Source organism: Motacilla alba, chromosome 4A (assembly GCF_015832195.1).
Source record: "Motacilla alba alba isolate MOTALB_02 chromosome 4A, Motacilla_alba_V1.0_pri, whole genome shotgun sequence".
Lineage (NCBI taxonomy): Eukaryota > Metazoa > Chordata > Aves > Passeriformes > Motacillidae > Motacilla > Motacilla alba.
In genome coordinates, this window is record NC_052045.1 from 6,590,201 (window position 1) to 6,699,709 (window position 109,509).

Below are 109,509 nucleotides of genomic sequence, written 5' to 3' on the forward strand. Positions count from 1 at the left end.
TGGGATGCACCACTTTGACTCATCCATTTTCTGATATTTAGGTTTTACAATATTGCTGCACATTCTGCTTATGGTGGTGACTTGTACCTAATCCAGCAGTGTATTAACCCAAGTTCAGTTCCATTGTGTGTTTTACTGGGAGTTCTTCTCCACTAGTCTTTAATATTTCTTTAAATGCTATTTATTTCATAAAACACATTGCACTTTTTAAAAAATGCAGTTAGAATATTAATATTTAATAGTTCAGTTATTAGGGCCCTACATTGCATCACTACATCTGGACTTGTAGAATTAATTGCTGTAGCTGGGATAATTATCTAGGGAGAAAAAAAAATCTTCCCGTTGGAATTGTTCTGAACTAGATTTGTTGTTATAATGCTAAAGTGTGGGGACTGATGTTAGACTGTTAAATGGAAGCAGCTGATAGTTGCACAAAAATTCAGTCCTGTGCTCAATGAAGTAGGGGAGTATTTTAGCCTTGGTTTCATTCTGTATAATACTGCAACTTGTTTTGAAACCTATTTGCCTGTTAGCTTTTGTTTAAAAAGGATCAGACAACAACAAGAAACAGGATCAGCTGAAATATTTTGTTCAGTGTCAGTTTAGTCCTAAGTACCTTAGCTTTCTTTGAAAAATCCAGTCCAAATGCCGGGAAAAACTGATCATTATTTGCATCCCAAAATTTATCAAAGTTTATAAATAGCACCAGAATAAATAATATGTACCAGTGTGGTGATTTCAGATCATATAAAGAACTGTCAGACCCACTTTGTCCAGGAGAAAAATTGAAACACAGGCATTAAAACACTTGACCAAAGCCATGAAGCACAAGTTGAATGCTACCAATTTGTGTATGCTGGGACTGCAAGTGTCAAACTTTTTGACCATTTTGAAGTGCTTTGAAATGTGGAGGTGTAATATTTTCTCTACTTTTTTAAAACATGGAGAGGAAAAATAACTGCTAAGGCTTGTGGGTGGGTTTACTTCCTAAGAACTTCCAACTGATTTATAACAGTTTGTGAAGTGGTTTTCTTAGTGTCATTCAAAGCAGAGTAAAGGAACAAGTTGAACTTGCATTTTCATTTTCAGCCCTCAACCTTTTAGCTTAGCCTGTAAAACCAAGAATCAAAAAATAGGATAAACAGTGCAAAAGTAGGCTGGGATTCTCATCACTCCTGTTTGAGGGCATTTTCCTTCTCTCCCTCTTGTCCTCACCCTGCCTGCTCTCACTCCCTCACTGGCTTAGCAACAAGATTCCCAGGCTGACTGTAGCTAACTTGTCTTCTACCCCCTCAAACTAATTAGTTCATCTATTTAAATTATGCATCGAAGAAGCCTGCCCCCTTTGAGCACACAGCTCACTTAGGGTTCAATCCTACAATCTTCCATTTTTAAGGCTGCAAGAGTTTGCAATTGACTCAGATTACATGAGGATAAGACCTTTTCTGTTCTACTTTCCTTACAAAAGCTGTAGCATGATGGAGAGGATGCTGGTGCTGTCACTGTTTTCCTTTTTCTTTATTTGAAGAACACAACAATATAGGGATCACTGTTTTCCTTTTTCTTTATTTGAAGAACACAACAATATAGGGAAATGTCCTTAAATAATGAAGAAAGTAACTAAAACATCTATTCACAAAACCTCTTCTATTCACAAATGCTACTTATTCATTATCAGTCCCAGAAAATTGCAAAGAGAGCAATTAGAACATTCAGTAGAAAACTCAGACCACCAGGAGAAAACAGCATTGTAGTAGTAATGACTACAGCATTCCTTTTTGTCAAAGCTTTAAATCAAAATCATGAACCCATCAACAGTCTTTTAGTGCATATTTTAATGAAATACTAAACATTGCCCAGATCTCAGAAGGAAGCCTCCTGCTCTTTTTGCGCTCCTAACAACCTCTGGCATAATGAGGTGTGACAAATTGATTTAAAATGTAGTCGCAGGAAGAAGGGCAGGCGAGCTTTGCTCTGCCTTGTGGGTGTTGTAGTCGATTTGCAGCTCTCTGCCTGGGCAGCAATAGGAACCCGGACTCGAAGTCCCACAGCTCCCACTAGAGCCTGCCGCACAGGCTCAGAGCCCATATGCGAGGAGGGGGTGACTACATTGTGTCTATTGTATGGTTTTTTTGTTTTGGTTTGGTTTCGGTTTTTTTTTTTTTTTTCCCCGCTCTGGCATTTTGCGCGTTTCACGGGAGGTGTAACTCGGGAGTAAAAAAGCATGGCAGATGAGCAAGAAATAATGTGCAAACTCGAGAGCATCAAGGAGATCAGGTATGTTCGCTTTGTGCCCCATCGGTTACATGAAGCAGCTTTTTCCTCGGGGGAGCGGAGGAGTTGCATCGATCTGAAAGTAGCTATTGTGCTACCGAGGGAAAGAAAACTGCCGCCGGGCTTACGACGTGAGCTCAAGATACATTTTTCTAAGCAGGGAGGGAGCATCTGCTGCTGGGGATCGCCGCTGGATGCGTAGTGAAGGGCGGTAATGGTCGCGCGTTCGCAGAGCGCGGCGCTGAGCGGTGCCGCGGAGAGGCGGAGTGCGCGGGTGGGAAGGACCGAGCGGCCCCGGCGCCCCCGGGGGGAGTGGTGTCGGCTGTGTGGGGGTTTCACTGTTTGTTTGTTTGTTTGTTTGTTTTGAAGTCCTTTGAATTAGCATTTCATATTCATGAGGCTCTGAATCTGTAATTTTGCCCCACTCACTCCCGGGCAGGAGCCTGAGAAGGAAGGGGGGCATGGCAAGGAAAGCAGAGTCTGACACCCAAATCCTCGGGCAGGACAGGGCTGGGCGGCGCTGCCAGCACCGGCAGAGCCCCACGGGGTGCAGGACAGCCATCTGTCCGTCCGTCCGTCCCCCGCGGAGGGCGGCGGTAGGGTAGGGCCCTCCGGGCAGCGGTGGATCCGTGCGGGATGAGAGGGGAGCGCTGAGCCTCAGCGGCTTCTCTGTCCCTGCCCTCCCTCCCCGTGGGCCAAAGGCGGGCAGCGAGCGAGGCAGCCCCGCGGAGATGTCCGTCCCTGCCTGCTGCTGCGGCCGCCGCCCGGGGATGGGGACACCCCGGGCCGGGGCTTTTGCATCCGTGCCCTCCTGCCGCAAGGCCCGAGCTGCCTCGGGCTGCGGTTCACGCCGTGCAAAACACCGGGAATTGTGTACAGCGTCCTTTGTAGGCTGAGCTGCGGGATGCTGTGGAAGAGGGGCTCATTGAAAGCCAGGCAGAGTACAGCACGTTCCTGCATCGGGAACGGTTCTCGTAACTTCAGGCAGGGCGTTTCCACTCCTTGGTTCAGGGCACCGATTTCCAGCACTAGGCCTGAGCTGTTTAGTTGGAAGTGGTGCAGCCAAAAGGCAAAACACCTGAGAGAGAAGAGTGGTTTTGAATGCAGCTGGGGGGTGGAAGGCATGCTGACTGCGAAACCCCAGAGCCCTGAGAAGCGTTTGGGACGTGACAGCCAGAGAGGGGCTGGCAGAGAGAGAGGAGAGAGGGCTGGCGAGGAGTCCCAGCTCCCCGGTGATCACAGGCACTTCTGGCTGGTTACAGCTTCTCTAAGGAGCACACTTTATCCGTGGAACAAGTGAATTAGGCAGCGGAGTATGGGCCTCAGCCTTCTTCACACAATACCACAAAGGTGAACAAAGATTAAGCAAAAATATTTGTCTGTCTAGTATCCCGAGCTATTTGTAGAAAGAGATGTGACAGTGTAATTACAATGATTTTGTACTCAACTGGTACACAGACTTTGTTTTAGAAAACAGATCTAACTATGGCTACTACAGTGTATAGTCCAATTACTGTAACACTTAAATTAATTTTTCAGTGAGAGTGGTATCCTGTATTTGGAAATTTACAGCGCATTCAGTTTTCTGATCACATATTCAAAGGTGATATATTAACTGCACTTGACGGATTTTTGCTATTATTTTGTGGTATAAGGTAGAGCAAAGGTGATGTTTAGCTTTAGTGTACAATGAAGTATCAAACAAGTTACTTGAGTGTATTTTAGATTTAAAAAAAAATCAGTGTCAAAAAGCCAGTCCTACTTGCAACATTGTTGTCCATTTTGAGTCACCTTTAACAAAATCTGATCAAATAAACCTATTTACTCATTTGAAGCTTTCATTCTGTGAAGAATTTCCTTCAAAATAAACATGAGATTTCCTTATGCTTACAGATTCACCTTTGATAGATTCAGAAGACTTTATTTTAATCTGCATTTAATGTATTCTCCAGACAGAGGGTAAAGAAGCCTTCATGAACAAAATCAAAGAACTTGCCCATTTGTATAGTTGATCTCTATCATGTATTATGATACAGCTTAGCTGGGTTTTGAAGGGATGTGGGAATCCGATTTTGAATCTGGAATCTGATCTCTATATCCACATCTGTACCTATAGATAAATACATATAATTTGTAGTCAAGGTAATACTTCTTTCAGTAAACCCATTGAATACCCACAATCCAAGCATATATGCACATCCTTATTTATATGTGTGCTTCTTTAAATACTTCCACAGAAACAACCCAGTCATAAAATTAGGTAAATATGTAAAGACTTAGTGTTCTGACTGGGAGGAGATAAAAGGGAATAAGAGTGAATTTACTGTTGAGAGATGCAGACACATGTCATAAATACAAGAGAGGAAACAGAAATTTTGTAATTGTTCTGTTTTAAATCTCCTTCATTCATGTTATCCCTGCCATCCCACCTGCTTCTGAATACATATTGCATGTAGAAGTTTTTTATGGTACTGTTTTTATCTCTTGCAGCTTTATAAACTCCTGAAGTAAGAGAGGGAGGAACCCAGGTCATATTACTAGCTATGACGCTTGGAATATGTAGCCATAATTATTTGTCCAAGTGACTGACCCTGCTTTCTGCCACGCTCTGTCAAAGCCTGACAACATTTTATAATTTCATAATTCAGTACTAGAATGGTCTTACCACTGAAAAGCTCAGCAAAAGAGCTGGCATTAGAATTCAGTATTCTCCTTGTACCTCACCTTCTCTCAGACTCAGTCTCATTCTTGTCTATTGCCTTCTTTCATCTATCTAATCCCATATAAACTGACACCTCACAAAAATATGTGTCAGCGACTTACTGTTGTCTCTCTGTCTTTTAAATTATCACTGGGATTCAGGAATAAGACTTTGCAGATGGAAAAAATAAAGGCAAGACTGAAAGCAGAATTTGAAGCCCTGGAGTCTGAGGAGAGGCACCTGAAAGAATATAAACAGGAAATGGACCTGCTGCTGCAAGAGAAGATGGCTCACGTGGAGGAGCTGCGGCTGATCCACGCTGACATTAATGTGGTATGTGCCAGCCCAGCTCAGACAGGCTGACTAAGACACAGCTGCATGTGAATCATCCCACAGCTTGTGGAACTGTGCACATGAGTGAAGCGTCGCTGGTTCAATACTGTGCACTTTACAACACCATCCTAGGATCCTACAGAGAGTGCAAAGTAAATTTTCCTCAGGATAATTGGTTTTTTCCCTTTGTAGGGCAGGATATTTCATAATGCTGGCATAAGCTGTTGCACCAGGAGGATAGATAAGATAACCAAGCCTCTTGTGGCTATGACTTTACCAGTAGCCACAGTGATACCACTCCAGCTGTCCCACAGAAAACAGTTCTTCCTGTTAGTCTTTTCTCATTTAGCACCTAGAAACAGAAACTTTGGCAGCTCGGTGAGACTAGGAGATTTTGAGAAAATATGTAGTGTTTATTAAGTTCATAGTAAGAGCTGACCTTCATCCCAGAGTAGAATCACCAAACACCAAGAAGCACCAGCCTGAAGAGAATTAATACAAATAAAAGAAAAAACAATTAATAAACAGGGAAGCTTATCCGATTACAGGGGCTAAATAGGGAATATATTTTAAAATGCATTTTTTATGTAATATTAGGGCACTTAATGGGGTTTTTAGCTCTGAAGGTATCTGTGCTGCACTAGAAGAAAAGGGCTCCAACAAGTAAAGAAGTACAAGCTATGTACTGGATGTGCAGACTGCATTTATCTGTGGCTTCAAATGTCTGCTCCCCTGTCCAGCTGCATAACCTCAGCCTCTGTTTCATCCTCCTCTCTTTGTGCAGTCAGATTGTCTTTTTCTCTGCTGCTTTTCCCACTTGATGCAGTAAGAGAAGCAGAAACCTTTCCTTAGCTTGTTAACTTCTGCCAGTCAGTGTTCAGGTATCTTAGAAACACAGAAAATTAGTTTATGCTACTTTAAGCTCTTTTTTAATGTCTCTTGAGAGTCTTCCGTAGCTCCTCGCTTGCCGACTTTATTTGTAACCTGTCTCTATGCTTTTTCTGTTGTTCAGAAGGTCCTATAGGTTGAGTGCACCTTTTTAAAATGAAAAGGCATCTTACATGTCACTTTCTGTTGCTTCTCCTTTGCCCATTTTTCATTTTCCCAATACCTTAAGTCTTTGCTTTACTGTTGCATTGTCTCAAATCTCTTGCAACTTGAGTGAGAAAAATCTCCTCTTTCTGGTACAATCTGTCGCTCAGTCAGAGAGGAACAGTTCTTTGAAAACATGCCCAACCTCGTGTTTCAGATGGAGAATACTATCAAGCAGTCTGAGAACGATCTTAACAAGCTCTTGGAATCTACTCGGCGGCTCCACGAGGAGTACAAGCCCCTCAAGGAGCACGTGGATGCCTTGAGAATGACTCTGGGCCTGCAGAGGCTGCCAGACCTATGTGAAGAGGAAGAGAAACTGTCCCTTGAGTAAGTCTCCAAAGCAAACACTATCTGGCTTTATGCTTTCTTTCAATTCTACTGGTCATTTTCTCATCTTAATTTTGTTGGGAGGTGGAAAAAAACAACCCAAGACAGAAGCATGAAAAACAAAATTTAAAAAAAAAGGGATGTGGAGGACGTGTGTTTGATAACATTCAATCTGAATTTGTTCCAAGTTAAATTTAGGTTATTCCAAGCTGCAAACTCTACATACCATATTCAAACATTCAAGGGTGGGTGTTGACCTTCTAGGTTTTATACTGCATGTTGCTTTTTCTATCTTTTTATTTTTCCCTGAAATTTACTTCTTTAGCAAGCAATAGTAGGAGGCAATACACAAGAGGGATACAAACCAGGTATTCCTCAGCTGGATTGTGCTGCTCCTAGTCAGAGTTTTACTTTTTGCTGCCTGCACATGGCAGTGGCTTTTAGCCAAATCCCTGTGACTGTCAACAAGTTTCCCTGAGATGTGGAATGGATTTGGATAATAAATCAGTCTCATTTTTACATATAACCTAGGCTGGGCAGAGTGGCAGAATTAGCTACTATTCAAAGAGCAGTGTCCTTTGTTTAACAGACCAGTTTTAAATGCAAGGGATGTTTTAATAAGCATGTATTGCTCTTATTGCTCAGCACAATTAATATAGTTTACACACGCACACAGTTTTCAAGATTTCCTTTCTATTTCTATAGAAATGTTGTTTTACATTCCAAACACCTTGACACTACAAAGATTGTATTGATCTGTTTATTAATCCGCTGTGTACAAAAGTTATTAACTTTAACAGAATAAAATGGAAAGATTGTTTGACAGAGGTGCATCTGAAGAAGTTGCCTATTTTTCATCTATACATGTTGTCTGTTTTTCATCTTACTAGATTTACATCCAGTCTGGAATCTGGCTGAAGTGCAGAAATGCAGAAGAAAACACCACATATTCTATTTATGAATGAGTCAATGTGTAGGCAATTTGGCAGCTTGACTCTAGTTCCTCTAGTGGAGGAACATGATAGGGAAATGTGATCCACTGTATTTTAACACCAAATATCCTTTACAGACTAATGAAATACTGCAGAAGGTGGTTACATTTTTGTTTGTCATTCTTTTGTCTAGCTACTTTGAAAAGCAGAAAGCAGAATGGCAGACAGAACCACAGGAGCCTCCCATCCCAGAGTCTCTGGCTGCAGCTGCAGCAGCTGCCCAACAGCTACAGGTGGCCAGGAAGCAAGACACCAGACAGACAGCAACTTTCAGACAGCAGCCACCTCCAATGAAGGTCAGGAGATGGAATGTGCTGGGTTTTCTCTTTTGTCATTGGAATGCTTTATGTTTAGAAAGTGATTGATGTTTGCAGCAAGGAAAAATTACGTGTCCTGATTGTGATTTTCCTTGCAGTGGTTCAAAACAAGAGCAAGCAGTAGACTAAAGTAGTACCACCAGTCATAAAGGGTTAAGGATAAGAATCTTTTAGGACTTAAGAGTCACCCTCAGCAGGCAATTCCCACTCCTCTTGTGTTTCATGTGGGAGCAAGGCATGTAAGAAAGAGAAAAAAATCTTGGCAAAAGAAAAAGTAGTGGCTCTTAGTTAATGCTGTATGGAGTCATATTAAAAGCAGTGCACGTATTTTATGAGGGAAATTACCAATGGTGTAAATTACCAGGGACAGTGATTGCTTCTGCTCTTGGGATCTTCAAGAGTAACATGTGGATTAAGGTAACATAATCACAGGCACTTCAGTGACAGTTTTACTCAGCTCCTTATGTAGTGAGAAGAGTTAAGTAGTTATGTAGGGGTATTCCTCCCACCCAGGTTCCAGAGTCACTAAGAAGCCTAACTGATGTAGGTACACCCCGAAGTAATATACTTACTATCTGTAGTTAGGCAATAGAAAAGCCATTCTGCAAGTAACAGGCTTCAGTCAAACATAAATTACAGGGCTTAGTCTGGAGCAGAAGGGCAGAGTTCTGTACCTTGTGTTAAATGTGTGGAATTCATCCAGTCACCTGCTTCTGCCTTCAATTCTGTGATGCTGCAGTTGGCCATCACTGTAACTTCTCTGACTCAGTGAGCTATTCGGCAGGTAAACACCTTTACAACATCACTGTAACCTTTAACACAAAATAGAATTTGAACTTACTGATACATGTATGAGCCACATGTCTGCAGAAATGTAGTTTTAATTCAATGAGATGCTCCTGGTTTTCAGTAAGCCTGAAATTACAATCCATATACCTAGATTGTATAGCATGCAGCAGCACTCTGCCTTTGCAGGCAAGGAGCTTTTTTTTTGTCTGTACTGTAAGGAAGAGTGTGACACTCAATAACCTGTGTACCAAGGCCACTTTGGTGTTTGTAACCAGAGGCTGCGATTGCATTTCAGGCGTGTTTGTCGTGTCACCAACAAATCCATCGGAACGCGCCCATATGTCCACTCTGCAAAGCAAAGAGCCGGTCTCGGAATCCCAAAAAGCCCAAGAGGAAACAGGATGAATGAAATCCAGAAGATTGACAAGCTGTGTGACCCGTCCCAGTACTCTTCCAGTAGAATGGCATATTTGCCCAGACTTTACTGAATTGCAGACTCAAGTATGACTGTCTCATTGTTTTCTATTTAAATGCAATGTAAGCACAATGTTCCTGCTCTAAGTTCCTTCCAGTCTTTAGGATTTGGTTTTAGGAAAGTAAATATTACTGGTGCTACAGTTTAACATTTCAATTGCTCCATCTTTTGTACTCCTAAACAAACTGGAATTCTTTGTGCAAGTATCCTCGATGTCAGGCTATTTCTATTGACCAAATGTGATTACCACAAATGCTTTTATGTTCTCTTTTTAAAAAACAGATGTTACTAAAAGATTATTCTGTTTTCTCCTGATAACAGGAGACTATTTGAAGTGCTGAAATAGCAGACTGTCTGTTTGTTTCACTGAGGAACAATTTGTTCTCCAATCTCATAAGACTGGGTAGGTTTGGGTATCCCGTGGACCTCTTTTTAAACAGGAAATGTTCAGGGAAAACAAGACTTGTTATACAGAAAATCAATGTATTAAGGACACACATGGGTTTTGATTTACTGAAGTTGACTGTACCCTTCCCTCAAACTTGACTTAAAACTTAGAAAGGTGCTGGCTGTGGATGAATTTCTAAAAATAATGTAATTTGTCATGCTTTAACATCTTAACAGGTCATTATTTTCAGCAGTCAAAAGACTGATTGACTTAACAAGGCTGAAGTGAACTGTATTAGTGGTCCTCCTAGGCTTTATGGCTGACCAATGCACTGTGGTTCTCTAGGAAACATGCATGATATATCCCAGATCTCTATGTGCACAGACTGCACATCAGCCATTCTGCATGTCTTCTGTTCCTGGTTTCTACAGCCAAAATATGGCAGACATATCCTGCACTGGAGCATAGGAAAGTTCAGGAACATGCATGAGGAAGTGTCAACTAAACATTATGTATTTCACCAGAACCAACGAGCTTTGGTGTCATTGTCCTCCCTCAACCAAAACTTCCTATTTTTCTGTCTTTTAATAAGCTTTACTTCAGGCCAGTTTGTTTTCTTGTTCCCTGTGTGCCAAAAGAACCCTGGCTAAAGCATCTGGATTAGATCACTCCCTGTATGTCTTCCCTTTGTTTCACGCAACGTAACAACAGTTCTTGCAATGGGGAGGATGGCAGTGATCCACTTACAGAACTGGCACTTGAAATTTACTCATCTCTAATCCCAGTTTTGTGACCGCCTTTGTTGCCTAAATTGATCTCAAGTGTTAAATATTCTTTTCACTAACTCCGGGATGCAGAAACTGCTTGTTCACACTCTTCTCTCTTTAGCCCAGGTTTCTCTCTATTATTATGTTAGAATGGTTATATTGGGAATTTGGCTTGTTAGACAGGAAGAACAGGGAAGCCCCAAGTCTCTGCTCCAAGAACTTTGCCAAATGCTGGCAACTGTAATAAATCCACATGATGCAATTTTGCTGGCCAAATCACATGTGTCACCATTATTTCCTAAGTCTGCCACAAAGTGCACCAGTGATTTACTGAACATAGTTCTAAAACTTAAGCCAGGTTCAGGAGATATTCCCCCATTTTAATGGTACATGGTCAAATCAACATCTGTCAACACAGTCGCAATGTGGACCACCTGCCCCTGAAATTATGTGCAGAGCAGATTCTGCTAGCTGAATTTTACAGGGATTTGGTCTCTGAGATAGCAATAATGGAAGATAGTCTCCATGCTCCAAATGGCAATAGTGTGTTATGCATGTTTTGTAGCACAAATACTGGATTCTACTGTTTCAAATGTCAGGGCGGTCGCGTGCTGTGTGCTCTGTTCAGAGCAATTCCTATGGAGTTGAAGGGAAACTGCACAGAGTTAAAAGACAGCATGTGGGCTTCCCCAGAGTGCATACAGGACAGCAGCATACTTTGATGGTAGTTGTACATAAATTTAATAAGTAGTGACAATGGAGTGGGTGAATGGTCTGCAATGAAGTAGTGTGAATAGGAGGATTGATTTGTAGAGACTTCTACTTACAGTTCTGAAATAGCTGTCATAGTTGTTCTCACTTTACTGTCACTTTGCCCGGTTCTTTCTTTCTTGGGAGATCCCTGAACTGAAGTAAATATAAGGATGCATCATTTACTGATTAAGTACAACAGTTTTGTACTTTTACTTTTTTAAACTAGTCTCATGTGCTCTTGTGTTTTACAAGGTTAGGGCTTGTTTGTTTGTTTGAAAAAGTGAATATGACACACTGTGTTTGCATCAATTGTACTCGTATTTACGAATTTTCCCATCCTTTACAAAGTCCTGCCATATGAACAGCCTGCATCGCTGAGGGTGAGTGAAACTGGAGATAAGTCAGCAGGGTGCCCTGGCTGCCAAAAGGGCCAACCACAACCTGGGGTACATCAAGCACAGCAGTGCCAGCTGCTTGTGTCACTCTGCACTGCACTGGTCAGGCCTCGAGCACTGGGGGCAGTGTGGGATGCCTCAGTGCAAGAAGGACACCAGACTATTACAGTGTTCTAGAGTCACCTGTGTGACCAAGACTGCAAAAGGTCTCAAGGACAAGACCTCTGAGGAGCAGCTGAGGATGCTTGGCTTGTTCAGTTTGGAGAAAAGAGGGCTGAGGGGTGCCCTCATCACAGCCTACAACTTCCTCCAGGGGAAAGCAGAGGAGGAGGAGGTGCTGATCACCCTCTGAGGACCAGCAACAGGATATGAGGAAACAGAATGAAGCTGCACTGAGAGAAGTTCAGATTGGACACCAGGAAAAGGTTCTTCCCTAAGAGAGTGGTTGGTCACTGGTCCAGTGACCCAGGGAAGTGGCCAAGGCACCAAGCCTGTCAGGGTTTGAGGATCACCTGGATGACACTCTTAGCCATACAGTTTAATGCTACGTAGTTGGACCTGATGATCCTTATGGATCCCATACTTGAGATATTCTATGATTCTAGCCATTTCAGAAGATAAAATATGTATTATGTATTAGGGGACCATGAGGGTGGGGGCAGGGAGGGAAGCAGTGTCTTTCACAGGGAAAGAGTATTCTTTTCTCTCACGGAACAATCACAGAAGTTTAACTGAAGAACTCTTCTCGTGACAGCCCCAGGCTCTTTTCTCCCAGGCAACTCTCTCAAGAGACTGGAGGAATAATTATGAAATATTGATTTCTTGGTATTCAGACAGAAGAGGAAGCTGTCTGAAGTACAGCTCTGAACACAAGTCTACTGCATTTTTGCTTCATGGAGCAACAATGGCTTCTTCGTTTGTATCTGAAGTCTTTGTGGATACTTCTTCACTTCGCTTAAATTTATTCTTATTTGGGTCAAATTGTCTGAGTAGTCACAATGAGACCCTCCTCAAATCTTAGGAGACTTTTCTATTACTGAAGTCTGGTTTAACCCTGTCTTTGTCGTTCTGTTTTAAAAAGGGTATCCCTGTAACAACAAAAGAACTGGATTCTCTTGGTAAAGATGGTTTCCAGGGTCTTTGTTCATCACTTGCCTCAAAGGATAAGTCCTGTTGTTCTGCAACCAAACAGATTAAAACCAAAATCCCAAACCTTTCACCCTGCCTTCAACCCTAAGCTCATAAGTAAAAGGAGGCAAACACTGTACTGTATCTAAATGCTTTGCTGTAGATATTTTCATACCTAAGCCGGGCTGGATCAGTTGTCCAAACTTTAGCGCCAAGGACACCATTAATTACAGAGAAAATGTAAGGCAAATTTAAATACTTGCACTTCCTGAATTCAACCTTAGCTTTACAAACAGGACCCTGGCTGAAACTGACAGTGGCTTCATTTTACATAATCTAAATTTGAAATAATAGACATTGATGTGTTACTTTAAATAGCATACTATTCAAGAAATTAGGACTTCACTAGCACTTTGAATAAATAAAAAGTGCTTTATTCTTTTATTTTACAGTTTTCTAATTCCTCCAGCATACATTTTCATTTTAGTATTTAGGTATTCTAGCAATATCTGGTGTTTTCACTGGCTTCTGTGTTTTAAGTATTTTACTCCTGTGCCTCATAGGAGTAACAGTGTGAGATCTGTTTAATTTGTCTGTACAGTCCTTTTAAATAAATGTTTGTTTCATGTCATGCTTTCTTCCCGCAGAGTACTTTCACATCTGTTATTTGCTTATGCTACTAAGAAGCCCAGGTGGTAAAACTCAGCTCTCTGATTTTACAGAAAACGCTTAGCCACAATTCTGTTACACCTTTATAGTAACTTTATGGAAATAAGTATAGGGAAAGAAAGATCCCTTCAAATGAGCTTTAGAAAATAGAAAGGAAAAGGAGATAGCACAACAGGTTTTAACCTAGCCAGTCTTCTCAGTTTTTCCTTCTAAAGTTAAATTTGAAAGCAGCAAGAAACACAATTCCTTCTCCAACTTCATAATAATTTTTATTCTGTTCATTTTGTTTAGCAATATTAATTGTTCAGACTTTAAAACAACCTTCCCTAATTTCTGTTCATCCTACTGCTTTTTTCAATTCCTTAATCCTAATCTCAGTTGTAACATTACTTGTAACGATAGCCACAAAGCTAATACACATTCATACCTTCCTAAGAACTAACCCTGAAATATTCCCTGTAACTAACATCAGCTTCCATCACATTTTCCTGAGCTTAGCAAGATTCTGCTGCAAAATGAGCTTGGATCTTCCTAAATCTAATACCCCTGGATCTTCCTAAATCTAATACTAAAGTGTAGCATTAAAAATAATCTAATATATTTCAAGGAAAAAAAAAAAAACCAACAAAAACCAAAAAAGTACCAAAGCTTGTTCCACTCTTAAAACCACTACTTAAAATTTCTATTGTGCTCTTCAGGCTTTACTCCAACTAGCCTTACTCTTAACTTCCCCTCTTCACTCTGTTCAGGTGAAGTGGTTTAGTGGAGGATTTAGCAGTGCTGGGTTAATGGTTGGACTTTGATGATCTCAAAGCTCTTTTCCAGCCCAAACAATTCTGAGGTTCTTTATCTCTGTCCTGCTCCCTTTTGCCCTCTCACTTGCTATTCCTCTCTCCTTTTACTTGTCCCTGTGTTTTCTGGTTTTCTCTGTCCCATTCCCAGCCTTGTGCTTTCCTTGTACCACCCTGCCACCAAGGTGGTTTCCCCTTCCTCTTTCCTCTTCCTCTCTTCCTCCTCCCCTTCCCTCATCGGAGGCTGGCTCCTGTGTCCAGCAGCCCATTGCCCCAGAGCTGACCATCGGTCATTCCCCTGCAGCCTGAGCGGTGCTGCTCCGCAAACAGCCCCGGAGCTGTCCCCTGGGCAGGGCCCCCAGCCGAAGGAACCGAAGGAACCGGCTGAAGGAACTTGTCACGAGCATGACAGAATAATAAATCCTTCTCGGCCACCCGTGCTGTCCCTTGCACTGGGCGAGGGGCTGAGAGGAGCCCTGGGCAGGTGTAGGTATGATATTTTATGAAAATCCCTTTGCTAGGATTTTCTTCTCCCGAGAAGCTGAGAGGGCCTCAGCTTCAAGTGTAAACAATTTGTGATCTGCTGCTGTGGGATGCAGCAGGTGCTTCCTCCATTGGTCAGTGTGGGATGTTTCTACTTGGTGGCCAGTCGAGGAGGCAGCAGCTCTCGGACTCTCTGGGAGTCACAGAACTTTGTTATTCATTCCTTTTTATTCCTGTCTCGCCTTCTGATGAATCTTTCTCTCTATTCTTTGTAGTATAGTTATAGTGTGGTCTTTTTTAATATATCATAATATAATAAACCAACCTTCTGAAATAGAGTCAAGATCTCTCCTTCCCTTCACCAAGTCCTAACTGCCCTGAAAACCACCGCAGTGGGCAGGAGGTGGTGCCCGAAGAGAGCCGGGCAATGGCTCTTGCCTCCCGTTCCGGCCGGGCCCCGGCTGCGGGGCCTGACGGCATCTCTGGCCCTGCGCCCACGGTTCTTACAGTTTTTATCTCTCTGGGTCACATTTTTTTTTAATTTTAGTCCAACAAAGACAGATACATAGGGGCTTGAAAATACAAATACAACTTCTGCACATATAAATTATATAAAGGAAACAATAAAGGGCTTGAAAAGGGGACCTGATTTCTGCGAAGGCAGCAGGAGCAGCTCCGCGCCCTCAGGCTCGGCGGCGCTGCGGGGCTCGGCTGCTGGGTCGCTGCTGCCGCCTGGTGGCTGCCCGCGGTACTGCAGCCAAGAGCGGCGCTGCGCCCGCGGACTGCGCCTGCGCGGCCACTGGCTCGCCTCGCGGGCGCCCCCTGCACGTCAAAAGCGGCGCTGCAGCCCAGGAAAATTAACGTGACCGTCAGAGGGACCTGACAGGCGCCGGGCCTTTGTACACTTTGTACACTTTGTACACTTTGTACACTTTGTACACTTTCTTACGCTTTTTACACTTTCTACACTCTGTACACTTTTTACACTTTGTACACTCTGTACACTTTTTACACGATTTTCCTTTTCTACGCTCAGTGCTGCCGCGGGAGGGAAGCCCCGGTCTCAATCTCTGCTGCTCAGGATGACCCTGAGGTGTGTTGGAAAGTCTCTTTTCCCAGCCCGGCAGTCGAAGAAGGAGTCAGGACTCTTCAGCTGTGGTTTTCAAGGTTGCTTATTTTTTCTTATCTAGTACATTCTTTCTCTGGCCTGCTGAGGTCCGTTCAACAGGTCACTCCAAGGCACACTGCCTGCCCTTGGGCTGGTGTCAACATTTTATACTAAAAACTACGTGTACTTTATTTACAATTATTTTCCAATACCTATCACCTATGTTAGACAGCCTGTCTCTACCCTAAACCAATCCAAAAGTGCCAGCATCCCACAGAACATGGAGGCTAGGAGGGAGAAAGAAGGAGGACAGGGCACGCCCAAATTCCTCCATCTTGGGACCCCGAACCTCCATTCTAAAAACCTTAAAGTTCTACCTTTTCACCCTGTGACAACTAATTGTTATTCTACTTAAACTCTCCTGACTTGTAATTCTTCATACAAAGCTGGTGATTTGCTCCGTGGGTCAAAATCAAAGTCACAGGTGCCTTTGGCTTCATGCCAGGGTCTCGGAGCCCCCTGCCAGGGGCTGGAGCCATCCAGGACAGACAGAGGGACGTCCTGGGTTCTGACACCCCGGTATTGGAGCCGGGGCCGGTGCTGTCCTTGGCCTCCGGTGCCTCCCGGCCCGGGAGCAGTGTGGCCACACCGCCTTCTCCCCGAGCAGCAGAAATCTTCTGTGCTGTATCCTGCATTTAGTCACCCCGCACAGGCTTGCATCTTATCTCATTTCTAGTGTGCAACTCTGCAGTGTGTTCAAATGGATGGTTTCTGAAGGGCTGTGCTGCATCAGAGGCTTTTAAGGAAAACAGTCCCATGAAAGCAGGATGAAATCTGAATGTAGAGGACGCTTTGTGCTTGTACCACTTCCCTCTGGAGCTGTTTGTCAGAAAAGCAGCAAGCAGGCATGAGTAGTTCTCCTTTTATTGCTGCAGGTGGCACCAAGCCACCTTAGTTCTGAGACATCTTTGTTCTTTTAAAGCTATTTTGAATTCCTAAAAGATGGTTTGCTGCTGTGCAGACCCTCTGTGGCTGCACATGGCCTCTCTGCAGCTCTGTGACCCCATCCCCCAGGGCCAGCTGGTCAGGGGTTCACTCATCCATCCTCGTTGTCCCTGGGATGGTGGTGGGAGCTGAGGTGTGAGGCATGGATAGCCCCAGACAGGGTGAAGGCTGGGCAGGAGCCAGTGGCACGAGTGAGTGTGGGATTACAGCTGAAGCCAGCCAAGAGCTTGGCAGGGGTGTCACTAACCAGACCCCTATCCCAGCCCTGCAGTCCCATCCCATCCTCCCAACATGCCTGAGCTGCTGCTGTGCCCTCAGACTGCTCTCACAGGGTCATTTTTCTGCTGACTTCAGAGACAGAGACAGGAAAGGGCTGGGGATGCATGGCCAGGGCATCCTCTGAGCTGTGAGGTCTGCAAAGCCACATGCAAGGACCATGCCAGAGAGCCCTGTTCTGTGACAGCTCTGGCTAATCCACACCCCATGCTGATCTGGTGAGCCAGGGAAAGACCCTGGACTAAAGCAGACAAAACACAGAAACTAAATATCCATATTCCTAACCACTTTCCATCACTGTAAAACTTCAGTGCCACACTCACAATTCACAAATTTGCCAAATGGAAGCTGCCACATACAACCAGGCTGGGTGCTTTGAGTTTTTGGGGCTGCTGGTGTTTACCCAAGAGATCCAGTCACCTTTTTGGGTGCCCCTTCCCACAGCAGGCCTGGCTGGCTGCCCCGTGTCCCATCCAGATTTTATTTCACTGCAGCCCTTGGAGCTGTCACTCTATCCCCAGGATAACCTGTCTGCCATGCTCACGTGCAGAGCACACACTGACAGCTGCCTGGCCCCAGCCCAAAAACGTTATGACTTATTAATTTCGCAAGGCAATTAATTCACCAGTGGCAGCACTGGCTGAAGAGCAAAATGAGGAAGTCAGATTCATCCTTGCCTTCAATGCATCAAAATAAAAGAACATCTGTAGTGAGCATAGCACACTCTTAGCAACCAGGAGCTCCTGGGCTGGATTATTGGAGGAAATAACTGGAAATCAATGGTGCTATAACTGCTCCATCCGCCTCCAGCCCTGCTCTACACTGTGATCAGATTGTGCAGAGGTTTTGCCCTACACCAAATATTGGGGGTTTTTAGCAGCTATTTGTGTTCTGTTTTTCCATGCTCAGAAGGTACACACACTATAAATTTAATACTGATGAAGATTTCCTTGTGCCATGGGGACAGAAACTCCTGGATTATTTCCCTTAGGAAGCTTTTCTGGCCTACCACTGAGTGTGCAGCTGTGCACTGAAGCATGTACTTGTTAGACTATGTTATAGAAACATTATAATACTTAAAAGGTAGATAATGTCATAATTTCAAAGCACTGCATAAGCATTGACTAATTGAGGTTCATGGCAGCACTTTTAAGCAGATAAGGAACTACCACAGAAAAAAATAAGTAGCAGCCAACACTTACTACCCTGAGGTCTGAACTACAGTAGTTATTTTTTCAGGTGTGGGAGGGCAAAATAATCAAGTTTGCTCAGATGCCACTGTACAGTAATAGCTGGCAAATGTCAGTATTTAAATGAAACTTCAGATGGAAACCCCCCCACCTCCATCCACTCCCCCACCCACTCACCAGCCAAATTTGTGCAGCTGAAGTACTGCCATGACAGGACTTGTCACAACTTCTTCTCACACAAGTTACACAGCCTCGACACCCCCTTGAGCACTGGGCTGCAGGTTGGCTGAAAATCCTGCCCCCAGGAATTGCCTGAGAAAGGACAAGGCTCCAGCCCTGGTAGGCTGAGCAGGTTGTTGTCATACTAAGAAGAAGAACCAGTATTGCTGGTGGAAAGCCAGCACCTCATGCTCAGCCCTGCCCAGCCAGTGGCTGCTCCTTTCTTTTTCATTTCCTGTAGCAGAACAAGCTTCAAAGAGCTGCTGTGACAGCCACCGGCTTTGATCCAGGGAAAAACACCTTGGAGGTGGGAATCTCGGATACCAAAGCAGGTGCTGCATCACCATAGTTAGGCAAAGGAGAATCTCTAGGGCTCTTCAAACTTCTCTCCTTTTTTCTTCTTCACTGAAGAAACCATTCAACCTCAGCAACACTCTTGCAGCCCAGTTTATGCACATGTGGGTATCATCACACAGTGCTCACAGCCATTTACACCAGGCCACTCACCACAGGATTTCAAACCACACAGGGCTCGCCACTGCTGACTTGAGACAGAAACCTTCACACGTGAAAGCCAAAGTCGTGGCAAAGAAACCAGTGGAAACTCTATTAGCAATGCTGTGACCTGCTAATTAGCAGTCATACTGAAAGCCATTAACTCCCAGAAAACAAGAGACCTAGAGGTTTCTGTTAGCTGAATGGGGGCTGGAGAGTACCAAGACTGAAGGGTTTGCCTTGAAAAGCTCATAAAGCATGTGCTCAGTGCTTGACTGAAGCTGTTTTGCTGGGTTTTCAGGGGGCTGGTGGCTGCTGTGCCTGGTTCACTGTGCAGAGGTATGGAAGGGAATTACCCCGTGGAGGGTTTTTCAGGACACAATATAAATTATCACCTAGCATTGCCACAAAATGTATCTAAAGGATTCCTACATGCTATGCTACATCTCATTTATTTCAAAAATATTTAAATGTCTTGCTAGTTTGGCCCTTAAATTTCTAGAAGGAAGAAATCTGTGTCCTTGCCAAAGATGCAATAAATGTAGATCTAGAAGGCACCAGACTGGACAGAATGGATTTCATGGGGGGGGTACAATCCTTCATGTTGCCCACAGCATCAATTTACTCATCATGAGGAACTTACCTATTATTTTACACTCACAGTGCTCCAGGAACAGAGCCAGTGCTCATTACTGTCACCTACACCAGGGGCCTAATTGCAGAGCACATCCCTGATTGCTTTGGAGGGGCTGGGTAACAATTGGCTCTGCAGGCAGAGTGCCACTGCCAGACTGTTAGCATCTGCATGATTTGTGTCTCTGACTTCCAAAACTCCAGACACCACAGAAAGGACTCACACAGACAGACGGCCTCACGTCAATCACCTTCACACAGTCCATGCAGGGAGCTCTTGTTGCATTACCTGCCCATTAAAAACTGATCATTTTAGAATAGTAAATTTGATTAATTAATTTTCTTTTTTTTTAATTGGAGAACATGTCCTTTTTCTCTGGTGTAAAGCCTAATTCTTTTGCAGCTCACAGCCACATTTTGAAATGTGTTCTGCTAAAAAGCTAGATATGCTTTCTTAGATTTTACCCTTGAAGACTTCACAACTGACATTAAATAAAAACATGAAGCCAAAGGAACCACTAAATGGTTAACTTTTGAGGAAGACACAATAAGAAAATGCTCAAGGAGAAACATCTGGTCTTTCTCTTCTTGCTCCATGGCACCAGTCACAGCTTTTCATGAAGAGTAACCCAAATGGAAAACCTGCTTGTGATGCAAGTGATTTGTTGGAGCTGTCCCTGCAATGCAATCCACAGTGTCAAGAATAAATGGCACTGCTGTGATTCTGTAGTAACAGCTTCACATAACAACCCCACCAGGCAGGGAAATTGGCTACAGATGGGCTGGTGCTTATGTTTTAAGTCTCTCAGCTCCAAATCTGGCCAGTTATCTCTCCTCCTGGAGTCTGAGGTCCTCAGTGGCACAGCTCTTGTTGGGCTAGTGTTTACAAGGAGCTGCCTAGTGGGTCCAAAAGTGATTTATGGGTGAAATTCAGAAAATAAAAAAGTGAAAAAAAGAGAGTTTTGTATGTATAAAATGAGCAGAAGTCTAATCAGAATCTGACCCTGTATCTCTCACTGTGTGTGCATGGATGTGTAGGAGCAGGGAGGCAGAGGAAATATGTGAGAGAAGCCATAAAAGCTCCCAGATAATGCCTCCAAAGTATTTCTAAGCCATTGCACAAGGAACAATATACAGAGACTTAAATTCACACAATTTAATTTAGACACAAGGGATCTATTTACGTGGCTAGAAGAATCCTCATGTGGAATACGCTTACAAAGAACCTTCTTTAGGCAAAACAAACAAACAAACACTGCAGTCATTTATCTCCTTGCCCTCTTCCTGTGCTGGAATACAGGAGCTTCACAGTGCTACAGTCCCAAAGCGTGGCAGGGGCCTCCCGCTGTCCCTGCAGAATCCCACTTCAGTTCATTCAGCTGGGCAGGAGCAGAGGGCCCATTTCATGGGAGGACAAGGTAGAGTTTATGGTGAAGCAGCCTGTGAGACCAGGGTCTTTCCAAGCCATGTAAGGAGCCAGTGGGAATTGCCAAGGCAGCAAACTCCAAGCCAAAACAGGAAGGAACACTGTAGAGTTCAGTAGCACCCACACTGCTAAAGCTCTTCTCCAGATACATTTTCTTACAGAAAGAAACATTGCTGTTTGCCTAAAGATTGTTTCAGTATAAAGCTGGTCTTCTAAAACTGATTAAGTAATCCAAGAGCTGAAAATTTTTCTTGATGCTGCTGAATAGGACCCATAGACTAACTCCATATTGAATTTGGTAAGACTGGATTAATTGAAGGGAGGAGGGGCAAATTCAGCAGCACAATTAACAGGTTGTTACTCCCAGAAAGAAATGAGGAAAGGGAACCACAGCTTTTCAGCAGGATGAATGCAGCCAGCACTTCCCTGTGCCAAACTCACAAGCAACAGCATCCATCCCACACCAAGAGCATCTTTGACCCTGGGGTAGAGGAAAGCAAGCTGGAGGAAGTCATCCTAAAATACAACTTGTTAGTGACCACTCCCCTTACAAGCTGCTTGGAACAGCAGCTAGAAGGCATTGGGATAAAGGAGGGATTTTCAGGTAGGTAAATGCCAAAATACTGCAGAAAGTTAAAATTTTGATTAAATTAGCTCCAGATATCAAGTGCATTCATAAAATCTATTTTAGATTTTTGTTGGATTTTTGCTGCTGCTGCTGCTCTTTGTCCTCTCTTCCTTTGTGAGCAGGACAGTGTAACCATCATTTCCAGGGTTCTCCTTGGCTTGAGTTCGCTCTCCTTTAGAATGGGAATGGCTGGCCAAGGCAGCACATTGCCTACCCCAAACCTCTGCAGGGAATCCAGACAATGTAACGAGGCTGTTAAATCCAGGCCTGCCAGGAAATGTAGGGAGAGCAGGTGGCAGTCTGAAGCAAAAAAGTCTGCACAGAATCTGGGAAATGGGAACTATTCCTGACAAATCTCGTTCTTACGGCAGGGAGAGCCACTCTTCAAACCCCAAGCAAATATCTTACATCAGCTTAGGGAAGCAAATACTTCAGACCAAGTTTCTGTCCTTGCACTAAGAATCTTCCCCATCATCACTACAACCTGCTCTTTATTCTTGCTTTTTCCAAAGGCAGTTACCAGGGACTCTCCTGTTCTCTGCCAAGGAGCTCTGCACAGAATAAAATTTGCATGACTGGCTTTTCTTCTTTTTGTCCAAGGAGACTTCCTGGACAACTGATCTTTCAAAAGCTGCGACCTTCAAACTGTTACAAAGAAAAACATCGAAGCAGTGCTAAGTTACTTAGAAATATTTTCATGCTCAAACAACTGAAAAATTATTCTGTATTTTCATCGTTCCCATAAGTGCTCCCTTCTAGGCAGGGATCAATCAGTCAGATTTTTAGCTCATTACATAGATTTGAGAAGTCTTTTAAGGGTCTTCAAAAAATGTCCTTTCAGTCAGATGCACAGCACTGCTAACAAAATGCTGTAACTCACATCACCGATTTATCTCAACACCACTTGGAATAATAAAATATTCATAAAAAGCCCTACTGAAATATATTATCTCATCAGCACACGGTGATAAGATTAAATTGTTTGGCATTAGAAGTGATAAGGATTACCATATCAGTGTTTAGCTTGTTGAAATCATATTACCTAGTGCCATTGACGGTAATCACATTGAAATTCTGGATATTTTCAAATGATTCAGTAATAATTACCACACTGTGCTGTAGGCAAAGGGAGATGCTGGAATCTGCACAGCCAGTGCTGAATTTGTACAACGACTCAGTGTGATGGGATTTGTACCTTAAGAAAATTGACTGAGCTGATTCCCCTCAGTCTTTCCTTTGGGGAATGTACTGCTCCAAATCAGAGCAGGGCAGAAGGGAAACAGTATGGAAATTATTTTTAAAATTATCCAGCTGCTCTACAGCTCCTTAGGAAATTCAGGACAAGGTTTGGGTTCTTTGGGGTGGGGAGCAGCCTACTGTGGTCTGTGTTTACCCATTATTCCTGCAGGCTCCCAGACCTTGTGGCAACACAAATAAATAGCCAGTGATGACACATGCAGTGAGAACTTGAGCACAGAGCATCTCAGTTTGGTTGAACAGATGCAGCTTTGACACACACTGTTAGGCAGCCACTGTCACAAGAAGTGGCCTAAGAGCTTAACTTTTGTAACTTACTTTTATTTGTTTACTTTCTTCAGTGTGCTCAACCTACCTCCCAGACACACCCATACACAACACAGCAACTGCCAACCTCAGAGAGAGCTTCTGCTTGATGGAAAGCCACAGAATAAATGAGTAGGTACATAAACACTGAAAATATGATAGATGGTGAGAATAGACTTACTCATCCCTGTTTTGACCCCTGCAAGCTCTTAAGTTTGTATGGGAATATGTTTTCTAAGACAACACATAGGTATAATTCTATGAAGTGAGAACTGGTGGGCAGGCACAGGATGGCAGATAGGAAAGGAGAGGATGTGTTTCCATATGCTACATGTGCATGTTCTTTCTCAATTCCTTTATGTGTAAATTGGTCTCCTGCCCTTTCTAAACTATTATACAGAAAGGATGATCTTAGAGACAGAATTGGTGTCAGGCACTGAAGCATCAAACCCTTTCTGCCAGCCAACCAAGCAGCCACATGACCACCATGTCTTCCCTTGAACTCATTTATCTTTTGTCACTGCTTAGAATACTCTGTCTAATTTTAGAAGGCAGTTCTGCAGCCCTTGCAGTGAATAATACTTGTTCTGGCCAATAGTCTCAAAAGGCACAAGTAGGAGTGCCAGAATCACAGAAACACAGAGCTGAGACAGAGCTCAAGAGGTCAAGGGGTCCCTGTGATCAGACCTGTCTTTCTGGGCTGGCACTCACACAGACACAGACCCTCCATGCTGGAGCTTTACTGCTTCCCCAGCAATCCATCCCACTATTATTTCCCCACCCCAACCTGATGATATTTTCCTTGAAATCAGATAATCTTCCCTGATTAAAATCACATCAATCATCTTTTACTATCTCTATTTCAAAGAAAGCAGATTATCATCCTTCATTTCCCTCTTCATTGGACTGAAAAAAAAAATTCCAATTCTTTAACTTTCTTCATTCATCCTCTCATTATTTCTTCTCACTGGCTCTAGATGTTCTCTAGCTGGCTTGCATCTTCTTGGGCAGCACCCTGAGTGGCCCTGCTGCTCCCCAGTACTGCTGATGAGCAGAGGGGGGCTGTGTGTCCCAGAGCCCACCCTCTGTCCCTGCTCTGGGGCACTTCCCTTTTCGCAACACCAGGCCACTGTTGACTCATGCTCAGCTTGTGACATCCCAGATTATTTTCTGCTCTATCTGCTATTAGCAAGCTGTCCTCTGTCATGCCTTTCCACACTGAATTGTTCTTGTCTAAATGTTTTCTCTTGCATCAGTCCCAATTTACCCTCATCTTCTCCTGGACTGTATCTCTAACTTTCAGGATCACTCTGAATTCTGTGCTTGTACTCTACCATATCAGCAGTGCATACGAATGACAAAGGAATGTTTCCCCTTCTGTCATCCAGGTAACTAATAAACATACTGGGACAAGGACAAACTAACAGCTGAATTCTGTGTCTCTTCTATTAAACAATACTGTCTAATAACTTCACATTTAAGGAATTACTCACCCAGATAAATACAAGTGAACTTGAGCCAGAAATGAGGCCCTAAGCATACAGATGTATTAGTAACACCAAGGTTTGCAGGTATTTGCCCCAGCAGGAGAGCAATAAACAAGAATGTGCAGTTAAAGCCCATTTGGAAAGAATATTGGGCAGCTACAGTAATTTTCATGCCATCAATTTCCTTTCCATCAGCCATGACAGTTACATTCACCACAGGAAACCCACTATAATCTGTCACAATACAGGCCATGCACTTTTGGACTTACAACATTTTGAACTACTTGTTCATAATTTTTCAAAATCCTACACAAGGATATAAATATAAAGATATATTTAATTTCGCTGGGTTCTTGTTTTAGCTCTTACTCAGCAAGACTCTGACACAAATAAAGTTGAATACACACGAACATTTTACTGTTAGATACTTCAGTGACCAAAGGAATTAGGATCTGTAGTCTCACAGAAAATCTGGGGGCTGTTTTCTTGAACCATTATATCAGATTTCAGATTGAGTCCAGACAAGCACAACATCTAATATTGAGTAACAATTAATACTTTGGGAAACTTGGTAAGGAATAAATTAATAGTGGATGCTTCTTCCTCTGGCACCCTCCCCAGATCTATCAGTGGCTTAGGTATTTTCTGAGCATTTCTTTTTGCATCTGGGTCATCACATGTGCAAGCTTCTACCTGGCTAATTTCAGCCACTATATTCCAACTACTTTCAGCATTCCTTAAACTGAAAAGGATAATATAATCCCCTGGAATCTCACATTGCATGCCATGCCAGGGCTCTATTGATTCTGAGCTCACAATGCCAATATGCACCCCTCAGTGATTCGGCCTGAAACAGCTTTGAAGATTTGTCAGAAACTATCACATGAAAACTAAAGGACAGAAGAAATGACTGTAAAATTAAATTATTCATTTTTCCACAGGGACATGGAAAAAAGGACAGTCTTTCAAGGATTAGGATAAATCAGCTACTACAATCAAATCCGCAAATGTTGCAAAATTGAAAGGCAATTCCAAGTCCTGCTGAAGCCATGTGAGGTCAAAATTTTAATGAAGTTCCACCAAAAATGCAAAAGCAGTAATTGCATGACTGAACTAAAAATCTGAGAAACAAGGTCCAAAAGGAAATAACATAACAAATGTTACATTTACAATTGCTGCAACATTAGCCCAAACATTCCTAAACTGCTCATCAAAGAAAAAGATAACACATTTTCCACTTGGGGCAGATTTTCTCAGCTCAGTTCCTGTGTGCCTAAAGATAAAAGATATGCTTGTCAAGCAGTATGTAGATACATGGAGAGCAGGGAGGGACAATGCCCCATTTCTACCTCAAGAGTCCTTTTATCTCTCATGAATTTATATGTGCTTGCCCTTTTTATTTTAACTTTACAGCCTCCACTGCACCACCACAAACATCCTGAGTGTGCAACACTTCGTTTATTTCCCTTCCTGTAATTCATACCTTCTACTCTGAAGCTTTGCACGTGCAGAATATCAGGCGTGTCAAATTGCAAGCAGTGAGACCACTCATGTATGTGTTGGTTGAAATGGAAAGAAAAGAAAATGCCATCTCATTTGAAAGTGAATTTTAGTTGCCCATTCTGTTTGCAAGTGTCCCCTTCAGTGTGATTGCTCCCGTGACAGTTGTCTCATCTTTCTCAGAGGAACAAAAATGTATAAATAGACTCTGACCCCTTTTATTGCAGGGTGGTAAAGAAATGGGAAAGTTAAGGAAAATAACTGTAACCTAATAATAATTCAGAGGCACCTCAAAACATTAATGAACACTTTATTATTACAGATATAGAAAGTACAGCCCCATAACTACACATTACTTTTGGAGCTTGCAAAGCATAAAAATTACATTCTCTCAGGTAGTTTGACCATTGTTTCATACACACCTATTGTATTTTATGCTGTTGAGAATGAATACGAACCATTTTGGTGATATTTTCTGATAGCTGCTGATTAAAGGAATATAGAAAAATACATGGATACAGAACAAGGAATCAAGAAACCTGGGCTGGGCTTTTTTGCTGTGCTGCTTTGTTCATGACATAACCAGAGGCTTTGATTTCAATGACTCAGTTTTCTCATCTGTAAGATGAGGATAACATCTGAATGTCTCTCAATGGAATGGTGAAATTTGATTTCAGCATGTGTAAAAAGGACATGGAGATTGCTAAGTGGCAAGGTGTTATTACCATATATTATAAATATAAACCTAGGAAATTTGGCATTGAAGGTACAGGAGTTTTTTCCCCTTTAGCTGCCCTTTAAATACTACTACTACTAACTGACATTCTATTAACACTGAAAAGAAACAATAGACAAAGGATTCTGTGCACACACATATAGCCAACATAAAAAAGAAGAAACAAAGAACAGGGCAAGTCTGTGGTCTGAATATTTAGAATATATAAACTAAAATGGAGCTCTACATGGAATATTTAAAAGGTTCCTTTTTAGTTCTCTTGAAATACCACCTGATCTTACTGCTACTTCTTCTGCATTCATCACAATTATGGGTTAATTTTTTGGCCCACTGGCAGGCAAACTTTCTGTTCATGATTGTAAAGGGAGTTTCCTGCACAAGGCCCAAAGAGCCTGCCTTTTAGTATGGCCATGGATGCTGCTTCACTCTTCTCAGAGTGCAAACTCAGAGACAAAACGAGATTATTCCCAAATTTATTGATACCCAACTAGAGCAGCATCTCTCCTTGAGAGCTCTCTAATGGGAGGCAATTCATCATGGTTAACAACACATTAGTTCAGGTTGGAAGGGACCTTAAAGACCATCCAGTTCCAAGCTCCTTGCAGTGATGGGATGGCATTTGCAGTTGTGGGGACACAAATTGCCCCTGCCCTGTGGAGTATCTGGGGAGCTGTCCCGTGCCCACCCAGCCTGGAGCCGGCCAGCAGTGCCAGGTCCCCCTCAGCACCAGGGGACCACAATGGCTCCCATGGGGCGGCCAATTCTGCTGGCCCCTTTGGCAGATGTTCATCGAATATTCAATCCCTAAACCACTAAACCAAAGGCGTATTTAAGAGGTTTCTGGATCTGGCACTGGGTGATGTGGTTTTTGGGTTCCAGTGCTAGCGCTGAGTGGATGGCTGGATTTCATGATCTTGAAGGCTGGAAGAGTCCGGCCTTGACAATTCCATGATCCTAAACCACATCACTCAGCGCCAGATCCAGACACCCCTTAAACACCTCCAGGAATGGCGACTCCACCACCTCCTTGTGCAGCCTATTCCAACACCTGACCACCTCAACACTGGATTCCTTTTTTCTAATCTGAATCTCTGCTGTCGCCGTTTAAGGCCGCTTCCTCTGGTCCTCTCCGTGCAGACCCGGCAGACGAGACCGGCCCCAGCTCACTGCACGCTCCCCTCAGGGGTGATGAGGCTCCCCCAGAGCCTCCTGGAATCCCCCGGCTCCCTCAGCCGCTGCTCATCAGGCTCGTTCCCCAATCCTTGCAGGAGGTTCCCCAGCCCTTGCAGGAGGTTCCCTGCCGCTGGCCGGCCCCGCTCCAGCAGCCCGTTCCGTGTGGAAGCGCAGCCCGCGGCAGCGCTGGCCGCGGCCGCCCCGGATGGACGCGGGAGCGCTCCCGGTGCCGGCGGGGCGGGAGCGGGCGGAGCCTGCGCACTGCGCCCCGCGCCCCGCGGCCCGCCCGGCACTCCCGCGGCCCGGCGCTGAAGATGGCGGAGGGCGGTGCGGCGCCCCCGTCCTGCGCTTCCTCCTCCTCCTCCTCCTTGAAGGGGCTGCGGGAGCAGATGGGTGAGAGCGGGCAGGGAGGGGTAGCACGGGGGGTGTGGGGGGGTCCGGCGGCCCGAGGGCGCGGCTGGCGCCGGCCGCCCCCCCCCGGCCGCCCCGCTGGACGTCCGGCCCCGTCCCGGGGCGGGGAAGGGGCACCGCGAGCGGAGGCCGCCGGGGCTGCCCGGCCCCGGCCCCGCTCCCCGCCCGGTCCGTGCTTTCCGCAGCTCCGGGCGGTGATTGCTGGCTCGGGAGCTCCCGCAGCTCGTGGGCAGCAGCGGAGGCGGTGCGGGGCGGCTGCGTTACACGAGCCGCCCGTTTTTCACCGGTCTCCAACTTGTCGGTGTCTGTGCTGGCTCTTGCTTTCAGAGGGTTTGCCCCAGCGATGTGTTCGGTCCCGAGTGCAGAAGGCAGAGACATCCCCTGGCACTGATTTCTAATCAAAGATTGAATAATTCCCGATTTTACTTTTCACTTTTTTTTTTTTTTTTTTTAACTGGTGTTTTAGGAGGGCTGAAGAAGCTCTGCCTTGGTTTTGTCTTTGGCTGTGCTTATGTGCCTATTTATTCTTAAGGTCATTAGTAATATACTCTGCAAGGAGTATTGTGCATGCACGATATGTGTTTGCAGCAACGTTTTGTGGTACATCTCCATGCAAAAGCTTTGTGGGCGAGCCATTAGAAAAGATAAACATTTACTTATCCCCGTCACAAAAAACTATAAGTAAAGAGACTTGTGGTTTGATCTAAGCTAACTAACTAGGACTAGGTGCAGCAACTACTCTTGAGAGCCTCCTGCATGATTGTTTTCAGTGTGTCTGTATAATTACATAAAGAGGAGTGCTGGCAAAGGGTCCTGAATGCTCAACTCTCATCTGGCATTTCTTCAGTGTGTTGAGTGTTGGAAATACTATTTAATTACTTTTTGTTCCTGTTTCAAAATTAAGACAGTTTAGTGGTCCAGAAGGATAAAGATCTACCAAAATAGAGCACTTCTCACCTGCAAAGGCTGTGTGTGTTTGAACCTTATTCTTCCTGCTAGAACTGCTGAATTTTATTTTGCATATGGGATGCACTTACATGGTGGCTGCTAAGTTTTTTTAAGGATGGGCACCCATATTTGGTTACAGCTGTCATGACCTAGATTTAGTCCCAAAATCAGAGAGGAAATGCTCCTTGGGCCAGGCAGCTCCATCTCCATCAGATGTGCACATGCTGTAATATTCACATCATGTTGAAAAAACTACCCCCCTCCCTAGATCCTGGAAAGGCTAGACCTTGAATTTTTTTTTTCCCTGAGGGGGTAGAAGTCACTGAACCAGAATCTGAACTTCAGTGTACATAGAATGCATTTGTAGCAGTTATGTGCTCAAAGATAAACTCAGTGCTAATGTGCAGTGAATCAATGCTGTCTGTGAGCTCGCAGGCTGCTGCAGCTCTGCTCCCGACTTCTAGTCGGTAGCACTCCCTGGAGAGAGCAAATGATGTTTAGAAATCATCCTTGCAATCCAGTGGTTGATGGTGGAATTTGCAGGATAATTTGCCACAGTATTTGCTGCTCTTTGGAGAAGTTGTGAGCAGCAGCCAAGTCTGATATCGCAGCTGTTTGGAGAAGATGTACAAAAAAAAAAAAACCACCCAAAGGAACCGCGCTGTTCAGTCCCACGCTCCCCTTCGGCGTGTTTGGGGAGGGATAGAACTTCCTGCTCGTCTGAGCTCACTTGGCTGCGTGGGGGGACTCCTCAGTTCCAAAATACCTGCTAACAAGAATGCTTGGACCCAGTTTCTGCTGCTCTGTGGGCAGTTGTGTACTTTGCTGTCTTAATCAATCTGGAGAACAAGCATCTATGGAAAATAAATACAGTGTTGTGTGCCTTCAGCCGTTTGTCAGTGAACTTGTGTCTGGGAATCTCATGTTTAGAGACAATAAATAAAGAGAATCTTGCTGAGAAACGACAGCTCTTTCTAGCAGCCTGGCTAAGAGGAGTGTGTACATACTGTTAGTATAGTCACCTTCTGCACAGGTACCTTTGTGGGTCCTTATTAAAGGACACTCCTGCTCTCTGTGACCAGCTTCTTGATACTGCTTTGCTTTGTGGGTGATTGGTGCTTGTTAATTTTTAGGCCTTGCACGCGTAGAATCCCATAGTGCCACTTGTAACTAACTTCCAATTTTGTATGTTTGGCAAGAAAAATACTCTCTTAAATTCAGTCTAGTGTTGAGATAAGGAAAAGGTGTTTCTCCTTCTTTGAGAGAGTATCAACTGTAATTAAGATTCTGCAGGTCAACTCATGCCTGCACTGCCAGTTCTGCAGTTCCTTTGTAATAATTTTCTGCCCTGACACACTTGTCCAATCTTATTTCCTTTATGTGGATGACAAAAAGCAGAATCTGCTACCACTACTAGAAGGCAGTTAAGGTTTCTGAACATCACTTAACATTAGAAATGAATTGAAGTCATACACTGAACCAGCAGTGCATGGATGGCAGTTGCTTACCCCATTTTTGTTATCCATGCTTGCTGCTGTCATGCCTCAGGGATGAAGAGGAATTTTTGATCCTATTCTAATGCCATAAGTACTGCTGAGCTTGTTAAGATGTGAGAAGAGGGGAATAGTCGGGTATTTGTAGTTTATCCAGTAAGTGAGGTTTTCCTTGAGTAGTGTGGGTAATCAGAGGAAAAATACCTGTAATTTAAGCTCCTGTAGCCTACATTTATTATCTTCATTTTCACTGGAATACTCCTGTCTTTCATAGTATGGATGGTAGAGAATGTTTGGATTTTTTTTCCTAGAGCTTGGTATTCCTGTGCTGTTGCCAGGATTTCCACTCATGTATTGAATTGCTGTTGCAAAGGTTGTTCAAAACAGTATATTTAAATGCTGTTGATACATATTTTCCTTTCCAAGACCTGCATCATCTTTTGGTTAACCTGTCTCAGGTTTGGGGAAAAAAATAAAGTGCCTTTTTTCAACAAATCTAGCTGCAGGCATAAATTCCATGACCTGTATGTCCCAGTTTGGTTGGAAGTTTTCTAATAAAACAACAGCTTCATTCCATGTAATCAGTTTTTTCTCCCTGTGTAAGTGGCACTGTCTGGCTTTGTCCACTTTGCCCGGACCACAGCTCTTAGCAACAGCTTTATCAAGTGCATGTACACAGAATTGGCATGAAAAGAAGGATGGACGGGTGACTAATAGTGCAACTTCATTGCTCAAGCAAGTAATCAGGGACATGCACAGATTTATCTGGTCTCTAGATAACAGTTATAAAACATAAGAACACAAGTTTGCACCAACACCTGTAGGAGAACTCTTGGGTACAGTCTTGGTCCCACAACAGAATATGGTCAGAGGAAATTATTTGGGATCCAGAAGCGTCTGTCAGTCAGAAATTGATGAGTTGACCTTTGTGTCAGAGCTGCTTGCTGGAAGACAGAAAGAATTGACTTATGAATTTGAATCCTTTAAAGCCTTTGGGATTTGCGGTGTGGTTGTCAGCAGAGGTGGGCTTCAGATCTTGCCTGGCAAGCAGCAAGACAAGGGAACCATTTCTTTGCCAGGTTTCTCACAGTGTGGGAGTGCTGCATGAAAAGCATCTTGAGCATTCAGTTGTTGTCTTACTTGGTGATGTTTGAATGAGTGGCTGGTGCAGGTCCCCTCTGCAGAGCAAGGGCAGCCCATCACTGGGCATTCAGCTGGTGATCACTGGGGCTGGCTTCAATTTCTTGTTTTCTCAAACTCCTCAGAACTTTGGAGAAAGTTCTAAGGGTTTTTTGTGCTTCGTCTTTCTTCCTTGCATGAAAGTAGTTAGACTGCTTTGCAGAGTGCCAAGGCAATAAGTGCAAAGAACTGCACAGAAATTGGATTTCATGTAGATTTCAGTGTTGAGAGAACGTTCCCAAATCAGGCTGAGAACTTAATGTAATTGTGATGGCTATGAGCTCTAATTTAATTTTCTTTTTGTTCAGGGAAATACAATCATACAGGGTAGGGATAATTTCATGCTGATTCAGAAAGATGAATGCCATGTATTTAGGTGCTTAGCATTCTGAAGATTACTTCCAGTTGTAAGTGGTTTATAAAAGGTTTTATTCAAATTTAAAACTTTAAATTATTGAGATTTCTCCAAGTACATTCAGGAGAGATATCCTCCTTCCTGTAAGGAGAAAAAAGCAAACAAAAAAACCCACCCAAACCATGTGCATTTACAGCATATTTTTTTCAGTTTCTTATGTAAAGTGTTCCATTCTCTTCATATTTCTTCATGTGTTGAAATTGCCAAATATAAATTTGGCTTCCATGCTTCAATTCAGAGGAAACTATTTAGCAAATAATGACTTGCAAGGGTCATAACTCCAGTGGTGAGAGCCTAGAGATGCTGTGGCTTACACTGTCCCTAACTGTGCATAACCTTAAAATGTGACTGGAATTAAGGACTGCTGCTTCTTCATACAGTTGTGTTTTCAAAAAGAAAACAGAGGAGTACTGATAATGCTATTATTAATTTTCAGTTTTTAAAGGTGATAAGAGAATAAAGAAGGGTTACTATGGGTTACTGTAAGATAAATGAAAAAAATAATCTAGATTAGTCACAATAATAGGGGTATCAAAAGCTGCTGGTTGTCTTTAAATTTGATTAAATAACTGGAGATGCTTGCAGTCCTCTTCTGAAAGGATACCCTCACAAATAAAATTCTGAGCATGCAATTTTAATGACTTCTGTGAATATGACTTATCGGATTACTTGTGGTACTTTAAAATCCAACTGGGACTGCAAATTTCTTGTCTGCCACAAATAAATTAGTGCCCTTTAGCTTCCAATTATGCAGCTTACAACCAGGTTAATCTTAATTGACAATATGCTTTCAGTGTGTTTGCATATGCCTGTCCAATAATCAAAACCTTTCTAGATGCTGGTGATTTAAGTTTTTTGGAGTCTGGGGTTCATGGAAGAAAAAAGCATTGCTCAGAATTGTTTTTGTTTGAAAGAGACAGAAGCCTCCACTGTGCTGCATAATGTCTGTGAAAGGGACGCAAGGCTTTGCTTTTAAGGAAGGCTGACATGGTTGCTTGACATTTGTTTTCATTTAAATTATTTTTGTATTCCAGTCAGTTTGGAAGTTCCACTTTCTAGGTGAAGGATCCCCAGCTGATGTTGCCTTTGAAGAAAACAGTTACCACTGGCCGTGCTCAGAATACCTCTCTCTTTTCTCATAGTGTATTTTTTGCCTTCATAATTCACAGGGAACTTCTAAAATACTCCTTTATGAGTACTTAACTGACTCTTAATTTACAGACACTCTCTGTTGTTTAAATGCACTGACCTGAATCTTGGGAGGGAGAATAGATGTTGTAGTGCCTTGTTCTCTGGGCAAGTGTTTCAAAGCTTCCAAGTGTTAAAACTCCCCTCGCAAGCCCAAGAGGGCTTGGGTACAAGAATATGAAATACTGTAGGGATCTTTATACCTAAAGAGCATAATTTAATAGAATTTATTAATTTATCCATTTCAAACCTTATCCTCTGTTTAGTTTTGCCAAGAGAACTTCTTAGAGGAACATTTTTGCAGCACAGAGTTGATCAATATTATTGTATGTTGTGTTCTGGACATAAAACCAAGGACACTCATCTCCAGACCAGATCAGTGAGTGTCACCTTACTCACATTCAAATTTCTGTAAAGGACTTTCTGCCACTGGGTAATGAATTTAGAAAAAAATGTGGTCTCTATTTGTCCCTTTAGCTCCTTTTTTTTTTCTGCTTGCTTTTTTTACACCCATTTGCCACTTTTCACTTACCCTTCAAGCTCTTTGGGGCTGGGACTGATTCACGGTTATTTGCTGGGGTCTTACATTGCACATATTGGAGTGTCCAAGAGCCTTCATTTTTTTAAATTAGCTGGGTGAACTGTACAGCTTTTAAAAAATGTGCACTTTATTTCCTTTTACATTTTGCACCCCCCTGTTCTGCTTCAGACAGAGGGTTTGCTGCATTAAACACGCTGTGGACCTGTCAGTGTCCTGCAGCACTTTGTGTGTTGAGTGATTTGATTTGAGACTGGCCTGTTGGGGATAAATGCCAACACTAGCCTCTCCTTCTGAAACGCACAGACAGTGTTTGAATGAGCTCTAAATTTTCCATGAGAAATTCATCAAGTGTAAAAAGCAAAAGCAGTAGTTTCCACTGCTGTCTTGTAAAGGAACTGCTATCCTTGCAGCAAAAGAAAGCTCAAAATGGAGTTGTCACAGGGTTTGTCGCGGGTCCGTTGTGACTCGCAGTGCTAGGCTGTGGTCTGGGCTGGCATTGTTTGGGCTGGGTGAATTAAACAATAGCCACAGCCTGCAAACAAAAGGACAAAAGCGTTTTCAAGGCCATGCTTCTAGCAAGCAAAAAAACCCCAGACTGTTCAGGAAAGAGGGAAGTCGTGGAGAGAACTTAGCTACTGCCAGTGCTACGGATAGTGCAGGGCAAGAGAAAGAAACAATACAATGAAAAAAACAGATGTGAAATAAGAGAAGAGAGCAAGAGTTTGTCTTCAAGTTACTTTTTGCCATGGCTTGCCGGAGTGTGAAGAGGAGTCAGTGTTAGGCAGCCCCCGGAGCTGGAGGAGTAAAGCAGAAAGCTGAAAAAAGGCTGCAGCTTTTGCCAATGCTTGAGCTGGAATTCCAGTGGGAACTGAGCTGTGCAGAGGAGGTTAAAGTGGGACTGCTCTGGCATCTGTGGAGCCAGTCCTGCACTGAGGGACAAGATATGTGCTCCTGAGGCCCTGGGCAGTGCTATTAAATAGAGAAAATTATTTGTACAGCAGACTAGTTATTGATAATCTTCCATTTTACCTTTTGGGTCCTTCTGTAGCTGTTAAACCTGTATCTAATTCTGTCCAGTTGAGAGTGTTAAATCTGTATACCCCTATATATAAAGCATTGATGTCACATAACTAGTAAATTTCACAATGAATCTACTTGAAATTATGTAAGGGCATATTTATTGTGTAGACTGCTTTCATTTTAGTCCCGTGTATTAGGATACTTTGGAATTTCCAGTATGCAGAAACAGGTAAATATTTCAGCTAAACTTGAGAAGGTTCACGAGGGTCTTTGTGAGAGTGGAGTTTCTGATGTCATTCCACTTAATTTCTTTCAAGACATGAATAATAATACACCTCACTAATAAAGAACCCCAAATTGTGAAAGCCAGGTGTCTTTTCCAGAGAAGGAGATAGATTTAACTTGTCAGCCCTGTGTTCACAGCACAGACAATGCTTCTTACTAACCTTACGATGGCTTCTGCAAGAGTTGGTGACATGTCTTTGTCCTTTCTGAGCATTGTGCTGGCAGTTGCTTTTTCCATTAAGTAGCAAGAAGCATAACCCATGGCTGAGCAGTGTAAATAAGGTTAAAATAAGTGACAGTGGGAGCCAGTGAGACTCCACAGGTGTGTTTTCAGTAGTGTTCAGACAGCTGAAGGTAGTGAGGATGGTGTGGCTCTTGAGCAATGGTGCAGCATCTCTGACTGTAGAAAGTTTCTGGAGATGGCTGCTAATTCTGTTAAGGACAAATTTCAGTGCCTTGGTCTGTGCTTATATTACAGTTTAGATTGTGTGCTTCCCCTAGGGCAAAGTGGGCAGAGATCAATGCAAAAGTTAACTAGCAACTTCCTGGTGCCTTTCTGGTCATGTCATGCCCTAGGCTGAGTACATAGTATGAGTATCATAATATGTCTTTGAGATTGCTTCAGCTGTATCTTTGCAGGTTTCCTTATAAGAAATAAGTAATTTTGTTAATTATGTGATTTTTAAAAAAAATATTTCTGGGTCTTAATCTGAATGTGAATGTTTAAAGATAAGTAAAAACTCAAGTTCTTGCAAATGTGTCTCAAATACTTACTTGTGGAGCTGCTAATTCATATTCTGCAAAGGAATGCTTGGGTTGGGTTTTCCAGTGGGGTCAAAACTTGCATGAACTGAAGAAATCACCCTGAATTGCCTTGAGCTTTGGGAGCAAAACCAGAATGTTTTACAGAATTAGCTGAGGAAATGGTTTTAAAGGGAGGAAAGCACCGTAGTAAAGGTAGTAAAAGCTATATAAGGGTAGTAAAATAGGTATCCCTTGTAGGGAATAAATACAGGACAAAGTTTGCAAGTGGAGTCTGGGATAGGGATAAGACAACAGGAAGTTCTTCTAGCCTGCTGAAGCTGAGAGTGTGCACTGCTTTCTGGAGATCTCTGTGCTTCCCATCTGGTGGCTGCCCAGACAAAACAGGAGAACCATCTGCCTCCCAGCTGGTCTGTCAGAAGGTGCCTACAGGGAAGCTCACGTGTTTGTTTGTGGAGCCTGTCAGTCCTTGCAGCCCAAAGATGGGATGTGAGGATCAACAGGGAAAGACAGAAAAGGGGAAAACAGGGAAGAGAGGAATGCACACAGAGAAGGCTTTCTCTTCATCATTAGAAACTTTCTGTGTTGTCCACTGGTTTGTGTGAAGGTGCATCCTCCCTCTGGTGTCCTCTGAGCAAGTAGTGGTGTAGAAACCAATACCTAATTTTTCTTAAAGCTTCAAACACATGATCTTGCATCTGTTTGTCTTAACCTATGTTAATTAATGAGTGGAAATCAGCTTAAAAGGCGGTGCTTGGAAATCTCAAACTTGAATGCTGACTAGTTTCATCTTTCCTGAAAGTATCTACAAAACTTACTTTAAGGACCTGAACACTTATTGGCAAACAGTAGCTCCCTGTACTTGAGCAGGACAAAAATGGAGGCTTGCTGATTTGGCACAGTTTGCTATAAAATCAGAGATATTTTGCTGGAAGGTTCACTTTTGATTCATGGATTGCTTATTGGCTTCTTGTTACCCGCTTTAAACTTTTATGGACACACTTAGAATCACAACAATGCTTAACATTCAGGAGCCCTCCTAACACCCCCCGTTTCAGAAGCTTAGTCTGGGATTTTTTTTGTTTGCTTTGCATAACAAGTCATTAAATCATAAGAAGCAGAAGGATTGCTGCGAAAGTCAGCACATTCTGCTCTCGTCTGTAGTTCCACAAGGGAAGGGAAGAGCGAGGGGGGCAGTGTCCGGCGGGGTCACTGACACGGGGCAGGCGATGGGATGGACCCTGCAGCTCGCTGGGTAAAGGATGGAGCTGCTTCAGTCCCTAATGAGGTTTACTAAGAACAGCAGCGGGTTCTTTGCCAGTCTTGGCAGGGGCCGAGGGTATTAGCCGTGTGCAGGGGTTGAAATAGAAATCAAGGTTTATTTTTAGCGCCGGTCTCTTCAGGGCATATCGGAAACCTGATCAGGGAAGGGAAGTTCTGTCATGCTCAGTGTGAGGGAGGCACCTCAGCACCTGCACTGTCAGTGGATCATGAGCTGGAAGTGAAATTGGGAGAGTTGGATTTATCTAGAATGTCACCTCCTGGTGCTTCTGTGGGTTTGGTTTATCTCTGATTTGCTTGGCCAGAGCTGGGGTGCTAAATGGTGATGAGGGTGCAGAAGAAAAACTGTTTCCCAAATTACCTAATCATTTCATGGTTCATATAGCTCTGTTTTATTATGCATGAATGCAGATATTATTATTAGCCTCATACATGGCTTATACTTTTATTAATTTTACCTGGAGCACTTAAAGGTAGACTGCTGTAAAATAAACACACAAATTATGCTGATCACAAAATATTGTTGTGAAAGACTACTGTGAGAGGGCAAACTCAGAATAGAAATGAGATATAATTTGACTCTAAGAGACTTTTTCCTCTCCAGGGAGTTTGCTGAATATGTCCATGAAGGCACCCCCCCATTAGTGCAACATGTGACACAGATTCTAGTGAAATGGTTGTTAACTGGTTTCCTGTTCTGGGGTATCCTGATTCATTACAGAGGTATTAGGCTCTGTATTTTACAGAGATATATTTTGTGGAAAATTCTTTTCCATGAAGCTTCACTCCATAGCAGACTGCTACATTCATTATGGAAAACTAGGCAGAGAAATTACAGGTGTCTGTGCCAAAAAACATTAAAATATATTAATTATTAAGGTTTCTTTTATCATATCAAAGCAAAATAAGATAGGTATTTCTTAAAGATTGCATAGTGCAACAATATGCAATGCATTTTCTTTTACTGTAGTAAAATGTGGAGTTTGAAAATCACAGTTTTGTATTGTAAATTTACCATGAAATTGTCAAGGGCCATAAAACCTGTCTGTTGACTAGGAACTTGGTGAAATTGAGCTCACCTATCTCAGGGATGTATCTAATGTGATGTCTGTTCCCCTTTTATTAGTCTTCTGTTCAGATCCCCAGTTCTCATTTGATTCTGGCTTTCTGTTGGTTAAATGGATCACATCCATGTGACATGAAGGTGCACGCCTTGTGCCTTAGATCTGCTACTTTCAAATGTGGAAGCACATTGTTTCTGTGCAAATAATGAAGCATTGAAGGAGTGAACATAAAATATTTTATCTGACATACAAAAAACTTTGATGTGCAAAGTCCTCTGGGTATTTCTGGAGTTTTTTCACCTCTGTGTCCTCTGCAAGATGAACTGTTTTTGTAACCCAGTTTCCTGTCTTATAGAATCTCAAGTAATCTTTTGCAACTTGAAATAATTAAAATAAACTGACTAATTGCTTTGCAGATGTGACACATTTTTAAATCAGTGCCTTCTAATCATGAACATTATACCAACTGTACATTTATTTTTGATTGAATAAATAAATACGTAATCCCCCATATTCATTATGGCTGCTTTGTTCACCAGGATTTCTAATAGTAAAAATACTTCTGCAAGTAAAATAAAATTAATATTGTACCTGTTTAATTGCAGGTTGCTTCTTACTATAACTTTGTTATGGAGATTTGGATATTTAAACTTCAAGAGTTGAGGCAAAATTCCAGTGTTGGTCTTAACTGAAGCTGGTTTAGGTGCAGAGTGACTTTGTTGTGTTGGGATAATTTCCTGCCTGGGTTAGCCCAGGCTTCCCGGGCACCTCTGTCTCCTCCCTTGAGGAAAGATGTACCTGGATTTCTGTATTTGTCTGAAATCTAAGTGGTATTTCAAGAAGCTTATGTTCCTTCAGCCTTTGTGATGTCTGAAGGTGTCACTGGATATGAATGCCCTGGTTGTACGTTTCTGCTCTCAGAACACCTGCAGTGGCTGCTTTTCCTCTGGCCGTTTTCACTTCTATTTGTGTTAGCATAGATAATTCTGTTGTTCTCCACTTGATGTTTTTCTGGGCCGGATTCCCATCCATGTGACATGCAACAGTGTACAAAAATCAGAATTTTGTCTGACTTGTCTGATCTAGATAGTGAAAAAACAGTGAGCCTTTTTTAAGCTATTTCTTTGCCAGTTGGAACTCTCATTGTGTTGTAGTATATCTGGACTCTGACTTGTGTGAAAAGAGCCTCAGAGATGTATAGGATGGGGTTGAGGAAGACTTTTGTTTGCTGCTGCAGTGAAAAATTAATTCAAGACATGGCAACAGCTGCGGGTGACAATTTGGAGTTGCTGAATAAGTATTGTAATCAGCATTTATCACTGAAATCACATGGGATTAAACACTTTGAGGTGATTGTTCTTGGGCACAGCCTAGGGAGGGTTATTACCATGACACAACTAGTTGTCATGGCAATGCATGGAGCAGAGGGAGACTCTTCCTTCCTCTTTTGCATTCTGCACTCCTCTTATTAAAGGGAAGTCAGATCATTGGCAAAGTTGTAGTCTCCATTCTTAAGATATAACAGCAATTTGTACTATTGGTCCTTCATGTTCTGGGTGAGATCACAGCACATTATGTGTTCCTTTTGTGGATTTGCCTTTTCTGTGTAAAACTGGCCTCAACTTTCTCATGTGTGGGTGTGTTCCCTTGCTTCCCCTGAAGTGGGGCTTTTCCATGGAAGCCAGCTGAGCTCCCAGTGTCTGTCAGGCAAGGTGAGAGCAGGGTGTGAGGACACTTCTCTTGGAGCTGTGCAGGGCACTGGGGTAATGCTGTCTTACAGGTTGCCCTGCCTGCTTTCCCTATAACTCTTCACACCCTGCGAGGTGATTAGTGAAGGTCGGTACCAAAACAAAGAAAAACTGGGGAGAGTGATACAGTAAATTAGTCTCCCTGACTTGTTAATGGTTTTTGTTATTTAGCGAAATTCATACTGGTAGCATTTCCTTTCTGTGTGATTATCTGGGAGTTGTGGCCCTGCATTTTGCTGAAGTCACCTTGGTGAAACTCAGATAAGGTGAATGGGTCTCTGCACAAATGCTCAATTTACTGTTTTGGAGTCTAATTTATAATTAAAATTTATTTTTGAAGATCCAGTTTCAGAAGTATGTTGTAAGCATCCCTCAGTGGTTTACTTTATGCAGCTAATCCCCTTTCTCTTTCATGTCATGAAGTAATGACAGGTCTTCACAGACCTCTCCCTGCTTGGGTCTCATCAGAATATGATTCTAGCAGTGCTAATGGGCTACTACATACTTGTGTCCAGCCCACAAATGCTCATGTGGTAGCAAAGAGTTTCTGTTATTAAGTGTAAGTCACATATAACTTTGCAAAATAATGGAGTTTGTTTTAGAAGAGTTATTAACTAAGTTTGAGCTTTGAAACTCTATAGTCTGAAAACATAAGGTTTGATAAATGTTTTTACAAAGAGAAGCTATGCCAGGTCTCAAGTCTCATTTGACGAGTTTTTCCTTACAAGTTGAGCAGCCCCCAATTAGTTGTTTAATAAAAGCATCAGCGACCTCAAGTAGAATTTTATGTATTTATTTTGGATATTTGTCCCATGAGTTTTATTTATAGAGCTTTTCTTAATGTGGATTGATTCTTTCTCACAGTTGCTGCAGCCCAAGCCATAGCAGAAGAAAGAAGAAGCCAAAGTGGCATTAGCCCTCTTGCAGTCCAGACCTCAATAAAGACAGCAACTAAACCAGGTATAATTACAGGTCATTGCTCTTAATGAAGTGCTAGGCTCACAAGGGAAGGTTAGTAGGGATTGAAAAGAACATATTTAGAGAGAAGTTTGGTGCCCTTTCTTCAGGAGGCATCAGAGCACCTGGTAGATGGTTTGTAGGTCTGGTTTTGATGACAGATTTCTGTTTTTGACTGGCTCAGAGTTCAGTTGAAGTTGCCTGTCTTGTGAGCAGGGCATGACAACAAAGATAAATGATGTTAACTGGGCAAGTTACCAGCTCACTTCCTGCTGAAATTCAAGTTTTTATACCTGCAAAGACTGCTTAAGTCTTGGTTCTGCTTAGTCTGCAAATGAGCTGTCCTACAGTGCTCTGAATTTGTAATGACAGGTGAAATATCTGTTCCCAGGTGACATTTTCCTAAATTCCTGTCATTCTTGTTCATGGGAGTTAATATATAAAAGAATGAGGATCAGGGCTGAATTTGGAGTAGGATATGTTCTCACACGTCTGACTTCTTAGGCTTTCTTTTGACTGTACCTGTTGAGCCTTTACTGTGATGTCTGCTTTCTCTTGCACCTGTTAAAAATAGTGTTGTGAGGGAATGGAAGAGGGGAAGAAGAGGATGTTCAGCTTTCTATGAATTTTTCCGATGGTGTCTTTAATCTCTATACAGAGTGTGCAGTCATTTGGTGCTGTGTGCATCTCTCAGGAAGTTTCATTCTCCTTTTGATAGTAAAGACTTTTGACATTTTATTTAAGTTTGAATGTTCAAAGTCATTGACAATTATGTGTCTTCAATTTTTGTTTTGACAGTGATAGATGGTTCCATGCTAAGAACAGAAGAAAGGCAAAGACTGGCCAGAGAACGTAGAGAAGAGCAGGAAAAGCAACATGGTATTTTCATGTTTCACTTAAAATATCATTTTCTAAAATATCTAAAATATCATTTTCTAAAATGTTTCTCTTGAAGGAATTAGTGTCCCCCTTGCTCCATGTTTTGTCACATTTTGTCAGCTTGCTGGGGACAAGAGACAAGGTCTGCTCTTGGTCTTGCATGAGTGTCCATCTGTGAACCTGAGTGAAGAGGTTTTTGATGTGAGAGGAGAACACTGTAGAGAGTTTTAGATTGTTGAAGCTCTGTGTCACTTCTGATCTTCCATTTCTTAGTGACCACCCAGCAGATTTAGCTATTTCCTTATTGAAAGCCTTAACAAAACCACTTTGGAAAATATAACTTTTAGCTTAGAACTCCTTCCTATAGCCCTAAAGACTGATGTTTGAAGAATGCTGATTCAGAGAAAACCAAAAAAGATTTAGCTACTTGAATGGCTTGTTTGCCTTGAACACTGCTTCCCTTGTTTCCCAGCGCACTGAAATGACTCCTGTATTGAAGTGTCAGCAGTATACACTTTATCTTAGCAGGGAATCTGAACTAGATAACAGCAGAAAACTCTTGCCCAGCTTTACGCTGTTTGTGATGTGAATCAGTGCATGTGTGTGTAGCAGGAGATGAAAGGGTCACAGTGTGCCCTGCAGTGCTGGGTCTTGGGCTCCCAGCTTGTGAGGAGAGATGTCTCTCTGAGCTGTGTGTTTGCTTCTCAACATAAAAGCAAAGACCCACAACAACAGGAATTATTGTGTTATCCTGATATGGGAACAGGGTAGTATTACGATGCTTATAAAATCCAGAAATATTTTGGGTGCCCTATGTGTAGATGCTGCCTGTGCATTGTTGGTGTGATTATCTGGTCTCTTGGTTCATTTCATCTGTCTGGCCATGGAAAATACTCTGTTCATTCTAGCTTTGTGTCACAGGACCTGAGGCTTCCTGTTGAACTGCACACAGCTGTTCCTTGGTGGAGGCTGCAGAGAATGGTGACATAACTATTTTGATATGCAGGAACTGTAGGGTCTTCCCATCTTGTCACTCAGTGCCTTAAATACTACTGTATTTTGTTCTTAAAAAAAAAAAAGCTACCACATAGAAAATTCTACTTTTTGATTTTTAATTTACTTACAGCTTCCTTACAGAGACATCACTATTATGTTGATAAAAGTGTATGCTTAATTTAGGGAATATACATATCCTGATATTCCTGTCTAGACAGTAAAGCCTAGAAGCAGGCAAAGTTTTAATTCCACTTCCAACCTGGGGACAAAATTAAAGATGAGTCTGTTGTCTGTTGTCACCTCTGTAAGCTCGTCTTCCTGTACATTTGCACTTCAGGTGGTAAGAATTCTGCTTGGATAGTCTCTTGCTTGTAAGTTGCATTGCAATATCAATGAATGGCTAAGTTTGATTTTAATTTTTTCTTTAAAATATTCTTACAGCTGCCAAAGAGACACAAATCCTTGAAAAGGAGAGAAAAGCAAAACTCCAGTATGAAAAACAGTTAGAAGAAAGGCAGAGAAAGCTAAAAGAAATGAAGCAAAAAGAGGAACAACGGAGGGCAGCAGTAGAAGAGAAGAGGAAACAAAAAATAGAGGAGGAAAAGGTAACACACATCAAAGTTCCATAGTTTAAAAGAACTACATGGTTTTCCTTCATTACCATGCTCTGAAGTGCTGTGAATGAGAAACTCAGGGAAATGATGAATGTGTTAGAACATAAAACACACATCCACATCTACAGTGGGCTATGTAGGTACATGTCCACCTTCCCCATAGAGCTTTGGCTATAGCTGAGGCACTCAGGACTTCAGGAGCTGTGGCTGTTTAACCACTGGCTAGTTTTCACATGAGCAAAACCCCCACCCCATATTCCTAGATTTCCAGATACCTTCAGAGCACCTTTAGAGTCTGTCTGTAAATCAGTGTGGGTGACAGGTCTTAGACTTACTTCTCTTATTTCTGTGTCTTGTTTCCTTGGAGCCTTGCTGTGGCCTGAGACTCACATTCTCTTAATTCTTCTAAACCAGAATTCATTCCTGTAGGATGAAAGGTGGTGATGTTATCTGTGTATTTGTCATTTGCTGCTTTGAGCTGTGTGGTGACTGTTCTCACTGGCCTTTGCTCTGGCTGCACATGGACAGGCAGAGCAGAGTTTGAGTTTGGGACTCACTCAGTAGGTAGAAGCTGACAGCAGAAATAAATACATGAAGTTATTCCATCCTTTTGACAAGTAGCTCTGTTAGTGCAAATTAAATGTGCAAGTTTAGAAAGGGTTAATTTCCAGGGTGTCAGCATCGCCATGTGGAAGCATCACACACCTGTGCTTTCATAAGCTGGTTATAAGAACTTGCTTGTGGGTCATTGGTGAAGAGCTTGTAAGCCTGGCTGGCTGCTCCTTTGGAGTCCAGTGTTCTAGCAATCCATCTTTGCTGCCCTTTTCCCCTGGCAGTATTCTATACTGGTGTTTGGTTTTCTGTAATCAGCTCCTGGGTGTGATCAGATTGATATTTCATTTGAACTTCATGGAATAGTTTACACTGCTGGAGAACAGAAATGTTTGGGTGGGCTGTGACTGCAGTCCAGTGTAGTGTAATTTCTTTAAGCAACTACTTTATACAAAAACATTCCTTATGCTTCAAAAAAGATGTTACATTTACATTTATTACATTTATTCTTGTAGTTTTGAGGATAGTAGATAAGTTTTAAGTGGCCACCAGAGTCCATAATCAAGGAAGACAAGGACTAGCAATGAGGTGTTTACCTTGTCCCTGGAGATGACCTTCTACTAGGGTTATACATGCAGGATCTGGAAGGTGGGAAACAGTATGGATTTGGCCTGTAAAACCTTGCCTTCAGTCAGAAAGTGAAAACAGGTCTTGACTTTGGTACTCTGACATGGGGAAAAGGTACCAGCAAGACACCATCTCCAGCTGTATATTTGGTAGATAGAAGTGCATCAAAATACATAGTCCCCAGCATTATTGTCAGTTTTTTCAGCCAGGACTCGTTTAGTTAATCTTCCAGTAAGGAAGGAGCAGTAGCACAGTAGCAAATACTGTGGAAAAGGAGGTGGTTCCAAAAATCTTGAAGACAACTCTCTGTGGTGAGGATTCAGATACCTTTCTCCCACTGCTCCTCAGTTGTTCTGCACATCTCTCAATGTATTGAGGCCTTGAGCTCATTTCTGTCATTTGTAAAGTGAAGCCTATGTCTTTAACTCTGACTGAAGAATTGCTGCACTGCAGATACCTCCATGGAAATACAATCTACAGATTACATAATGTCTGGGTACTTTGGCACCTTAGGTAAACTCTAGTTCAGGTTTCTCTAACAGAGGGGAAAATAAGCTTTATATTTCTAACAAAAACTTTTAGTTTCATCTTTTGTCCGTGAGCAGAATCCTCCCTTCTTTCCAGCTTTACATTGTGTGTTTTGCATGGGGACTTCTTTAGTTTGTGTTGTGAAATGGTGTTGAAAGAAGGTGAAAGTCTAGTGTCCCCAAGTGGGAAAAATGACTGTATAATGAGTTCCCTTGACATCTTACTGCAGTGTATCTGCAGAAAATAGTGCTTCAAAAGATCACTTGGGATACAGCTATTCCAGAAGAGAAATGTGTTGCTGATACGTCTGGAAACCTGGCTGGCAAGAAAGAGTCTAGCATGGTCAGTCTTTATGCACGAGAGCTAAAGCTCCCCTGCTGGCAGTTACTAGTTCTGGAGACAGAAGCTTCTTTCAGCCCCTTGTCCTGTCAGCAGTGGTTCCTGAGGCCTGAAGTTGATTTGTTTTCTTTTGTAGTTTTGCCTTGATGTCTTGCTGTTCCTGGTTTCATCACATCTCTCATACTGTCAGTGTCTGTTAGACCTGGCTCTTGTTTTTACAGTTCTTTGAAAATACAAAGACCTTTACACTTGGTATTTTATAATGGAGAATTTTTATCACCTTTTAGGAATAACTTTATGGTATAAATAGTTTCAAGGGTAACCAATTACTTTTGCTCAGTTTGGGGTTCATCCCTATTTAGAAAATAAGTAGTGCTGTTTACTGAATAGGAAATCTGTTTGGTGGCTATTTTAAGTAAAGAGTAGAATAGATTATCTGTGCTTTAGCTCAACCTAATCATGTTTGCAGTGTTTTGAAGCCATTAATTACCTCCAACATTCTTTGCATGATGATTTTTGTAACAACAGCCTGGTAAAATAGATTATAAATCATACTGGGGTGGGAGGGGGTTTATATTTTGTTCCCTGGCATGGCTGTGGTTAACAGGTAAAGCTTCATGGAGATGTTGTTTGGCAGGAGCGCTATGAAGCAGTTCTGCATCGCACCTTGGAACGGAGTCAGCGGCTGGAAACACGACAGAAGAGATGGTCCTGGGGAGGGTCTGTAACTCCAGACTCAGAAGGCAAAACAGGTAAGCAGCACTGGTTTTAGTAGGACTGAAATCATGGAATATTCTGTGTGAACACTGGCAGATGGAGCACTATTCATAGGGACCTGGGCATCCTTTCCTGTCTGGGATCTTAAAGCAGGATCTGTGGATAGCTCCTGGGAAAGTGTCATATCTGTACTTGTCCTGAAATGCTGCTCAGACTTAGAGCTGTTTCTGACCTTGGGAAGAGCTGAGAGAAGCTCCATGGGAAATTCAACACATGACAGCACGGCCAGCCCTCAAACATCAGCTAAGGGGAATTATGATCTGTAATATTAAGATAATTCAGAGTCCTTCAAGTGCAGTTCATGTAATGGAGTGCTAGGACTAGTGATGAAACCAAAAGCACCCAGTTGTACTCTGATATCACATCTGAAAAGTTTTAAACACACCCTTGGAGTTTTGGAATGCTGACTTGATTATTTGAATGCCCAGCAATGGGTAAGAAGATGCAGTGGACAGTCCAAGATTCTTGGGACATGGGATTCTATTCTGGATTAGGTGATGCATTTTAACAGTCTTTAATTTGAACTGAGATAATTTCCTGTTTCACAATTACCTGTTTCTGCTTGTAAACATTCTGAAATCAGACCAGCAAATGAAGATTGCAGTGGAAGGGATCTTTTCATGCACTACCTAACCACCAATAAATAACATAAGTTATTGGCCAGAAATAAAATAAATCAAAAAATGCTTCAGTTCAGCCTATCCTCTATATTACTGGAATTGTACTGAGTGTGGTGCTGTCATTTTCTGTCAGCTTGAGTGTGTGTTTGTGACATGTTTGAAAGTGCTTTGATATTAGTTGTCATTATTATATGCAGCATCCCCATTTTTTGGTTAACTTGCATTTTTTTGCTATTTGACCTCATGACTTAGCTTACAAACCTTCTTCTTCTACAGAACAACAGAGCACTGATGAAGGTGGAACTGGTGGTATAGATTTCTAAAAATTTTCTTTTTCTGTTATTTTACACTCACTACTAACCTTTTAAGCTTGAGTTCTTCTCACACTAAGGAAAACCATCTTCTTATAGATCTTTTCCTGGATCTTGGCCAGCTGTGCAACAAATGCGATCCCTAAGTAGAAAGCAGCCCCCCTCATTTTGGCTATCCCTCCCAGCTAATTCAACTACAGCTTAAGTCATGGCATGCTGAGGGGATTTTCAGGGAAAGGCTATGTGCATTTGGGTTTTTAAAGAGGTCTGGATACAGCACAGGGAGAGGAGAAATTTCTATGGGCAAGTATTTGAACATAAATTAGTTTAGTGGTCTAAGGTTTGGAGGGTTTAAGGGCAGTTCCAGACTCTTTGATTGCTTTGCAAAAAGTACATGGTAGGTCTTGGTTTGTTTCCTTCTTGCTTTGGTTTACCAGCAGTTGAAGTAACATTTGCAAAATCAAAGATATTTTGGTGAAACTTTGTGAAAGGGACTGGGTCTCTTCAGCAGTTTTTATACTTTTTCCATGAAGGGTATTGCAAAATCAGAGCTGTCCCAATCACCTAAAGATAATTCTATACATGAAATTTGTTTTCATTGGACTTCTGGCACTTTCCAGTGCACAGACCGAGCCATTCATAGAAGAGCTTTGGATCAATGATACCTATGTTTAATAAGCAAAATTACTTCTTGTCGCTAGATTGAGGTGCAAACTCTCAGCTGAGACCCAGCTGAGTCTGAATCCTGACAGTCTGTGCGTGCCCACAACGTTACTAATGCAGTGCAGCTGTCTGTGACACAGACAAGTGAGACTTAAAAATGCAGTGAGGGTCTGACTGAGTATGGTTTAACTACTCTGGCAACACAGCAGAAGCATGTGTATTTTAATTAACTTCTCTCTTCTCTTGCCCTGCACATCATTAGCTCCTAATTTTCTCCAAAATCAGCCAGTTTGGCTGGGTTGGTTTGTCTGGTTTAGATGTGTTCCTTGGATACATACATAAATCCATTCACTGTATCTCACACTACCACATATCATTTAACCTTGAAACTGGGAAATCACATTTGCCTACAAGTTTAAGAAAGCACTGGGTTTTATTCTGCTAACAAACACAAAATAATGTTCTTTGCTCTCTCCTGATTTATGTGAGGAAGTGAGCCTTGTCTGTCCTTTCTGTTGTGGAGGAAGATCTTCAGTGCTGCTGAAGCACATTTAAGATAAAATATCTTCCAACACAAATGCTCCTGATATAATAATAAGTACTTAAGCTGTGATTTATGCATCATAAAATAACTATGCAGATAGTTCAGCAGCAGTAGATCAATTTGGATAACTTGGCACCAATCTGGAAAAAAAATTGCTGTGGAGATAAACAGGTAATGCAATGTCCTAGTCAAACCCTTGTGCACCCACGTTGTTCTAAAATTGTGTTTGATTTTATCTTAATGTTTCAAACATGAAGCTATGATGTGTGGGGTGGATAATGTGGAACCATGACTGGTTTTACATTTCTCATAATTATTCCTATTTCAGGGTAGTTCTTTTTAACTTTGAGAACTCATTATTTATTATTAAAAATTTACCTAAGCCATATGGGATACTTAAATCTGGCTGGCTTTCTGAAAAATCCTTATGTGGTCCATTTTGCTTTATATTTGTGTATTTTCTGGGAAGACAACAATTACCTATTACCTTTTTTTTTTTTTTTACTCTGAAAAATGACACCCTATGAGCTCTAGTCCATTACATCATTGTGGCTGAATAGTGCATCTTCTCTGACTGCATGTCTGGAGCAAATTTCAATGCAATATTATATTTCCACTCTCAAATTCTGTGGCAGATTTGGGATTAAAGCCCCATTTCTTGAAATGAGAACCATTTGAGGAACTGATTTCAAATATTCTTTAAATATTCTAGGACAAAAGGCATTCTTGTCCATTGTGCTGTGCAGAATCAGATATGTCTTCTGTGAACTGGGTGTGTCAAAAGTGATATTTAGGAACATTGAGTGGCAGAGCAGAGCTTTTGGGTGATAGTGTGGTCTGGAAAGTGCAGCCCATGTAATGGAACATTTCCCCAGCCATCAGTGGTTCTGTGGGATGATGAGTGTGATTCATGAGACCACAGCAGGGATCCCGCTGATGGAGAAATGTAAAAATGGATGAAAGCCCCAGAGTCAAGTGTTACATTAATGGCATTGCTGTCAGTGCTGAGATGAAGCAGGCAGGGTGTGGGTCTGCCAAGAGAAATGGCCAGGCTGTGCAATAAAGCATCCTTGATGACAGTCCTGCTAAAGGGGTGTTTTAGTGGTGCCTGCTGAGCAGAACAAGAGGTTCAGGTGCATCAGGACTGGAGACGTGCTATTAGAATAGAAATGGGGCTGCCAGAGCCTCTCCGTGCTAAATAAAGAGCTTCCTTGTCCTAGTAGAAATTTGGGAGGAAGTGAGAGACAGCTGATCTTATTTCATGTAGCCTAATGTTATCCAGCCTCAGGCAATGCTGCAGCACCCTCTTTCAGTGAAATCCTGTGAGGATTGAAAGCTCCTCACTCCGAGTGATTTTCTTAAGATCCCATGTTTCCCAGCTCCTTGCCCAGTTGCAAGTCCTGCTGCATGGCAGACGTGCTTTCTTAGGCTCTGCTGCTGCAGTTTGCTTTCCCCCTTCCATTAGAAAAATAGAGAAGTTGGTGTCACATGGGCTGTGTGCATTTCAAACCCCTTGATGAGGCAGAAATATCCTGCCTGTCTTCTAAAGCTTTTTTTTCTAGAGAAGGGAACTTTAAAGTTTGCAGAATTTTTTCTGTGAATGAGGTAGGGAAGAAGTTGAGGCCATCTGATCATGGAAATGTATTGATTGAAAAAGCATTGACCTCTATACCTGGGTCCCGGTAGGTGATAGACCAAATCTCAGATTTCATACGAGTGCTGAAGTGCTAAATTGAACCAAGAGAAATTTGTGTGAATTGTCTCTGTGATGTTTGGAGGCCTCGGACTCAGCTGAGTTCAGGCAGGAGCCAGGATTTCCCTTAAAGAGCAGACACTAGAGGGTAGCCTTTCCCTTCAAAAGCACCCGAATACATGAATTATGAGCTTCCTGATTTTCCTGTATAAAACCCCTTAAGGTTGTTTGGTTATCCCACTTCTCAGACTCCATTCATAAAATGCTCCCTTTTTTTTTTTCCTTCTTCTTTTTTTATGTTGGGGAAGCATGCACTAAGCTCAGATCTTCATTTCTAAACTAGATTCAGTAGACCCCCCCTCTTATCCCATGGGGACTTTGCTCTTGTTCCCTGTCCAAGAGCTTCCCATAGGGCTGTCCCTAGGAATCCTTATGTCCTGGCTCTGCCTGTAAGGGGCTGTTGTAGCATGCTGGCAAAGGGAAAAGATGTTGCCTCTGTGGTGAGTAGTGCTGCTGTGTCCTTTGGTATTTATGCACTAATGAGTTCAGATTAATCATCTTTGCTGTGCAGTGTGTCAGTAAAATCGATTACTTGTGTTAGATGTTTAGAATTTCGTGTGTTTGTTGTGCTGGTCTGCACCAGTCTGTGTACATTAATGTTTTCTGCTTACTGAGTTTCTGCAGCAACAGGTACATGCTTTTCCAAGGCTTTCACACTCTGGAGTAGTGTTCATCCTGAAAGTACATTATTTGAAATTAAAAAGCAATGTAATAAACTTGCCACACGAGATGTGATTTTTATGTGTGTATATGTATCTGTATACACATACCAAAAAAAATTAATGCCTCTTGTGGCAGTTTTTTTGCCTGAAAAATTGCAGATTTGATAGGAAACATTAACTGAAGAGTGGTTTTTAGAGAAAATTGGCAATTCCTAAAAATATAGCAACCTTTGTGAAGCAATCAGAAATAGGAATGCTTTCTTGCCTTTCCTTAGGACTTGGTTTTATTCCTCCAAAATAATTTATTTTGGTTTGGATTTATTAACTAGTGATTAAAAAACTGTTTTGACATACCTATGTGGCAGGAATGAAGAAAGAAATTTTCCAGATTTTGTTGTTACTTTCTGTGTCTTGACAGTCTGATAACAGCAGACAACCTCAGTAGCTTTTGTCTTTACATGTTAGGGGCACGGGGTTTAAAAATCCCCTTTTTTGCACACATGTGCATAAATCCTGGCATGACTCTACTAAACTCTACCTTCTCTGTGCCTGTCCCAGCTGGTGCTAGTGGTATCAAGCCTGTCCAAAGAAAAAATTTTGTGTTTGTCATCAAACAAAAGCAGAAATAGCTTTCAGGATGTAATACTTGGAGAGTGAGCTCTCAGCAAGGTGTGAAAGGCTCAGTATGAGGGTGAGTTCTGAAGTTATCACTTCTCTCCACAGGCAGCAAACGCTCGCCCTCCACAGCCAACCTCAAACAGGCGGAGGCTGCCGGGAGCAAATGCCTGTCCTCATCATCTGCAGCTCCTTTAAATGCCTCAGATCGAAGTAAGTGGGGGTGTGTGGCTGCTGGGAGCAGGGCACTGCTCAGCTGTGCCTGGGGAGGAGACAGGAGGTGGAATGAAAACTCCTCCCTCCTCCCCTGCTGTGTGACTCACTTCATATTTTGATCTCAGATGCATTTCATGCAATTTGTTAATCCAGCCTGACTGTTCAGGGCTTTGACCCAGTTGGTGTGATCTCTCTTAGAGGAGAAGAGCGATGGTAAAAACTGCTGGATTTTTTATTTCTGTAATTCTGTTACTAAAGTCAAATCTTGGCGAATGATTCACAGATAATTTCCTATCATCTCTATGGATTTGCATGCCTTAATTCACACCCTAAAATTTCAGCGAAAAATAGTTTTCCTTCTTCTGTTAGACAGCTTCAGTCATTTGATTGCCAATGGGAAGGAAAAAAATCAATTTTGACAAGGAATTGTCCTAATATACTTGTTAAGATAAATAAAAACTATTTGTAGGAGCACATATTTTGACTTGTTTTAGCATGAGATTTTGTTATTTGGAATCTTCCCAGAGTTTCATATGAACCTGCCTATATGACAAATATGGAGGATTTTGCTGTTGCTTTTTTGTTTGTCTAAAATGATGAATAAGCTAAAAGCTGTTTAATACAAGAGCAGATTCAGCTAGGTCTGTGCTGCAGCGTTCTGCCAATCTGCAGCCTCTGATCAAGCAAACTGAACTAAAAGAATCCCTGACATAGACACAGCTAAAGGTGGTTTTGCTGGTTTGTGTTGGAAGGTGATGCAGCAGAAAAATTTGTGCTCATCCACTCTGTGCCTGGTGGGGAAATCAGTGACTATATTTATACTGGCAGGGGCTCTGAGTCACTGGAGGCTGCTTGTGATTTTAAATTATATTTATATATTATGTGTCTGCAGGGTTCAGCTCTGGATATGAGTCAGAAGCAGGACTGTAAAGAACAAATTAAACCTCTTACAAAGGAAGTCACTAATTATCAACTAATTGGGATTGCTTTCAAACTTATTGTCATACCCTGAAATCCTTTGTGAATCCTTAGTCACTTAGGAGAAAATATTCTCATGTGGCCTAAAGTACAACAAATTTGGACTCCAAGTGATCTCTGTGGTCAGGATGTAGAGGGTGACTTAGAGTGATCCTGTGCTCTCAATCTGACACTTGGGGAGAACTGATGGGGAAATTCACAGGACATTAAATACAGCCACAGGATGAACCACATTGCTTCTGTTGTGCATGTGTGCCTGGGGGGGTGAAGGAGCAGAATGCAAAATGAGAAAACGATGCTTGTCCTGGATCAGTGGAGTATCTCCACTTACACTGTGTTCTGTGTTAATCCTAGGCTCACTCATACCCATAGAGAATGTGAGCAATTGTCTTTTAAAATTCTCGTGTATTTTAAAGGTGTACAGGGATGACCTCAGTAGGTCAAACAAGAATCTGTTGTGGCTGACATCCTGCTGCTGTGATCAGAAACATGCAGAAATAAAAGAAATCATGCTTTATATAAAGTGGTTCTTCCCTGATCCAGTTTTTCTGCTTCTGAAGAATTCAGTATTATAAAGCAACTTAATCATTCTTCTCTCTCTTAGGGAAGTGGGGCAGGTGTTGGAGGGGACCTCTGGGCATTTCAGCATAATTAATCCATGCACTTTCACTTCCAGGTACCACAAAGAGAAGTGCCTCATTAAACAGACTGAGTAACAAAGTCCCTCCACATTCCCAGCAGTCAGCACCCAAAGGTTCGCAGGTGGAACAGAAAGGTGCTAGAAACCAGTTTGTTTTGAGACTTGGGAGGCAGTAAATGGGATATTCAAAGATGACTTTAAACCATGTCCCAGTTCCTTTACAAATGTTTTCACTCAGGCATTGATGCAGTCTGTGCACTGTGGCATAAATAGCATTATGCACATTGCAGTGCCAGATATTGGGTAACTGTCTCTAAACCAGCCTTATTCCTCAGAAAAGTGGAAGGGTGGGGGGAAAGACAAATGGTAGCTAAAGCATTTAACTCATGAGAAAATAGTACTTCATGATGATACATTGATGGTTTTAGCTGATTAGTAAAAGCAAATCATGGGATGGCAATTTAGGAAATCATATCTTGTTAAAAATAATCTTCCTTACGCTTGGTCTCTAGGAGGAACAGAAAAGAAGAGGAGCACATCTTTGAGTAGAATGAGTAGTAAACCCCAATCCTCTCCAGAGCTAGAAAAAGTGAAAAAGGAAGAAAAACCAGGTGGTTGTTTCATAAAACTGAATATTTTTTTAAAGCCTTTAAAGTTTGAATAGGCTTGATTTCACTTGTTTCCTAGGCTCTTAAATTTCTAGAACTTTTTAATGGCTTTTTAGTTACCCAGTGTTAAAGATAAAATGGTAAAAGTTAAGTTAAATTTTTACTTCTGGACAGAAGAAGAAATCCTGTAAGAAGGCCTTTGTCTTTATTAAATGGCACTGCAAGCAGTTAGCAACATGTGTCTGCTTAAGAAAGCAATCTTTTTGAGAGCTGGTAGATTGAAGGGTCAGAAGTTGTGAAAATGTCACTGATCTGTTCACTTCTTAGTTAAATCTTACCTTTGCTTTTTTAAGTTCCGTTTCATTATTCAGTTTAAAAGCAACTTCTCTGTTCCTGCTGCTGGAGTAAACCATGTGCATGCAGAAGGAAGAAACCTGTTCTCACTTCAGTCTCTTTTGATCTGTGTATTCCCCACTAGGTTACAAATAACCTCTTTCCTGGGAACTCCTTCTAAACCTGGGGAATAGCACCTTGTCTAATATGTTTTTCCCTCTGAGTTAACAATTCTGAAACTTTCCTTTTTAGCAGCTGTTGCCAACAGTTGAAATTATTTCTGCTTCAGAATCATTCCTGTATGAGAGAATGTTGGGTGCTGTCCATGTGAATCTGTGTGTGCAGGCGATGCTTGACCATAACTGCTGGCTTTGACTTGCAAGCCTTCTGTTTATTATGTCAAAACAGCCTTTCCTGCAATCTGGAGAATGTAGCTCTGAAGAGCTCAGTCAAAGATGTCTCATACTTTGATTGGATCCAGCATTCACCTCTGTTGTACATGTGCCAGTCTCTGCACATTAAAATGACTTGCACTAAGCAAGGCAAGAGCGAGAAGTGCAACCCAAGAGATTGCAGTGTTTAACCCTTCTGTGCTCTTAGTTTGGAATTCCCCCTCCATGACTTCACTACTGTTCTTCCAAAACCGTTCTGATTTGCAACAATGCTCAGTCTTCCTTTGCTTTGTACTGCTTGTCTTTTCCGTGATATGATTTCATGTTGGATCCTTTTTGGTTTGTTCCTGTCATCCAGCTCGTCGCTCCCAGCTCAGTCCCCTGGACAGTAGCGTAATCAGCCGCCTCCTCGCCCCCACCCAGGCCTCCCTAGCTAGGAGTAAAAGTGCTGCTACCTTGTCTGCTGATGGACAGGACCCCTCAGGTAACAGGAGGGCAGCAAAGCCTCAAAGTCTTACACAGTTGCTCTTCAAGCAAGAACTTAGATGGTAGCTGCTAACTGTGCTACATTTCTGTCAGAATCAGACAGTTAATACGTGGTTGTGTGTAATATTACTTACCCAGTATTTTCTGTGGTCATTAATACCCAATTCATATGCTATGTTGCATGTTTACTTTACAAAACCATAAAATAATGTTGGCTTTTAAACTCCAGTGCTGGTTTACTTGCTCTGCAGAGAACCAGATGCTGGTGTTCATTCTGGGGATTTTGTGTGTGGTTTTTTTAACTGACAGAGATCTGCATTTGTACCCTCAACTCAATCTGAGACATTCTGGTTAGAGCAGTACTAGGTTAGGAAAGGGAAAAAAAAAAAAACAAGCAAACCTATAATTTGAAAGTGCAAAACTGTAATTTCTTTAGGGGAACAAACACTTGCAGGAACATGACAATAAGGTTACTTGGAGATAAGTACAGGGAACCCTGAGCTGGCTTCCTTCAGCTGATAGGAGAAGTCAAGGTGTAATAGAAGAGAGAAACCCTGGCTGACTCAAGCAGTTTTGTGTTGGTCCAGACTGACCTGGTATGTCCACACCAGGGCTCAGTTTACTAGAGCAGGAATTTGTATCGTGGGCAAGCCCCCCTAGCTGCATCCCACATGTCCTGGAATTTTTACTGGTTAATTAATAATGCCCCAGTAAATGCATCTCTGGAAGCAATTTAGAGTCCTTTTTCTTCTTTTACCTTACAACTTGTGTTCCCAGTTTTGCTTGTTTCTTCTTTAGTATGAAATCACATCTTAATTTTTTTATCTTACATCATTTCACTTGGTCCTTGTCAGTAATGGTGACATTTCCACACTGTTCCCCTTGTCTAATAATCAGTATTTATTTTTTGAATTGTAGTCAGTAGTCATATTTTACACACCTGTTGTATGTGCTGCTTTTATTTTACCATGAATACTTCAGTTCATGTCATGTGGGGAAATGCCATCTTTTTTTTCTGTTACTGTTAGCATGTGACACTCCCTCTTGCTGAATTAAAGATACATTTTTATAAGTTTCTTTAGAGGTACTTTTTTCATTTCAGTAGAAAAGTACCTGTGCTTTAACACTGTGCACAAACAGAATGCAGGTCTCCTTGCACAAATGCTGCAAATACAAAAATAAAATGTATTTTCCATAAAGTTACAAAAGCAAGTGCTGCATTTGTCACAATTTATTTGAATTATAGATTAAGCCAATATCTAGCTTTAGAATATTTTGGCATCTATATATGCTTATCTGTCTGTGATCATGTTAGTAAAAAAATAATAAGATGAAATTTCTTCCAATATCTTACATGTGAAGAGATTGACACTTCAGGTAGGAAAGGTATCATAGCTAAATAGTTGACCTTTTTCTCTTGATAGATTTCTTTTACACCACCTTTGAAAACAAGGGAGGTTTTCTCGAGTATAGAGGAAACAAGCTTAAAATCTGAAACTCTCATGAAAAAATTGTCAGGAAATATGCTCAGCCATTAAAACTGATGCATTTATGATCGAATGCAACGTGACAAAAATTGAAGCAATGCTGGTGTACTGCAAATTTGGTCCATTTTTGGAAAAGCATTTTATTTTTATCTACTCCAGACTGCTGCTTTCAGAGTGTTTATTCTTGGTGCTGTTGCTTCCCAAGTACTAATTGTGTGGTGGTGTCTGTCTGTGACCCGTTGCACTGTGCACTGCCTGCGGTGTTTCCCTGTACGGTTTCTAACACACACAATCTCTTTCTCTTTTTCTCCCTCTTCCTTCTCTCCTGTTCTTATGCTGTGCACTTGGTTCTTGTTTTGTCTTGTCAAATTCCTAACTTTTATAGAATCTCACCTCTGTCCTCGTTCAGCTTCAGCCAGTTCCATCAATTCCCCAGTCCCAGCTCCTAAAGTGCCGGTGCGCAGCCGTAGCATCGACAGGTTGAAGTCCTCTGTGTCTTCATCTGATGCAAGTTCACCTGATTCAACCCAGGTTTGTTGAAAACCCACAGGAATTAAGTTTCTGTTAATCTGGGGGGTTGAAACAACTCAGGATGGGATCCTGTTTCCCCTCTTTGCTGCTGCTTTCAACAAGCATTAATGAAATGTACAATGGCATTTGCCTGAAAAATACAGAGTATTAAAATCAAATTGGAATTTTATGGTACTTGATCTCTCTTGTATCTTGAAGGCTTATTGTTTGCTACTTATGGTTCCCAAAGTTTAATTTATGTAAAAATTAAACACAGACCAGGTCTGTGTTTTGGAACATAAAGGAAATTGAAAGTGTGTCTTGTTGACCACTTGCTTGTTTGTTGAAATAGCAGCTCCTCTGTCTGCAATGTATTCTAGAGAGTCAGCCGTATTTTGGTTTTATGTATCCTCTAGAAATCAGAGACAGAAAAACCATCCCCAGGTTCTGGTTTGAGGCGCCCTCCCTCACCATCCATGTCTGCCCGTAGAAGATCCCCCTCTCCTGCTAATCTGGTGAAGCGTCCTCCGTCCCCTTCTGCAGTCAGGTACGTGCCCAGGTTAAACCTCTTCTGCAGTCAGGTGTCTGTAAACACCTTTTATTCACCACAGAATGAAGGCTTCTTCCTGTCTCAAGACATCTGAGCTGTTAGAGTTTGGATGACCTATGCTGTGCCTTGTTTGCACAGAACAGTCTTCATTTTGGGTCCAATTTCCCTTTCCCAAAGTAGGGATGGAGCTTTTACTTCAGCCTTTGTTGTGCAGACAAAACAAACCCTAATCTTCTGTGCAGTCTGTGCACTACAACCAGCAAAAGCCTACAAGCTTCTGAATGAAGTGATCCTCCTGTATTAGCATAGGAGGTTTCTAGGAATGGAATCATGAGGTTCATCCTAGATGTGGAGTAAATGGAGATCTGGGCTAGCAGTCCTGTTCTGATGTTAGCCCCAGGTAGCAAGGCTGGGTGCCCAAGGTGTCTTGGAATCCTGGTTTGAGATTTATGGGGAAGGCACCAGTAATTTGTGGGTGGATTTATTTTTAAAAGTGAGGTATGTAATATAAACTAAACAAAGGAGACTGCTCTCCTCAGGTGCGTGCTGGAGGTTTTCATTGTTAGCTCTGAAAGTACTCTTTATTTCAACAGGCAGAAGACTCGCCCACCTTCACCTGGTGTGTCAAAACAAAGGCCACCATCTCCTACTCCAGTCTCTAAACCAGCACCCATCCAGCGTCCATCTCTCACACCAAGTGTTATAAACATTACCAAAAAGAAAACTGAAGCAGAGAGCAAACCAAAGGATAAGAGCACAGAAGGAATAGGACAAGAGCAAGGTGCTTCCCCAGCCTTGGAGAGAGATGCAGGAGCAGCTAGCACAAAGACCAAAGAAGGTGGGTGTTCCTCAGTGTCTGACTCACTCCTGCTCCAGGCCTCTGCAGTGTGTGCTAGGAGTGGGGAGACAACTGGCTCGTGAGGCAGAGCCCTGGAGGGTAGGATGCTTTAAGGCAGAACCTGCTCATTGCTCATTGTATAATAGTTTTTCATTATTTGACTTTGGGATATGAATTTTAATGCAGTTATTGATTTCTTTAACTCGGATATTTAAGTCAGGAGCTTTCAATATTACTACTTGTACTGTAATTTTAAGAAAAGCAGAAATCCTCTTTGCCTTTTGGGCTTCAGCTGCTCTAGCTAAGGGATCTACTAGCTTAGGTTTGTAAAGTCAGTAGTTAAACTACACAGAGGTCTTTGAGTTCAGTTGGTGGTTCTTAAAGTGCTCCTGTAGAGACCTTCTTGGAGGACAAAATCAGCTCCTGTTCATCACAGGATGAAAGTTTTCACAATGCTTGAAGGCTGCCTTGGCCTAAATTCCAGTGAGTGTGTAATCATTGCTACCTTGGGAAGAGTGATCAGTTCACAAGTCACACTGAGAAGTTATCCTGGTAGATTAAGGAGCCATATACCAGATAAGTAATTAGTGTTTAGTCCTCTTCATTGCGCCACGTGAGCCTGGCCTCTGTCCCTGGGGAAAATGCCAGCTGCCATCTCCAACAGAGAGCCTTCTGATGAGGTCTGGCAGGCAATTCACTGTGCAGAAGGACTTAGGGGACCCTTGACAGGAAAAGGAGGGATCTTTAGAATATAAGTTACAGCCAGTGGGCAGTGCTGGGGGTGAGTCCCTTGCACACCAGGTAAGTGGGAACATCTTGCTGCACGTTACTGCATGTGCCGTTCCTGTGTGCTTCCCTGGGCTGCTCCTGCTCTCTGCCACTTCTGAGGCTCCTTCTGATATGGCTTCTGTTGGATGTGAAGAGGTGTCATTCAGCTGAAGAACTCGTGGTAGAGCTCTCTGGGCATGTGTTCTGTGGAAGGAAGCCTGGCTGTCCGAGGTGGATGTTTGTACGAAGTCGTGCATCCGTCTTTCCTGTCATGTCCTTTGTCTTTACAGTCAGAACATCCATCCCTCAGTGTGCTGCCATACCATGGATAAATGTCTTTTGTGCCTCAGAGCATCATCACTTCTGATCAATGTCATCAGTTGCTTGAAGCCTCTATAAGAATGTGTCCTAGTCCTGTATCTTCCAGTTGTTCTGGAACAAGAACCTCTGTCCTTGTTCCTTGGATGCCTGATCTGTCTCCTCTCTACACTGACTTCTGAAACTGTATTAACCCAGTTTATCTGTTTTGCTTTTAGTTTATTTCTAATCTCAAAATAGTCATCTTTGTAGTGATTCCTACTGGGGCTGGGCAAAGCCCTTTTTCTTTGTTTGACACATAGAATGAAAGGAAATAGTGGGCATGTTCTTCAAAATAAGAGATTATTTCATTTCTCTCTTTGAATATTTTGGTACACTGCAATATTGCTATGTGAGGCAAAATCTTTTTTCTTAAGAAATTCCTTTCAGTTTTCAAGGCAATTTTCATTTCACAGGTCTGTGTCAGCAGTTCACCCCATGGATGGGTGCAATTCCCTGTCCCAGACAGCTTCTGAAGTCAGAGCACACCAGTGAATGGCATGTGGCAAATCAGTCTCTAGGTCTTGTAGGTTTAGCCTACTTTCAGCTTTGTGCACTTGTATCTTCATCCCATCTCTTCTCCTTCAAATTGAACTTGTTTGCCTGTTGCTGAGAGCAATCAAGTTTTTGTCTTGTTTTTTTGTGTCTTCCTCCTGCAATATACTGTTCCGCAGTAAAACACTTTTTATTTTTCAGTGACTGGAGCAGTTGTCATTTCTGGCAGCAGCCTCTCGCAGCTTCTCTGAGAATTAAAAGGCTTGTTCAACTTAAAGCATAAGAAGTGCTCCTTCATGAGCTCTCACCTTATGCATGATGATAGGTAATAAACTATCATGGAGCCTCACATTTTGTATCTGGGTATTGAAGGCTTTGAAATATGATTCCTAGATTAATTGTGAATTAATTACTTACCTTGAAACCTGTTAGAATCTTCCCTCCACCTAGCTAGTACTACATTTTGCAAGTGTTCAGAGATTGTTTCTCTTGCCTCTTTCTCTCTTTCCCCTTCCCTTACAAAAAGGGAAGTCCTTTGATAGAAAGAACGACTGGGAGTACAAGGAAAAGGAAGCTGAGTGTAAAAGGCTGTCAGAATTTTCCTAAGGCATGTTAGCAATAATAGGAAATTTCATGTCCTGCCCTGTGGAAACAGCCTGTACAGGGGTACATGGAGATGAAAACAGTGTTGAAGTACCCATATGGAAATCATCAATAAAACTGCAGAAGTGAGAAGGCAGTGGGCAGGTCCTCAACTCTTTCTTCTTTTTTTCCCCCTGTTCTTTCCATATCTGCAGTGTTCTGAACTGTTGTGACTAATTTTCTTCTGTCAATAGAAGATATCATACTTAAGCTGTCATCATGCTGTAACCCTAGAATTTAAGTCTAAAACCTTTAGGCTTCTTGCTGAGCATTAGGTTGTCTTATTTAGGTTCAGTTTTGAGGGGAAATAGGTTAAACCTGACATTAAGTGTCAGCCAGGTTTGATACAACTGGGAGATGGCAAACATGCAACAAAAAATGGCCTCTGCTGAGAAAAGTGAGTAGTCTGAACAGAAAGTACACTCATATGGCAGAGGAAGAGAGACATTTTGACTTCTTCGTGGCTATACACTGGCAACAGTAAATGAAAACTAGTAAGTTACAGAATATTGGAAGAAAAGCATCTGCCTGTCTTGAATAGGCAGATCTGCTAAAGGTTTTGTAAATGCAAAATGGTCTTTCTTGCTCAGGAGAAGGAGGACCCCTTTTGACTTTGGAACACTCATGGCTGATTTTTGTTACTACCAACATCACTGCACCTTTTTCCCACATCCGAAGCAATGTGTTGTCTGGGGAGGTGGTGTTTTCTCAGCTTTGGATAAATCTAAATGTTAGAACACTCTCTATGCCTGCACTACATCAGTGTTGAAATGCTTTCCCTAGGACTGCAAGAACAATTTTTTATGCACAAAAGACAGCCATGATTCCGCTGCTGAGAGTTTGCTGTGTGTAATTATACCCTGCAGCTGCAGGTAGTGATTATGTGTCCATGGGGCCCAAACAGCTTTTCAGGTATTAAAGTTCCTAATGATGACATTGTGTTTTGAATGATTTGTCTTCAGGTCAGAAGTAAAACAAGTGGTCAAACCCTGATGTCATAGTTCATTAAAATTACCTTGACTTCAAGGCTTTATAAGTGTTAAGCAAACATACATGGGCTGATCTGTGAAATGTTCAGGAGAAAGGCAGGTCCTCCCCAACATTATGGTACTGCTGCTCTACTGACATCAAGAGCTGATTCTCTGAATGTTCAGATGATGAGCTCTTAAATCACATTCAGACTGAAATATTTCTAGGGAATAACTGATAGAAATCAGAGTTCTTTCAGTATACATATTGAGAGCAGCTGGATGGCAAGATGGTTCTGTTTTGACTTTTTTCCTGATATTAATTAGTAATAATGCCTCTGATGTTCAGACACCTGAACACCAGGCAAGTCATGAAGAAGCATAAACAGCAGGACCTGCAAAGATCTACTCACCTGGTGGTTGAAGCTGTTTTGATCTCCATGTAAATTGGAAATTGATTTGTTGCTGATGTATAGAAATATGGTATTACTGAAGTCATTAGTATGTGCCTTCAGGGCCAGATAAAATGATGATCATTTGCACACTAAGATACTTGTAAATACAAGGGCATGAATGTTAATGTTATGAAACAAGAAAAAAAGAAGAATGATAATTTCTTCTTTAGGGTCCTGTGTGTTCAGTTTTATTAGAAGGAAGCGAAAGGTATTTCCTAAAGCAGTTTTTTTCCAGTTTTCTTCTCAGTGTTCAAGCATTACAGAAATGAGGATGTCTTGTCAGACACATGTTTTTAAATGCTATGATAATTGGAGAATATCTTTAAGTGGAATATGGCTTTTATTTTATGGTTTTTTATTTATCTGGAATATGGCTGGATCAGTGTTGAAATGAGCTGTTACTGTTTCAGTGTCAGTGAGATATTGTGGCTCTGCATCTTCAGGGCTGCCCTTTGGCTCTTGCAGGCCTGTTGCAGATAAGGGTGCAATCATTGTGTGATGAGCACTGATGGAAAAGATACTGAATCAGTTGGCCATAAGATCTCATCTCACAGAGATAACATCTTTCATAATTTTATGTTCCTGGAACTTTCTAACAGCAAATTCTTTTAACCTTTACAGAATCAGGTAGTAAAACAGTAGCAGGGACCACCACAGCTGAAGAAGCTGCTAAAATCCTGACAGAGAAGCGACGTCTGGCACGGGAGCAAAGAGAGCGTGAAGACCAAGAAAGAATTCAGAGGCAAGAAGAGGAAAGGTAACAACTGAGGGGAAGAAAGGGATGCTTTCAGTGATGGCGCGTGGTTGGAAAGGACACTCCAGCTGTATATGTTTTCTAAGTTTTAATTTAAGGTCCTGCAAATGTTAATACAGTTCCTGAAACTGAGTGGCACTGGCACCAACCTGGGACAGGTTACTGTGTGTAACATCAGTTTGTATCTCAGTACACATGTAATGCACAGTCCCTGTGAAATTGCTGCTTCTTTTTCCTTTCAGACACCAGTGGAGCTTTTGTTTCACAACTAGAATGTGCTTTTTGCACTGCTTGTGTTTGGTTTGAAAGAGTCAAACTCTCTGTATTAAACTTCCCTTTCATCAGCTTAGGCAGTGGTTTGATGGTCTCACTTTAGTGGTACGAAATATGGATCAGAAATGTTGCAGGCAAGTAATTCAAAGTGTTAAATCAATGTGCACTTGGTTCACTGCATAGAAGTTGTTAAAATGAATGGCTAAGTTAGTGTTGACTAACTTTATTCCAGATAAACAGCAGGTCACCTGTCTGCTTCTGTAAACAGGGTGGAATGTCAGATTTTTTGGTTTCCAGTTGCAGATATGAAGCTGTCAGAAATTTGCATATAATCTGTTCTAGAAATATGTAATCAGATCTGCTCTGTATGTCTGCAAGAGCTGGCAGTGTGCACCTTCAGTGTATCTCTGAATTCAGGCTATAGAAGAAGAGTCTTGTAGGAAATCCCACTACATTTCTGTTTGACAGTGATTGTAAGCTTCATTCATGTCATGGTTGCAGATGGTTTTTATTAAATGGTCATTGCTTAATCCAGTTCTCAATCAAACATTCCATTATTGGAACAACCTCCCTTGACTTAATTAGCAAAGATATTTTTATTTTTATTATTCACAGATAATTTCTTCCAACTTATTCCAGTTTTTGCTTTGACAAGTCTGGATGGTGGCATTTGTAAATCCACACCAGAAAGTGTCTTTATGCAGTTATTTCTGACTGCCTAGAACTTTCTTGCTTTCCTACTCTTGTCTCTTGTGCATGCACACTTTTAAAGAAATAAATACACTTTTAAAGAAATAAATACCCAGTAATCTGTACCTTGGAAATCCTAGAATCAGAGAAGAAGAAATGGCCAGGAGAGCAGCTGAGGAAAAAGCGCGACGGGAGGAGGAGCTCTGGAAGCAGGAGGAGGAAAGGAGACTGACTTACGAGGAGCAGCAGAGACAAGCTGAGGAGGAGAGGACCCGCCGGGAGCAGGAGGAGCAGGAAAAACTGGCAGAGCTTCAACAGCAGGTCTGTGGCTCCAGCTGGGCTCCTGATGGAAGCTGCTGCTGTGGTTTCAAGAGGGTTGTCTTTGATTTTTCTTTCACAGAATGGTTTTGACAAATCTCTGTCAGGCATGATGTGAGGCTGAGTTCATCCTGTCTGAGATGGATTTGAGACTGTCTGTAGGTCTTTTCCTTGCCCTGGTCTTTGTGATTTTTATTTTTTTCCCCTAGCATTTAATAACTTCAAGTGTGGGCAGAAGCAGCTATTTTGGAATATTTTTTTTAGTCATCAGGGATGCCGTTTTGGGTATGTAAAATATTTGTACTGAGCCCACTTTACCAGCAGACTGTTGTGAGTTACAAGGTGATGGTCTGTCTGGAAAGTAATCTGGTTTACTCTGATTCCTCTCAAAGAAAGATTGGTAGTATTTCCAAGTCTGCTTTTCCTGTTGCTGAATAGTCTTCCACAGCAAGTACCTTTACAAAGGCATCCTTTGAACTGAAGGGAGCAGTTCTGCAGAAAGCAGGCTTTCCTTAAGTTAGATTAATTCTGAAAACTGAAGCAGTTTTACATTGAAATTATTTGTGTTCAGAGAGCTGTGAAGGGCTTTGCCATGTGTCTGGATATTTCTTTTAATATTTGTTAACAACAGTTACTCAGAGTGCTAACTGTCTTTCTATCTTCTTTCCAGTTATACTAGAAAAGATTTTCCAGTGTAGAAGGAGTAGAAAATGTTCAGCACCAAGTGTCTTGGTGGCAATACCCAACTGCCAAGATTTTTAAGTTAACCTTGACACATTTAGAATTTAATTGCTGTCTTGTTACCTTATAGATTGTCCTCGTTAGCCAAATGTTCATCCCAAAGCATAGTCTGAACAGCAATGTTCAGTAGTTCAGCAACATTTAGAACATTTGCATTACCTCAATATAGTTGGTTTCAGTTTTTTAATGTCATAGTAATATATATTTTTTGTCAGTAACTAGGTAATTGACATTTAGTTGTAATGTGTGGTCATATTGAATAGTGATTGTCTGATGTTCCTGTCTGTGTTGAACCAGATTCTGTAACTCCTTTGCTTTTTACTGTGGGGAATAAGTTATTCACTGGGTGCTCTCTTCTTTTTGTTTTATTTTCAGAGAGAAGAAGCTGAAGCAAAAGCTCAAGAAGAGGCTGAAAGACAGCGACTGGAAAGAGAGAGGATTATGCAGCAAAATATGCAGGAGAGGCTTGAAAGGAAAAAGGTAGCCTGTTTTGAATTCTCAGCCTGAAATGAACAGGCAAATGGTTTCAGATGCAATTAAATAGAAGGGTGTTTTTTAAAGGCTTCCAGCTCTGGTTTGTGAAATTTAAAAACAGTGATGAAAATAGCACACTCATGAAATATGAAAATGTATTATGATTGATGAAATTTAACCAGAATGCTGAAATACAAAGCTCTGTATGTCATTGTAAATGTTCTCCATGTTTTAACAGAGAATCGAAGAAATAATGAAAAGAACACGGAAATCAGATCAAAACGAATCCAAGGTACTTTTCTGTTTGGATCTGTATAATGACAGAAGAGGATTTTTTGCCTTGTATCCTGTCTTCCTCTGTTATCCTTACACAAAATGGCTTCCACAGGAAGTGCAGAGTTCTGGTGCACCAGAATAATTTCCAGTAGCTTGCCATGGCAGACATTCTTCTGCTTGGCTTGCTGTGGGAAGAGTCTTTGTTACATTTTTGTTCCAGGCCTAGAGACACAATGTTATCTGGTGTTCTCACTTCCAGACTGGTTTGTAAACCACAGGTTTAACCAAACACTGGTTAGTAATGGATTTTTTTGTTTTAACTGTGTGCATTCTGCCAGGACTGTTTTTTCCCAGAAAACTTAGGTTTCTGGCATCATCTGTTTGCTTAAAGTGAGTCTTGAATTCTCTTTGGATTGCTGTTGCTACAGAAAACTGGATGTATTTTTGTTAATGCAGTGACCTAAGTTTTGTGAAAAATTGTGCATATTGAAGAATAGTTGTTCCTCTTTGAACATTCAAATAGTCAAGTCTTCCAATAGCTGAAAATCAATAAAAATTTAGCACACACCTTGGAGAAAAGAGGGGGAAAGCAGCTCAGGAATAATAGGTGGGATGTGGAAGTGGGTCCCACAGGCTCTGGTTCTGCAGAGCACGTGGTGCTGGGTGACCTGATTGCCTGTGAGCCTTTGAACTCATGTAGCCTCACTTCTGGGCACAGGATGGTCTTGTGTGGGAGCTGTGACTGAATTTGGGAAACTGTGGAGGACAGGGAGTGGTTCCAAGTAACACTGTGGCAATTCAGTTGCAGAATGAAGGGAAGTCTGCCTCGGAGGTGATGGAGGGAGAGGATATTGAGGAGGAGGAGGAGCTGGGTCTTGAGAAGACGGATCAACCAGGTAAGGAAGCTGAGTGAGTCAGGCCTGGGAGGCAGCGAGTTTCAGTGATGTTTAAGCTCTGTTGGAAAGGTCAGTCCTAACAGCACTGGGATGGCCTGAGACACCAGTCCCAGAGATGCCAGGGGGATTCCCTTCTTGAACAGAGAATCAGTCAAAATGATTTGAGAGTGAAATTCAGGCAGCATGCTTTCATTTTACAAGTGGATTTTTGAAGATGAAAAACAAATTTCATGTTGATGTAGGCAGCTTGTCTACAGACAAATGAATCTATTGAAGCCAAGTGCCTCGTGTTTTGGCTAGGAAGGGTTATTTTGGCACTTGTATTTTATTCATTTAGAACAGCAATTCTGCTACTCACATTCTTTTTTTCCCTTGTATTTAATTTTCTCTCCTCCCCCCCTCCCTGCAACATTCAGGAAAGCTAAATGGTGTTGACTTGCTCCAGGACATCAAGGGGGAGGCAGAGGATTGTGTAGAGACTGCACAAAACATGATCTCTGCAAAATCTGAGGCACAAGATGAGTCAGAGTTGAAGGCCAGTGAAGTGTTCATGAATGGAAGTGACTTGAAAAATGATGAGGGGTCTCCGTCTGTTACTGAGCTAAAGGATTCCAGGTGAGTCTGCTGTACTGTGGGAGCACTTAGCTCTCACACAAGAGAGCTCTTGTCTGTTTAAATGAATGCAGTGCTGTCTGCAGCACCTTGCTGGCTCTGTGGTGTCTGTGTGCCTTTCTCCAGCCATGTGGTGTGTGCTGTCAGCTCACAGCCCTGCACAGAGCAGGTAGATCAGCATAATTGTTTGTTTAGGTGGCACCATGTTAACAGTGCTGCCTTTGCTGAGAAGTGAGACACAGCCAGCAACATGGCAATGTTGATTATAAAAACTGACATTGCCTTGAAGCCTTTTCCATTTAAATGCCTTGCAGTTCTTCTCATTAACGAAACATTGAACAAGAGGGAGGAGGATAACACTGAAAAGGAAGAATAACCTACAGAAAGCTCTAGAATGCTTTCAGTTGTGCTGAAGCACCAGATACAATGCAGAAGTCTCCCTTAGTGAGGAATTTGGGTTTTTTACTGTTTCAATTTTTTTTTTTTTACATAAAGCTTTTTCATCTACTACTGGAAAATTTGTCCTCTGATGCTTGTTCCATTTGCTCATCTAAATGCTAATGATTTAGAAATGACATTGTGAACACTTTTTTAAAGTAATGATAAATTTATGTCATTCCTCCAGTGATGGAATATAAAGATGGTTCCATGATTGTCCTAAGAATGGGTGAAAATTGATCCATAATTGGGGTTTAGCTTTTGAATCTGTTTTAAATATTGCTGGTCTTCTGAGACTTAGTGTTCAAAAAGTCTTAGCTGGAGGAAAGAAAGGAAAAATGCACCCTACAAAAATCAAGACTTAATAATCAAAGCTTTAAACTTGTTACATTCTTATATCAAATTTCTAGAGGCAGAAACCTTACCTGAGGGCTGTTGGTATAGTAAAAAATGGGTCTATATTGCAGAGTTCTTCCCCATTGACTCTTGGAGGGGAGATCCTGTGTGGCAGCTGAAGCTTGTCTGGCAGTGCCCTGTGGGATATTCAGTGCTTTGCAGAGTATGCAGACTGTTAATTATCTGTCCTGGAATCAATGTAAAGGTTAAACATGTGGAAACTGCAACACAAGCTTTTTATTTTTCCATTCTCTGTTTTTTGTAGTCATCCTGCAAAAGAAGTGGTTATTGATGACTTGGGGAAGTTGAGTGTTCATGAAGCTGATCATACAATTGGACTTATTCAGAATCTTAATGGAAAATCTGGTTCGTGGACTTTTGAGGAGTTCATTGATGTTGGAGTACATTCCAAGTCAACCAAACTGAGCTCAGACAGCATCTCTGCTGGTAACTGTAATCAAAACTTGAATGATGCTGCTATACTACCTTCTAGCCCCAAATTGGCTTTTGAGGAAGATGGTGCAGTGAATTCATTGACCAAACCTATAGATGCTTCATCAGGTAATCCAAGCTGACTTCCCTGTCTGTCTCTTCCCCTGGCTAGGCAATTCACCTCCTTGCATTTTGCTCTCCTTGCCTTAACTACAGCTTCTTATTTTCAAGGCACTGTTTCCAATGTGTAGACTGGAGGGAAGGCTCTTTCTTTAGTGCTTTTAACTTGAATTCTGTCAAAAGGAGTCACCAACTGATGCCTTTTTAGGGACTTGAGAAGGCCCAACATTAAGGCTCTTCCAAAGACACAGCTGAGCCCTTGTGAAGTTCCAAACAGCATTGAAGCTCATATGTTGTACTTTAAGGTTTTTCTAAAACATGTTAAATGGCACATGTTACTTTTGAAGATACAAAATAGTTTAAAGGGTGTCTGATGTAACTCTACACACCAGACCTTTTCACTCCTAGGCATGTTCTGTTTTTGATGCTGACCTGTGTGGTCTAACAAGGTCTCTTCAGACTCTTAGTGTATTGGCTGTCCTCTCTACTTACTGTAGAACAGTCTTTCACTTCACTAAGGCAAGTAACACCAACCTGAAATTCCACAGATGGTTGTGTTACATTTTGGGAGGAGTAATAAAGCTGGACACAAAATATTCTGAATTTTCTGAAAGAGGCAGGGCTGCATCTCAAGCCACATGTACTTGAGAAGCCAAGCCCTGATGCAGTGCAGTGCATAGTGGGTCAGAGAAGCTTCAGAAGCCAGTTTATGTGAGACTGGACTTCTCTGGTGTTGGAGCCAAACCCCAAAGGGCTGTTTTCACAGGAGATCTCTTTCCATGGGATAAATGACTGTGTGATCAGTTGAAGTGAACACTAGTGGAAGAACAAGCCTTGCTATCCACGTTCTTTGATTAAAGTGTAGCACTTCCCTAGACTGAACTGTTTCCTGAACTGTTTCTCCTCTGTCACTCTGCGTCTGGTGAATTTTAGTTCATGGGCACACCCTGATGGGGGCTTCCCTTGAGGCCACAGCAGACAGGGCCATGGGAATAGACAAATTTACTGTGGTTCTGCTGGTCACTTTTTCTTGTGATCAGACTCATTAACTTTTTAATGAAGTGTGGCCTTTTAATTTTGAACTTGAACGTTTTTAAATGTAAAACAGTTTAAGAATTCTGTACGTAACTTTGAGAACTAATATTCCTGTAAAAAGAAAGAAAACCTACTGTGCTGGTTCTGGACTGTAAGTGACCAAGTGGTTCTGTCCTCACTCCTGGATGTAGACTGACAGTGATGATGGATGCATGTGGCATACACACAGTTATGATGGTTAAATGTTTTCTTTTCTTTGCTCTTTGGACAGAACTGTGAACACTAGAGACCTGGAAATAATCTGATTGCACTTCAGTAATCCAGTGTTTTCTCAAGTACCGAAGGCCTTGTTTTGAAAAGCTGCTTGTTTACCTTTATCCATCTTCAAGTTTGCAAAAAACAACAGGGGAGGGATGACAAACTTCTAATTTGCACCTTGAAACATTTCAGGGAAACTGTTGTGCTAATGTTCTTTTTTGTTTGTTTAGCTAATTGTTAGATAAGGTTTCCTAGTTCCAGTATTTCTTGTTTCTCCTTTACAGTCTTTACAGTAACCTGATTGAGTCTTTATTATTATCATTATTATTATTATTATTATTTTTGTATCAGTATCATGTAGAACATGCCACTGGAGGCTCCCCACTTAGCCGCAGACTTTGCATATTTCTAAAATGATCTTGATGAAATAAAAGACTCACTCAGTGTATGTTAAAGCTGAACTCCCTTTTTAATGTCTAGAAAAATGTTGTTGCTTGTTGGTTCATGTGCTATTTAAAAATGCAAAATTGAGTATCTTCAATTTTGAATGGAGAAGAAAAATTCCTTATTATCTAATGTGAAAATATTGGCAGTTTCAAAATGCAAGTGTTGTACCATCACTAATATGTTTTAATCTATTGGCAAACATCAAAAAATTTTTCAGCATGTGCTCAAATATATTACAAAAATGTTAAGTCCCTAGATTTGTCTGTTGGTGCAGTTTAAGGTGTTAGGCTTTTAAAAATGTTTTCCTTTTGAATTACTTATTTATCTACACTTTTGGAAGTATTATTTTATTGTGTACATAACAGTATTAGAACATGTTTTGTTCGTGTTAATTATTCCAAGTGTTCCAGTTCCAGCTCTATAACAGTGGCTGCAAACTGCATATATATTTCCCTTCCCCTAAAGCCTGCATTAAATAATCTATTTAACCTGAATTTGCCTGCTTTTTTCAGCATGAAGAGTTTAACGAAGCATCTTCTGAAAATTGCTACTAAAAGTAATAATGCAGCCTTGTTCTGATGTCTCCTGTAACAGATAGACTGGATAGGTCATTGATTTGAAGAGTAGCTCTCTCAAAACCTGCTACAAGCCGTGGGCTGCTCCCTCAGTGGCAGAGGTGCAGCCCAGCAGCAGCTGTGTGTGCTCTGCCTTGCTGGAACTACACCTGTGCTTTCCTCGACACCTCAGCTGCAACAGGAGCCCTCAGCCCTCTCCCTCTTGCTGTTCAGAGATCCTGTAGAGCTGTTTTAGACTTTAGAGCAGTGCCTTAGGTGAAAGGAGAACTGTATTTTTGTATGATAGCTGTTTGTTCTGGCAGAGACAATCATTCTAACAAAGATGCCGGTATTTTTTCTGTGCTGAGATTTGTTGGCTGGTTTGATCCAGCCCTGTGTAAATACGTGTGCACAGTTAAATAAACTTTGCAGTTGAACAATGCTTTATTTCTGTAATGTTAAATGTGACCTTACTAGGCCTCTCCACCCCTTGCCATGCTGTCCTGCCTTGGGATGCTCTCTGGTGCTGCTCTAACTACTCCAGATTCTCACACTAGCAGCCTGTGTGGTTGGGAAGGGGTTTGCACTAACACCTTCAGCTCTTGCTGTGTTTGTCTGTGCTGATGGCATGTTCTGCACCGAGGAATTCTTTAACCTGCTTTTCCCTGCCAGCCTTTGCCTTTCCCCTGCAGCAGCAGCACCTCTGTGTTGTGAGGGTGAGTCCAGCAGTGGAGCAGTGACCAGCGAGAAGCTGCCTTTTCATTTTCCTGCAAGGGTTCTTTATCAGTTGTTGAAAGGGAATGGCTGGAGCAGATCCAGTTGATAAAGTATTTCACTACTGTGGAAAAAAACCTCCTCAAACCAGCATTCAGGTTGCTGCAGCATGGTGGATCTGTGCATGAACAGTGGCTGTACATATGCTCTCCAAAGGGCTTTTTCATACAGGCTGTTTCTGGCAGATGGTCCAGTGTCAGTTATATATTAAAAAAAAATTAATTAGTTTATGGAAATTGTTGCTTTAGTCCTCAGATATTTAAGGGTGCAATGACAGCACAGCTGACTCTTACTTTGCCAGTATCAGTCGAGTAGACTTGGCTTCAGTAGCTCAGTCCTAAGACACGTCAATCATGTAAGATGGCAAAATGAAAAAAAAAGAATTCCAGACTATGGATTCCAAGCAGGCACTAGTCTCACTTTTATTCAGTCACTAAACATACACTGGCATGATAGGAGAGCTAGCCTTGTATGAGCTATTTTTAAGGCACTTGTAAATGCATGTGCATGTTGTAGGTGAAAGATTTACTACTTGTTAATGGATTAATAATTATACATAGACAGCCTTGTTTAAACAATGATATAAAAAAAGCTGATGAGGAAAACTTGCAGGCAAACCACACGGAAATCAAGACTAAAAACAAGTTTATGGAAACTTAACTAAGCTAAATGTCACTGCCAAAACATTGTTATCTGCAAGATGAAGCCATTCCGTACATGTGCTGCAATGAGTGTTGTAGGGTAAGCTAAGGTATTTATTACTTATTAATGGTGCAGTGTTTGTTGTGTATCTGTACTTGTAGAAGCATAATAACGGATCCCTCTGATCCCACATGCAATCTTTGCATCTCTGTGTCAGAGGTGCATGCCTTGTCAAACCCACTTCAGTTAAGTGCCAAGCTTAATCATATACCAGATAAGCTTAAAACTAGATTTTTTTTTGTTTAAGCCACACACAGATGATGCAGTGTGTGGATCTCTAAATCCAACAGCATTTCAAGCCTTTATACTAGGAGTTACTTGGAAACAAGGTTAGATTTTTGCAAGGTTACATGCTTTTGTACTGCAGGAGCTTCAAAAGTCAAACCCAGTATATTGAGGCTAATTTAGTTCTTACACTAAAATGGAAAAAGTTAAAATTCTCAACATGCAAAAACCTGCTCTTTTACCAGGGCTGTTTGGGAAAGCAGGGCTTTAAAATCCATCTTACATCTGCTCATTTACAGTCGTTTGGGACACTCAGCACAATAAATTTTTCCATTATGGCAAACAAAGCGCTTGTTGGCCAGCCCACGGGCACACTTTGTGCATTTGAAACAGTAATCGTGCCAGGACTCATCTTCGTAGTTAACCACACTGGTTCCTCTTCCAAATCCTGCTAGGAGAGAACACAATTATAGGACGGCGATAGTAGCGCTGCCTTGGCTGGGCCATCCCAAACAGCCCTGCCTGCTCCTGCCCCAGAGCTTCCCTAGGCCACAGGGGCTGCCTGAAACACCCGAGTGGCAACTGAGCCATGGCTTTGTTGCATCTTCTGATGTTTCTTGAAGAAGAAACCCAAGCATAAGGCTTGCATGGCTTGTCTCTGCAATAAACTTCTTCCCTTGGCTCCTTTCTCCAGCAAACAGTCAAGGAGAGATGTGGAGCAAGGACAGGCTGGGCTAAACACTTGTGGGCCTCAGATCTGTGCTCTAAAATGCAGGATGGAATGTGAGCCTCGTGGAACTGGCAGGACAGTGCCCACATTTCAGGGCTGAGCTCTGTACTCCAGTGAGTTTTAAGTGTCAAATACATCAGAAGGGGTACAAATGTCCCTTTGAGACAATAAAACACTACTCGTTTTAAGGGTCTCAAACTAAGATATGGGTGGGAATAGTTCTGGCTGGGGGAGTTTTGAAGGAGGTAAATTTGAGACATGCAGAGGCTGAAGAGCTCAGTTACCAGCTCAGCCTCCATCCAGCACAGGCACATGGCTCGAGAGTCAGATCCCATGTAAAACGCTGGGATTGGGCTTGGGTTACCATTCCTGCTTCTGATGTTACCCATCCCTGGGCTCCCTGTCTTTGGGGGATCACTGTCCTGACCTTCAGCACCCACTGCCCTCGAGCTGCATTTAACCCAACATACCTGTAATAGGATTCTTGCATCCAGCACACTTCTTGGCAACACACTCCTTGTAGCACTCCACGCAGTAAAACTGATCCTCCACAGCTGTGAAGCGCTTCCCACCCAGTTGCTTCTTGCAGTTGGAGCAAATGAAACACTCGGAATGCCAAGGCTGTTCCTGGTAAGTGAGGCCTCCAGAAGTGATGGGCTGGGAGAGAAAGAGCAGAGGCGTGGCTTAAAATCAGCAGGGGAGAAGAGAGGTGACACAGGCATGGGGTGTAGGGTAGGAAAGCTTTGTCATGGAGAGGGTCTTTCCAAAGTTTGCATCAAAATTTAATTGAACAGTGCACTTGAGTCCCTCTAACCTGAAATCCCACGTCCTGGCACTTTAATAATACTTTCTTTTACTTGCAGTAACTGAAATTCCACACTAATCAGTTGCAGAAGTTGCAAAACAGCTACTGTTTCACTTCTTGAATATTCAGTACCACTACAGAGCTTAAACTACCCCAAGGCAAGTGCAAGACTGGTATCACTTGTTTTCTGCAGTGTTGCCATCAGCTAACCCAGCCACCCCTGCCCAGCTCCTGCAATGCACAGGAACCATCACCTCTCCCGTCGTTCCACCAGCTGCTGGCACTGCTATCCCAGGGGAAGGACATCAGCATTGGTACAGCTTCAGCCTGGTCTGCCTGCTGGTTCACCCTCCCAGCTCCCAAAAGGCACATGAGGGCTGGTTCTGGCAGCTGCCTCTGCAGAGGGGAAGGACTTACATTCTTGCACTTAGCACAGGTCTTGGCAAACTTGTGCTCGTGGCAGGAGACACAGTAGAAGTCATCACCCTTGGGGAAGAAGCTCCCAGATCCAATCACTTGCTTGCACTGGCTGCAGGTGAAGCAGTCCTTGTGCCAGACCATCTTCTTGTACTCAACATTTTGGTCTCCTACAACAGATAAAAATAAAAAATAACTTGTCCTATGAGATGTGAGATTTCAGGCCTATAGCAAGCCCTTCCCCCTGAGCAGTGTAACATCTGTGGGCAAGACCTGTCCATAGCTATGCCCAGGATTCCAGGAATGCAGGCTAGGGATGAGCTGGTAATTTCTGTAGCTGGTTATAGCCAGGGCTTGCTAGATTTTCCTAAAATAGTTATCAGATCAGCTGCCTGAGCCTTTTAGGACCTTGATTTACTGAGCAAAGCTTTTGGTAGAAATAGTTTAAGAGTGACATGAGGGTTAATTATCCACATGAGGGTTAACTGCAAAGCAGCCTTTCAACACTTGAATAAAATGGACAAGTGAGAGCAACAGTCAAAATTTACTATGGTGAGGTGCTCCTGCCTTCCACTGTGATGCCCAAACCCCCAGCAGCCTCCACAGCCTGGTAAACCCCCCTGGTTATGCTCTAGAGCAGAACGTGGCCCTCAGACCCATCACTGGCACAGTACCTGCAATAATGGGCTTGAAGCAGCCCTTACACCTGGGTGCATCCTCAGCAGCAGTGCAGTTGCTGCACCAAACCTTGTTGTTCTCCCTCAGCATGAAGGGCTCGTTGACCAGGGACGTGTAGCACTTGAAGCAGCGGAAGCAGCTGTCGTGCCAGTAGCGGTTCTTGAAATGCAGCTCCTGCAGTGAACAGAAAGGGAGGGAGGGATGGAGTGAGGAGCTTTTCTCTCCCCCTGAGCAGCCCTAAAAACAAGCTCCTGTCTCATCAGCCTGGGCAGCAAAGGATGGATTTGTTGTTCCTAAGTTTGTCTGATTCAGTGGGTAGGGCTACAGCTCCTCTTCAAGCACTTAAGGGAAGGACATTTAACCAAACTCACTGACACAATCACATTCACTTTGGACTTTCAGGGGGGCAGAAGATGCTTCAAACTAACAGCTTGGAGATTTGAGGTTCTGCAAGTTCTCGTGTTCTTACATTCCCTCTAGTTCAGGTGTACATTATTATTGCCACAAACATCTGGGCCTGAAGGTGTGTGCTAATGACTTCAGTAATATCATATTTCTATAGATAAGCAACAAACCAATTTCCAGTTTTCGTGGAAATCAAAACAGTTTCAACCACCAGGCTTGCAGATATTTGCAGGTCTGTAGATTCTGCTTATTCATGTCCTAGCTGGTGTTAGAGTGTGTGAACATGAGAGATACTATTATAAATTAACATAAGGAAAAAAAAACAGCAGAACCATCTTGCCATCCAACTGGTCTCAAAATATATATACAGAAAGAACTCTTGATTTCCATCATGGAGCAATAAGCACCTAACAAACTGACAAAAATCAGACCTCAGTGCTTTGCCCAGAAGATGAGTTTTGCAGGCCCTATGCAGGCCAGCTCCCTGCAGCTCTCTCTCCAGGGCAATTCAGCATTTGCAGCAGGTCATGTGGCTGGATCTAGACCCTGAAATGAGATCCCGTGCCCGAGCAGCCCACCGTGAGCACCCCGCGCACGCCCCAGCGCCGCTCTTTGCCCAGCGAGCACACAGCTGGCAGCCAGAGGACTCCCAAGGAGCCGCTGAGAGCCGGAGCAAAGCAAACAGGAGGGTGATCAGCCTCTGCCTCCTCCTCGCCCACTGGGGAGCTCAGCACTGACCTTGGAGTCGGCGCCGATGGGTTTCTTGCACTCGATGCAGGTGTTGGCGCAGAACTTGTCGAAGCACTTGACGCAGCAGTGCCGCCCCTCCTTCTGCACGTACTTCTTGCCCTGCAGAGGGTCGCGGCAGTAGTGGCAGTCGAAGCGCTCCGACATGGTGCCCACGGTGTAGCTGCCAGGCCCTGCAAGAGCACAGCAGCTGAGGGGACAGCACCGGGGCCCTGACAGCCGCCCCAGGCTCCGGGGGCTGTGCAGAGCAGCCGGAGCAGCGTGGCTCAGGAATGAGCACGTGCTGGTGTTACCACGCTCCTCAGGGCTCCTCTATAGAGAAAGGAGCTCCCATCGAGGAGAGCAGGGTCTCAAACCAGACTTTTCCCCGTCCCCTTGTTAAGTGGAAGGATGCTAGGCTGGTTTATTTACACACTGCACATCGAGCGAGGGTAATTATTGCTGGCTGAGGGCTATGCACAAATCACAAACAGGATGGGACTGCTAGGAACGTGCCTTGAGCTGTTTTATTTTACAGCATCAGTCCCATTACATGGTTATGACAATGGGAAGATGCCATCAGCTCACATCTCAGGCAGCAGACAAAGAACTTAATGTTACAACTTACTTTATAAGTTTTTTGACCAGTCACACAAAGCGAAAGCACATTGACAGTGGTTCTATCCACCACTATAAGCACAGGTACCTTCAGTTAAAACAATGCTTGCTTATTTCGAATACAATACCTGCTTAAAAGCCTTAAGATACAATGCACAGAGCTCCCTTATTAAGCTTAGAACTTCCTAATATCTCTCTAGATAGACTTTTCTGCAGCTTAGGGAGTTATACTCGACAAGCATTAATGCACAGACCATTGTTCTTTTTGTCCTTACTTTTCTACTTCTTACATAATTTCTCTGCTGATCTCTCTCATGGCAACTGCTGAGCTCTAATCACAGTTCTGCTGTCTCTGAGGCTTGCCTTTTGCAGCTTTCCCAAAACCCTCTGATTTTATGGATTCCCAGAGGTAATGACACCTGATCACTGGGAGTCCCTTTGTTCATTACTGCAGGCCTCAGTGAGGTCCTGGCTGAGGCACCACATCACTTGTGTGCAGAAATCACCAACAAACACGAGCAGAGTGGAATTGTTTCCATGTTTGCAGCCTGAACCCACAGCCAGCTGCAGCCCTCCAAGGCCTTTTGTGCTGGATAGTTGTGCAGCTTCCAGCTGCCTCTTTTCACCAGGCTTTCACATATAAAATCATAAGGGGGAAAAAAAAAAAAAAAAAAAAAACCAAGAAAAAAAAATCTGCCTCCATGGAGAGATATTTTTCAGTTCACAGCACCAAGGCTCTGCCAAGGTCTGATGTTCCACCGTGGCCAGGGAGCTGTCAGCGGGTGTGGGGAATCTTGACTAGAGGATTTTCCACTTTGGCTCACACTTTCTCCCCAGACACCCATCCCTTCCTGCACTCCCAGTCTCCTGCCAATGGCTCCCTCCATTCCATGCGCCCTTCCTCAGCTGAAGCCACCAACACTCTTGCAAGGGGCTGCAAGGGCTCCATCAGGATTCAGAGAATCCTGGACTGGTTTGGGTTTGAAGGAACCTTAAAGATCATCTTGTTCCAAACCCCCTGCTATGGACAGGGGTGCCAGCCACTACATCAGGTTGCTTAAAGCCCAATCCAACCTGGCCTGGAGCACTTCCAGGGAGAGAATAGAAGAGTTACAGAAGCCCATGGAGTCCCAGAGAGGCAGCTCCATCCGTGCCCCTGGTGCCCCCAGAGCCCCAGCTCTGCAGAGCCCATTTCCCTGCACGGCCAACACATGAGGACACAGCCCTGAACCTTCTGCATCATCCCCAACCAGATGGGAAGCATGGCTGTGGTCTGGCAGCAGGGACTGCCAAGAGGAAATGTCCTCTCTTCCTGGCAGAGCAGCAGCATCAGCACAGAGCAGGAAGGCAGAGGACTGAGTCAGGCCATACAAATTGCTGCTGCCTCCATCACGTGGCCACACCTTGGACCACCCCATCCAGGCTTGGGGCTAGCCTGGAGCCTGTTCCTCACAGAGCTCAGGGGCACAACAGTGCTCATTCCAGCCTTGCTGCTCCAAACCCAGCACAATGTGCCTCTATACACCAGACCTGTGGGGGTTCTGGGCTGCAGAGAGGGTGTGTCACCCCTGGCTGTGCCCTCACAACAAGGCAGGGTCAGTGGGACCCTGCTGGGCTCGCCCTGGGCTGCAGGGTGTTCTCAGACTGCCCTGTTATGGCCCAAGGGCCTGCTTACAGGATTTTCATGGACACTTGCCAACCCCAGCAATTCCAGATGTACCATCAGCTACAGGGCCCGAGCTCAGCAGAGCCCTGCAGCACACCAGGACCAGCCCAGCACTGCTGGGTACAAAGCCAGAGGCGCCTGTTCATGAAGACTTTGCCATCACAGCAGAGCATCTGCCACACCTGGGCCCAGGAAGAGTGGGACTCACACTGTTACCTTGCAGGCTTTAAAATCCAAGAGTCATCACACTATCTCCTCTTTGTCACCCTCTCAATAACATAGGGCCAGAACAAGCTGAAGGATTTGTATTTCAGAGAGCAGGACAGAGAGCCCTAAAGAAAAGTTTCACACAGGGAGGCTGCAGCAGAGGTGGAGGCTCTGTTCACACCCTATTCCTGCCCCTAAAACTGACAGAGGCCAAGCTGGTAGGAATTGTACTTTGTGGAGGGACCAAGGTCTGGAAATAATCCTTTGGCAAGGCCAGGGGATGCCATGTCCTGCTGACAGCTACACCAAGGGCTTTGAGGTACCTGTTCAAGCAAATGAAACACATAAACAGCTGGGAAACATGGAAACCATGTGAGCCACCACCAGCCCTGCAGAGCTCTAGCAAGCAGATAGGTTTTACTTGAAAGAAATGCAATTGCAGAGTCCAGGGCGAATGGTATGGAAACGTCCCTGATCTCAGGTTTAGGGTTGCTTTCAGCCTGAACACATAATCTTGAAAGTGTGGCTCAGGGAGCAGCACACTGCCGTGTTCCCATGTAACACAGCACGTGCTAATGTGAGACACATTTATCACAGCAGCTCTGCAGCTCCACAGGCAAATTAACACCGGGCTGGAGCCCCCAGACTGGGCTGTGCCAGCAGCTTCTGCCTGCTCCAGCCTCATGCCATCTCACACACCTGAAAGCCCCTCTCGTGCACAGGCAGGGGCATGAATTTGCTTCCAGCTTTTCCAGAGGCTTCCTGCCCCCAGCACTATCATTCCTGAATTCCTGATCTAGAGCCAGGAGAGGCACCTCTGTCCTGCAGTGAAGAAGCAGCGGTTGCACTGCCCCTGCAAAGGTGCTGCTGGTGGGCTCTGCTCACCTGTGCCATTCCAGAGCCCACAGCAGCCAGACCATCCCTCAGGAGCAGGACCAGCCCACCCAGGGATGGTCACAAGAGCCCTGGAAGCCCCCAGTGTGTGGCAGAGTGGAGCCCCAGGCCAGCAGCAGCTGTGCAGGGACCACCAGATTATTTTCCCCAAATGGAGCAAACATCTGTGGACACTTCAGAGCTCAGCTTCATTTAGTGTCCTACAGCTGCTCCCCTCAGCAGTCCTGTCCCCTCTCATGGAAGGTAAACAGAGGAGATATTTCTCATGCTCTGTATAAAAATAAATGTATTCCTAAAGCCTGCTTGGTAGCAGGTCATGGGTTTGGAGTTGTTTATCTCCAAAATAACCTGTTCACCCTCCAGCTGCACCAGGTCCCCACAGCACAACTTTCCAGAGCTTCCAGGTATATTAACCCTGGCCTGTCTTTACTGTCTGAAAAGAAGGCAAGTTATGAAACTAAGGGTACACAGAAAAATCATCACTTCCTCGGGGTCTTTATTCAGTGCCCTCATCATCACTTCCCTTATGAGCAGGGCAGCAGATGCTGAGCACAGGGTAGGGATCCACACCAGGGGTACAACAGTGCCACAGCAACCCAAAACCAGGGAGAGCACTCACCAAACCACCACTAAAACCCAGAGCACTGAACCTCTGTGCTTCTTTTCACACTGCTGTGCTGAAAATGAGAGCGGTGCATGCAGATGTTTTAGCTGGGAAGTCACTTGAACATGAGTTTCTGTGGCTGTACCCTTACACCAGCCCATGGCATCTCCCAGGTGACAGCCTGGTCTCTCGTTCAGCTCCAGGAGAATCTCATACCCTGGGGACATGCCCTGATCCAAGCCCCATGTCAGCCTGACACTGAGGCCGTAGAACAGGATTTAGAAAGCAGAGGAAAAGCATGGACAGGCTGGAACTATTCCCCCTCCCAGGCATGTGCAGAGGATTGTTCTGCTGGAGAGAAGCAGGTGAAAATATTGAGCACAGGCAGCTGGGGGGAGGGGAAAATGCAGAATGTGCCCATCCTTAAATAGCCTAGAGACCCCTCAATAAGATGGAGAAAAACGCAGCCACACTTCCAGAAACAAATCTCACTCTAAGCAAGGGATCCCTGTCCCACCAGCCCTGGCAGGGTGGTCTCTAAATGTAGCTCCCTGATGGATTTGGCTACAGCTGGAGGGCAGAAGGCCAGGCCAGTGGCCTTCTCAGATATCAGGGTATTTGGCACAAAGACCCACTGGAATACAGCCCTAACATGTACCTGACCACAGAGGTGCCAGTTTGCCCCTTGTCCCCTGAAAGCATCTTGTACTCCACAAAAACAGCCCTTGGACAGCCTCACCACTCCCTCAGAGAGCTCAAGCACTTGGGCCCCGGGGCTTCCACACACCTCAAGTGGCACCAACACCAAGCAGCCACGGGGATGACTGAGGGTCAGGGCCACATCTGCACCCTGCAGCACAGCCAGCTCGGGGATGGAAAGGGTACAGACCTAAGAAGTGCCACCCCACAAACACCGCTGCACCCCAACAACCCCTGCATCCTGCTGGGCTCCTGCATCACCCTGGGCTGGTTCATCCCAGCTCAGCCAAAAACCCAAGGCAGCATCACAGTGGTTTGCACAATAAATGGAACCAAAGCATCCAGGGAAGGAAGCTGGAGCACAGCTGATAAGCAAAGCACTTAGCACAGGCTGTGTGTTAATGTCTCTGGGGAATATGTTTAAATGTGATAAACCACCAAGGAAGAACTTGAAGTGTAGTCTCTAAACACAACCAGAGAGACTGTACTTACACTCTACAGATTATTCTGCCACTTAAGAAAGAAGATGAGGTTGGAGTTGTTAACCCTCTGCCCTACACACAGTTGCATATGGAAGAAAAAGAGCTTTTTGATTCTACATTAGTTTTATTTTTTCTCAGCAGACTGAGTACACAGCTCCACACTGCCAGGCACTGGCTACACCTGCCTGTTTCAGGTCAGTCCTGGCAGCCCTGGTGTGTCACCTGAGTTACTATTCTCAGCATTCCTCTATGCAAGGTCGCATGGTTTGCTATAAATACCTGGGAAACCCTTAAAAGAAGGGTCCTGTTAATCCCAAATGCAAAGTGACACTCAGGACTGCGCTGGCACAATGCCCTGGGCGACCAACATTTGCAAAGCCCAAGGAAAGAAAGTAAAGAAAGAAAAGAAAGCTCTTGTAGGTCGTTTTTGCTGGGAGGGCTGAAAATATCAGAGCTGTGCTCTCCCACTGCCAGGCTGGGGCACGTGCAAGTCTCATCCTCTATAATTCAAAAATTAATCTGTTGATAAAATGAAAGCTTCTTTATTTAGAGCAAGAACAGCTCCAAGTTCCTCAGGCAGTTGCCAAAAACATTCCCTACGGTCCTCTTGCCACCATGTGTGAGCACATCCCAGTCATTACTAAACCTTCCCAGTTCCCCAGGGAAGTAGGGACGTGCCATTTATTAAAAATCACTGGCCCAGCCCTGCAAACACTTTCCCTGGGGATTGCTTTGGCCCTCAGTGCAGAGCTCAGTGAAGGCTAACAATGCACCACTGCCTCGAGTAAGGCTGAGCACTTCAGGCAGAGTTTAAGCAACAAAGTCCAAACCTTTCAAAACAAACAAATCCTGGTCAGTAACTGACTCTGTGGCTGCATTAAGTTTTGCCCTTTGAGACTCCCCTGTTGTGTTCCCAGCCAAGCACTGGTCAGCCCCACCTCAGCAGCTGGATGCCCTTCTCACACCCAGGTGCTCCCAGGTGCCAAAATGAGATTTCCTCCTGCTCCGGAGGATCCAGCCCCACCCTGGGCAGGCACTGTGATACCCCCACGGCTGCCCTGGGGCTCCCTGTGGTCTGCAGGATCAGACACTGTGCTGTGACTGTTTGGCAGCAGCAGTCCAACCTCAGCACCTGCTCAGAACAGCCTGCAGCATTTTACATCACAGCACAGCATCCAGTCTGTGAGTTCTTGCCCCAGGAGACATCCCCTGAGGAAGATAAGAAAAAATTACAGAGCTGGGAGTATAATGGAAGGATGCTACAGCATTGGTCAGTCTCGTGGGCTGAAGTTAAACATCTTCTTACATCAAATGACACCACAGAAATCAGATTTTACTCACAGTGGTGCCCTGCATAACACGCATGTGCATCCACAAGAAAATCCTGAGCAGTTAGGTGCTGTGCAAGCAGCCTCACGTGTGTGCCTTGCCCTGGGAAGGTGAGCAGGAAGCTGAGCAGCAAACCGTGCCTTTTCTGCCCAGCTTTGAGGAGGCTCTCTGCTCCCAAGCCTCACGAGCAGCCCTGGCTCCTGGTGTGCAGCAGCTGGGTCTGGTGCCCACAGGAGCTGTGCCCTGCCTGACACCCTGTCCCCAGGCAATCCACCCTCGGGGCTAGGTCTCACCAAGAGTGGCACTGCCTCTGGGCTCTAGGGCTGTGAATGCACCCTGGATATGCACAAAAACAGCTGCTAAGAGGGAGATAGTCTTTCCAAATTCCCAAAGAGCTTCTGATTGTCTTCAGCTGCAGGGCTAGAGGAATGAGTCAGGATGGGAAGACACCCATCCCGACATGTAAAATATGATCTCAAGATTCCTGTCAGTGTTCATGGAAAAATTAACATTTTCCTATCACTTATAAAGGTCAGCCCATCTGAACTAAAAGATAAACAGAGAAGAGGGACTAATCACAAACTTCCCACCAGAGCAGAGCAAACCATCTGGGTTTACACACTGGTCTCCCCCCTGACCTGGGTTTCTCTGGTCGCTGCAATAAACTTGCTGCAAGGAGAATTGTCCCCCCATTTTCACCAAGTCTTGCTCAAATAACAGCTGAGCCTCAGCCTTCCCACAGCAGCAGGTACAAAAACATTTAAAATCCAGTGCATTTTACAGAACAAACGAGGCCACCACCACCAGCACTGTGCTCCAGCACCAGTCTCCCACTGGTTACCAGCCCATTTGCCATCAGGAGTTACAGCTGCAGATTGCTGAGATTTAGGTTTGCATTCAAAGCTATTTCTCTGGCACAGGAGCCTTTTAGCAAAACCTTCCTCCCCACTCACCAAGTGTAGTCCCCCAACACCTGGCAGCACAGCCACTTTACCTGTGTGCCTGTGGAAAGCCATGGTCAACAGCCCAAAGTCACCAGCAGCCCCTCAGGTAATGGAGTTCACAGGCTGATAAGGAGCTGCCCCATTTGATAACATATATTTAAATGGAGGCTATTAATATGGACAGGACTCCTACCAGATGTCCACTCCCCTCCCCAGAGATCTCAACCTTAATCCCCCTTGGAAATTCTTACCATTTTAGGTGATCTGAGGGAGAAGAATAGGATCCTGAGACCTCTAGGTCTCTGCAGGCAACAGTCAAATACCTGCCCAGCTACTCAGCACCCAAATTAGTCCCAAAGGCAGAATGAACTCATGAACTTGACCCCATGCTGGTACTATTTGGCCTTGGCTTTAGAGTGAGATTGTGTCTCGTAACAGTCCTGAGCTAAATGACAGACCCAACACGAATGCTGCTCTGCCATGGCTGAAGGGAAGAGGTGATCACAGCCCTGTGGGGGTTGGGGGGCTGCAGCCCCAGGAGCCAGCAAGGGGCTGTCTTCTGGCCCAGAAAGGATGTGGCTGTACCCCAGAGGACTCAGCTGACAGCCCACAGAAATACCAGCGCATACATTCACGGGTGGGTTGGATTTGCTCTCAACATGGAGGTCGTGCTGAAGTTTCACTGCCAGTAAAACTGCCCCTCCTGGTCCTTCCCCAGCTTTTTCCTCAAGGAAGCTCACAGCACTGACTGCTCAAAGGGAGCAAATCCCTGAAGAGCAGCACTTAGAAAGATGGGTGTCATGATACAGGGCTTCTCTAGCATGGCCTTAGAGGCACTGCCTCATGCCTCTGTCCTCTGGACTCAGGTGTCCACAAAGCTCTCAGGAAGATCCCAGCTCCATGGCTCCAGCTGACCTGTTTGCACCCAAGTCACAGCCGGAGAGGAGGGAGCTGTGGCTCGGGGTCCCTCCCGTGGGGACCCCCAGGCTGCAGCGGCTCCGCAGCCCCGCGCTCACCCTGGGTTATGCAACTGCTGGGGATGCTCAGGGCTGGGGGCCAGGGAGCCCAGCTGCTAATCCTGCCTCCCACTGACGCACTGCACGGCCGTGGGAAAGCCACTGAACCTCCCTGACAGCCACTGGGAAGAGCCAATGTTTATCATTCCTTCCTGGGAGCCCATCGTGGTGGTGTCTGGCCTCTGAAGAGCGGCCCAGCTCCAGCCAGGAACATCTCTGCTTCCCAGGAGCTCCTCAGCCACACACACGTGCACAGTGTCCAGCCTCAGCACTGGCCTTGGTGAGCCCCTGAGCCTTCACACCCATCTTAGCCCCCAGGCAGCGAGTGCACAAGCTCAGCATCTCACCAGCATCCTGACACCTCCAAGTTTCCAACACGGCCTGGAAAAGGCCACTTTTGACAGCATGCCATTCCAAGGAGCACAGCATGGATCCACTGGTGCAGCAGATTGAGGCTGGGAAACGTGCTAAAATACTAATGCACTGAAACACTTCGGTGAGGAAAAACCCAACGTTATTCTGCCCCAGCTCATCTATAAACTGCAGCAAATTGTTTGCATAATTCAGATGGCAACAGGAACCCTAACAACTGGTATTTTCCTGTTCTAATCTTGCTGTGCACAGTGTAATATTTACAGACATGAGTTCATTTTTGGCAATGCACGTAGAGTTTGCACCATTAACCACTCTCATTCCTTTCCAGCTCCCTACACAAAGCTCTGGCACCCTCCCACCCAGCTGTCGTTTCCTGCTTTCCCCAGAATGCCCAGGTATTTCCATCAGAAGCCTTGGCTCCCATCCTGGCTGATGGAGCAGAGTCTCCGCGGTGCCAGCGGCTGCCACGCCCCGAGTGGAGGTGGCTGCAACCAGCAGCAGTCTGGCAGCTGCACAGGGCTGTGGAGAGCAGGGATGGACACTTGGATGTCATTTCATGTGCACAAACACTCGTGTGTCCACAGCACCATGACAGGCTTGGGCTGGAGCAGGGAGGAGAGGGAGAAAGTTTAGCCCAGAAACAGGAGGAAGACCCAGCCCTGGGGATGCCCATGGAGCTCCCTGGCACAGCTCGCTCTGCAAAGCCCCAGAGCAGATTTTAATTAAAGGCCATTTTGTTTGAATCTCTGGCCTCCTGGTCCAGCAGCAGGAATGGAACAACCTTACTGCTGCTCTTGGTTTCTTGCCTGGTTTCAGCCAGATAACTTTGGACAATTCCCTTTTTCCTTCCCAAGACTCTCGTCATCCACACAAGCCCAGGTGATTGAACACAGAGGTGTAGCATAAGTGGCAAGGAGAGAGATCAGAGCCCCATGAAACGTGTCAAGGAGCAGACATCTCCAGGAAAGAGAGGGTGCCCCAGAATGGAGCTGTGCCAGCCCTGCCTGAGCCCTTGTCTGTGCAGCAGGCACCCACAGGTCCCAGAGGGAAGAGTGCTCCAAATACGCCAGTGAGTGCACAGCAGGGCACAGCAGGCTTGGGATGTCATGTTTTTAACATTAAACCTGTCCTGTAGGTTTTCCAGGGAGCTGCCCTGGACACACTGATCCCACCCAAGGGGTCTGACTGCAGAGCAGCATGGCTGGGGCATAGTGTCATCCACTGGGATAAACAAATGATTCATGGTGTGATTTCCAGAGTATTTTCTTGCCCTAAGAATCCTGCCAGAAAAGGTCTGGGTCTCTCAGCTTGCTCACACATCCTGCTGTCATTCAACAGGCAGAAACTCCTAAAGAGAGCTGTTCTAAGCCAGGCATTGATGAACTATTAGTCACCATGATCAAAGAAAGCAGCAGTAAATACCAACAGCAGAGCACCTGTGCACCTCCTAAAGTAATGCTGTGCCTCCTGCTTCCAGACATGCTGCTGGCAATGCACGGTGCACCTGCACAGAAGAGCACACTGCCATTCACCAGGCTGCCCAGAAAATCAGTCCCACATTGCTCCCTTCCCTTCCTGTCCTGAGGACAGATCAATTTTTTTTTAATTTTATTTTGTATGTCTTAGGTTGCATGTGTGTGTCTTCCCACAGCAAAGCAATCCTACCCAACAGATCCCACCTATAAACTTCCTTGGCTCTTCTGAGGCAGAAATAAAACAGTTTTTAAAAAACAGTTCTTTGTTTTAGTATAAAGACAAGGTTTGCAGGAAGACCACCAGTAAGAGAGTTGGGTTTGAGAGGAGAGAAGACATAGATACAGCTTTCTCCAAGGAAAAGATCATTGCAGCTGTAGCTGACCCATCAGAGAGACATAAGAGGCAGTCCCCAGTGCCACAGAAATGCTGGACAGGTTTGGCACAAGGACTGGCACTGGGGGCTGATCCAGCTCTCCAAGCACTCAGCATCCAACATGCCTCCTGCTCAGCACTGGCAGCAGGCACTGCAGAGCAGCGTTTGCAGATCAGCCAGAGAGCACTGCCAGGGGATGGGGAACCCTGTCCCCCCAGCCAGAGACCCTGCATGACACACACACATGAGCCAGAACAGGAATTTTCCACCTCATTCTTTCAAATCTGGACAGTTTCTATGTGAAGTATCCCAAAAATGCCCTAGAAGTCTCAAATCCAGCTCTGTGCACCCCTGAAGCGTCCCACAGGCACTCACAGGAACACAAGGCAGAGACAGCCAGGATGTTCCCACATCCAGAGCAAAACCAGCAGGGACATCACTGCAGGGACAGGGGAATGAGCACCCCAGGCACCAGGTGAGCCCCTGCTGTTCCCAGGAAACCAGCTCAGAGGGACAATAGAGAAGGAAAGTGGCAAGACATGCCAAAGGCAGGATTCTTCCAGGCTGAGCTCCAGCTCGCAGCTGGGTCACAGCTGGGTCACAGCACTGAGCTGAGCCTTTCAGTGCCGAGGGAAATTTTTTGGGTCAGCTCTGAAGGTAGGGGTAGAGGAATATGGAATAGGTTCATAAGGAAGCAGATGCAGGGTGGGCAACATTCAGGAGCTCAGATAGAGTGTGAGTAGAAACAAAAGGTGGAGAAGAAGACAGGATAAGAAGAGGGGAAAAATGGGATAAGGGTGTAGTAATAGGAAAGAATGGTCAGAGATAACAGAGCTGGAAATAAACCCATCTGAAAAAAATCAAAACCAGGAAGAGACATAAACCAAGTCCTTCCCCATCTGCCTCCATCCACAGGCTGGACTGTTTCCAGGACTATTCCTCTGGCAGTTCCAAATTTATTTCCCTGCTGCCATCTGCTCTGTGGCTCCCCTCCACACACACTCCTGACTGGCACTTCTTCCCTTCACCTGTTGCTGACATGGCAGACCTCTCACTGCTGCTGGGAGCCAAGTGACACTGGGGCCTGGGGGAGTGTCTGTGCATAAATCAGGACCTGCTTTGTAGTCCCAAAGCTTTATTCAGCTCCTGTTCCCCGTGCTGGCTATGGCAGTAGGGTGGGATGCAGGCATCAAACAGCCCCATGGCACCCCCAGGCTCCAGAGAAGCCTGACGAGAGGAGAGGCTGTAGCAGGTGCTGGGCAGAGCTGGTTTTGAATCAACTTCAAAATAAAGTCAGTTTCCTCCTACCCCTGCTCCTCTTTCTTGCATTACAGATAAGATGCCAAGGCTGCATCTCCCAGCACCAAGGATGTTGAGTGCCTGCTGTAGTCCCAACAGTTAGATTTAGACCTTCAGCACAAACTCAAGAAGAAGCAGCCCCAAAAGGCTGAAGACTTTTAAAAAATCTCTTAGAAAGTCAGATGTCTTAGTCTTTAAATGCACTTGCTTAAACATGAGCTGTGTTTCTCTTCCCAGCTCTGTCTGCCATGTCCTTCTGCTGTGAGTGTGCAGGCAGGGGGCTGGAGGCTCACCAGGCTGCCCACAGCCCCCTTCATGGCCTGTAAGGTGAAGACCACAGGTGGGAACGTGTCCATGGAGGTCACAGAACCCTGACAGGAGACAAAGACTTCCTCTACTCCTCTTGGGATGCAGGGCCACATGTACTGCCAAGACTGGTCTGATTCAGAAGCCTCAGAAGAGCAACAGACTCATAATTGGGCTAAAAATCTTCAAATACTGCATTTACCTCTTCCTCCCCAGCAGCCCTACAACTGTGTCACACACAGACCCTCCCAGCAGTGCTGTGAGGACTCTCAGTCACCCTCTGCCAGGTGATGTGTCCTGGGAGGAGCCATGGGGCCAACCAGCTGCACCCCACCTCAGTTATTCCCCAGCCTATTACCCCAAAGCTTCACACTTGGGGCTCAGGAGCTCCTTAGGGCCATCTCGGCCAACTTTAGGTCTTTCTCTGCTCAAGTTAAGTTGTACTCGTGTGCAGGGGGAATGACCAGTGGAGCCAAACATGAGGCAGATATTTGCCAGCCACAGCCTTCCCCTTGTGGCTTAGCCCTGGCTTCAGAGCTGAGAAAAGTAACTCAAGTCCCTGTCAAATAAATACCACAGTGATCCAGCCAGGCAGCACAGCAGCCTTTCCCAGGACAGATGAGGTGTGAGGAACAGGCACAGCAACATAATCCTGCCATACCCACACAATAAATGCTCATGTCAGGGCTTCACCAAGCAGGGAGTGAGCCATCACTGAAATAATATTTCACAGTGGCCAGCAGGCTCTCTGCACTTCCAGTAGCTCCCAGTTGCTCCTCATGGGCACAGCAGCTGGCTGGGCAGTGCTCTGCCTCAGGGAGGGTCACTGTGGAGCTCACGGAAGGAAGTTCAGCTACTGGTTTGCTTCACTGCTTGAAAGCTGGGTCATTCCTTGGAAACCTACCCACTAGGAGTCAGAGATTAGCAGCTACCCAGACATCAGCTACAGCACACACACTCTCCAGCATCCCCTGACACCCTCCTGTGCTCATCCAACAGGAGCTGGCAGCAAGGAAGGCTCACAAGGTGGGTGCTGCAGCTCTGCCCAAGCTCTTCCTCCAAAGGCTGGGAATGCTTTCCATGTGATGTTTTCCAGGAAAATACCATGTTCCCAGGAAGCTGCTGGGCAGATGGTTCTGCAGACCTCCATCCTCTACCCACACAAAACAGGGGCCAAGCCAAATTCCCCACACCAGCAGTGCTCTGTGGCACCAAGGAGCCTGGGTGTTTCCCCTTACAGACCTTGATTTTCAGGGGAGGAGAAGAAAGGGCTGTTTGTGGATGGACTGTGATTCTGGCAAAAGATTCTCTAGAAATTCAGCACATGAGAGACACTGAGGATAGAAAACTTCAGCTCAGGTGGTCAGAGAAGGGCAAAGCAAAAGCCCTCAGGAAAGGGCTGCCTGGCTAAGGGGGAAGACAGGCCACCTCTTTGATGGGGACGTGCCCTTCCAAGCATTGGCATGCCAGTTGGGAAGACTCCCTGGCATCCAGCACACCATCAAAGCACTGCCCAAACTTGGCACAGGCCACAGGGCCATGCCCTCAGCACTGATTTAGAGCTGACAGAGCCAGCACTGGCACATGCTTTAGCAGGGGAAGCAGCCCAACACCCTGGGCAGGACAGTCCCCTCGAGCAAGATCAACACTTGGCTGTCTGCACCCTCAGTTGTGAGCCAGAGCTGGTGGCTGAAAGGACCAGATCACCCTTGTTATGTGGCCATTTTAAAAATAACCTTTCCCAAAGCCCCACCGTGCATAACCCTGTGTCTGTCTCAGCTCCAGGAGCTGAAGGGATCAGCTTGCAGGGCTGATGGGTATTTTTGGGCACTCTGACTAATTGTCAGGACATATGCTGAGCATTCTTTACAAGGAAAAACAAAGCTGCAAAGTCTCCTCCAGCAAGGCCTAAGGGGTTGGATTAGTCACAAGAGTTATTTTCATAAACCTCTACTTTAGGAAGGTTTAACTTCCAGCGTCAGATAAGTGCAGTTTAAAATGGAAGAAGCAGTCAACTTCCTGGCACCCCAACACCCACCACAAAGGCCAGGCCAGGCTGGGCCACATTGCACAACAAGGGCAGGAGAACTGGAAACTCTTCACCTTGGAGTGGCTTCAGAGTCACAAGTGCTTCTTTGGCACCACACCGAGTATTTTGCCAGTTGTGTCCCCCTTCCTCCCTCCACTCTCAGCAGCTCCCAGCTCAGAGGCTGCAGGAACTTGATGTCAAAGGCCACATCCCCTGAGAGGAGCAGACATCAGCCAGTTCTTGCAAGTTTATTCACCATTAAAAAGACTTTGTTCTAAAAGCGACCTGTTTTGAGTGGGTTTCCTGGTTGCAGTTCCTTGCTGCCTCTGTCACCAGCCTGAGCACCTCAGCAGCACTGCACCCACGTGCCAGTTTAAGGCAGCACCCATCAGTTCACTTTCTCTACACTTACTAAGACAGCAAATAAAGCACCTCTGTGCAACATCTCCACAACACCCTGGGACACGCAGGCCAGAGCAGCCCCTGTTTCCCCACCACTTTGCTCTCCCTTTCAGCCCAGAAGATCTTCGGGATGTTTGAAGCCCCACTGCTGTCTCAGCCCATGGACTTGTGCTTTCCCCTTTCTCTGGCACATATCACAGAATCACAGAATTTCTAGGTTGGAAGAGACCTTTAAGATCATCGAGTCCAACCCATGTTCCAAGACCTCAACTAGATCATGGCACCAAGTGCCGCATCCAGTCTTTTTATAAACACATCCAGGGATGGTGACTCCACCACCTCCCTGGGCAGATGATTCCGGTATTTTAACCACTCTTTCTGTGAAAAACTTCCAAATATCAATCCTTGCTCTCCTCATTCAGCAGACACACTGCACCAGCAGCACACACATCTCAAGATGACAAGAGCTCTCTGAAGTCTCCACCAGTGCTCTCTGTACATTTTCCCCTGAGCTGCAGAGCAATTTCCACAGAGGATAAGTGTTGTCAATTCAATTTCTAATAAGGGCATTAAAATGTATGAGCCATTTATCTGGAGTCAGGGATAATATTTTCAAAGTGCCTGTGTGATACAGGCACTTTAAATCTCATTTGTCATAAAGTGATAAGGATCCTGAGTCTCTCTGGAAATATGTCAGATCAGAGCTGGGCAAGGACTACACAGGAAAGCTTTACCTGTGGGGCTGGTTAGAAAACGTAGGCTCAAATGTTTAAAAAAAAAAGGAACAAATAGCTTTAAATCTTCCATCGGGGTTAGGTTTCAATTTCAGCCAAAACCAGAGTCCCAGCCCAGAATGGTTTTCAGAGCCCTGCCCTGGTTTGTGGTATCCCAGCTGAGTGTCATTATCTGCAGGATCGAGGCTGTTTTGGAGAGGGAAGCAGGGGAATTCTCCTCCCCAGCATACTCCCACTCTAGTTTTTTGGTAACCTAGCAAAATTTGAGTTCCTTCTATGTCTTGGAAACGTTCAGATCAGTACTTGGTAGGAGACAGCTCAGGCCACAGGAGGGTGGGGGTGAGGTTACTGAAAGTGCTAAATTTAATACCTTCATTTCCCCCCTCCACCAAGCCAGGGCATTCAGAGCCAGGGGAAGGGCTCCTCTCCTCTGCCATGCTCCTCTGAGTGTCTCACAGCAGCTCTGCATTTCTACCAGTGCTGACTCCTCCACTCAAGGGCAAAGCCTGTGAGTGGGTACATTCATTAAACACAAACTTTGGGAAAAGAAAAGTGAGATACTTAAAAGAGTGTTTGATTTTAAACATAGAAATAAACCAACTGGAGCTGGTAAAAGTGCTTGTGTGTTTGATTAAGCCATCCCCTGCTCTGGGGCTGGATTCAGGCCCAAAAAAATTATTTTGTTTTCTTTCTCAAGTAGCAGAAAGACAATAAATTCAGGGGCAATGAGCAACACAGTCTGCAAAGAGAAACTGCCCTTCTCACCACAATCACTGCAAGCTCTGCAACTGCTGCCCACATCCAGCCATTAGAGGATGGGCTCCATGTGGCAGAAGGGCAGTGCTAATTGCACACAGATGCCAGAGAAAACTGTCAAAAAGCTAAACCAGATGTGAAACAGTGGTTTGCTTTCTTTTAAAACCAGCTTGTGCAACTGCATTTCATGAGAGCCCACAAGCACCACATCCCTCTGGGAATGCTGCAGGACAATGGGGAAAGGGTGAGGTTTCCAAATCATGGAGGGTTTTCCTGAAACAGCAAGGACTCTGCTGTCCCTTTGGTAAAGTTTTACCCCTTGAGACAAACTCTCAGCTGTGCTAGAAGGAAGTCTGGTGGGAGTTTGCCCGCTTTGTGCCAGGGCTGAGCAAAGTTAGGCTTGGTCCTGGATCTGCAAAGAACAGCCGTGGGTTTAGTCACCCAGAGACAGCCAAAAGGCAAACACATCTTGGTACCAAGAAGGTGAAACACTGGGGAAGGACACAGGGAAGAGCTGCAGGGATGCCCGTCCTGCTCCCACATGTTAACATCCAATGCTGCACCCCACAGAAAAGAGGTGACACAAAGGAACACCAGACAAGCAGTGTCTCATCTCCAAAGAGATGCTGAAAGCAGAAGATAAAATGCTCCACGTGGCATTTGTAGGTTTTCAAGTTTTTCAGCATGCTGCCCAGCTCAGCTCTGGGCAGTTTGGGGTCCTGGTGGCTGGGGCACAGGGCTGTGCTTTGCAGCAGGGTCACAGGGACTCAAGGCCACCCCCTGGGACAGCCCAGGCACACCAGAGCACTGCCCACCTTGCAGCTAGAAAAGGTGAACTCATGTCTGTCCCACTCAGCTGCAAGTCCTCACATGAAAATCACCTTCTCTCAAATGCCAGACTGCTCCAAGCACCAGGCTTTCCCGAAGCCTCTCCCTGAAGCTGAATGCCCTGGTGGCACTGAGGGCTGCCTGTCGTGCTAAGGGGCTTGGTCATGTCACCAAAGCATTACCCACATGGCTCCAGAAAGGAGCTGGAAAAAATCCACCCACAGCCCTGGAAGGGACTTGCAAGAGGACATAATTTTATAGATCTCTTGTGATTGTAAAATTGTAATAAAAGACTTCCAAAATACAAAATACCCCTGCTGAAACCAATCTCTTTTTATAGTTGCAACCTCCACCCCTTGTTTCAGAAAGCTATGAAGTTAATCCAAAAAAAGGATCATGTTTTTTCATCATGTGAGTAGGTTCACAGATCACTTTTCAGGGGCTCAGTTTTGTTTGCATTTGTGCTGTTGATATTTGTTCCCTGTTTTCACTCACTGATGTCTCAAAAGATTTACTGAAATCCACCAGTGGGCCTCTGGTAAGGAGCTCATGCATTGCTTCATCAAGACAGCTGCCAGGTGACATTCTCAGGTATTTCTACACAACTTCATTATTTGATAATTCAGCAACGGGGAGCAAAACCCAAGCAGAGACCACTGCCACAGCTTTGTCAGCCTGCCCCTGCACACCATGGTGCAGAGGGACAGGCAGTGCTTCCTCCTACAGACAGAGCTTTTCAGTTGAAAGTTGTACTTGCTCAGAAAATGTGAGTCCATCGAATGGAGTGCACCAGAAACATCTCTGTCCTAGCAGAGAAAGGTGCAGGGTGATGCAGGAGCCCTTCCTGGGCTGAGGCTGAGTGCAGCACAGCCTCCTTATCCTGCCTCTCTCAGGCACAGCTGGTGCTCCACGAGAGCCCCCTCCGTCACCCCAGAAATGCCCTCTCTGCTCCCACCGTGCCCTGGCAGCAGGTGACTCCAAAACTCCAGTCCTGACCTGCTTAAACTGGGGACATTTCGGGGCAAAATAACGCCAGGGTCCAAATGTCCCATCTCCTGCCCCAGGCATTTTGCAGAAGAGGGTGAGGTTCTCTCAAGCCCTCACCCCAGCCCCTGGAGCAGCAGCAGGGAGAGGCTTGGCCTGGCAGTACTCCTGCCTAACCAGCTGCCCAGAACCAGCCCTCACCTGCAAGTCAAGCGTCTCAGTTTCCCCACAATCCCTTCACAGGGAGAAGTTTCCAGGGGAGATGGCAGAGAAGGCCACCTTTGCAGCACCTGAACCCACCCCCAAGGCTCTCCAGCCCTCAGTCCCACGAGGAATGTCACTGCCATACTTCCAGGAACTGTGAGAGCCCTGTCTCAGCAGCCAGCTTCGCGCAGCATCCCCTGCACGATGTCACTGACAAGGCAAAAGCCGCCTGGCAGAGCAGCTCCCGCAGCACCCCGATGTCCGCGGCATTCCTGGCGCTGCCTCCCCTTCCCCCGGCCGCTCCAGGGATGAGCTCATCGCTATTTCAGCTTGAATTTGCACTTGGCAATCTCCCTGGTAACCAAAACAACTTACTCCTCGGTTTATAGCAGATTTCTTGGTTGTTTGGTTGGGGGTCGAGCGGAGCACGGGCTGGGGGAGGGCAGGGAGGGCAGGAGATGCTCTCAGCAGCGCTCCGGGGATGGGCGCTGGGAGCCCTGCGGGGCGGAGGGGAAGCTGCCTTCACTCACCCCAGCCACACGGAGCTGAGGAAAGGAGCTGTGAGGCACGGCTTTCACTCGCACACCACAGGCGAGCCTCTAGGGCAGCCCCCCGCCAGCCCGAGCAAGCGTTACCGCCTCTCCTGCACATCAGAGTCACCACAGGGATGCTGTTTGCAATCCTCTCCAGCCTAAAAGCAGCAAATCTTTCCCCAAACAGGAATGGTGAGTCCCTCACCCACTGCAAGAAACCCATCCTACCACAGGGACAGACCCAGGGTGGAAGTTTCCAACCCCGGTTATAAGTCATTAAGGTGATCGTGGCATAAGAGAGAAGGAAATGTTATGGCAAGGGGGGGATGACATGTTCTGGCATCCACCAAAGCAAACCCAGACAGAATTTAACAGATTTGCATCCCCAGTGGGTGCCCTTGTGCTGCTGTGAGGTGAATGCGGGCTGCTCTCCCATCCTGATCCCTTCCTGGCCCTTTCCAGAGGCAGCACTGGAATAAATTATTCATCAAGTGCATTCACCTGGCAGGCTGTGCCCTGAGGAGCATGACTGCCTGTCAAGGGACAGACAAGAAACTGTATTTGCTTGTGTTGAGTGAAATACATAGCTCTGTGCATTTCTCATGTGAGATGAGACCAGAGAAAGAGAGGGAAATCCTTGCACCCTGGGCTGTTCATCAGCGCCTCTCCACAGTGCTGTCAGAAGCAGGAGCACATCGGGACAATGCTTAGACATCACCAGGGAATTTGTAAGTGGAGGCAAAGCCACTCAGTCTCCAGATCACAATCTCAAATGACTCAGTCCAGATGAGGACCACACACCTGTGTTCTGGAGGTGCTTTTTCTGTGTTTGCATTCCCTGAAACCACAGGCTGCCCTGTGGTTAATGCTGTACCAAAGAGCAGGACACAGTGCCAGGCCCCTGGAATGCTCTTGGGATCCTGACACTGCCTCTGTGGGCTCTGGACCTGAACAGGCATCAGTCAGAAACTCAAACTCATCCACTGGATGAGGTAAATCCAGCTAGAAAAATCTCTGTAGCACACAGCAAGAGCACTGTGAGTGCACACAGCTGTCCAAGGCAGCAGTTTCCTGGGATGCTGCAGCCCTGGGGATGACACACCTCCCAGGAATTTTAAAGAGCTCTTTGCTATCTCGGTGCAATGCCACGAGGGGAAAACCAAGAGGCACAGAATGAAGTGCAAAAGGCTCAGGAGCCCAAAAACCAGACGATAAGACAGAAGCTGGAAAGGGAGGCAGGCAGTGCCTCAGAAGTGACTAATTCCAAACCTTTGCTCCAGTGTTTATTATAGAAAAGAACAGATAAGAAAGGCTGATGGCAACAACTGCCAGGGGCAGCCAGTCCCAAGGTAAACAAGCAGCAAATGCCTTGGGAGCAGCCTGCCAAGCCCAGATGGTTCCCACATCGTGGGGCATTTCTTTAGAAGAAAGGACATCGTTTTCTCCCACCCCAGCATCCCCCAGCAGAGGGGGGGGCTATATTTAGGGTGTCATAGTTAAGGGAGTCTTTGGTCAGAGACCACTGGAAGCACATGAAAACTGAATATTCCCATATGAAGGCTCTGAGGAAGAGCTGGGAGCCAACACCCTGCAGGAAAGTCAACTAACAACCACTGTGGGCTGGACCAGCCGTGGCTTTAGTGTGATGAACCATTTCTATTTTTCTTAGCACAGGAAGAAAGGCATGTCCAGCACTCTGGTTCATATGAGAGAGTTTTGGAGGACTGAGTGGATTTTTTGCTCTGTCCAAGCAAAACAGCAAGAGCAATTCTTGCTCTGCCAGAAGCTCTGACCTCCTCTGCAGCTGAGAGCTGGTGTAGAACAAGAGCCCTCACACTCTGGGACAGCTGCTGCAGTGCTAAAGGGACATTGAAGCAAAATAGGTGAATTATAGATCCCTGTACCAGCTGTGCCTCCCTGCAGGAGTCCCTTGGCATATGGAGCACACACAATTCCTTGTGAACAGGAGTCTTTTAAACCCATCATTTCAGCAGACAGACACCACTGCAGCCAGCCAGTATTTGATTTGAAGCTCCCTCATATGTCAAAGCATCATAAAGCACCATAAATCTGTGAGGCAGATTTTAGTCTCCTCTTTTCCCCTTTCCAAGGTGGACGGGGATTAGAAACAAGAAAGCCAAAAAGCTGCCCCGCAGTGATTCTTCCCAGCTGGAATAGTTTCCCCCTGTTCTCCATTAGATGCCTGGGTGACAAGTGGCAATCTGTATCTGTCCCCAACAGGTCACAAATGCAGCAGTGTCCCACCACCTTCAATCCCCCACAGCCCTGACCCTTGGCTGCCTGCTCACACCACAGCCAGCTCTGCAGGAGGGATGCATCCCAAACACCACCAACCACCGGGGTCACCTCGAGGGACAGCAAAGAGATGAGGCACATCTGTGCAACGAGTGGGTCTTCTGAAAACATCAGTCCGAAGTCAAGAGGGTTTGAATTTCTTATTTACAGAAATAATGCAACTCAGTAACAGCATCCAAACCAAAACTGTAACTCTGCCTGAAAGTTTCCAGCCAGGCATGCAGCAAAATAGCTGCCCTTCCACCCTGGATTGCAGCTCCAGGAGCTGCCAGGAACCCTGCCCTGGCTCTCCAACTTCTTCCCGGGAGCTCTAGCTCAGCCTTTTTTTGAAAGAGTGCTTCCAACATTGTCTGTGCCATTCCAGCATGGCTACAATGCAATCCAAAGCCTTAAATGTAATTTTAGCCCTGTCTTGCCATAGAACACAGACCCTATTTCCCATCCATTCTGATGGAGATGAAAAAGCTGGAGAAGCAGAAGAGGGAGCAGCCATCCATCCATCCATCCATCCATCCATCCATCCATCCATCCATCCATCCCTTTGTCCCACAGAAAATGCCACCACACTCTCCAGCTCTGAGAGGAGGAATTTTCTGGCAGCATTCTTGGTGCTACCCATGCCTGAATCACCCTGGAAGCACCAAGGGCCAGTTCCTGCCTCAGGGAGTGCTGCAAGGAGGGCAAGCACTGCTTCTCTGTGGCTTCCCAACAGCAGCTCAGAGCAGAGCAAAGCCTTTGTACTCAGAGCAGCAAAATGAGCCATTTCTGGTAGGGGAGTTCTGCCTACAGGCCTGGGGAGGTTTCACAGGGAGAAATGCTCATCACACACCAGCCTCAGCCTCTTGGTTCCAATTCATTCCTGCAGAAGCCAGCTGGGGTGATATTCCCAGATATTCTCTGGGCTGCCCAGCTACAGAAAGTCCCAGTTAAAGCACACTGGGGACAGGAGCAAGCTGGGCTATGTCCTGTCTCTGAACCCCAGGGCAGCCCCAGTCCTTTGGTCCTACACCCAGCCAAGTGGCTGCAAACAGGGTTTTAGTGGACCTGAGGACAAAAGGACTGAAGCCAGAATATATGACACAGTCCTTCCAAAACCACAGTGCAGAAGTGGAAGCATGCATTTATCTAAATAGCATTTAATTCTTTAGAGTCACAGTGTCTCAAGAGCCATCTGCTCAAAACTCCTCTCCAAACAGAGTATCTAAGTGAAATATGAGGTCTCTTTCTTCCTCCCACACTCCCTCTGCCAAAATCAGACATGAAATGACTGATCTCAGGCATTTCTGCTTTGTTACTTTCCCTGTCTGCATTTCTGCAACAGAAATGAAATAAAAAGCTATCCCAATGAATCGAGCTGTAGTATTTTGACTTACAATGTATAATTTTTATGAAATCACAGGTCAGTTCTGGGAAGGTTTACTGCATAGACATGGTTTCAAGCAAAAGTGAGTCCACCCTGCTCAAGGTAAGGAACTGAATCTGAAATCTCAGCTTTGCTACCTTTGCTCTCCTAGCAGCAGGGCACAAGGTGACAGTGGCTGGGGACCACGAGGGTGGCAGGCAGGTATGGACTGCTTGGCTCAGCTCTCCACACATCTGCATCTCCGAGTGACCCCTGAGAGCCTGGCACCAGAGCCTGCCCATGGCTCTGCAGGGAGCTGCTCTGATTTAGGAGCGATCAAACCAAAACCAATCGAAGGCCTGAGCAAACTTTGCACATTGCTGGTGGTGAGGCTTTTCTTGCTTCATTCAACGCCCCTGGGACATCAGGGCTAAGCAGCACTGCAAAAAGGGAAATGCTAAACACAAGCTTGTGTGATCCTTGTCCCATCAGCAAAGACCAGAGGAACTTTCCACCTGAACCCCCCAGTGCTTCCACTGGCTGGTGAATAAACTTAAAAGAACAAAATTCACCCAGGCTGCTGCTGAGGGGACAGTATTGTTCCTGGCTCACATCTGCCTCTCTGCTCCGTTTGTGAGACCTCACCTGCAGAGCTGAGCACAGCCTGGGGTCCAGCACAGGAAGGACATGGAGCGAGTCCAGAGGGGACAGGGATGATGTGCTCTGAGGGATGGAGCCCCTCTCCTGTGGAGACAGGCTGAGAGAGCTGGGATTGCTCAGCCTGGAGAAGGAAAGGCTCTGGGAAGGCTTTATTGCCATATTGTATTTCAGTACTTCAAGAGAGCTCACAAGGAAGATGAGAACAAACTTTCTATCAGGGCCTGCTGCAACAGGACAAGGGCAAAGGTTTTCAACTGGAACAGATTAGATTTAGACTAGATACAAAGAAGGAGATTTTTACAGTGGAAGAACCAGTAAAGCACTGGCACAAATTGCCCAGAGAGGTGGGAGATGCCCCATCCCTGGAAGTGTTCAAGGCCAGGCTGGACAGGGCTCTGAGCAACCTGGCCTAGCTGAAGAGGTCCCTGTGGACTAAATGGCCTTTGAAGGCCCCTTCCAACCAAACTACTCTGTGATACAAAAGGAAGTAAGTTCCTTCTTGGGGGCAAGGAGGTCAGTTCCTTAAAGCTTCTGTTACATCCTAGTGCAGTGGGTGTGGACTGCAAGCCACATTGATGTGATAAGGATTTAGATCACAGATGAAGGGCATCCTACAGCATCACTCCCCTGTCCATGAGCAGGGACCTGGCTGGGCTCCCCCAGCTGCTTCCTACCATATATCTGGATTTTCCATTCACAGTACAGCTCGATGGAAAGGCTGCTTCCAAAGTAAAGGCCAGCCAAGAGGGGCAGGGGAGTGTTTATTTTCAACTGTTTGAGTACCCTAAACATTGCCTCCTTTTGAACAGCTGCCACTGTTTACATCCAAGGAGAGAATTGTACCAGCATACAGGGAGACAAGCCATTGCTCACAGCAGGGAATAACTTCTGCTAGAATCACCTCAAGGGCCCAATCCTCAAAACGTTCCCCAGCCAAAATTCCTCAGTGCATGTCAGAAACCAGCTGTAAAATCCCAGCCCTGAACTCCTTTCCTTCCTCAGAGCCACAGTCCAAAATGTGAGCAACTGCCTTTCTGCTGCACTGAGATCTGGAGGGCTTTTTGCACTTGTGGTGCCAGCTCTGAAACACCTACCCACATTTTTCTTTTAGGTATTAGTCAAGAAGGAATTTTTATATACTGAGCTCCTTAAGGAAAAATTAGGAACTGGTTTGTATTCAAGAATGCTGTGTTTGGGAAAAAAGAAGAAAGGGTGTTGTCACTGGAGTATGTGGGTGCTTTTATCGTTACAAAAGAAAGTTGAAGTTTCAAAGCCATATTTGGTTGCTTGATCAGCTATTTGCTTTGTACCTCATGGCTTAAGAATTTAATCAGTTTCCTTTCGGAAGTTTTTTTGTTGTTGTTTTTAAAAAACACTCTTCCTCTCAAAACAGGGTAAAAGGCTATTTGATAGGTGGATTGTTTTTACAGTTTTCCCCATTCCACATGTTAGATTTCAGTGGTTTAAAAAATAGTCACATCCCATTCTCAACCACAGACAGGCTCCTGCTTACACAACACAAACTGGACCAGAGTCCCACACATTAGCTTATCTTTTGACCAATTACTAAAAAAATGATTAATGACAGAAACACCCATCTTGCAAACACATGGGCAAGTAAATCTTCACTCATGCAAGTGACTTCCCAAATCTATCTCATTACAGGGGTGCAGCATTTGCACAAAGCTAAAGGTGTTTGCATTCACATGGGTGCAGCTGCAGGAACTCTGCAACTGCCTGATAGTCCATAACACACAAAGAGGAAATATTTGAGAGTGATAATTATTAGACAAAAGCTTGCATTCCCATATTCTCCAATTCTGTTACTGCCAGCTTGCTCCCAGGATTGCTCCTCACATCACCTGAGAGCCCACAAACCAGCCCCTGCTTTAGTTATTTCCTCCCCAGCTCTCATTAAAAGCCTCAGAGAGGCACATCTGATCACCTGCCCAGGAAAGCACAGAGCTGACAGCTCCTACACAACTCAGCACCACTGCAAATGCTCCCTAAGCACCAGTTCAACTTGCAAACAAAGGGAAAAGTTGTATTTATACCCCAGTGCCCAAAGCAGCCACCTTCCCGGAGGCAATATGCATAGCAGAAAAAGAGGATGCAGAGAGTAATCAGAAGCAGAAATGTAGATAAATCCCTTTTCCAAAACAAGCAGTTCCTGAGGTTAACTCGGCAAACTACGGAGAAATTGCCTTGCTGAAGTGTTCCAGAAGCACATCACACACCCACAGGCTTCCCATCCCTGCTCCCGCAAACCCTTGTCCGGCAGAGCAACCGCAAGGCAGAGGAAAGACCAGCACCAGCCCTGAAAGCCAAAGATCTGCGAGGCGCGGGATGCCGGAGCGCTGCCGCCCTGACGGGGGGACGATGCTCGGAGGGAGGCAGGCAGGGAGGCAGGGAGGCAGGCAGGCAGGCAGGCAGGGAGGCAGGCAGGGAGGCAGGCAGGGAGGCAGGCAGGGAGGCAGGCAGGAGCTTACAGGCGGCCGGGGCTGCTCGGCAGGTCCGGGCCGAGCACGGAGCTTCGCTCGGGGCTGCGCTGGGGCGGCCGGCGGGAGGGACGCGGCTCCCACGCTTATAGCGGGGAGGTGCACGGAAAAAAAAAAAAAAAAAAAAAAGAAAGAAAGTTAGACCAACCCAGAGCACTGGCCCTGGAGGTGGGGAGCTCCTCCCAGGGTCACTGCATCATGCCTAGGGGGATAACCCCAAGCAGCGCAGGCACTTGGCCAGCTGAGGTGTCCCGAGCTGCCCGCAGCAGCGCAGCGCTGTCATGGGAACCACGGGATGCTGCAGGCTGGGAGCAGCCCCGCTGCCCCAAACAGCGCCAGCAGCTGCACTCCCAGACGAGGAAAATGAGGCACAAAATCTTTGCAGGAGGATGCCTCGCCTGTCCTGGCCAAACAACCCTCTCTCACTGCTAAAGGCTGTCCTGGAAGCTCAGCACCTTCAGGTTCACAGACAGAGTTTGCAGGACACGAGGTGAGCAGCAGGGGTGTATTTAAAGTGAGAAGTCTGAAGGGACGGAGGGGACCCAGCTGAAGAGAGCACAGAAAAAAATGCCAAAAGAGGAGCATTTTCTTCAAAGCAAACATGAAAAAAAGTACTGTCAGGTAGCAATTTGTTCCTATTTTAAACAAATCCACCTGCCTGTGCTGTTGCACCACACTAGAAAAATCTCACAGCATTCACATCTGTTTTCTTTTCTCCCTTTCTCCATCCCTTATTCTTTTTACATTCTTCTGAGCTTTTCCCACTTTCTTCCATTCTTCTGCTATTGGACACACAGCCCAGCAAGAAACTAAATTTCTTTTTCAGCAAGAGGTGCTTGTGTTGGAGCTCTTGCTCTACAAACAGGCTTTTGTGGTGCCTTGGAGAGCCACCACAGAGCTCCTGACTAATGGCAGGAGAGGCTGGTAGGTGTGCTGGACACAGCACCAGCATCCCTAGAAAGCAGATCATTATACTTGGGCCAAGGAATTTCTCTTTGTTAGTAAAACAAAAACATTGTGTGAGAGCAAACACACTCTCTTTATAAAAACATTCATATTTTTCTGTGTCTCTGTTCATTCAACAGGTAAGTCCTACAGATTCCTCCAACACTGCATCATCCACATCAACAACACCCCTAGCAGGGACCAGAACACTGGGCTGCCCTGAGGTTCAAGGCTCAGACTGCCACCACTTGCCAAGAACAACTTCAGGCATGCATAAAACACAGATGTGAAACACCAACACCATTTATCACTATGGACTGGAGTTTACACTTGATTTTCAAAGGAATCCAAATACCCATTTCCAGCTCATTTTTCCAACAGCTCTCCCAGCAAGCATGAAACTTACTCACCATTATGAGAGCTTTTCTCTAGGGGCTGTAACAACCATCAGGCCTACAAGAACACTAGCAGAACCCCCCTGCCCCTCAGGGGTGAGGTTTGTTACGTGTTTGCAGCTGCAGAGCTCCAGGATTCACGAGAAATTGCAGAGGTGAGACCTGTCAAGGATGGGACATTCAGACAGAGCATCCCCAGTTAGATAAATCAAGGCAAGAGCTCCAGGAGAACCCAGAGGTGTAGAGTGTGAGCATGCAAAGATAAGCCAGGTGTTGCACAACTGTAGAACATCACCAGGGAAAATTACCCTGCAGGCAGCTCCTGGGGGGTTTCTTCTTTCAAAAGGAGGAGTTCTCCTGCCTCTGGCATAAACAGAAATAGACAGAGAGAGAGTGGGAAGGGTGCTGCTCCAGGGGTGTCTGTACCAATGGGACCCCTTTGCCAGGACCAGCCATTGCCCCGACCCCACAGGAGTATTTGGGAACTAACCCTGCACCTCTGCAGTCGCATCTTGGAGGATCCCAACCAGATGATGCATCCTGGAGAAGCACAAGTGCTCTGATAAGTGCCTGACAGCAGGCACCTGCAGCCCACCAGCAGTGTAACAAGCATCCCATATCCACAGGGAATGTCATCAGGAGCCTCTTGTTTAATACTTATTTAAAGTATTAGACAATTTATAATAATTATTTAAAGTATTAGATGCTTTCCACATACAACACAAACTAGAGATTTCATGACCAAATCATAAATACCAGCTACCATCCAAAGCAACTCCTAGGCAGCGTGTCTGTCAGCTTAATAGAGAGGCAGCTAAATAATAAATTAATCTGTTTAATGTGGCTCTTACTGCTTCCAGCAGAGCAGGCTGTTCTTTGAGTAATTCATTGCTCTCAAGGCCTCAGCCTGCAGTTGCTGCATCCTTTAGATCCCTGTGGGATTCACCACCCAGCCCCACGTGCACAATGCCACATCCAGAAAAAAAACAGCAGAATAAAGGTCTGCAAAGGCACGTGGCACAAAGTGCTTTACCCCATCTTCAGTCTGGCTACTCCCGCCAGAAAGTGACTGTGTGCAGGACCAGACCTTAAATCAGGCCTTAAAATGACCAGTACACCTGACAGAGAAGAATTTAAGCCCTCCAAAGCTTGCACTCATCACAGCAGCAGCTTTATTCTGTTTGGAAAAGAGCACTGGATGATTTAGAGAGCACAGACAGCACAAAACCAGAGTCAAGGAGCAGGCACTGGGGCACTGCCACATTACAGAGACAGTAGAGCACTATAAAAATCCCTGCCAAAGCATCAGATTAAACAAGAATAAAGTGCAAGAATGACACAACTCATTGCAAAGGGCTGAGTCAACTCTGAGTAAATCCCCTGCTACCACCAGTGCTTGCTAAGGAAGATAATCAATTACCCTGCAAATTGATTTTTGGCAAACACAGGAAATAAATCTGAAAAGAAGGACTCCAATGATCCAATACATCCTTGACTAGTTATCCAAACAAAATGAACTATGAGCAGAAGCACTTAAAACTGAGTTGGTTGAATTACTCACTCAAACCTATCTGCTAGGAAACTTTATTTGGAGATGCTAGAGCTTGCAGAGGGTGTGGGGAGGCTGCTCCACAGCCAAGTGCTCTCCAAGAAACCCTGAGGGCAGGACACCCCCAAGCCAAGGGCTCACCCCAGAGCAGGGATCATCTACACCAGTGGAGAAGAAGAAGTGTTTTGATTCATCCTTTGGGTCTCTGTCTGATTCCATTAAATCCCTCTGCAGCCACAGAGGGGGAAACCCTCCCACACTGTGGGGCCTGGTTTTTGCAGGGGAAGGAGGCCAGTGCACCTTGGGTGAGCCCAGGCAGAATGCCCTCCACGTGCCCGTGGGTGGTTTTGGCTGTCCCTGCTTCCCCCATGCCAGGCTGGGGCTGGGTGTGACACATCCCACCCATGGTGTCCCCTGGTCAGGCCGGGCAGTGGTGACAATCACCCTGGGTGAGACAGAGCTGCCCCACTCACCTGCCCGAGGTGGGACCCCACGGCCACACAGAGCCACAGCAGCTCTTCACACCAGCAGAGACAATCTGCACACACAAACCCTGCAGAGCCCTGCTCTCCCAGGGAGCCACTCAGGCCTTCCCTCAGCTCCAGAGGAAAATAATGACCCACCTCCCTCATTAAAGTAATTACCAGTCATTATCCCCCCTCACCCCTTTGTGCAAAACAGCTGGGAAGAGCTCTTTTCCCCTCCCAACCATCCCAAACAGCTGGGAAAGGTTCTTTTCCCCTCCCAACCATCCCAAGCAGCTGGGAAGGGCTCTTTTCCCCTTCCAGGCTGCAGTCTGAGGGATGCAGCTATTTTGGGCTTAAGGTACCACCACAAACCCTCTTGTCTCCCCATCCACACTGACTCCCAGGGTCACTGCCCTGTTAATTCCCTAGTGGACAGGCTCCATCCTCCTTTCAGCAGCCCCTGAGAGCAGGAAGCCTTCCCAGCAGAGGCACCCACCCGGGCTGGCTGCACCTGTGACATCCGTGTCCCTGGCTGGGTAAGAGTCATCCATCCTGTTTTGGATGGGTTCCTTTTCCACTGGAATATAAAGCATCTGTGGCTCACACAGGGCCTCCCAGCTGAAAGGAGAACTATCATGCTGGACAGCTGATCCCCTGAGGTCCCAGTGATGGCTCCCTCCTCAATGTGTCCTCTGACTTTTCTAAAGTCTGTGTTCAGCCCCAGGTGCACACCTTGCCCTGCAGTGAGTCATTTCAAGAGAGGAAAAAGAAAAGAAATAGGAAAAGAGATCCCTCAGTGTCCACACCCTCAGCCATCCCACCATTCTGCTGCCCTGGGGGATCACTGGTGGCCAGCTGGAGCCTCAGCCCTGCAGGCAGCTGGAACTCACCTGACAGCAGCTAATTACCTCACAGCCACCAGCACAACGTCTCCAGGCAGGCAAAGTAATGGAAAAGCTGAAACACTTCAGTCATTCCTCTCTGGGAGTAAGTAAGGGAGGGGTTATGGAAGGTTTGGAGCAGTGTGGTTAAAACATCAGTGATGCAAAGCCTTTTCCATAGAGTGTAAATACATAACACACTGCTTTGCAAACTGATGCACAGGAGACATCACAACCTGCTGGCCACACACCGTGGGCTGTGATCCCCAGTGGAGCAGCCAGGCTGCCAAAACACTGACAGCTCTGTGCTTCTGCTGCAGTTCTTCCCATCAGTGTGGTGTGGAAATCATACCCATGCAAGGGAGTGAGGGTGAAATTGCATCAGTGGATCCTTCTTCATCACTGGTTGAGCAAACCAGAAAAAGACCAAGTTGTCCTGGCCTTAAGTTGCACCACGGGAGGTTTGGGATAGATATTAGGAAATATTTCTCCGCTCAAAGGGTGGTCAAACATTGGAACAGGCTGCCCAAAAAAGTGGTGGAACCACTGGCCCTGGGATAGTTCAAAAGTCATGTAGATGTGCTGCTTAGAGACCTGGTTTAGAGCTGGGATTGGCAGTGCTGGGTTAATGGTGGGACTTGAGATAAGCTTTTTCCAGCCTTTATGATTCTATGATTCTTTTAATTTAGTGGGTAAAACAGCAAGTCACACAAAAGGGATTACGATTGCATTAGGTGACATGCACAAGACCACTCAGCTTTCTCCAATTCAGTGTCAAAGTATTTCTGTAGCATAGCCCCAAGATACCATCAGCAAACCTGGATCAACAGATCAAAGGAGATTTCCAAAAGCTGGACAATCACCTGCTGAGAGGCTGCTGGTGAATAAGCCCATGAGTAATTACAGTGGCTGTGTTGTGACATCACCGCTACTCAGATTTTCCTGAGTGACACCAGAATCTGCACATGGAGAAGGGATCTAGCTAAAGATTGTTCCCACCTTTAAAAAGCAGCTGCAGGGATGGCTCAGCTATCAGATTAAGAGGAGCAGCCGTGTCAGCCCTCTTGGTGTCCTTTGGCAGAGTCCAAAATGCTTCTCCCAGAACAAGTTGCTCCTTCTGTGCATGGAAAATTACAGAGGTGACTCCCATTTATAAAAGATGATGCACCAGAGCCCTGCAGGAATGGACCCATCTGTTGACTGTAGCAAGGCTACATTTGGAAAAGGCAAGAGAAACTAAGGTTTCCAACTGTCTTTCCAGCAACAATTTAAGTTTTCAAGGAATGTTGGCAGCAGTCACAGCTATTTATCTGCAGCCTGCAAGGGGCTATTCAAACACATCAGGTTTTCTGCCAAGGGTAGGGCTTGAGGTTTTCTGCTCTATGGTTGTTTGAACTTCAGCATTTCCATCCACACTCATGTGCTGGATCCTGGTGTTTTTCCTGCTGGATCACAAGCAGGGATGTGGGAGCAGCAGGCAGCTTGTGGCCACGGGCATGGCCCCGCCTGGGCCCACATCCCTGGGGCAGGGCAGCCCTGGGAGTGCCCAGCTCTGCCCCTGCAGCCCCACACACCAGCCTCAGGGTCTGTGCAAACCCACAAGCTGGACTGTGGGGAGCAGCCTGGCCAAAAATCAGCTTTGCTCCTGCACAGCTACTGCTATCTCCAGAACTTTCAGTTTGTTTAAGTGTTTCCAGACTTTGGCCCCTCCAGCAAACACCTTGGCCAGACATTAGAGAATAACAGGAATCCATCAAATATTCGAGTATTTGCATATGTCAAACAGATAAAATTTCAGAAGAGGTTTGGTTCTTGGTCCTTATCAGTTATCAGTTCCTGGGTGGATACCTACTGAGAGAGATTTAACAAAGGTTTCTAATAGCAATTAGGTAAAGAAATAGCAATATAACATAGGGTTTTCCTTCAAACAGAGTAAAGGGATTTGTGATGATGCATGTTATAGACACATGTGTATCTTTATCTTACTATACATAATTACCGTAATGTTGGTCTTTTTCCTTGCTGTGAGACTCACCAAGAGTTTCATGTTCCAGATTTAAAAAGATGGCTTCCAGGCACCAGACCAAAATTAAGCTTCTTTATTAATTTTAGCCTTAGATTTTAGTCTAAGAAAAAAATCATTCAAGGTACCCACAGACTAACGTAAGTTTTAATAGCAGAGGAAATTTTCGAAGCATGACAAATTTAATTTTGCCTGAGTCTGCAGCTAAAATCAAATAAATTAAAAAGCTGAGGACCATGAAGAAACACATACAATTGGATTAAATCATTCCATGAAGATGAGAGACAACAGGCACACAATGGCCTGGGGCTCACAGTGTTTGCTGCAGCTCAGGACACCAAAATTAAATTCCCCATCATGGTACAAACTGTTTACTTGGCTTGGGCTGGTGACAAGATCGGCCCCTCAGGCAATGCCTGCCTGGCTCCAGGGCTGCTGGCAATGCTTGGGCACACTCCAGGAAGGAGCAGTGGTGCTCAGTGCCTGCATCCCTGCTTTGTTCACCTGCCAGCATGACACCGTGGAGGGACGTGCTCAGTGTCCCTCAGGCTCCTGTGTGCACACAAAGACATGACAGCATTTTTTGCTCCCCTCCTAGGGAGGCAAAGATACATGAACATTTAAAATGCAGGCATGAACATTTAAAATGCAGGCTTTGCAACAACAGACAGTAGTGAGAGGACGAGCTCTCAGACTCAACAGTGCCCCACGGAGAAGATTCTGGTTGCGGAGCAGAGCTGGAGACGTGGAACCAGTGCAATAGACTCACACAAAGCTCCTCTGCTGCCTCAGCACCTTGCAGTCCATGGGATGGGATGTCACACCCCAGCCTCTCCAGCCCCTGCCACCAGCGTGTCCGTGTCCCTCTGGGTGCAAAGCCTCGAGCTG

General features: G+C 44.7%; 3 protein-coding genes across 6 annotated transcripts; 2 read left to right on the forward strand and 1 right to left on the reverse strand.

Moving 5' to 3' along the window:
• The first annotated feature begins 2,059 nt into the window (after positions 1-2,059).
• Positions 2,060-13,365, forward strand: ZC4H2 (zinc finger C4H2-type containing). The gene is made up of 5 exons (XM_038123004.1): positions 2,060-2,277; positions 5,137-5,308; positions 6,558-6,730; positions 7,856-8,018; positions 9,124-13,365. Exons 1-5 carry the CDS (start codon positions 2,225-2,227, stop codon positions 9,235-9,237), a joined length of 675 nt encoding a protein of 224 aa, XP_037978932.1. The 5' UTR covers positions 2,060-2,224; the 3' UTR covers positions 9,238-13,365.
• A 14,673-nt stretch (positions 13,366-28,038) lies between these two features.
• On the forward strand, positions 28,039-71,767 carry MAP7D3 (MAP7 domain containing 3). Of its 2 annotated transcripts, XM_038164700.1 has the most exons (21): positions 28,304-28,509; positions 41,316-41,411; positions 42,207-42,287; positions 43,725-43,888; positions 46,581-46,695; positions 47,617-47,649; positions 51,997-52,101; positions 53,759-53,857; positions 54,235-54,333; positions 55,414-55,539; positions 57,414-57,559; positions 57,955-58,085; positions 58,682-58,926; positions 63,233-63,368; positions 64,469-64,649; positions 65,763-65,867; positions 66,100-66,153; positions 66,940-67,033; positions 67,450-67,648; positions 68,745-69,040; positions 70,338-71,767. In XM_038164700.1, the coding sequence occupies exons 1-21, from the start codon at positions 28,431-28,433 to the stop codon at positions 70,343-70,345; spliced, it is 2,592 nt and encodes an 863-aa protein (XP_038020628.1). In that variant the 5' UTR covers positions 28,304-28,430; the 3' UTR covers positions 70,346-71,767. The 2 variants fall into 2 exon arrangements, with proteins under 2 accessions (XP_038020629.1, XP_038020628.1); XM_038164701.1 differs by having other exon boundaries at positions 28,039-28,509; positions 68,745-71,767.
• A 729-nt stretch (positions 71,768-72,496) lies between these two features.
• On the reverse strand, positions 72,497-102,480 carry FHL1 (four and a half LIM domains 1). 3 transcript variants are annotated; one of them, XM_038164704.1, is made up of 6 exons: positions 102,353-102,480; positions 76,800-76,981; positions 75,653-75,830; positions 74,979-75,148; positions 74,227-74,413; positions 72,497-73,477 (listed from the first exon to the last, which is right to left on the reverse strand). In XM_038164704.1, exons 2-6 carry the CDS (start codon positions 76,953-76,955, stop codon positions 73,320-73,322), a joined length of 849 nt encoding a protein of 282 aa, XP_038020632.1. In that variant the 5' UTR covers positions 76,956-76,981; positions 102,353-102,480; the 3' UTR covers positions 72,497-73,319. The 3 variants fall into 3 exon arrangements, with proteins under 3 accessions (XP_038020632.1, XP_038020630.1, XP_038020631.1); XM_038164702.1 differs by lacking the exon at positions 102,353-102,480 and adding an exon at positions 84,281-84,419; XM_038164703.1 differs by lacking the exon at positions 102,353-102,480 and adding an exon at positions 84,281-84,418 and having other exon boundaries at positions 72,497-73,474.
• Between the last annotated feature and the right edge of the window lie 7,029 nt (positions 102,481-109,509).

Excerpts from the sequence above, each read along its gene's own strand:
- ZC4H2 (XM_038123004.1), top strand. The coding sequence starts at position 2,225 with ATGGCAGATGAGCAAGAAATAATGTGCAAACTCGAGAGCATCAAGGAG. Across the intron at positions 2,278-5,136 it reads GAGAGCATCAAGGAGATCAG|GAATAAGACTTTGCAGATGG; the intron begins GTATGTTCGCTT and ends ACTGGGATTCAG. Across the intron at positions 8,019-9,123 it reads AGCAGCCACCTCCAATGAAG|GCGTGTTTGTCGTGTCACCA; the intron begins GTCAGGAGATGG and ends ATTGCATTTCAG.
- MAP7D3 (XM_038164701.1), top strand. The coding sequence starts at position 28,431 with ATGGCGGAGGGCGGTGCGGCGCCCCCGTCCTGCGCTTCCTCCTCCTCC. Across the intron at positions 41,412-42,206 it reads AAAGACAGCAACTAAACCAG|TGATAGATGGTTCCATGCTA; the intron begins GTATAATTACAG and ends TTGTTTTGACAG. Across the intron at positions 55,540-57,413 it reads TGATGGACAGGACCCCTCAG|AATCTCACCTCTGTCCTCGT; the intron begins GTAACAGGAGGG and ends TAACTTTTATAG.
- FHL1 (XM_038164702.1), bottom strand. The coding sequence starts at position 84,302 with ATGGCTTTCCACAGGCACACAG. Across the intron at positions 76,982-84,280 it reads GGCTTTCCACAGGCACACAG|GGCCTGGCAGCTACACCGTG; the intron begins GTAAAGTGGCTG and ends GTGCTCTTGCAG. Across the intron at positions 75,831-76,799 it reads CCATCGGCGCCGACTCCAAG|GAGCTGCATTTCAAGAACCG; the intron begins GTCAGTGCTGAG and ends TGTTCACTGCAG.